This window comes from Genypterus blacodes, unplaced genomic scaffold, assembly GCF_046128005.1.
Source record: "Genypterus blacodes isolate CSIRO-AG114 ecotype Tasmania unplaced genomic scaffold, CSIRO-AGI_Gbla_v1 ptg000072l_1, whole genome shotgun sequence".
Lineage (NCBI taxonomy): Eukaryota > Metazoa > Chordata > Actinopteri > Ophidiiformes > Ophidiidae > Genypterus > Genypterus blacodes.
The window spans coordinates 1,129,970-1,274,148 of record NW_027466882.1 but is presented as its reverse complement, the minus strand read 5'-3'; the positions used below and the strand labels follow the sequence as shown (position 1 = coordinate 1,274,148).

General features: G+C 40.2%; 2 protein-coding genes across 5 annotated transcripts; one reads left to right on the top strand and one right to left on the bottom strand.

Annotated features, from left to right (window-relative positions):
* The first annotated feature begins 51,216 nt into the window (after window positions 1–51,216).
* Window positions 51,217–135,024, top strand: thrb (thyroid hormone receptor beta). 4 transcript variants are annotated; one of them, XM_076157226.1, is made up of 11 exons: window positions 51,217–51,616; window positions 101,355–101,421; window positions 113,337–113,405; window positions 114,639–114,689; window positions 122,460–122,560; window positions 122,650–122,797; window positions 123,116–123,321; window positions 124,270–124,296; window positions 124,777–124,923; window positions 125,761–126,019; window positions 128,203–135,024. In XM_076157226.1, exons 3-11 carry the CDS (start codon window positions 113,399–113,401, stop codon window positions 128,442–128,444), a joined length of 1,188 nt encoding a protein of 395 aa, XP_076013341.1. In that variant the 5' UTR covers window positions 51,217–51,616; window positions 101,355–101,421; window positions 113,337–113,398; the 3' UTR covers window positions 128,445–135,024. The 4 variants fall into 4 exon arrangements, with proteins under 4 accessions (XP_076013341.1, XP_076013342.1, XP_076013343.1 ...); XM_076157227.1 differs by lacking the exon at window positions 51,217–51,616 and adding an exon at window positions 101,009–101,110; XM_076157228.1 differs by lacking the exons at window positions 51,217–51,616; window positions 101,355–101,421; window positions 113,337–113,405; window positions 114,639–114,689 and adding an exon at window positions 120,084–121,263 and having other exon boundaries at window positions 124,210–124,296.
* Window positions 135,025–136,713: 1,689 nt separating this feature from the next.
* nr1d2b (nuclear receptor subfamily 1, group D, member 2b) lies at window positions 136,714–143,886 on the bottom strand. Its single transcript, XM_076157222.1, has 8 exons — window positions 143,443–143,886; window positions 141,333–141,560; window positions 140,760–140,848; window positions 140,260–140,404; window positions 139,327–140,000; window positions 138,974–139,159; window positions 138,395–138,605; window positions 136,714–138,274 (listed from the first exon to the last, which is right to left on the bottom strand). The coding sequence occupies exons 1-8, from the start codon at window positions 143,459–143,461 to the stop codon at window positions 138,078–138,080; spliced, it is 1,749 nt and encodes a 582-aa protein (XP_076013337.1). The 5' UTR covers window positions 143,462–143,886; the 3' UTR covers window positions 136,714–138,077.
* Between the last annotated feature and the right edge of the window lie 293 nt (window positions 143,887–144,179).

Below are 144,179 nucleotides of genomic sequence, written 5' to 3'. Positions count from 1 at the left end.
AATGAGCTCAAACTTACTTAAAGCTTAAACAAACGGGTGCATCTATGGTGCCTTTAGGAGCAGTCACCAACTTGCTGACCAGGGCATTTCTGTTTGGAGTCTTCGTGGGCTTTCCCTCGGTTCCACAGCCCAAAAATATACAGATTAATTAGGTCATTTGTAAACTGGAAGTTGTCTGTAGGTTTGAATGCGTTTGTATGGCTCTATTTATGAGTCCTGATAAAAAGGATGTGGGAATACAGATAGAATCAGATGCTGTTACGATGTTATTTATATTGGTTTGGCATAGGCAGCATTCATGGCTGCACAAAACCAATAATAAAGCAAAAGAGCCACATGAAATATCTGTGACTGGGCTCATACAGTATCTGATCAATCTAAATGATTTTCCAGCAGAGCAGTGGAGTTTCATCAACAGCAGCCATGGAGGGAATCTCCATTTCCAAGCTTGGTGCAGCAGCTGCAGAGCTCGGATCCCACTTGAATATTATGAAACTGACCTAATTTCCCAAGATCGCTGCAGGCAGCGATATGGCTCCTTTGTACTTTTCATTTTAGCCTAAATAATTGATTCAAACCTCCTTTGCCTGTAATCTTTTCCATAAAATACCAGCCGGTGACAGACTCGTAGCTTGCATGATTATGAATTAAAATGGATAAATATGTAAAAGATGTTGTCTCAATCGAATCATAAACTCATGAGACGTGCAGCTCAATTTCATTTCTGCACAAACAGTGCTTTTCATGAGATATTTTTTTTGGGTCAGACTTAATCAGTCACTCCTCTTCTCTGGAAATGGATACGGAAATCATAAGAACGCAGCCAAATAAGTTTCCAATTCTAATTTGAAGGATTAACAATCGTGAGTGTGAAGTGTGGGACTGCAAATTGAAAGGACTGGCACTTTCTCTCCCACACACACACACACCAACATTTGCACATAAGGCAAGAGCACACCCATATGAAATTGTACATAGCGCACCTGTGCAATTGGAGACGTGCCATCCTGAAACACACTTCCTAGCTATTTCCACTCAAATAAAAACCCCCCAATGCAAACATCTTCCAGGGCTGATACACACAACGCCTTGGGACTTCTCATTCTGTTTGACACCTCTAGTCAAGTGCTCCACAGCAGCTCAGGGTCTGATAAAAGATTCAGAGCAGGATTCTGGCGGCCAGCACTGCTGCTGCTGCGGTTGGTACTGTGATAAGGGCCCTCTGTCTCCAATTAAAGCCAAGTAAGCCCAAGCTGGAGCTGCCTGCAGTGAGAAACCCACAGAAACTGCTGTGCACGGCTGTTTGAGGAGCCACTGACATATTTAGATGCCGCTGACAAATTGAGGCTCAGGTGAACATTCTGCTGTCAGCCTCTCAGCTTCATTTCCATCACAGTTTATTGAGACAGCTTAGTGCTGCTTATAGGAAGGGACATGGATGAATTCAACCATCATTTTTTTGGGGAGCTGAAGTCACAAATTACATATTTAAGATTTGTCAGCTTCCAAGTCAAAAATCAAAATCTATTCAATGTTTTTATTCACATTGTGTTCATAAGGGCTCTGTAAAGTCACTCTACTTCTCCCCTGACAGCAATGACAATAATAACGCAATAAAGCTTTGAATTGCGGTAGTTTACATACAGCTACGATTGGAGTCACACACAGCATTATAAGCAACTGTTTAGCTGTGAGGCTAAATGAATAAAAGCCGCTATTCTATTCACACTGTGGACAAAATATTGCCCTGAAACATACAAAGTAAAATTCCTCCTGTGACAAAAGGAAAGAAGAAACACTTGTTAACAATGATAACTGACCTCCAACACTCAGGGAGGCAGAATAATTGGGTCTCATATTCTGTAATGAGATTCTTCATTCGATCACAGCTAGATGAATGGACTGTGGAACTATCGACATAAAATGAATAACCTCTCCTTTCACACAAGGAGGGAAAAGAAACGGGCACCGTAATGCCAGGGCCATTTGCCACAGTTATTCTATTTTCAGAGTAATCATGCCATTAACAATTCATTTCCTTTTCATGAAATCAGAATGACAGCAGCGAGAGCAGCTAATATTCCTCACAGCACATATTCATACATAAAGTGTACAAGTCATTTTGGATTTGACTGTACGGCCTAATCCACAGCTCCCATGACTGAAGTCATTAGCCAGGCTGGTGCTGATGGTGTTAGTCATTAGTGTCAGATTTAAGATGTCATGGAGGCGACCATTAGTAAACTGATGTGTTAAGCTGTGGGTGGGTGTGGCACCATGGGAGAGATGACGAGCGGAGAAAATCTGTGTGTGTGTGTGCGTGTGTGTATTAGAGAGAGAGAGACAGAGACAGAGAAATAAATGTTGAAAATTAAACACAGCAAGTTTACGTGTTCAGTGTTTTGTTATGCTGCTTGTTCTTTATTTAGGACAATACAGTTTAACTTCAATACAATTCCTGTTGTTGATCTTTTTTCAAAATGCTATCCACCACTTTAAAGAGTTCAAACAGAATAGCGCTAGTGTGTTTGTTTGTAATACAAATAAAGCAGTTAAGTTGTTTCTTTGCTATGAGGCAGCAAGGTGGCACAGTGGATAACACTGAATGCCTCACACTAACGTTCTAGTTTCCCCGTTCTCCTCATCCTTGTCAAATACAGAGGAAGAATTCCTCCAAAAAAATCAATTTCTCAAAAACTAAACCAAAATTGTAAGAAAAATACAAAACATTGTCTAGTCTTGTTTGGCCTTGGCAGAGGTATGCACTCTAATGCATGACCTTGTAAGTAATGTTCATTTCTCCCTGTAGCCTGTCAATGTAAATTTGAATGCAAACGTATTTGTCAGTGTTCAGTATCTTGCAGTAAAGACAGAATCTAACCCTCATACAACATTAAAGCTCTCCATCAACACCCACACAGACTCTAGACTCTCACCATTTAGTCACATTTTGTAAACATTACTTACAAACGGAGCAACTTCAGTTCATAATGCAGCAGCGCTCCGTGTGCCATGTAATTATTTACCTGTAATGCTTCAACTCGTCTTGATATCCTTTCAAATTATGATCAACAAGTATAGAGAGAGAAAATAAATGACAAGGTGTATGTCCCCATTTATCCCACACTATCTGTATCCACACACATTCATCCAGACACGTTCACACTGTGTGCAGAATACATTACAGTGCGACCAAGAGGTACACATGGACAACACATGATGGTTCAATATTTACTCCTGTGGTATTTTTCATCAGCCAACATTGTGATTTATTTATGACTGATGACCAAATGAGAGCAAACACCTCGTAAATATGATGTCATATGATATAAATTACCTTACGAGTGGACAAGGACCCACTAACTATGACATTTCATAAGTGAGCGGTGTGTGGTTGATTTTCAGGTTCTAGGGGTCAAGATTCTTTTGGCCTCCAAATGGCCCTAAGCTTGGCAGCCTGTTATGACATATCTGGATGCATGTTTCTTCTCTTCCCTGGCAGAGTGACATGCTGTTTGGATAGGCCAGAGGCTGGTATTTAATTGGGACCAGAATCTGAAGGGACCATTTCAGAATGGAACCAAATTGAGCCGAACTGTAGCATTCATACAGCTAGCATAAAGCTACAGCATTCAGAGAAGAGACGAGACGAGAAGAGAAGAGAGGAGGAGAGTAGAGAAGAGAAGAGATGAGAAGAGAAGAGAAGAGAAGAGAAGAGAAGAGAAGAGAAGAGAAGAGAAGAGAAGAGAAGAGAAGAGAAGAGAAGAGAAGAGAAGAGAAGGTACAGAATGCTGCAAAAGCATCAGTTATGCTGTGATTAAGGCAATAGATTGATTTTTCAAACATGATGTAAACAACATGATGCGATTGAAATTGGCATAAATCAAGGTATGGAATGGTACAGTACAGACATAGATTATGCAATTGTGAATTGATTTATCCAGGCATGTAAACATTAGAATTGGATTATGGCACCTCTACATTTCCAATCCCTCCTGTGATTATACATCGCATCATGTATATTTATCCAATCCTAATAATTCCTCCATGCATACGTCTTTCACATTTTTGCTTTAATCACAGTACAGACAAATCAATCAGTATTGGGTGCAGGGGAACAGATTGACTGCAGGGAGTCCCAGGGTATGTGGGAGGTTGTGTGCGTGCGTGCGTGTGTGTGTGTACAGGCGGATGCTGTTCCCTTTGAATAAACTCCTATGTCTCTGTCATCTTCCATTGTATGATAAAGGAAAACATACTCATCACCATTTTCAATCATGTTAGGTACAGTATGCCTCAGTCATACCTAATACCTATGGAATTTAAACTCTTTAAACTCTTAAATCAGAGAGTCAATAAGGGTGGAAAGGTCAAACATAGAGCAGCTATTGTATGTTTCAGTGTTTATCAGTGTTTACTGATAAAATGAATATATTTTTCCAAGTCTAGTTGCAAATCAGCTGGGGAATACTTACAAAATGTATCAAAACAAAGGATGCATGCTTGAGGGAGTTTCCTGATGCTTTCTCCTCTTTAAACAAATAAACTACACTCATAACAATTCAAAGTGAGACATCCGAAGTGAGATTATTCAGCAGGTGAGCCTCAATATTTGTTTGTGAGATTGTTTTGACCATCTTTGTTTTTAGTGTCATTTATTGTTTTTTCTGAGCTTTATTTAAAAGCCCCATGTCCGTGATGTGTCAAGAAAGGAAAATCTGGCCGGGACGAGCACGCTCATAAATACAAGGGAATCATTTGGAAGAACACCTCAGAGGGATTGGAGAGAGAGAGAGAGAAAAGAAATCCCAGTTTGTGGAACAGCAGGATATTCATGTGAACTTCTGTTTACCTCATGTTGAACTTCATCTCACTTATTTACTTTTTTATGCCGCATGATATTTGGCACACGTGCTCATTCATCTACATGGAAGGCTGGGACTACTGTTTTTCCGGTTAAATGTGGCGGTATTGCAGTGTTTCTCATTTTGGCATGGTGATGTTAATGTAGCTATAAAAAGTCCACCACTTTATCTCTGTCGCACATACATAAACAGTATCCTTTCCCTTTTTCTTCCTGCTTCCATTAATCCCTCTTTTTTTCTCCGGCTCCTGCAGGCCCCTGTCTCTTTCTCTGTCTGTATATCTCTGGCTCGTTCTCTTGCAGCACTGACCTGTGTTTCACTTCTGTGGAGGGCTCATATTAACAGTAACTGAACCTAAGCCCACTTTGAAACTTTACTCACCGTGGCCCGAAATGAGGCTTGTTAAACGCTTTTTCTACAAACATGCTTTAATCTAGCTGGAATGCTGGGGATTGCTTCCATATGTGCTCGATGCAGATCAGTGTTTCCGCATTCTTTCTGGACGAAAATGAGTTGAGATGCTGAGGTCAGTGTTCCCAGGATGACCGTCAAAACATTACACTGCAGGGATTTTCAGTTGACTTGCACAAGGGACAAAAAGGTATGATTTTATTGATGTAAATATAAAACAGATCATTTTTTTCTCACAAGATTCAGCACAACTGGGGGTAAAAATAAATAAATAATCCTTGTGATAATGTCAATAACCTTTTTTTTTTTGGAATGAGCATGTTGATTCGGATTAATTATTAATTAATATATTTTTTATATTATTTAACCTAAAGCTATTTTCTTGACTACTTCTGCTCTCGTTCTTTTTGCTTGGTGTGTATGAGAGATTGACTCAGTATATTTTAAACAAATAATGAGTCAGATATGCTTTAACTTTCACTATTTAATCAAAAGGAATTTTTTTTTAGGTTACATCTTTTCTTACACAGTATTTCAGAAAGACAGATTATTATGATACAGGTCTCCACTGGTTGAAAGCAGTGAAGATCTAAAGCACATTTTTCCTATACAAGCATATTTCAATGTGATGCTCTAATCCGTCATTTATTTACATAGCAAATGAATGAATTGAACCATGATATGAAAATATGCGGTCAACAATTGGAATGAAAAATAGGAAATGTATCAATTACGGAGTGATAATTGCGTGGCAAAAGCAATCCCTCCTCCCGTTATTGATTCAGTTTGACAGGATCCTTCATATTGACAAATTCACGCCCGCAGAGCAGTGTTCAGCCACCTCCAGGGTGTCATCCATCTCCCACCCGGAGTCTCTGAGCAAACCTAACGCCTTAATGCTCATTTAAATGGGACACAAATCATCACCAAAGACAAATGACCTAATCAGACATAGTGTAGCCTCAGCAGCACCAAGATTTCTGCAACAGCATTAAGCAGGAGTGGGGATGTTACGGAAAACACTCCTACATTAAGAATGATGCGGCTACATGGAAACTCATCTGCAACAGGAGATCTATCACACTAAGGTGGACATTTTTAGAGCTTAAAATCTGACTTATGAGTTCAAATGGATACATTTACATTAAACAGCAAGGAGTTGAGCGAATTCAATATTAATCTTTATACATATACTGACTTCTAGTCCCTTGCATGTGTGTGTACGCGGTGTGCAGCAGCAGCGATCATGCCACTCAATACTAAGTTGTGGGACCTGGAAATCGTTAAGTGACAAGTTCATGGACTTGACCGCCGGGTGGCTTTTTAACTTCCTGTCCATTTTCCTTGACATGTTCTCATCATGACAAAACAGCTGTGTAAATACTTGGGGGTTGATATTTCAATTTAAAAGCACAGGAGACCTGGGTCAGAGGAAGAGGCTGGCACAATTATGGTAAAGTTGGAAATCTGAACCGCCGCAAAGCTTTGATCATTGTTAGGCATTTAAGGGACCTTTGATTTCCTGCAGAAAAAGAGTTATTTTAGGCTGATTTCTGTGAACGCTAAAGGTTTTTTACATTTTATTTTGAAATGTTTCGCTTTTTGTCTGGCAAGTTGGTTTGTTGCCACTTGCAAAGCTCTACGTTTTTTTAATGACATCAACATGCCAACGCTGATATGTATCTGATGAAATGATGCTCATGTTCGCTGGTTTCCTTCACAACCTCTTCACTAGGGCACTCTTGGGTTACATCCATCAATTTCCTGTTTGTTTGACTGCAGCAGTAGCAGCTTAGTGTTTGGGGTTCAGAACTGGCCATTCATTACCTTTAACTTCACTAATAACAAACAGGAAGGCGTGCTATAATGTAATCATGGGGGCAGACATGTTCCTTGTGTCATCAGCTGGAGAAGTGAAAAACAGGAAGTAACCCAGAAAACTAACATGTCCTCTATAGAAGCATGTAGACTAACACAGGGAAGATAACTACTACTGTCACCTACTTCCTACTTTCTTGGCATCTTTCCTCAAATTTCAACATTTTCTTTTATCATCTCCATGTTCCTTTTTCCTGTCTTCTTCTTTCCATCCCTTCCTTATTTGTTTCTTTCCTACTCCTTTCTCCTTATTTGCTTCGGTCTTTCCTCATCTTCTTTCCATATGTTTCATTCTTTCCTATCGTTCTTTTCTTATTCCTTTATATTTATCTTGTTCTTTTCCTATATGTTTTCTACCGGATTTATTTCCTATTTTTTTTAATTTTCTTATTACTTTTTGTAATGTCAGCCGTGATACAAAACTTCCTTAAATTGCGTACTTTTACTTTTGAGTCATTTACTTTTACTTAAGTGGAACGTTTAATTTGGTTTACTTGGGATAAAGTATTTTACACACTTAAAACATTTATTTAAATTAACTAATTCATTAACTCTTCTTCTTGTTGACCGGTGCTGTAAAAGCCTTTTTGTACTGCTGAAGATCGATCTGTTGGAACCTTGGATGTGGAGAATCAAACAAACTGTACAGAGCAAAGCATCCTGGGTAAAGAGCCCCAGAGCACATACCAGCTATGACAAATGCAGCTTTGGTGGATACAAATTGAATTATTCAGACTCAGAGGCTTTGGGCTGGATGGGAAAAAGATCATTGGTTTGTGCTCTCATGTCCATCGTTCATGCTGTGGGACAATGACAACAGCAAAGGCGAAACAGAGGTCACAATCTATCATCTGCTGCAACATCCTATTAATCAGCATTTTCCTGTGTGCGTGTGTATGTATGTGTGTGTGGGGGGGGTTCAAAGCCAAAGAGCGATGGGCAATGGGAAGGAGTTTCATTTCAATCGTGACTTGATCAATGTAGCACATTAAATTTGTCAGTATGAGTCGTGTAAATTGAAGAAACACCATCAAGGTCAAAAGAGCTTACTGTACTCACTGTACACACTACACCGCCGTATAATCACAGCAGGATCATCCCAGCTCTATGCATGTGCGCTATCATATAGGAAGCATACTGTGTAACTGCTGAGCCTTTTAATAATGTAACTTAAAGTGCCAATAATTCATTTTTGACCATGTACATGTCATGTAATGTAGTGCCTTTATAAATACATTTACCTTCAATTGTTTCCTAAATAAGTTATCCTGCCCAGACAATACTGTTAAACAAGCATGTAGGTCACACAAATGGCAGATGACAGGACAAGTGACTATGTTTGTGTCTTTTTTTCGTACAATGTATTATTTGCTCAGGGAACAATTAATAATTCATTTTAGATTTTGACTCAAATCTTTATGGTTTATACATTATTTAGCATTTCTTCCTTTCAGGGACATAGAACATGGCAGAAACAAGTATAAAATTGACAGGTAAAAATATGTAATTGTTGTTGTTGTTGTTGTTTAGCCTGGACATGTTTGTGCATATCAATTTTTGAGTGTTTAGAGTGTTCTTTTGTTTTGCCGACCATATTATAAACATAAAAGCATGTTCTTGTTTCTTCATACAGTACAAACCGCTGTTACAAAGCAGTTGTCTCCAGCATTGATCAAAGTTCATCTGTGATCATACGAGCAATTAAGGACAGGGAGAACAAACAAACAGCAAGCTGGACAGTTTTTCCCTTCGGTGCACATGAGTAACAGATCAGATGTGAGAGGAGCCATTTCTATTCTGCTGGCTTCCGCTCTTTCTCTTTTTGTTCTTTTAGTGCCTCTGTGGAGTCTATTTCGCTAAAAAGAGGAAAATCAAACTACCATTTCATATTCTAGCATCATTTGCTAGATTGCCTCTGTATTGAGGAGTCCGAAAGCTTTAGTATGGATTTTGCCTGTGAGAAGCTGGTGATGTTTCTCTGAGATCAAAGCAGCAGAGGACAGATGATCTGTGCGGTGTTAAAGACTGCTCTGAGGGCCTGCAGACGTGACTGGACTGCCAGAAACATACAAAGGCTTCGGATGAGGTGATGGATTCCGTCAGCCCCCAGGTGATACGGATGAAATGTTAAGAAATGGCATCATGTTGTCACAGAGCAATTCAAAAATGAGGGCGAAAAGCTTTGAATACAGTTCAGAGAACGAGCTCCGTGTTAATGCTTGGATTAATATGAGAGTAGGTTCTCTGGACCCATAGCGCAGCATAGTTTTCATCTCTGCTTGCTCTGCCCACACCTGATTAGCAAAGTCTGGTATTCTTAACCTGTCAAGAGCTTGGGGACATCAAATCTTGATCAAGGATATGTTGTATTTCATAGGAGGAAACCTTGAAGGACCCACAGCCTTTTAAGTACAGGCCAGAAGGCTTGGTGTTAAAGAGGGTTGTTCTCATCTCATTAAGTGTGATTATTATGTACTATTACAGATTTATTTAAAAACCTAATAAAACTAAATCGGCGCTCATATCAACTTCTACAGCAGACATTGACGCTTCTAGTTTATTTATCTTCTTTATTGTTTCTTAGGTTAGAGATGGACAAATTTCAAACATTGCTGATTGTTTCTAGGAAATGAAAAGTTAGAAAGAAATCCACAGCTTCAAAATTGGTCCAAAAGAAAGGTGCATCAACTGCGATTCAGGGATCCTCGTAAATGTGACGTATAAATGACATAAGTGCTCCTAAAATGCAACCCTCGAAGGATGAGTCTCATGAAATGAGATACAGCCCACTTGAAGTAGCAAATTAAGTGAGGATAGAGCAGGGAAAGATGTGAAATATGCTGTCCTGTGCTGAGGAACAGGGCTCCGAACCTAATCACGGAAGGACTGGCTACAAAGAGGGACGGCATGGTTAACACCTTTAAAATAACAAACACCTCTGTACGGCAAACAGAGAGTTTTTGTGGTTTCTTCTCTTTTAATTAAGGTTATTTGTTTTGTGGAAATAGCCCAAAGCTCCCTGACTATCCACCCTACATTACAGTATGTGGTTCTAAATGCATGCCAGTAACATTTCATGCTCAAATTGCTAACTTCATTTCAGTCCAATATGTGGACTCTGGTCTGATATACAACCAAGGATCCACATCGTAGTAGCGTAGTAGCGAGTAGTGAGTTAAGGCCATTTTCAGACCCGTGATCCAGGAAAATAATTAAAAATAAGTGATATAAAACAGAATTACAATACTTTCCTAATCATAGCCATAATTTGGTTCAAACACCAAACTGACTTCATGTGGAAAATCACATTTCTTCACATCATCCATTTCATTTGTTATGGATAAAGAAATGTAAAGCAAAGTTTACATTGGGCATGTTTAAAGGTTATAAGTAACAAACCACAGTTGTAGTTTAGTATTTTGCACAATCTTCCTCAGTTCTACAATCAATCACTGTACTGTGTTCAGACATGCCCAAACAAATCATACTAAGCAGGGAAATAATGCTAATGTGCCTTCTTCCAATCAGAGAAACAGCTCAATATAGTTTAAGATTAAGAAGAGTCTGGACACGTAAATGTGCTTAATGTTTAAAATAGAGACTCCATAGCTGAGCTCTAATCGTTGATTGACTGATTGGGAGTTTAAAATTTTCAAAACTAATTGTTGAATATTGAAATCACATAAATTGCCATGTGAATATAATAATTGTTATCATTATCAGAGATGATTTGCAGATCTGCAAAACTGTTTCCTGTTCATGTTTATTCATGTACGCTCCCTTTGTTTGTATGCAGCAGATGCTAACAGTAACATTAATCATCAGGATGAGTGAAAAAAGTGAAAGAAACCTTCAATAGGTGGTTTCCTGGGTGATGCCCTGCCCACCTAACTGAATGGATAAGTGAACCTCCACTCCATACTCACTAAATTTACTTGCACACTTGCGCATAGTACAGTGATCTTCATCTCTACTGGGATATAGGCAAAAATTTAGCCAAAATATAGCTTATAGATGGACTGAATGAATAGGATCCTGCTGTTTTCCAAAGATTCTGTACTTTTGCAATTGTATAATCTTAGTCTGTTATTCTGTGTAAATGTATCTAGATTGATCTCTATATAATAATGTTGTTTACATGACGTCTATTTCTTTAATGGGGGTATAATTGAAGGTTGCATACTGACAGTGGTGTTCTGTTCACTCAGACCATAGATTAGGCTAACTACGTTATTAACTCATTCATTCTCTTCAAGTGTGTAAGCTTCAGTAACTTGCATTTTGTCTTGCACTATACCATGATGAGCATGTGCTTAGAATGATGATAAGATGTGTGAGAACCACCGCCTCATGTCAAATGTTACAATGTGGGTGAAAGAAATCTAATGATGACAATTTATTTTGCTAATTGTTGGTGCAGCCAGACTGATGTACAGTATGTAAGTTGTTACTGATCATGCTTGAAGCACCAAAAATATAAATGATTTAAGTCCCAACAGGATGAGAGAGAGCAGGAAGGAGAGGCTTGATGAGGGTGGAGTACAGAGGCATGTCCTTGCTTTGAACCAGCCTCTTGTCCTACAAACTTCCCAAAAATAACCCCTGGATTGATGCACACAGGGGTCATAACTAAACCTGACTGACAGTTAAATACCAGGAAGATGCTTGTTGATACAGTGCATTGCTCTTTCTACTTGCCTTCATGGAGGAGGCTTTTCAGGAGCATATTGAATGGCTCTGTCACTGTGAGCTCGGTGGATTTTCACATTTCAAACCCCACCCCACCCCACCCCCCATCCTTATCATGCTCGTCTTTGAGGTGTGGGGAGAGGGGAAGGCAAGATGCCAGGCACAGCGGATGAGAACAAATGCTTGGCGCAGTGTGGTGATGATTTTGCCAACAGCAGTGCTGGCAAGCGTATGCTCTGAAGGTTCAGTGAGGGGTGAATTATCACGTAGCAACAGTAAACACAACAGCACACTCTATACAGTACAGTATACAAACAGCATCAACTGGAAATTACATGCAAATGTATTGGAAACTGTTGCAATAAGCAAACGGTTGATACGGAACATTGAGGTCAATGGCAATATTTGTATTTTGAAGCTGCTGAAACTGATGGTGGTAGAAAGTCAGTGCATAATGTTTTTCAGCATATTTAGTAAGCTATTTATCTTTTAATTACTGTCACGCCACCAGTGGCGCAGCCTGTGCTTCCATCCCCTCAGAATATGAGTAACTGTGTAGCTGCAGACTCCACTTGTGCTCTGTGTGGCTTCACTGGGGCACATTCTTAACAGGGCGTAAAACAAGCCTTTGGAAGGGTGCTACACCTGCAGACACAAGCAAGGGTGAGCAGCAGCTATGGAAAGCCAGCGATTAGAGGTACTGTATGTGGATTGAATGCAAAGAGACACCATGGTAGTATTTCCTTTGTCCATGAGGGTGAAAGTACTAAGCCCCAAACACTTTTGAACAGGTAGGAGTTAGGGCAGCTTCAGGGTGAGAGGAACTGGAACTTTTCCTTTCTTTGCACAGATTTTCCTACCTTTTCTCAGTCTTGAAAAAGAGAGCGGTAGCCTGGTCTGCCACTCCACATTGCATGTTGGGCCACAAGTCTTTTTATATCATAGTGGCTGACCCTGACATTTTCTGTGTGAATAGACAGTATGGTGATCAAATACAGAACAAGAATTTCACCATAAAAGTACTCAATCAGTTAAGATAATGTGTTGCCTAGGCGCAGCTTTGGCTTGAGCATTCTTTATTTTGTCCTTTACAGAATGGAATGGAGTTGAATTATGAGAGGACAGTAAAAGAGATGAGAGAAGAAGAGAAGAAGAGAGAGAGAGAGATCACAATAAAATATAAAACAAAAGCACAAAATGCATGAGTGGGTTCATCTGTTGTTAACTAAAATTATTCAAGTTTAGTTTATCACCGCCTACTTTCTGTAAATTAATTAGAGTTAAGACTTGGGGTGGTGACTGTGTTTGAAGGCCATGTTCAAATATGTGTGCCATATTACCGTACAGTAACTAATTACCTTCAGAAAAGCCCATATTTGAATGAGCAATGTGTGTGTAGTGGGGTAATGCAAGAGAGGCAGGGGGAAACAAAGATGCGGAGAGACGAGCAGGATGAAAAAGAAAGGAGAAAGGGGGAGGAGGAGAAATAGAATGGAGGCAGAGAATGTGGGGTTTTCTCTGCGTTTTTTTTTAAAGCCAGTTTCCCCAATTAACAGATCTGCATTGCACCCTGCATCTCAGCCATTATGTCAAATATAAATCCATATTTCAGGGAGTCTGACAGCAACTCTTCGTTGGTGCGGAATGAGGTGAGAACTCCCTCCTTCGGTACACTGTGTCCCACATGGAGACAGCGACTTCAACTTCAACTCTGTGCTGCAGTAACTTGGTATCTCGCAGGAATGCAGCAGGTTTGGAGGCTGTGCTTATTGGCTAAACATGCAGCATCCACGCAGTCCAAGAATCCAGGGAGCTTTGATTTCATACCTCGTTCAGACAAATACTTATTTGTTACATACAGTAAGTGATCGGTAATCTAATGTGCAAATTTACTAGGACATATTTTGGAAGTAAATGAATGAAATCTGTCTGTATTTACTGTATGTCTGCAAAATGACCCAAAAAGCAACATCATTGAAAACTGCATGTTTGGGCTGATGCTGAATGTATTTCCCTATGTAGGTGTAGGAGCACACACAGTAACCTAAAATCCACTCACGATGATCTTGATATTCCTGATTTTTGTTGATGTTTCTTGCTACTTTACTGTTGATATCGGACTATTTGCTATGGGTTTACAGCAGGCCATCAGCTTTATACTGTTACAAAAGCCTATTCCAACATTAATATTGTGCCTGTGTCTGATAATAAACAATGTAGTTTGTTTGACTAATTTATTGATTAAATTGATGCTTGAATTGATTCTTTCAAGTATCTGTTTTTCTCAACGTATGTAGTATTTTCTGATCCGTCCAGAGGAAGGTAACCTTAGTCACGCTGAGCTGCATGAAAGTCTAATGTTGTTTGACCTATTCGCACAGAGCAAACAGCAGCAGGCGCACGCCTACAACAGACACATTATAGAGTATTTAAGTAACAGAGAGGATTATTCAGATGAGAATGGGAGTCATTTGCATTCCAAATTAAAGCAGTATTTAAAGCAGACTAACATGCCCTTCAAATAACTTCTACTGTAGAGAAATCCCACTGATGCTCCCTCTTGAAATCGCTTTGAGGCAGGAAGTGCAGCACATGAAAAGAAACTGAATTATCATTAATGCTGCTTTCGTCTTTTAGACGGAGCAAACTGTGTCCTGATAAGTTTATCTGGAGTTTGTGAGGAAATTGAACATATGATTAAGTCGTTAAAATCATTCAGTACTCCTCCCACAGATTAGATGGTTTCAAGAATCAATAAACCCTGAAGATGAAATGAACCATACGTAATGCCTCATGTTGTGTTTGTGCTTTTGTAGATGTCGGGTGGGGGGAGAACAGAGAATCAGAAGAATAAAACAGTGTTGTAACTTTGATAACCTGGCACTGAGCCTTGAGCCTTGAGTCTTCATCTGTCTTCTTTCTCCCGATCACCATCCTCAGAGCTTTGAAGAGGATGCTTAGAGATGCAGTTTGCATCTTCACATCTTACTGAGGCTGCACACCGCTCTTGAGTACATTTTGTGCTACGGCCACCTTTGCCCCCTTGTTTTAACATTTCTGGATGCATTACCGGAATAATGAGATCTCATGTTAATGCAAAAGGTAAATCCTCGCAAAGCACATTGTGATCGCACACGTATTGTAAGTGCTAGCCAGGTGTAAATGCAACGCTACAGCTGGGACCCATTCAAGAACTCAAATCCATCCACGAGTTGAGAACAGCACCTCACCTCATCTTTCATGCTCATCTTGCTCTAATTCGTGAATATCTTTTGAATGGGTATTGCAACTTGCTGTAAATGGGTACCTGGAATCAAAAGTGTTGTTTCAAGCAATGATGCACACCATAACTGAGCTGTAGAACTAGAAGTGTAAAGCTGCTTTCATTTATTTATCCAGTCTGGCCAGCTGTGATGCATAGTAGTTAAATGGGCTGTACTTATAAAGTGCTTTACGCCAACCTGCACTTTAAGAGCAGTTAGTGTCTTGCTCAACAATACTTCCACAGGCTCCCTAGAAGAGCCTTAAATCGAACCAGGAACTATCCGATCCCTACAGACAACCGCTCTACCTTGCACATGACGACAATTGAGAACAATGTGGATTTAAAACTATTAATATAAATAAAGGATGCAGGGTGATGGACCGTTAGACTTCCTGAGTGTATTTACTAACTAACTGCAAACACACAGGTTTGTCTGTTTTGACGAAATCCACTTCATACATTGGCCAAGATGAAGGAACGGAGGATGGAGTTCCTTTATAAATCGTTCCATTATTGTTGTATTTGTCATAGTACTCTGTGACACTGTGGGATATTTAAATGTCATTAATTATGAAGGCTATTTGAAGCTATCAGGGGGAGGCTATCTGGGTACAGGAGCATGATTACCAGCAAAAAGATTTGATCTGTGATTGTTTCTATGTAATGAGAGAAGGTTTGATCATCTTGCTGTGAGATGGAGTATGTGTTATTGTGTGGTGGTACTAGTGGGTTGTGTTGTGCTTGGTCCTGCAGATGAGTGTGATATAGTAAATAATAATTCAGAATAATTCAGAATAGAATTTATTTACACACTTGCAAATTACCCCCACGGATCCCCACTGCTGAGGATGCATGTTGATGCAATCTGTACATGCAAGTCCAGTGATTGGATCCCAGTATCTGGGTAACGTATCCAGATAATGGGAACACATGTCAATTTAATGCAGTAGTAAAGGGAGACATAGATGCATCATTACAGATACATTTCCTGGACCCATTAAAGCAGATATGTACCTTTTGCTGTTGAATTGTAATTTGTATGGCACAAATGTTCCTGTGACTATATGTAATGAGTGCAGCCCATATGACGCGTAATTTGGTTTCATAAGCAGAGAAATCAAATGTTAAAATGTATGAGAAACAAAAGAATTGATTCCCCAAACTGTTTTTTCTGTCTCAGTTTTTTCCAGCACCCAACCATCCCCCCCTTCAATTGTCAGTAGTGGCAGCTCCTTATCTGGCTAATGAAGCAGAGCAAACACCCTGATGCAATTTTTACATAAGGTTCGTGGTAACAAATCAGTATGCCAGTTAAGTTCAGCCTTCCACTGAACAAGATATCTTTCATTCATTATTGATGTTGTGTGAGAGGAGCTTTCCCCTGAAGGCACACTAGGATTCCCATAGCCAGACTCAGCATCAAAGGCTTCGCTATAATCTTGTCTTCTCCTTTTCTCACCCCTCCACTCCCTGACTATCCAAATTACATGGTCCATCTTACTCATTTACTGCTTTGCCTCGCCATACTTGTTTAATTATGCTATCACTTGTAATGGATAATGCGATAGCAGTATGAACAGTCCAGTGGCTGGTATTTGCGATATACTTATTAGGAGCTAAATTTCCATGCATAAAGGCATTGATTGTCTATGGCTGAAATGCGCTGTATTGTTTTATCTCCACATTACCTTACTAATGCACTGTGCACATTAGCATACTGTGCAGCTTCACTGGTAGAAGGAGATACAGCCAGGGTTAGGGGTTCTATTCCCCCAGGGCAAGGTGCCTAAGTCTATACTTCTGCATTAAGATCTCACTATAGCTACAAAAAAAGGTGTCAACTGCGTAGGAAATTATTTATCAGGTGCGGTCACACAAACAAGGAGGTGGCAGGATAGACTTTATTGCACTAAACACTAAAATGTGCATTGGTGCAGAAAAGATCGGGCATATTGATTTATAATGAGATGCAGCCAACAATATTGTCTGAACAATAAACTCAATATTCTTAACCCCTCAAAAGTGAGTATTCACAAACACACACTCACAAGCTACATTCTGCAACTGGATGGCTTCTATTGAGGTGTCACTCAAATCATCCTGCTGCATATCAGGAAGGATATGGTAAAAATCTTTGATCTAAGACAATAAGCAGAATTACAGAAGTAACGAAACAATCTATCAGCTTCAAGCATTCCACACTTGCCTTTCCTAATCTGCTATACTTTATCTTGCATAAACTCTTCCAGGTATAATTTTACATATTGGAGGTTCTACTAATTAACAGTTCAGGCATTACAATGAAATGTTGACGTAAGCGCAATCACAATCATCTTACCGTAGAACCACAGGGTTTTACCACAGTGTTCATGGTTATTTGGTTACATTACGTGACAGAGCCGCAATACTTTGTAAAATACAAACACACAGACACACATGACCAATTACAGCCTCACATGTCTACACACAAAACACACAAAACAACAAAAAAACGCAGTCGGGTGGTTTGCCAGCTCAAACCAAACACAATGCAGCCACAGACTAAACTGGTAAAGTATAGAGAGAGCCTGAGCTGCAGGATGACTCTAACACCCCAATGCACTGCTGCTCCGCTTAAAGACTGCATTTAACACACACATACGGTATATAATATATGTAAATAGGTTGCAGCTTTTTGCTACTTAGTATTCACGCCATGCCAAATCATGATTGCAATTTGAATCCAATCAATCGTATAGCAGTAATGATAATGTTTATATGCTTACAAACTAATAGGAAGTTTCCACCAGAGATGGTTTGCTGCCCACTCACAGGAATCATGTGATATTTACATATATAGCCTCTGCATTTGGACACAGCTCTGAAGAGTTGCACATAAGCAATACTGTATTTCTACTGCCACTGCAGAGACCAATCCAAAGGTACAGCAGTGCTTCTATTTTCGAGCACTTTTGGCTTTACTGGTGGTATCGATGGAGAGAGGGAGAGCAAGAGACAGCGAAAGGGACAGAATGGGGAGAAAGAGAGAGAAATCACATGCAACCAAGTTTCCAGGCTGTTGCAATAATGCTGCCAAAGACATCAAATTGTACAGCTGTTAAAAATGTCCACAATCACCCTAATAACCTTCAATTGGGTTGCAGATGTAGTCATCGGTATAAACAATTGGAGTTGACATTATTCTAAAATAATATCCGGCTTCCAGAGCCCTCAGCCCCACTTCCACTTTTAAATGTGTGGATGGGAAAATAATAAGGGGGAAATGAAGGCAACATTGCAAAGTCTGCAACATTCATCAGCTGGACAGGGGAGGTCTGGGTAGGGCAGGCCTCAGCCGTGACCCCTCCCAGACAGTTAGCCTCGGTTCAGATCCCTGGACTGCTGCTATGCAACTCAACTGTTTCAGCAATTAGAAGAGATCCATTAACAATCGTATCAAATACTCAATATCACTAAATCATGTTACCCACTGCAAAGCTTCCCCCAAATTAATATGTTATCATTCCATCAACAGTGATACAGAGCCGCTATTTAGCCAGATTCAGCTTGCAGCGGGTAAGTAGAATGTGGAAAGAATTGACTCCTACACGAACCTCGAATCCTTGGCCACAGTGCTCCAGTGTGCAGTGTGAGGGTGAGGAGCCTGCTGCACGTTCAATATGGCAAAATGACTGCTTGTGGACTTCCAGTTTATGCACTGTTGTAATGAAAATATTTCAAAGCATACACAGACTGAATGACGTCTGCAGCATGCAACAGGCGAGACAACACCTGGAAGCAACTGGGTGCATGCAGGATACTCGTGCTTAGCCCACTATGGAAAGTAAACCAACAACACCCAAATAAATAATATTTCATTGAAATTTGAACACTATATGCAGCACTGAGTAGCTGTGTGCTACACAGCAGCAAGGATGAGGGGAGCCAGCATGAGAGTGGTGGTCTATGGTCATATCTTTAGATTCAACATCCAACATTTAGTTGCAAGATTTAAGTCACGTTAAGTCAAGTCAACTTTATTTATATAGCCCAATAACACATACACATCTCTCAAAGGGCTTTACAGGCCCACAACATCAGGGAAATTCTCGACCCCGTCAAAACCTCTCTAGGAAGATGAGGGAAAACTCCAGAGAAAACCTCAATGTATGAGGAAAAAAGGAAGAAACCTCGGGAGAGGCAATTCCAAGAGAGATTCCTCTCCCTCTCTGTGCAATAGGAACTTCCAGTGGGATTATACAAAAGTACAATAAAGCATGAAGAGCAGTACACACAACAGTAAACACATGCAGGGGGAAATAACACGTAAGACAAAGACGAGAGAGAGAGAGAATGAGAGAATGAGAATGATATTAGCACAACACAGTGCAGTCCTATTTGTGAGAGTCTCTGTCCTGGAGCAGCAAATTCAACATTTCATTCTTAGATTTAACACTTACTGTTAGTACATTATTTACATTTACAAATAATATGCAATTCAGTCTTTGTACATGGAGAGATATGATGCTGCACTATGGCCGCCTGTTCCTCCTCAGAGTTTGGATGAGACAAAGGACAAATGCAGAGGATAAATATTCCCACAAAAGTGGAGCATCAAACCAAAGAAATTACATTATTAGACATATAGTCTATAAAACAAATTATGCTCAGCCAAATTCAACCAATATCATTTAAACACGTGTGGTTTACACCTTGTACATACATACATCATATAATGTTCAGCCATCAAACTGAACGTAAGTGAAGTATATCATGCACTGTGGTATATGGGAGTATTTTGAGGCATTACACTTGATTACATTCCACTTCCTGACATAGTCCATTTTCATAGCTGCATGGTGTATTCTATTAACAGTGCAGTGAAAGAACAGCTGCACTATCATAAAGTTGAAGCACAAAATCTGAGCTTCCTGTGAAGAAGAGTTTAGTAAAAGCTGCAGCAAAGTCCTTGAAACTCATCTGAACATCGCTCACTGCAGTGATTTGCCCTTCAGGATGTCAGACAGTGCAGTGATAAATCTCCTTTTTATCCCTGAGAGCATTTTGCCACCTACTGACTGATACAGGTAATCACATGACAGATCCGCTTTCACATAAGAGTGCAGAATGTTATCCATCATTAAATTCACATGTTAACATTTTAACATTCACAAGAAATTCCTGTTGTGATATCATATATATGCACCCAGAGGAACAGAAAGAAAATGTCCAAATGAAAATGAGTCCCATATCTGAATAATGTAAATCATGAGAAAATGAAAATGTATGGAATCATTAAAAATAGCTTTGATTTGGTCAGAAGGCTAAACATGAAAGAAACACTTGATGGAATTAGCCATGTTATTAATGCAAGCTTACTTCAGGCTATTGCATCTCTGAGGTTCATTCCTTTGATATCATAGTCATTAATATTGCACAGTGTAGCTGAAGTCTTAATCACCATTCAAGAGCATATAATGCTTTTTAAACCAGGCAAGGTTTTTCCTTACAAAAATAAGAGATAATATCAAACCAGCAACCATTTAACTACAAATTTCCACTGACATTGAAAATTCTCATTGGCAGCATGTCATTCTGTCATGGCTTCTTTTCCCTGATGGCATTTCAGAGAGCCCAATACTGTGGCGTGCATACAAGTGGGTTAATTAAAAGATTCATAAGTCAATCAGACAGCATTAACATATCGAGAGCGTTTTCAATGCACAGGGTTCAATGGAAAAAAACATCAAAGGATTTAAACTGCGAGCATGAAAAGCATGGAAATCATCTTTGAAAAGGGAAAGCAAACACAAAGCCTGCAGAAGAAGAGGCTCTGCTGAGTCTCAGGTACTGTGAGCCTCAAGTGAAACTCAGATAGCCAACAGACTGAAGCTCCACACACAAAATAAAGACCAGCTATATATAATATACAGTGTATATCAGTTATATTTGAACTATTTCTGTTCAAATTACGATTATATATTTTGCAGCATTACCTGCATCTTCCCTCACACAAAGCACTAACACTTCATTTCATTTATAATAATAATAATAATAATAATAATAATAATAATAATAATAATAAGTCCATAACTGAAAACCCCCCTCGAGGAAAAAGGAGTTAATAATTTGGAGATATAATTCTAAAATGTGTGGGCACATTAGGAATGCTGCTGTTGTTTGTTAGTTCATATTGTTTGTGTGTGTGTGTGTGTGTGTGTGTGTGTGTGTGTGTGTGTGTGTGTGTGTGTGTGTGTGTGTGTGTGTGTGTGTGTGTGTGTGTGTGCTGGATTGGAAAGCTTCAGTGTCTGTATGTCCAAATGCAACATACAACCAGCTGGCGTCCCACTGCATCACTGCACTTTGCTAGACTAGTTAGTCTCCTATTGGTCACAACTGGTAAGAACCAACACGGTCACTGCTGCCACCATGACCAACACCATCATCATCATCATCATCGTCCAAACACTGTGCCACATTAACACTCGCTGTAAAACGTTTGACAGGCAGAAAGCACCGTCACCGCGGAGTTTCGACGGGATTTACAGAATCTCGTCCAGACACCATAACAAACCATCAGGTGCGTGGATGAAAAGCGCGCACTCTTCCTCCACACTGACCCACTTCATCGTCCGCCAGTAATTAAGCTCCACACATGACAGATTCCAATGCCACCAAACTTTTCCCTACGTGTTATAAACGTTATTCTCGGTTTTTGTCGGCACAAAGGAGTGAAGCAGAGGAAGTGGCTGATTCAAACATGGAGAAACTTACCCGCATCCCGCATCTGCTTTAGACATCTTTAACCAAACGTCTTATCTCTCCCTCTGCTTGTTGACGATCCTCACCCTCGACACCTTCACTTTTTACCCGAATCCATCCGAGCCAAGCAGAGGGGGAGAGTTGGCGTTATGTCCTTTTTTGACTCGGGGAACCGACCCGACAGCGCGCACACGCAGCTCAGACGGAGCGCTTCATTCCGAACAGGCGCGCTACCGAAACGTGGCAACGCGGGGTCTAACCCGAACCTGATAGGAGCGCTCCTTCAACTGACACTGTTTACCACATGACACGGACATTTAGGTGGCGCTTACCAACACACCACAGTTCATCCTCACCGGTGATTTAAAGGGCCACGTTACAGTTTAAAGTCATTCTCTGTGGATTATGAGGGTTTATTGCATGCGCGTGCAACATGAGTCACAAAGGTTTCCTATATATATATTTTTTGCATTTTATTTATTATTATATTATTCACTATCCACGAATTCCTCTTGCCTACTATCATAAATAGTTACATAAAACATTTTTCATTTATACTTTTTTATTAAAACCTCATTACTACTCCATTGATGGAGAACATTGCTCATTGACCCATATTCACTTCCTTTGTTTGAGTGTATCTTAAGTATGTTGTGGTTATTTTGATATACACGTGGCACAATAAACCGCATCTTTAATAAATACAGTCAGAACTTGTGTGCAGTTCACTGTAATAAGAAAATAATAATTTAATTCTTTCATGTTTATGCCAAACAGATTTTGGCTGGTGCTTATTACTGCGGCTATTTATCAAGAAAGTATGACAGTCTATTATCCACAGTTAAAATGGTGTTACTATGCTTTAGATGACACAAAGAACACACTATATCACAAGGCTAACACAGTCACAGACAAAGGACCTCTCTAACCATGGATGTGGACAAGGAGCACTATGGTGGATGGAAAGTATTGGCTCAACTTATACGCAATCCAAAGAGAGAATTACAAAGAGCTGCAGATGTACTTGAGACTTCAATGGACACAACTCTTTCTCATTTAACAAATCAGATGATAGATAGATAGATAGATAGATAGATAGATAGATAGATAGATAGATAGATAGATAGATAGATAGATAGATAGATAGATAGATAGATAGATAGATAGATAGATAGATAGATAGATAGATAGATAGATAGATAGATAGATTGTAGGTACAATGGACTCAAAGAAGTACCATATTCCATCCATATTCTATGAAGTAGCAACCCCCAACCCCAAGATCTTCCGTGGCAGAAAATGAATAAATAAACCGAGTTCTTTTCTGTATTTTTACAGTATGTCTTTGATTGATACAGCTGCCATTCTATTCTGCCTTGTTAGAGCATGCAGCCATGATCTCTCTTCCACACCTGATGGACATGACTTGATCCACAACAGGACTCTGAAAGGAGCTGATAGTGTGGCACGACATAAGAACTCATTGTTGGTATGAGGCGTAAATACAAGAAAATACAGGTGCCTGGAAAATTAAGAGAGATGCTGAGGTCATTTGAATGATTTTAGTGTATATATATGTCATTACATATGTCAGATTGAATATACACTCCCTTGCGGCTCCATTTAGGTGTCCACCTGTAAGTAGGGCAACATTGTGAAGGCTAGAAATATTTGGATTTTTAAAAACTAGTAAACCAGTTCCAGTGGACGATCGATCTATGGCCATTACTGTTATCCTGTCACTGCCCTATCAGCAAAGCTTTGATAAAGTGTACTGTTGTAGCATTAACACACATACACCCACTCACACACACACACACACACACACACACACACACACACACACACTGATACACACAACCAGGCAGACACTCAGGAGATTTTCAAGTTATATAGCCAATTTTTGTTCTTCACTCGTGCATGGGCTTAAAACCTCCATATAATATCCACAACCACGGTCTTAGGAACATCAAGCTGCTTAGAGATGCTCTTCTAGTCTTCACCTTGCCCATAGTTGGCAATTATTTTCTTCCTTATCTTCTCAGACAATTCTCTTAATTTCTTTCTCTTGTCTCTCTTTCAGTGCGGTGCACACAAGGATACCAGAGACACACACAACACAGGGACAATGCTCCTCTATTTAAACAGGCTGAATGGCCAATTATAAAGTTGAAGATGCCTGTGATACTAATGAAATGTTTGAAATACCACTACAATCCAGTTAATTATTATGACTTGTTAGGGGTATCATTATATGTATCATAATGGAATGTCCATTTGTTTATTTAGAATGTGTTACATTGAAAAACAAAAGTGAAGTGTCACTTTTGACACATAAATATGGAATAAAGAATGGTGGATGCCAATTTCCTTTGTCAGTTTCAACTTATTTCCAAGAAAATTGTGTTTTTTGGAGGTTTCTTTGTAATTGTACCAACACCTTTGTCACATCTATAAAGACAATCAACCTGTGGCAGTGAAAATGAAGCCCAGGTTTTTGCAAAAGTGTACACTCACACACAAGTTCAGATAATTATTGAAAGCTCAGCAGACACAGGGATCCACTTATGCTATCGTACCAAACTATCATCCCTGCCAAACAGCAGAGCTATACACACCAGTGGGGGATTCCAAGGCATAATCCACATTGACTACTTTTGACTGCTTTTATCTGACAGCTGTAGCTTTCTTTCCTTATCTTTTGTTAATATCATGTGTAATAAGTAATAACTTGAATTCTTCTTCCACCATTAAAAATGAGCAGCCTATCCTGTATACTGAGGTGTTTGTGTGTGTGTGTGTGTGTGGGTGTGGGGGGGGGTTCCTTGACCTGTGCTGTGCCTCATGTTGTTACCGCAACTGAACAGAGCAGCTGAGATATTGGAGTGTTGCCATTGACTTCTTAATGTACTCCATGTCCCCACCTCTGCAGCCCATTCAGTGGCAATAGATGATGTTGTTATCAGCAGTAAGGGCTGAGTGTGCATTCCTCTTCTTGAAGATATTATCTCTTCCCTCCTCTGCAGACAGCCACAGAAAGGAAAGAGCGATAGCAGCGGAGAGGTGGGAAACTCCTCTTTTTGACACCATATCAACTCACCGCTCCTTATCGTTCCCATTTGCTGCTGAGCCAGACAATTACCGGAGTGGCTTTATTCACACAGCCTCGACACTGAATTAGTCTCCCACACCCACTCACTCTGTTAGTGCTCTCCAGTGGGGAGCCATATCAGACGCAGGAGCACCACTCCCTGCTGGGTTCAAATGCAGATGAGTTGACCTGTATCAACAGATCAATGTTTCATCAATGTTTTTCAGTGTTTTAAGGAATTCCGCACCTGACCTCATGTCCTATGTAAAGGAAAACATGTGCACCGGTGTTGTCTGTTCTTATCATAAGCTAAACTATATGAACGGACACAGCAATACATGCATGTTAAATTTAAATCAAGGTAATACATAGATACATATACTCAAGTAAGTAAGTGTTATAACCAAGCAAGTCTTACCCATACATCAGGAAAACAGGCTTTTTATAGAGATGGTTGTATGCTATGAGGAGATGAAAATTGCACAAATCCTGTCCATATGCATTTTAACACGATGTTAAAGCCAATAATGCTGAATACACCTGCAAATATATGAACACAGACTTTCAGTTTTGGTCAGCTTACATGTTCCCTGTAGTTTGCTAACTTTCTCCAGTGGCTCTCTCAAATCTTGCTTTGCTTTGAGATTTCTATGCTTACACAGCACGACTTGACTGACTGAAAACTGTATTACATTCAAAATCCTATGGCCATGCCACACACATACATACACACAGGTGCATTCAGGTAGATTTGTTACAAAGTTTGGAAAATATTACTGGGACTTCAAGAAATCTGCTCAAAAGACTTAAACATAGAATCACTTGGGTATTTAATAACACGTAAGGTCTTCAAACTGGACATCAAAAAACAACTGATATCCAGCCTTAAATTATGATTATTAATTGGGCCATGCCTTGACTAAACTGGCTGAACTCCTGCAGTGTCTCTCTGTCTTAACCCTGTGTGTTAGCTGACAGCCTAAAATGAAAGATCAATGCCAGCATCCTTGTCCCTTACATTTTTATGTATATGTATGTGTTTACTTATGTATCAAAACTCCTCTTTGTCCTTACTGCAATTATAGCAAAAACCCAATCCAGCTGTATGACTGAAAGGAATTAATAGGAAATCTGCATCTTTCCGTTGATGTGGAGGTGGCATACTTTCATTAAGACGTCTACATGCCTGAATAGGTCTGTTAATGGGAACAAAGTTCAATTTGGGTCTTTTTCAACTGCATTATGGCGTGTGCTGTCATTCATCCACCTATTGACTCACATTGAAAGTACAGAAGACAACTTTGGTGTGTTTCCCAGAAGCTGTAAGGATAGATGTCCCTTCCCCGTGTGCAGTGCAGCTCCAATCACTGATATAATTACACAAAGTCTATTTGTTGGAAAGGATTTGCCTCAGTCCTGCTTTTGATCAATGTCTGCGCAGGGACCCACCCAGATGTCAGCTCGACTGTTTCTCACTGTTACATTTCTCTGTCCACAGCACATATTTACAGGATCACATCTTCTTTTTTCCCCCAGAATGTAAAGTCAGCAAGTGAGGTGTAATGTCTTTCATATTTCAGCGAGATGGGCATGGATGGCACAGCATGCTGGTCTCAAAGAGTTTCTGATTATTGCAGTCAGCTCAATTCCTCCACACACAGTCCTGCTGATGGGATTTTATACCTGGAAGAGGCACAGTTTCAGAATTTTTAGCCAGTAGCTGTATGTTTAATAATAATAATAAACAAATAACGAGCAACAATAGATAAGCAAGTAAGACATTGTTTTTATTTACCGGTAACTTCCGGTTCGTCTTCTTGCATGATTCAACTCGTATGAAGCTGTGCTACCCAAACATTCTCCAGTCAGATTTTTGGAATTCTTTACTCCCTCAATCACTGCAAGCTCTCCAGGCCAAAACAATGCATCAAAACCACGAGGCTACCTCCACCATGCAGCACAGGTGGGATGGGGACTGCAGTGACTTTTCCCCTCGAAACACTGCTGTGCATTTCTGCATACAAATATAGCCCATAACATGTCTCACCAGATCCATATTTGTACAGAGGTTTTGCTGTAACTCTTGGAGTGAGAGAAGCCACAGCAATGTAGTTCCTCTATTTGTAACATTTCTAAAATACTAATTATCTAACTGTGCATTGATGGAAACTGGTGATTGTTGAGGATTTTGGAGCCTTTACCTGGTTTGTGCATCTATAGAAGGTGCTCTGAAATAGATCTCAGAATTTTGTGCTCTGTCAATAACTTGACTTTGTGGCTCTTTTTAGTATAGGAGAGCACCTCTACTTGGGGAGTGTAGTTTTTCGCTTTTGGCATAGTCTAGTAGCTCCCTCCTACTTAGTCTTTGCCTTTATTTAGTTTCTGCACATATAGAGTTGATATTGATTATTTGATCTTATGCTGAGCAAGATGGAACAGGTGAGAATTTCCCCAAATCAGATGAATGACACTGACTTTATCTTGTGAAAGCCCCCTCGTATCTGCCTAGTATTGTATTTCCCCTATATATCAGTGAGTAAATTGCCTGTAGACTTTATTTAATGAGATGTTTTATAACTCAGAGTGTCAGACAAAGACAATCAGGAAGCTGCATGAGTCCATCATGTTCTTGCCTCAACACATGGTTTGTTCTGACTGGAGCTCCAGGACCTGAAGTGTCTTCGGTACCCACACACTTGGTGGGATTTACATGTTATTAACACATTTCAATCACACACACTTCACAGTCGATCAATGCCCACTCTGTCACAATGTTCCGCAGGCTCTTACTCGTCCATTGATTGATGAAAGGAGAAGAGCTGCCAAGCTTCTGCCCTGAGAAAGAAATAATTACTGAGCTCATGTGAGGGGATAAACGGTGGCTCATCCTGGCTTAGTGAACATGTGTACAGCACACAGGAGATGCTGCTGATAAACCAAGTGTCCTGGTCACACTGAGCTGACAAGCAAAAAGCTGAAAGGTCACAGCTAACAGGGGAAGAAAGTCTCTTATTTTTTTGCTATAATGCTTATCTAATATTCGATGCTTCTTCATATGAGTTTGAGTATGAGAACAGTGTTTTCAGAGGCTATCAGATTTAGAAAAAAAGGTCCAATGGGTCCAAGGTTGTCTTCTGAAATCAATGTTGATGATGCAGATTATTTCATTAAACATTTACTATATAACTAATCAATGAAACATTAGCAGGCCTGATAACTTGACGTTTGAAATCGTTTGAAAACGTTTGTTTGAGGTTGTTTTGTCAGTTCGTTTGATTTTCTACATTCATGCATATGTTTGTGGTTTTGTCTGTTTGTGTGTATTTTTTTGCCCTCTCTATGTGTTTGCGTCCTTGTGTTTGGATTGTGTCATTGAATGTCTGTTTGTGTTTTCTTTTCTTTTCGTTTGATTTTGTTCTTGGTATGAATGTTTGAATGCCTGCATGACTGTTTATGTGTGTTTGTTTGCTTTTTTCATTTATATTTATCTGTTTGTGAATTTTAAATGTATGTGCTTTATGTTCTTTTCTGTTGTTTGTCCGTGGATTTGTTTTGTGTGTTTTGTGTTTCAATAATAATACCATATTTGTATTTGCGAATCTCTCTGTCTCTCATTCCAGGAGAACACACTCAAGGAGCTGCATGACAGTCTTCAGAATATTTTGCGTCAGCACAAAATCTCTGAGGCTGATGTTGTTTTTATTCGTATTTAATGTTAAATATGATTTATCAGCAGCAGCATTAACTCTCAGCGGCATCTGTTTATTATTTTTAACTCAAATGTAATCTTATGTTGTGAATGTGATGCAGTAAAATCCTTTCAAATTTGTTGGCGTGATGGATGACTTGGTGCCATGGTTTCATTGAGGTCTGGCAGATATAATTTGATCCTGTGGAGTCTGTGGAGGGAAAGCGCGGAGCAATCAGAAGAGAAGGCTCATTTAGGCATCAACACCACAGGAAATGATCCTCACGCATGTCTGGGAAGAAGAAGAATTTATCACTCAAAGATTAAAACATCAACTGCAAAGCTCCATGAAAACATGATGCATTCATCACTCAATCTCATCCTCAAAAATCATATAAGCGCATCCATTTTGTTAATTTATTAACAGGCACCTTGTGGTGCTGTGGCAGACGTTCCAGCAGAACGCTGATGCTGTACTTAAATGATATTGTTCAAAGCTTTTTGCTGAGAACAACACCTCCAGTTCCAGATTGATGTTGGGCTGTGTTTGCTCTGTGTTGTATGATTTCTTATCTGTGTCAGCAGACAGTGGTGGAAGCTCACCAGGCCTCAGAAGACAATCTATCTGAATTTGCCACCACAGCTCAGGGGAACAAGTGAGAGGTCAAACTGAGGGCAGTGCAGGAAACAATAACACCAGGCAGATAATGACACAAGATGATACAGGCACCTGAAAGTGGCTATTTCATCATCAAGAAGATCACATGTTGGAGAATATTGCAAGAGTAATATAAAAAACAAGGACTCCCCCTAGTGTGGGAACATTGAGTTTGATATCGCTTTGTCTTTTCTAAGCACTCACATTCAAGATTTTTTCACATATTAACTGATTAGACTGATACTTTTTTTGTACTATTATAATGTCTATGGATAGCTTAATTCAAAATTTGAATCAATTCTTTCCTAATGAAAGGGACAAAAATAACAGAAAAATTTCATATTTAAAAGAAGGCAATGACATTTCATTGTTGTGAATATGTTTGATAGAATAGAATTTTGGACATCGGAGTATAAATGCAGTGTAAAACTACATTTTGATTTTGTTGTTGTTGAAGGAATCTGTTGTATGATAACTATTCAAGCTTTTTTTAAACAGTGGCCCTAAATCATATCCGTGCCAGTATGTTATATGTTAATATTCTGATGGAAAGGACATTAGGTTTCTGAATTTACAAATCGATGCCTTATCTTTTCAAATCACAAAGCAATTTTTCAAGGTTTTTACACCTTGCAATATGAATTCAAAAATAGATAGTTTCATTCAGTTCCAGTGCCACAGGTTTATAAAATCATCCACCAAGCCATGCATTATGATTTCCCAAACATTTGTGAAAGAATGGGTCGTTCTAAAGAGCTCACTGAATTGGAGCGTAACACTGTAATAGGATAACACAGTTGCGACAACTGCAGAGTTCCAAACGTCCTCTGGCATTAACACTGGTGCAAAAACTGGGAGCTGTGAGCTTCATGGGTTTCCATGGCCGGTCAGCTGCATGCAAGCCATACATCACCAAGCACGCAATCTATCGTGTATCTATAGATATATGTTTATATATACATTGCAGTATGTGTATTGTATCATGTGACAAGCATCGTGTTGAGGGCAAAAAGCCCCCAGACGAGGGCAGGAAAGCTCTGCAGTCCTCTCTCAACACTGTAAAAAATACTCAAGGAAGCCGTCCAACCAGGCAGAAACAGGCGTGGATCATTTTACTGTCATCAACATGGAAACAAACAATGGACCACCGAACTCGAGAACCACACAGCTGTCCAGGTGTCCAAACCAAAGGTCTATGTCATCAAAATATCCCTGGACATGATACAGCTGACCTTATTTACCACAGGGCCTGCACAGCTTTTAACACCAATGTGTTCTGGCCTCTGTCTTTTCCCTTTTTGTTTAAAAGAGATTCAGCACAGTTTTGTTACCACCTGCTGTAGTCAACATGGATGATTTGTTACACACACTATATGAAATATAACACTAACAATATTATCATATGATTGAATTGGCATATAAGATATTAGATATATTAGATGAAATATGATGAGGTGTAAAGCACGCCACCACAGGACTCTGGAGTAGTGGAAACCTGTGGAGTGATGAATCAGTTTCTCTTTCTGGCAGGCTGATGGAGGAGTTTGGGTTTGGCTGATGCCAGGAGAACGTTTCTTGCCTAACTGCACTGGGCCAACTGTGAAGTTTGGTGGAGGAGGAATAATATTTTGGGGTTTTGTTTCTGCGGTTGGCCCCTTAATTCCAGTGAAAGAAAATCTTAATGCCTCATTTTACCAAGACATGTTCAACAATCCAATGCTTCCAACTTTGTGGGAAGAGTTTGGGGAAGGCCCTATTCTGTTCCAGCATGACTGTGCCCCTGTGCACAAAGCAAGGTCCATAAAAGCGGGGATAGGTTTGATGAGGAAGACCTTGACTGACCCGCACAGAGCCCTGACCTCAACTCCATCAAACACCTTTGGGATGAACTACAACAGAGATTGTGAGCCAGGCCCTCTTTTTCCAACATCAGTGTCTGGTCTGACCTCACGTATGCTCTTCTGGATGAATGTGCATAAATTCCCACGGACACACTCCAAAATCTTGTAAAAAGAAAAGAAGAGGAAAGAGTGGAAGCTGTTATAGCTGCTAAGGGGTATCAACCAATACATATATTAAATTTACTACCCCCATCCACTCAATGAGTTTTTGACTGCGCGTCTGAGCTTCTAGAAGGACTTGAGGGTGTGATCTGTCATCCTGATGATGTGTTGGCGTGTGGAACAGATAAAGCTCAACATGGCAAGCATCTCATAAGCATTCTAAGTGGTCTGCTAGCTGTGTCAACTAAGGACAGCTGTACTGTGCTAGGGGTCTCCAGATGAAGGTACAGAGGATCATTATCTCCTCTGAACTGAGCAGAGGGGTCTTTGTTTAAAAAGAAAAGCAACTGAATATGCCTTTGACTCTCTGTTTTAACAGGATACACATTCAGTAATGACCCAGAAACCTCTAGTGGGACAGGACAAGCAGTGTGGATCTGAAAAACTCAAAACAACCAGCTACTTTTACTTGTGCATCATCCTACATTGTTCAGACATGACCAGAGGAAGTCCAGCAAGTTTCCACCTCCAGGACTGCCAAGTGCAACATTCACAGGCGAGCAGGACGTGACACCCATAAATGTGTTGGTTGAAATACACAAAGCAAAGAGGACAATCGGATGGGTTGATGTTTGTTGAAAACACAGATCCGAAGAGGAGAAAAATACATGAATGGTCAGGAAAATGACTATGAAAAGGTACGACAGGAACACAGAGTCTGCACTTGGTTGAAGTGCTAAAGTGAAGTCTTTGTTTATTATCTTAAACTCCTCAAGACCACAACCGCATAAGAAACAATAAGGATTTACTGCATATACAGTAGCTAGTGCAGTTGAAATCATGAGTAAGCGATCTTACGCCAGTGTGTCCTCTAATACGATAAATCAACAACTTTGTATTGTAATGTAAGTTTTGTCCATAAACATTGCATTGATAAATTAATGAGGCGATAGCAAGTACAGCATCACACTCTGCTGATGTTCCATTTTCAATTTGTTTTGTGATTTTGTCTGGGCAAAGAAAGAAACTTTTTCTGGTTCAGATTCCCAACAAAGCAAAGGAACCACAGGTCTGAATACAGATTAGGCTTTGTTACCATTCCAAGGCTCAAATTTGTTTTGCAGCTCCAGAGGGATTTCTTTTCATAGTAAAGGGTGCTGACCCCTGTTTTAGGCTTATGGTTCAGACTGTGTTGTATGTGGTTAGTTGCTGGTGACCATTGCCTACATTCCAATAATGCAGGAGTGAAAAGGGTTTTGCATAATATGGGATTTTTCACATTTTTTCTAATGCATACTTAGTTCGAGTTGTTTTTCAGTTGTGCCTGTGAAGTAGTGATTACGTCACACAAGCATAAAGTAATATTCACTGACTTTTCCAAATGCAACATTGACAAATGTGCAATTCTACCAGATTGCCACATGATGGCAGCAGAGAGCAGCAGCAGTGTTTCTGACATTACATAATTAGGCTTGATTCCAGAACTCATATCAAATAATGGAACTGGCAGACATGTAGAGCAAATGTCCTAATAACGCTATCACGTAACGTAACGCAACGTGACAATGTAATAACATTGTAATAACACTGTAATAACGTCACATAACGCAACGTGAAAGTGTAATAATTGACATCTTTGCATGTTCACGGTTACATGGGGGTTGCCATGGGGAAACTGCCCACGGTTTGGCCTGTGACACAGAGAAAGACAAAGGTTACTATGTGGATGTAAACTGTCTAACCAGCTGTTCAAGCTGTATCACAGACTTGGACAGCTTGCAAGTAAAAATCCAGGGGAAAGCACAGCAAGTCTGTCTCTCTGCACTGCATCTGTGTCCTGAAATGAACCATGTAAAAAATGAAGCTCCACACACCCTTTTTATCTATGGTGTCTCTCTCTTCACTATGTGTTTTTGGACTGTACTTTCACCGAATCAAAGGTGTCTCAGCATTGACTGATTGCGTATGTGTGAAATATGCTTGCAGCAATTCCGTAATAGAATGCCACCATCCAAGTTAAGAAAACATTACGCTGCATGGTGAAATGGATCTAATAAAAGGTTAAACAAGGACATACACTGTAAAAAATGACATTAACTGCTCAAATAAGACTTGAAGTTGAATTGAATTGAATGAATATTCTGTGTTTAGTAATCGATCCGGAGTTAGTTCCAGACATCCTTGTGTCTTTTAATTTATTTTAATTTCTTTGCATAGTTATATGTTTTATATGTCTTATAAGTTTCATATGTTGATCGCACCAATAACCAGAAAAAATCCTTTTAAGTGTAAACTTAATTGGCAATAAAAGCTATTCTGATTCTGATTCTGATTCTGATTCTGATCTCAACTTCATGTGCCACTTTTTTATGCTGGTATCTCATATGAATCACTTGTGATATAAATCAACATAATGATAACCATGATGATGATAGGATGTTCCCTTCAAATCTTAGCCCCATACTGCCCTGGCTAAAGAATCAGTAGCTCTGATTGCACAGCCAAACTAGGCAAGCACCCAGGAACGACTCTCAGTCATTTGACCTTCTGCCAGGGTGGCAGATAACTCTGTTGGATTGTGATAACTATCTATCTATTATCTAGTTCTGCTTTTGTTGTCTAAATATTACCTGTATAGTTGAGTATGGACTATAAATGACCTGAACTGATTTTAAGATCCATGTCAACCATCCCTCTATCTTTGGCGAGTCTGTGATGGAATGATAACTTCTCAAATTACAGACGTGCCAGATTCACATAGCAACATCCAACATTCCTTATTCAATATTTAATAGAACCGACACTTGGCTTATTTTGAATATTATTTTGAATATCAATATCAAAACAAATGAAAATTATTGGGACCCTTAACCTGATATCTTCTAGTACACTATTGAGGCATTACTTCAATCAAGCTCAGTCTGTGGCCCCGAAAGAGACTTCGACACATCTCAGCTGGAAGTTTGTTCCCCTCACCTCAAGGTCATTATCCTGTTGGAGGAGCATGACCTGTGACTGTTAAAGCGTTTTCTGACACTGAGTGGTAGGTTTCGCTCCAGAATGCCTTGATAATCTTTGAGTTTCATTGTGCCCTGCATTAATTCCAGACTCCCAGTTTCAGATACAGCAAAGCAACCTCATACATAACTGAGCTTCCTCCAAATTTCATAGTCGTGTTGGTGTTTTTCTTTGAAGGCTTCACAAAATGAAAAATCTCTCATTTTGGTTCATCTGTCCAAATGACATTCTACCAGAAGCATTCTGGTTTGTCAAAATCCATTTGAGTAAAGTCACATTTTAAGTCTCTCTCTTTCAAAAGTCTTTCTGGATCTTCTTCCATGGAGCCCACTTTCATTCAGGAAGAAATGGATGGTGTGATCACACACCTTTGTACCTCGATCAGCTTGTATCGGTTTTGAATTTTTCCTTGGTTGTTTTTCCACGATTCAAACTATGCTTCTGTTCAATCAAAGGTCAATTTTCCTCTTGTAGCCACGTCCAAGGAGGTTGGCTAATAATATTTGTATTACTTTTTAATACTGTTTTCACAGGAACATCAAGCTTGGATACACTCTTGTAGCCTTCATCAATCAATCAGACTTTAATTGTTTAGCACTTTTCATTGATGCAAACAAAAAGTGCTTCACAAAATCAAACAATTTAAAAAAACAATTTAACAGGAACTATGGAGGCATTATGCTTGTTATTCTTAAGGTCAAGACAAAGACATTCGGAAATAGAGCATTTTTGTACTGCACTCCTTTTCTCTGGAACACACTTCCTGCACTCAATAAAGCAGACTCTTGAGATTTTTAAATCCTGTCTAAAGACGCACCTCTTCTCAACTTACTTTGATCATTGCTAACACATCAATGACAATAACACACCTGCTCCTTTTCTGTAGTGATTAGCCACCCCAGGTATAGTTCAGGGCTAAGGTAGACGTTGTCCGATCTTGGTCAGTGATAGTGTGAGTATGGGAAGGGGATTGGGCACGTCAGCTGATTTGTCTCCATCTTTCCTCAACTCCTCAATAATATATCCTGCGACTGACCATTTCTCTGGCCTACATGTCAGCTGTTTTCCAGCTCCGTGGTTCCTGAGCTGTGTTAATGGTAGTTTGCTTCTCACTCAGAGAGAACTTGCGAAGCTCTGTGGATCCCTCTTACATCTGCTTTGACCCCCATCTTTTCCTCCATGGCAGACCCCTCCCTGCCACCCCTTTCCCACCCTAACTTACTTTCTCCCATCCACATTGCCAAGCTGCCCCCCTCCCTCCTCCCAGCATACCTGGACTGATCCCCTAACTACCCACATGAACTGCTGCTCCAGAAGAGCAACTCTCACTGATAGGATTGCATTGGTATTTCAACAAGTTTCCTCAGCTTGTGTTGTGGTTTGCTCTATACAGCCTTCTCCAGGAGAAAGAAAGGCAGTAGTGTGAAACTTTTTTTGAAAGTGATGAGGAAAACATCCAAAAATATAGTTAGTTAGCTATAGCTAGTTATTGACCATCACTTCTAGGGTAACACTAATGTTCACATGTTATAGCCACCTCTGTAACATGTGAACCTGTGAACACGTTCTGCCCCTGACAGCATAAAGCCTCACTAACTTGTTCAAGTTGTTCAAGTCTTTTCGATGTCTTTGCTTGTCAAGTTAAGTGTTTTGGTATAGCCCAAAATGACATACAATGTCTTGTATTTTTGGGTATGGAAATGCATGTATGACATTAACCATTGTGTGTGTGTGTGTGTGTGTGTGTGTGTGTGTGTGCGTGTGTGTGTGTGTGTGGAGGACACACGTGTAGAGGACACGCCTCTGTTCTAGTTCTCAGACACACACACTCACACTCTATGGCACAGTGGGTCGATCAAACCTTCTCTCATTACATTGAAACAATCACAGAGGTTTTTGCTGGCAATCCTGCTCCTGTGCACAGATAGCCTCGCCCTGATGGCTTCAAATAGCCTCATTGACACAGCATTCTATGACCACTATAACAATTAATGACTGAATCGAGGCCTCACTCCGTCTAACTTACTACTCACCTATTTGTGAAGGAATTCAGTCCTCTGTTCCTCCATTGTGGTGAATTTATGTGGAGATTTTGCTATCTAGTTATCTTTGTGATCCTGGCAAAAAGACCTCCATCCTCCCCTCTGCGTTACTGTATGTGAAACTCTGGAGTCGGTCACCCTGCCTGATTTTCCAATTGTTTGAAGAAAAGCAAGTGTGCTCAAATCATGTACAGTAACAATAACACACATTATTCTCACGCCATTTTAGCTGGCTAAAAGATGGACGGACTAGATAATGGCATAAAGTAAAGCTAATTAAATTTAAGCTGTATTAGATACATGTATTACATTATGATTGAATATTTATGCAGAGGGAGGCAAACTTCCTTTCGCCGTTTCAGTACCATTATTTGACAGAAACAAATGAAGTTCCTACATTTGCAGATCCATTCTGATTGCTCATTCATAAAGCGGCAGTAGCCTGACAGCCTCCTGAGACCTGAGAGAAAGCTCCTGTTGCTGCAGCAACACAAACGTCCTCATATAGCTTAGGCCTGGTGTGCATCATTTCTTAAAACAAACACATATTTGATTACAGTAAATATGTTAATTGGGGATAAATGACTGATGAGGATCAGCCTGCTTTGCTTCCTTTGCATGAAATCACCACTGAGGTTCAAAGATTCAAACATGTCAGAAGCAATACAAATACAATTCCCTCCAAAGTTTTATCTGGGACAAGTAATTGCTAACTTTGTTAACTGATGCAATTCTCACCCCTCCCCATTACTGCGATGGTAACAGACCCTCCTTTCAGTATCATTAAATTCATCCCCATCCCAGCTGTCCCTGCAACATTTTAAACCTGCAGAAGTCTGCACGGTGGTACCGCTCTTTGCTCTCCTCATTCAATTACACAATACTTCATGTTTCACAGGAAGCAGGCACTCAGCTGAAAAGAGAGTCTTTTATTTATAGGCAGTGCAGATCAGGAAGAGGGTAAGGATGACGCATGAAATAACCACAAAAAAAAGGCTGCTCAAAGCAAAAATCTAGGGAATGTGGTCACACTAAATTTCATTTTAGCTCCATATTTTGCTTGGAATTTATCAATTATGTCGAGCAGAGGCACAGTCATGCATGGCTGGCCTGCATTCACTTCTTTTGCTGTAAATGTGAGCTGCAATGTTACCATGATTTCACACAGTCAGCAGAAAATACAAGACAGATCAGTTGCATAGATAAAGTAGAAAAGATTTAACAGTATGTGCCGACCATTTAATATGTGGGTGTAACTTTCACTTTAGATCACGACTAAAAAATTTGGTTCTGTAGGTCTGTGTGGGCCTGTTTTTAAATAACCACACTTCTTCACTCCCGCTGCTTTTTGCACCTGCCCTCTCCTTCAGTGCTTTGTACCGCACTCACCGACTAGGACACCATTTTTTGGTCCGAATGTTGTTTTTGTGCTGTTTAAGTACACATCAGTAATGAAAAACTGCCGGCAGCAGTTTGGTGAATGCCTGTCACGCTGTGGCATGCAAACATTTTCCAACCTGAGCCATTATGCAAGAACAAAGCACCACCAACATCTGCTGGTGATCTGCTTTGCCCTTGTCAAACCCTATCATTCAGCTCTCTGAATCACTCAGGGTCCCTCAAAGCTCAACAACATAACCTTGGAAATGCTGAATTGCTAAATATCATCTACACAGATCATCAGTAATGGAGTGGACAAGAGTACAGAGGGATTTCTATGCTTACAATGAGTAGCAACCTTTTCTGATTCCCAAGTCGACACTGTAACAGTTTGAGTATGTGTTATTTGAATGATATAGCTTGGAGAGCACAGAAGGGGATCAGACCAAAAACTCACAGCCACACAGGTGCTGGGATTCCACAATGCTCCTCATTTATAATGTACACCAACCTTACTTAGCCTGTAGTACGTCTACGATTTTATTATACCATAACAAAATAGATGCCACACATAACCAAAACTAACTAAACTCAACTAACTTAAAACACAAGGCACAGACTATTTACTTTGCTTCTCCCCATAGTGAGACAACACAGTAGGTCTTAAAAGGAACACTGCACCTTTGTACCTGTTACAACACATTGTCAGATCCTCTGGCATCTCTTAAAGTAAACCCATGGTGTAGTTTTCAATGTGAAACACTAATGTTAATCATGTTAATGATGGCAATAGTGGACAACAGCTAAAGTACATTTTCTGGGATTCAGGTGTTCGATCAGAATCTGAGACCTGAGATTGTTGTCATATCCTGTAGTTTGATAGCCATTACCAGAAGTGGTTCCTCAAACATTTTTAGATATGGTCATAAATGAAAACTGTGAAATCAGACACTGCCTCAGAAATCAGCTTTAAGGTTGAGCTATGACAAGACAAAGAGTCCTGGGTCAAGATTTTGTCATTGTGTTATTCATTCAATCATTGTTTCCTGTTTTAATTTATTATACTCACCTCTCCTCTCATTTCAGATACTTCACATCCTGCCTTTGTGTTTCCTGCCTATGTGATTGTCTGCCCCGCCCTGATTAGTTTTCATCTGTTCCTCATTATCGTTCCCTCCCTAGAGTATTTAGTCTGTATTCCTCTCATGTGTCAGTTGTTCCAGCAATCTTGAAATGTTTAGAATTTTTTTTTTATGGCTTCCTTTAAAGATGTTCAGAACTGCTATAACCAGCAAGGTTAACATCAACCTTAGTTTATCTCTCAAAAGTAAAGTTGTATGACAATGAACATGTCAGCAGCATCAGAATGACTTCACTCCTTATGTCTCTGTTTAAGGGCCAAGATAGTTTTGATCATTGTCATCAAAAGCTTGATGCTAAAGTTTTGATGACAATGGTTTAAAATTACACAAGGCTTACATTTTTGTGTATGGCACATATCAATTTCAACAGTACAGAGTTACACAGCACTGTATGTGGGAGAATGACTGCAAGAGATTTGGCAGGATTCACATTTATGTTTTTATTATTTGTACTGTGATTTATTGACAGACCATGACATCGCGATACAGAGAATACAAAGACAAAAAGAAACAATCTGAAAAGTAAACATAGGAAAAAGCCCTCATGCAGAACTATACACGCAGTTCTGGATGGGTAATTACAGTGCGGTCTTTCTACACCTTTACGTTCCTGTTTGTCAAGCCACAGATTCTCATCCACATGGCAAAAGATTCGGAAACTTCAATGGCAATGCAGTGCGGAAACAATCTTTTGGTATGTCTTATCCAGCCTCTGCAGGTCTGTGCTGTGATGTCTTCACATGCTGCATCCATGGAAGCCAGCAATGTTACCTGAGTATGTGGCCGGTGATGGTAAACCTTCCACCTCCATACTAAATAGAACTCCTCAATTAGGTTAAGGCAGGTGTCTGCAATCTGCGGCTCCAGAGCCAACAGACATGATGTTTACTTAGAGAATGTAGATGGAGAAGTATAGGAAAGGAGTTGCATTGTGTCTTTGTGGTCATTAAAATACTATATGCGAGGGTGCCGAGTGAGGAAGTGTGATGAGTAAGTCAGGAGTAGCAAAGAAACATGTAAGAATGGCGCAGGACCTGGGCTTAAGGCGAGTTGGCCAAGAATTTTCCTGTCTACTACTGGAACTCTTCATTGACACTCTTCCCAAGATTTGGGACCACACAACCCCCCAGCCAAGAGGCAGCTAAAGTTCTCCTGGGTCTAGTCCCCTATTACACCTTCAAGTTTGGTACCCTGGTACCTTCCAAGGACCAGTTGTCCCCTCGGGGCAGTCCGAAGCTATTCAATCTTCTTCTTTGCCCTCTTCTCCTGTCACTCCAGTGGCTGACTCATAAACTGCCCTCATGTAGACAGCACCGTCTACATGAGGGCAGATGCATTCACTATTCTCAATTGGGCAACTTCTTATCTTCTTTCCCACTAAAAGGTAAGGTTCGCCAGTGAAGAGGAGGGTTCTGGCTCACCACTTCCCTCTCATCCTCTCACCCAGGCTCAACTCCTCACTCCTTCCGAGACTCCCTGTGCAGGTATTGGTGGAATTCTGAGCTGTTTCAATGGTAGATGGCCCTTCAAAGCCCAGAGGGATGCCGGATGTGTCAACTTACAGGGCTCTGTGGATCCCTTTTCTATCTGCTCACCCAAGGTACCACACTGGAGGCCTTACTGTCCATCTATTCAACTCCCCTCATCCTGGGCCTTCCGTGACTCACAAAGCATAACCCTCACTGGTCCACAGGGGAGGAAACTGGGGCAAGGGACGCTCACTCACCTGCCTTCCCTCAGTTTCAGGCCTCAGGCCTCCTTGACCCTTAGGCCCTATGTGTTATATGTTTCCTGAGCCTTCAGTTCCCTGAGTGTCTTTCATTCATTCATTGTTTCCTGCTTTATTTTGTTATACTTGCCTCTCCTCTCGTTTCAAATACTGTCTGCTCCACCCTGATTAGTTTCACCTGTCCCTCATTATCATTCCTTCTACAGTGTATCTAGCCTGTGTTTCCAGTGCCCTTCCTAGTGTTTAGTGTTCCAGTTTTTTAATCTTTGCTTTGGTTCCCTGGTTTCTGTCTGATTGCCTTTGACTGACTCTTTATGGCAAATAAAGACTGTTTTTTCAATCAAGTTCTTGTCTCTGAGACATGCAATTGAGTCCTTTTGCCTGTGGTTACTTTAGTCGTTACACTTAACTCCTTCCTATGGCTAGCCAATAGAATTGGTACATTGTATGATTTTTTTATCATCTATTGTGTGAATTATCTGTTTCGTTGCTTACCTTCAATAATCTATTTTTAGTAGGCCTAAACACATTATTTGGTTTGGACGCATTGACAGATATCACTTTTTTAAATTGAGAAATTAAAATAAATGTAGATTGTATACAACTATATATCATTATATATTAACAAATATAAAATACAATTGGAAACAGAACAGTCATTTTGTTTGGAAAACTAACTATTTGACTAAGTATTTACAGACAAACTGGGAGTTCTACAAAACTCTTGAGGAGCATTATGGAACACGCAAAAATCAACTGTGAAAAGGCTTTAGTGGTTGTAGAGTTAGCTATGTGGCTCTCAGCATTGAATTAACTAAATATTGGTTTCACTGTAGTCTTCAACACCAACACAAAGAATTTCTTATGATGACATATGTGTGTGTTACTCTGACGTTTGCACAGCGCATCATACAGTCTACAGAAGCCTCTATAAGTGCCAGTGTCCCTCACAACCATTACATTCAATTTAACGTGTAAAAGTAGATAAACACAAAGCCTGACCTTTAGAGCTAAAGCAGCTAAATTGGCCAGGCAAATACTGAGGGGAATTCAACGCAAGGAGACTGATTAGATGATGGAAAACAGGTGAGTGGGTCATGATGATGAGATGAGTGAGGGCACGGCACAGAGCAGGCGCGCTACTAATCATAGCAATGGTTAACCCAATGAATTATTACTACATCTACTAATATAACCTGGATTAACCCTGGTAGTATTATCTGTCCATATCCCAGTATGGACATTTTCCATGTGAGGTCATGTGATATTCTTGTTCGGCACCACAAACTACCATGTAATTCATTTGTGTCACCTGGTATCTGTGATAAAAAATGAAAGCTGTCCTTTGCATAATGTTAGTTATAGCTGTCTAAATCACAGTGGGTCAGAAATAAGACACTTCCAACAAGGAAGTAGCGTGTGAGAAAAAACTGAAACCTTGTGACTTTCTTGAACTGTCGTGCAACTAGTGTTGCTCCACATAGATAAGTTAATCAGTGGAGTGGACTCATATTCATTCCCAATGGAAAACACAGCGGTACGGCTACGGCTTTGGAATTCTCTGCATGTTTATCAATGATATGAGCTGCCAGCTTCCTTCTTTATGGTTATGACATCCCACAGCAATAAAAGTAGCCGAAAGTACTGTACACAATAATTCATCACAGCCGAGCCACAATGAATATGATAAGGTAATAAGAAATAAATGCCACAGCAACTACAGGGTAAACACAGTTATCTGCCTGGTGAAAGTTGTTACTATATTTTGTTGGAGTTACCTTTGTTCAAGCATTTATTGCCAAAAAAATCCTCTTAATTTGCAAGATGAAACTATTTTACTATCAAGAATACAAGGATTGATTACTTAAATGATTTGCATACAACATATGGCTCCAACATTGGAATCAACATAATCAGACCAAGCTAAACTATCACACAGCTCAAACCCCATTAAGAGCCCCAGTAATCAGCTCACATAGGCTATGCAAAGTAATTATTAGATCAAATTACATTGCAAAACAGTGGAGCAAATGAAACCTTAATGAGCCTTGTGGAGCAAATGCAAGCTTGTGGTACACTTGCAGAAAAAAACAGAAAAGGAACAGAAAAAATAGAAAGGCTACCTGAGGATACCACAATAAGCAGAAATGAACAAACTGTGTACACAAAGTTATTTTACAAAAAAGCAACACCTCAATCCCTCTATTATAGAAGTGTAAAAACTGTTGCATTTATGTGTCTACGGGGGCACAATTTAAAAAATGTGTAGGTTTTAAACGTGTCAAAGGTGAAAAGGTATGACAGGTATAGGCACAGACAGAGGTACAATTTCTAAAGCTTTAACACCGATTTGCAGAATGAACATGGCTGATGCTGAGTTAACCATGGCTCCCAGAAAGAAAACAGATGCTCCAAAACACCTGGCATGTTTTCTTGACCAGAAACGTAGGCTCCACAAAATGAGTGGGAAATGGATAATGGCCACTTGAACATGTAATGGATAGATTGGCAGAAGGCAAAATGTATCAGGTGGAAAAAGATATAGATTCAGGAGATGTCTGGATAAATCTAGTTATCCGTAATGTATGGAGTGGTGAGGATAAGCTATATCCCCTCCCAGCTGAAGAGTGGGGATCCTTGTTTACAACGGATGACTTGATCATGAATATGAAGTCTCGATTGTTAATGATATCATGAATGATGTCAAAGTAGATGGACTACTTAGAGAACACGTTGGAGAACATCTCTAAAGCGGAAAACAAGCCCCATTCCTTTCCAAAGATAAACTATTTGGAAACTATGTGGATGGAAGGGGGGGGGGGAAGATGGCACAGGGGAGATTGGCGTTGGGGGTGAATTTGCTAACATTAGCACTATTTCAGGGTGGAGGTCACGAGGGGGGCTTGGGTTAGGGGTAATGGGTAGGCCTGCGGTAAAAGGGGTGATACTGTGTATCAGGTGGTTACTTGTTATTGGGGGGTCAGCAAGAAAAATTTAAGAGCTTTGTCGTTTGTTTGTGTGGAATTACGATGAGCACCAATCTTACAATCATCCCCATAATGTTGATTTCAAAGACCTTAAATTCTCTTTGGGGCCAGAGCCCTCCCAGTCCACCAAATACTGTCGACCACGACCCCGACGCTGGACTGCCAACACTTGTTTGAAAGTGTACACTTGCCCTTCGTTGATGAACCAGGGGAGTGGAGGGGGGTTGAAGAAGGAACCAATGAGCTCTCTTTGACTGGTTTCACTCTACTCACATGAAACATCGGGTGAATCCTCATGTATGTGGTGAGTTTCCGTCTCACTGCCACAAGATTGAGCACCTTGGACACAGATAGCTCAGTTGCAGAGGACTTAAAGAACGCAGTAACAGCAATACTAGTCATAGAAAACCCAGTTACCTATCCAATGTATCTATCTAGATCTAGATATGCCCAGATGCCAAGCCTTACTTTGTAGAGTCATGTCCAATTTGTGATTCATTGTAAAATCAGATTAAGCGGCCTGCTGCACTGAAGGTCCTGTGTAGGCCTTCGTGCTGGTGCTAGGCGGGTCCGTGTCGATGTGTCGGTCCGTTGTCGTGAGTCCTGCGTTCCTGGGCCTTAAGGAATTGGAGGGTTGTCTTCGTGATGTGGAGGAAAAGAGGGGAACCACTGGCTTCTTGATCCATAATTTGTGTCACGGTCAGACAAAATGATGACAGCAAACGGATGTATCGGTATTGAAGGTTCTGTGTTCGCTGGCACGAAAGTCCTTGTCTTTCTTCCAGAAAAGGAAAGAAATGTGTCTCCTATCTGCTTCAGTTGATCAACACGGGGAGAAAGAAGTCAGAGATTTGGCCCCTTTTATAACCCAAATGACCAGAGGTCAGTAGGTCATCATTTAACCAATGCCGCAAGAGAGGAGTCAGTGACACCTTCACATCAAACTTTGAAAAGGGGGCACATCCCGGGTAATCCTGGGAGCTGTAGTTTTCCTATCTGTTTGTGAACAAAGGGAGCAGGTAGGCCTAACACAGGAAATGGGCCAACAACTTCCACACATAGGGGAAAATACACATAGGGGAAATTCCTGGGTTGACAACCACACCCTGTGGCAAGTCAGGTGGAAAGGGAAGGGGGTGCAATGGAAAGTCAGCCACTCGCTTGTAGGATCTTCAGTTCCTGAGTAAAACCTTCCTAACCTGAGTTCAGGTGCTACGGCACGCTGAGTGCTCTAACAACCTCTTGACCTGGCATGCTCTCTTGGAAAATCTGGGCGAGGTTTCGACTGAACAGCTGGAGCAAATTGCAGATGGTATATTTCCGCAGTAGCCCATGCAGGCTTCAGCTCTGCCAGTGAGAAACAGATGATGTATGTAACTGTGTGATGCTGGCCGATAAGGACCATCAAAATCAAGGATTCGCAGCAATTATTTCATTGGTCAAAGCATCTCCTGCCATTCTATTGGCTGGGTACTTTTGACAGGAATGTCAGGCCAAAGATCAAAGCGCTCAGAAAAAAATAGCAAAAGAAGCACAAATCCAGGCAAGGAAGGACATTTTCAGCACAGGAAGCTTTTAGTTTAAGAGATATTTTGAGTGTAAGGACTGGTAAATAAATAAATACTGCTCTTGAAATGACAGGCCTTGACTTATGAAAGGATTGTCTCCTCATAGAAGAACCCCAGGAATTGAAGAGGTCTGTGAAGCGGGATCTCCCACAGGAACAAGAGGTGAGGAACTCAGAATCACTGGGAGATGATTGGCTTTGCATCTTCTGAAACTGATCAACAAAAAAATGTATTACCAAAAGCAGACATAAGGCGTGTCTGTTGGTAAGTCATTTCTCATCTGCTTCTCATCTCATGATGTAGGAGTTTGAGCATTTCCTGCTGTTGATAAATCTATTTTCCTTGGATTTAGAGGGCTGAGCGAACCGTGTCAGTCAGCTTTGTCCGTGTTGGCTATCAGATTGGGTACAAACGGTGGACGAAGAGGCGTGACTCAAGGCAAAGTTGAATTTCAAAAAGAAAAAGAGAGAGAAAAATGATGTCCGATACACAAGAAGTCAGTCCAAAATGGGCTGAAATAAGAGGAGACGTCAGTGACTGAAAAGTAACATGAAACAAGGAATAATTTGGAACAAAGCGGACATTACGAAAAGTGGGGCGTGACACTGGCTGGATTACGCAGCAACCACTACAGTCCTCAGTTTCTGAGTCCCTTCTTGATTCATCCTTCACATTTCTGCATTTGAACCATGAAGACCCAGGGAATTGGATGTGCTTAAAATTATTCATTTGAACAGATATGTATGAAATGTAAAGAATCTCTTTGGCATAGCCCCCATTCTGTGAACAGCATTCATGGCTCCTCTGCAGATCTGCCACAGAAGGTGGCGTGGGCGAGGAGACTACCCCAAAGACCAGCAGCTAAAAACTCAGGAAAACATGCAGTAACGTTGAATTTTGGTAATATAATTAGTGCTTCGAGGAGATGGGGGATGACCCGGGCGATCCGGCTTTACTTATGCCAATGACTGGGTGCTACGGGGGTTAGGTCTGAGCCAGGCGATCTGGCTGATTGAGCTTTGTCAGGCGATCTGGCTTACTGAGCTGTGCCAAGCGATCTGGCTCCCTGAACTGAGCCAGACAATCTGGCCTGCAGAAACTGCGCCAGGCGATCAGGCACATTGTACTGCGTCGCCTGTTATGGCTCACTGAACTGTCTGCATAAATGGATGAGTAAATGTTGAGTGATGGATGATAGTTTCGTTAGTTGACATACCTGTGGAGGTGCAGAGGCGGATAAGAGATAGCACACACATTTGATGTGAATACATTTAATATATGATAACTATAAGATTACGATAACATGCGGTTGACATTAGAGATAGTTCCCAGAATATGGGAGCACCACCAGTATTTACTGTGTTGTGAGTTGTTGGGTAGTTGAGTAGGTACATCTAAGATGATAGCTCAGAAAGAGCCATCTGGGCTAAATTGATGAGCTGGGGAGGAACATAGGAGGCAAATGCTGCAGAAGATCAACAGTTTGACGGTGGAAGCAAGTAAGCCCCAATTAGCAGCTGTTGTGGCTCTGCTGATCTTGAAAGAGTTGACTTGAATATAGTTTGGACTGTAAACCACACTGCACTCTGTACCTCTGAGAGCTGGGCGCTAAACCAGTGTCTGAGCCTGATACAGTAAGACAGAGGTAATGGAATTGACCTATGGAATGGAAGAGGCAGAAAGGACCCCTTATCTTAGATATCGATATATAGTGCGACAGCAGCTCTGTGGCTGAGGACCCCGCCTTTGGCCAGGAAGAAGCTTTCAGTTCCAGTATACCCTACATCTCAGAAGATACAAAATGAGATTTATGAATTTCATGTTCTATTTTCAATGGGACAAGATACAGTTACATCAAATGTATACATATTGCATGTTCTGTTTTTTTTCAGCATCCTGTTGATTGTTGAGAAGCAAACAGCTTGGATGTTTTCAAAGACATTGTTGTCGTCTACGCTGTCACTCTGTGGGTCTGTCAATAGTAGACTGTAGGCAGCTAGTGAGCGGCCTACAGTCAGCTGCCTACGTAGACAGGGTAGTCAGCTTATTGGGACACCCTCCTTTGCTGAAGATGTGTCACAAATTGTAAATCACAGCTTTTTAGACATTTTAGAGAGATTTATGGCTGAGATTTTAATTAATTGATGTTTCTATATTTATCATCTCAACCCCTACATTGGTAAACATGCTTTAAGGAAAATCATGTAGGGTCATTTCAAAGAATTAAGATAAATTAAATGAACCTTTTAACATAACTATAACACAACATAGAATACTTTCCTCCTAACTGATTTGAGCTATGCCATTTTTCAGTTACAAGTACATATGTCATACAAAGTTCGCTGGAATTCATCATCCTATATTTGGTATGTTTGACAACTCAATTTCATCATAATCTAAAATAAATCTTTATAAAGAAGAAACCATTGACCCTCAGATTAAGTCGGAAGTTTTACACCATAAATGATAGTTAATTTATTTGTATTCTTTTATATTTATATGTTTAAATGTATGTATGACGACTAGGTGTTGGGCAAAGCTGAAAATTGGACTCATCAGAGAAGATGACTGTACTCCAGTCCTCTATGCATGACTTCAGCCCTGCCCCTAGGAGGCATTTTTCAAACCGTCCTCACAGTGCACTTCACTTCAGCTGCAGTTTGCCATTCTTCTTGTAGGACACTCCTATGGTTATTGAGTGACATTTGAATGAGTTGGCGCTCATCCCGGTCTGTGGAGAGTTGTTTTTGCCCTCTGCCGGTCTGTATGAACATGTATGACTTCTCATGAACCGTCGTCTTTGAAATTGTAAGGATGGAAGCAGCCTGACCCCCACTGTATCCCTCTGCCAGTTAAGCCAGAATTCAAACCTTCTTTTCCCCACTCAAAACCTTTCTTATCAACTCTTTTGGCATGGTCAATAGTTATTTTTTTTGATTCCAATTACTTTTGAGGTACTAGTAGAACATGGCCCACAAATGTGGCCCTTACTTTGTGGGGAACGTGCCTATGTACAAGCCTAATGACAAATTTTCAAAAATCAAAAGGAATCCTGTCAGCATGTGTAAGGGAACATTTTACACACATTTATTACAGGCATTACATTTCTGGTCACAGAAAGCTCATTATTCAGTCTTCTACATACTTCAATTTGACATTGAGTGAAATAGCTTTCAATGTTTCAAAAGGGAAAATCCCTTTAAGAAAGACTCAGTATCAAAAGTTGTATATATATAAATATAAAATAACACCTGTTTGACCCACAAAAAAAGCTGATAAACCACTCTGCCGGTTTTCTCCTACCACTTTCAAGTCTGACTGCCCCCGAGTAACACACATCCTCACAGTATAACATCAAGTCAGTTAAACTTCAGGGAAATTAATCTGTCCATTTAGGAAGTGCAAGTGATTGTGAATCAATTTCACCTGCCTTGGTCCAAATGAAAGAGACAACAGGGGCTATGGAGAGGCAAATGCAAGACAACCCCTAAAAAGGCACTGAATGGTTTGGTATATGGTGGCTGCAGACAATTGTTCTCTCCTTATTCCCCGCTGATTCTTCTCTACTGTCCTTGTCACTACTGGTAGGCTGTACCTGCAGCCCGATCAGGTTGCACAGGTAATCCAGCTCCTTCAGGATGGCACATTCATACATGTCATCGCAAGAAGGTTTGCTATGTCTCCCAGCACAGTCTCAAGAGCATGGAGGAGATATCAGGAGACCGACCGTTACACAAGGAGAGCTGGACGAGAAGGGCATGAACCCAGCAGTAGGATCAGTATCTGCTCCTTTGTGCAAAGAGGAACAGAAGAAGCACTGCCAGAGCCCTACAAAATTACCTCCAGTAGGCCACTGGTGTGTATGTTTCTGACCAAACTGTCATAAAAAAGACTCCATGAGGGTATCATGAGGGCCTGACGTCTTCTGGTGGGACCTGTACTCACAGCCCAGCGCTGTGCAAATTGGCCTTCAATTGGTTTTCGTTGACGGTTGTTACCTCATTTTGTTCTCAACAAATAACACAATGTCCATCAGTAATGATTTTCAACTAGAATAATTCTTTCATCAAGATCTGATGTGTGATTTAAGGGATCTGGAACAAATTTAGTTCAGTTATCTATAATAGGATAAATATGTCAGATGTCTTTCTCTTGCCATTGATATCACTTACTTTTGAGGATATTGACAAAAACATGGCAAAGCACCCTGTCCTAATGTCATAATGTAATAAATTCCTTGATCTGGTACATCCAGATCTGACGATGTATACGAAATAGCAACAATTGCTAGCCTTTAAGTGTGCAAACTTTTTAAGTTTAATTTTCTTGACTGAGATTACTGTGTTACTTACCCATGTGTTAAGAAAGACAAAAATATTAAAAATGCCCTTTCTTAAGAGTTCCTTACCATTGGATCCAGATGACCACTGGTTCACCAAGTTTGATTGATAATGTTTTTGAAAAATCCTGCAAACAAAAAACTAACAAAAACAGTTAAATTACAAACTCACTGCTGGAGATATAAAAGGAAATTGTTCCACAAAATTGAAGACACTGCATGACTATGCTGTTGTTATAAGTAAACCACATTTGCTGTGTCAGAATTGAAAGCTTCACTTACACCACACAAGTAAGAGTAAGAATTGCAGATTGGGACAGATTTGTTTCTGCACAAGTAAATATGTTTTAGGGAAGCTAGTCAGAAATCAAACACGCGCTCACTTGCCCTCCTCCATTCATGTGACCTTGACTGTACTATGATCTGTAGATCAATAACATGCTTTTCTCCTTTAGGTGCTGACAGAAGTAGTGCAAACAGCCTGTTTGTTTGTTTTTACTTTGAGGGTCATTAGGTTCATATATTACTGTGATTTGGTCCACAGCCATGGTATTCTCTAATCTCCCTCATGCAGAAGTCTTGTATATCTGGGGTTTAAACTTACAATGCCTTACATTATTTTGAGTTTTATTTAGAGGATATAGAATATAGGATATATCTATCTATCGTCAATCGATCCATCAGTTGTTTTTTAAATTGAATGTTCGATATTCTACACTGGGTTGCTTCCATATTAATGTTCAACCTTTCAGACATACAGTATATTAAACTTGAATGAGTAACAGAATTCACCTCTTGTGTATTGCCAGTAAACATTCCCATCCAAGGTATACTTAACAAGGACAGATACATTCACAATGCTGCCAGAAGACTTTGAAACCCTCCACTAATAATTTACCTGGAAGCTGAGCCACATGTTTATAGAGGCAATCAAAAGCTAACTCAGGTTGGAATTCTGGAAGCAAATAGTTGGACTGCTCAGGTCCATTATTTGCTTTAGAGTGGCGAGATTGGCAGGTGGTCTGTCAGCAAGAGCCACTACCACTTACATAATGAACATAGTCTTAATCATATTACATAGAACGTCATCAATACATCGGTCCAAAGACAAAAAGGAAAAATAAACAAACAGATAGAACCAATGGCGCCCCCAAGAGGTTGCCACCATGTTGAAATGACTGGCCCCCTATCGGATATGACCTCACATACCTCCAGGTGGAACTATTTAATTATTAATATATTTTACTGAGTCGTTTTATATTGTCATTCCAGTTATTTTATTAGCGTTGTGGCCCTTATTCTTACATGTCAGTCTCAGTGACAGTGACGATTGGAATTGTGAGTTTTAAAGTATTTGACTGTAGCAGTATTTGTCATGGCCCTCTGTGAATGGCCACTTTAAATTTTGATCAATGGCGGAGCATTGCTGTGGTTCTTTATTGTTCCGTGACTGACATAGTGATTGTCAGATTAAAAATAAACATAATTAAACATTATTCAATTCATTATAGAATAAATAAATCACCCCATCCCCGCACAACTACTTCAAGTACTGCTTCTACTAATAATATTTATCTCTAAACACATATATGATCACTTCTTGAACACAAAGCTGACATCGCAAACTTTGCCGACTCAATGGGCATGTACAGTAAAAAAAATGCCAGCTGCCACTGAGAGCAAAAAAACTTGTGTGTTTGTAAAAAGGGCGAGGCTTATTTTGTTCCGTTCCTGCTTCTGGTTCTGCTCTCTGCTTCCACACTTCCAGCGGTCGAAGCGCTACAATTGTCAGTTTCGCCATTATGGTGATATTTATGTTTGTTTTGGACTCCGCGTTGAAGTTTTCGCGTCCGTATCTCAGAGTGTTGTAGCTCCGCACACTGTCGCGACATACATGCTTATAGAGACCCAGACAAACAGGCGCATACACACACACAGACCTGCACACGCGCGCACACACGCGCAGCCCTCGCCTGATTTGCACCAGCTCGGGTCATTTCAGGTTAAAGCCCGGCGCTGTGTCCCGTGCAGACGGAGACCAACACTGGTTCCAGTGGAGGAGGAATGTACACGCACTGGGACTCCAAATAATACTGGATACGAGCTTCGCATTGCTTATGCGGTAGGTTCCATTTTTGGTTGTTTTTGACATCAGTCTAGCTAATGACAGCTCCACCACAAACAGATTCTTGCTAGTAGCTACACGACCGTACACTGTTTCCAAAGCTAAACCTTCATAATGTGCTTTTTTGTAGCTCTCAAACAGTTTCAAGTATGGAAATGGTGCACACCAAACTACGTTCAAAATGTTATCGATTTAATGCCGCCGTGCTCGTCCGCACATGGTGGAGCATGATTTAAAGTTTGATCGCATTATCTGCGTCTTTTTTACAATACGGAGTACAAGTGATCCACTAAAAAGTAGTTATTTACGCTACAATCTGACTTTATAACGTGTTGACATTGCTCTTTCCAGTGTCGGCACGCAGGCTTGTTTTAAAATGAAGTTACTATCAATGTTAACATTCTATTGGATTTATGTTATGCTATATGAATGCCGAATTATAGACTGGTGTGTAACAATTCCGAAACAAAAAAAAGCTAATGTATTACTATCAGTTTGTGTCAGAAACGATGCGTAATATTTCACACATTTCCACATTTCCTTGGGAGGTTCTGACCAGTAAGGGCCCCTGCGAGCTTTTTAAAAATAAAGACTGGTTTATGAGGCCAGGGTATATCATAAACAGCATCCGAGCAGTTTTGGCTAATATTCCGTTTGGTTCATATTTTATTTCTGTCGCTTAATTATGTCACAAATACGGTTCAGCTCCGTGTTTCCCGCAATAACATTTGGATTTCTTTATAGGAACTTATCTCAAGCGCTCGATCAACATCTGGCATGCCAAATAACCTAAAATCCTTTTTTTATTGTGCATTCGTGCCTCTTGAAACTACACTTCACAGTATATCAGTTAGTGATGTTGCACATATAAGAATTGTTTGCTGCTACTCGCGATGTCCAGCTGCCTTGGGGAATAATTAGTTTTCGAGCGTTGATTAGGGGAATTCACGGGCATGTTTTGCAGATTGTTGTCATAGAATGCATTGCGATAGGTGACGTGATGCCATATGAGCATGGAACGAACGATGCCTTCAACGGCTGTCAGAAAGTAGGAGTGTACAGGAAGCATCCAGGCAGTACACGTCTGTGTGAGCGCCACAGCATCGAAGCAATGACAGCAACTGGTGTTACAAGTGATTTTTGATGATGACATCCATAAAAATGTCCTTTCTGCTGTGGCAGTGGCTGGAAACAGAACTAGATCAATCCACAGCAGTCTACAGCAGCTTTTCTCCTTTCAGTTACGTACGGGTTGTGGTTTGTAGTTGAGATTGGAAAATTATTTTTTTGAAGAAATTAACAAAATATAGAAAACGCAATCTATTTAACAATGTTTATAAATTCCTGTATCTTTCCCTTATCTTGATCAGCACTAAAATTGAATGAGTTAACTTCCTGGGCTATGCCCCACCCCTCCACCAATATGTGTCAAGTCATAATTTTGCTACATTCATACTACAATGCTACATTCAAACAGCAGTTTGACTTTGACAGTGGTAAATATTTTCTTTTATGTACATTTGAAAACCTTGTGATTCAGGTTTGGTAATGTAATTTGTTTTTTTTCACCCACAAGGTCACAAATGCTTCAGTATCACATTTACATCATGAACATTAATGCGCTCACTGAGCATTTAAAAGCAGAAACAAATCTCAACTGGGGCAATGTCAGGTCTTCTGTTCATTTGCCAATAAACGGAGTGGAAAGTACAGTCGGTTCATAACCTTGTGTTGTTATTAGTTCAGGGTAGGGCACATGTTTAAAGCTGTACATTCCGTATCTTTATCACAAAACGCAATCTCTCTACAAGCGCTGAACAAAATCCATGTCTGGATAGTGTATCTGAATGTTGAGAGCGGTTACCCTTTTTGAAATTGGTCTCTGTTGAAACTTGCTTGACAGCTTTTTAGACAAGCGGGATGTCCCACCCCTTCTTGAAAGCTGTCAATGTTGCATAAACATAACAAGTCTCGCCTGCGAATAATGCCGTGCATTATACAGCACAGCTTACATGTGTGGGTAGAGAGGTGTTCATCATCTGGCAGAATCCTATGATCTGTGGTTATCAGATCAAACTTATAACATTCTGGTTTGAGTTCAATATTCTTTCCACGCATTAGCTCACTTGATAAATAATGCTTTGTAAAGTTCTAACTATCTAGGGTGTTTGAGTTTCTCCTTTTCATATTTCTGTATCTTGAAGGCAGCGCATAATGTACAGTATAGTAACTGCCCTTAGTGAAATGCTTCCCTTGTATAACCAGTTGTAATAACCATTCAAATTATGCGAACAAAATATTGTTCATTGTGTGTCAGGAGCAAACTCTTTGTTTTATGCTATTAAATTCCCCCGAATGTTCCTGTAGTAGCTGTGCTGCAGTGTCTGGCAGTGTATTATGTAACCTTATTACAAAATATGTTATAATATGTCTTCATCGTGCCATTCAATAGGGAGTTTGTAGTTCATGGGTGTAGAAAGTCATTAAGAGTTTGGAATGTAAACCACGCAGTCAAATGAATCCTGTCCAACCTTTTCCTGCCATGCTGTGTGAACATCTGTGCACACATCCAAACACCTCCCCTGTAACTGTGTGCACACTTGAACGTACCTGAAGCCTCCTATAGACCGGGTGAAGTGCATTGCATGACACACTATGCATGATAGGTGTCAGATTGTCGTAGTGTTACCTCAATCATGCAGCTGTAGGGCTAAATGTTTTCTCTCGCTTCTTCCCTCTCGCTCTCTCTCCCTCCTTTGCCTCTGTCACTCAAACTGTCTGCCACATACACACACACAATCCTACGCTTTAGATACAGGAGCGGAGTTGTCATGATTATAACTATTATTAGGTTTGGACCTCAGCAACAGCCTCACGATATTTTATGCTATATTTCTGTTGGTTGGTTTATAGAGATGGTTCCGTTCTCAGCACTCCGAGATATTGTTTTGTTTCAGAGTTTCGGACATTGTCAGAATTTTCTTTGGTCGCAATAAATCTGCTGTCTGGAGGTATTTGTCATTGCCACCATTGATCATTGACAAGGATTTATCGGGCTGTCATACAAAAGATGAACAGATTTATGAAGGTTAACATGAGGTCAGTAGATGTGTGTTTCTTCTGCGTATTGTTTGAATGCTCAGCTCATGTGTATGACTACACTCAGGGCCACATGTACGCACATGAAACACGCACGGCGAGAGTGTTGTGTATTGACAATTGGTGAGAAATGAACATCTAATTGACTAAGGTTGCAGCTAATTATGCAATCAGTAAATGTGCCTGCCTACCAAGTGCATTTGGCGTGTGAATGAGAATGAACAGGGAACATGGAACCCCCAACAATATTGGAAAAATCCTAATCCAAAATCAAAAGACTAACCAAGTTAAAAAAGACTAACCAAGTAAAAAAAAATACCTAACAGTTTACTTTCATCGGTTGGGGAAATAGATGTTTATGCGCTGTAACAGTGAACAATGAAACACCAGGGGCAGTGTGCGACAAAATGCAGACGGTGATCTATACGCCAGGTTTGATTTGCTAAGTTGCCAAGTTAGCATTGGACTGATCATATACCCCTTTTTATAAATGTGAATCTATCCTGGACATTAGACTTCTAAGTGGTCTTTTGATTATTTGTTTGACAAAAGGCTACCACATGTAAAAGTGAAAATCCTAATTGAGCAAGAGAAAGGATGAAATGAGTATTGCTACCATTTGAATTATTTAAGTGCCATTATTTGATTTCGGCCATTATTGGATATAGAGGGGTGTGTGTGTGTGTGTGTGTGTGTGTGTGTGTGTGTGTGTGTGTGTGTGTGTGTGTGTGTGTGTGTGTGTGTGTGTGTGTGTGTGTGTGTGTGTGTGTGTGTGTGTGTGTGTGTGTGTGTGTGTGTGTGTGTGTGTGTGTGTGTGTGTGTGTGTGTGTGTGTGTGTGTGTGTGTGTTGCGGCCGACAACAGACCGCTGATGGTGTTGCTTGAACACACAGCCAGGACTTTGCCATTTGATAGCGTGCTGCATTTGTTTTTTAAGAATGACTCAGCAGGACGTTCTTCAAAATACATCAAGATCTCCTTCTGCACAGTTAGATTTAACTGCTACTCCTCATCCTCTTCATTACTGGTGCTGGAGGAATCTAGTGATGATCGCAGTATGTTGAGGAACAACATTGCACCTTTGGCTTGCGTCATTGTATTGTCTTGTGATCTACTGGAGGCTCAATTTATTTCTTTCACTCTCACTCTCACTCTCTCATTTTTGCGTCAGCTTGCTCATTTTTATTTTGACTCCTTGAAGTGCCATGGATTGTACTGTGTTTGAACCTTGATTGCTTCATCAGCAGGCAGTTTTCTAAACCTGGGATCCAGAGCAGCAGCAATTAGGACTGAATTTGCTGCTACATTGGCACTGACCACTTCTTGCTTGGAGCCCTAATTAAGGTCTTTGAAATTGGAGGGGAAGAAAAAACTAATAATTTAAGTGACACTACGTTATCTCAAATGATACACCAGGGGGCAGCCTTGAGATCTAATATGTAGCGGCCAGGATTATCCTCCACAGCAAGGATTTAAAAGCTAAAGCTAAAGACATGCTTCAAGAGCATTTTTGAAATTTACAGAAATTATCATCTGCCGATATGGAAAAGGTTTTTAATTCGACACCCATTTATAAAGGGTGAGGATGTACACACATTACAAGCATTTGCTCTGTTTCAAGGGATTGGACCATTCTAGAACATTCCAAATGTAACTCAACAGATTGTTTAAAAAGAAATCTTAAAATTGCATCTAATATGATAATTGTTAATTGAGAGAAAAATGGAGAAGCTCGGGCAAAAGCACAAAGGAAGTAGTTTTAATGATTGGGCTATAGAGGAACAAACTACTTAAAAAATGATGGAGAAACATGTAAGCTTTTTCCCTCCCAATACATTTAAGAGTTGTGCAAATGCAGCAATCATTCACAGGGAAAGTACTTTCAGTTCACACGGAAAATTCACCCAGATAAAGTTGCACTAAAAACAAAGGAATATGTTTTGGTTGTTTACAAGTTGGCCACACCAGAAAAGACTGTAAGAGTCAATTGGAATGTGAGGTGTGTAACCCCAATTGCCCTGGAATTCTTCATATTGAACTTCAAGATAAAGGGAAATGCTTGGAACCATTAGGACATTCTGGTCTGCATCTTTCCAGATGTGTAGTCATATTGGGGCCGGTTATGAGGAGGATCTTTCCTATCGTCCCAATGAAAACTAAGACTCAAAGGTGGCAAAATATTGTAAACATTTACCTTCTTGAACACTGGCAGCTCAGCTCTTTTTGCACTTACAGTTTATCACAACAGTTGAATGTGAATAAACAAAAAGCTGTTTTTTCTTTAAGACAAAGGTTCAGTAGAAGGCTATGGACAGTCATATTGTGTCTTTTATCTACCTTTGTTGAACAGACTTACTGGAAGTTGCTTTGGATAAAAGCGTCTGCTAAATGACCGTAATGTTATGTAATGTAATGTCTGGTTCGGAATTATCTGGATGTGATAAGGATTACTTCATTTCACTGCCTGACTTTTTTACGCCTGTGACTAAGCTTAACATTTACGAACAACGGGATGTTGATAGGTGGTTGTATTTAAAGAATCTTAAGATTCATGACATTTTTTTATTTTGTGCTTATAGGCACTAATGCATTAAAGGTGATGGAACCATGGAGGCTTATCAATGGCCAAGTAGAGGGTCCCTATGCAGTAAGAACAAAATTGGAATGGTTCCTAAACGGTCCACTGCAGGGAGGAAGTTATCCTTCAGAAACCACCAATTGGTTTTATGTTGTAAAAATCGAGGAAATGTTAATAAACCAATACAAAGCGGAGTGTCTGTGAGGGGTCATCGTGGAACAGGCTGAAAAGAGACAACCTCAAGTGTCTGACTAAGGGTAACACTTCAGTCGTGCTGAAAGATGGACATTATTTCCTTGATCTACCTTTCAGAAAGGAAAATGTGATTCTTCAAAATAACCATGTGTTGCAAAACAGCATCTGATGAATCTGAAAATTTGAGAACAAAAGGAGTACACATCTTTTTAGATAATGTAATTGAAATGTGATATGCTGGGATGGTGCCAGAGAATGAGATAAAGCCAGTTAAAGGAAATATCTGGTATCTGCCACATCATGGTGTTTATCACCAGGCGAAAGAAATATTGAGGAGTGGCGAATAAGATGAAAAGATTCCACCCCCCATTTATCGTCAGAGTAGCTGCACGGTTTTGACAGAGTTGCTGGCTATATGTTAGAATGTTGTTTGAAACCTAATAATAAAAAACAGCCAGAACACAGTTCGAAAGAAGGTCATGGAACTATTTCTTTCTAAGGCTGGTGAATTGATGTGTCTTTGTTACGCAGTGCAACTCCGCCTTTCCAAATGATTATTTCTAATGGATGACGAAGGTCTTGAAACTCCTTGAATCTCCTTTGCTCATAAAACAAAAGGGAATTAATGGCTTTGTTTATTAATAGCGCCTTGTAATTTTAAGAGTTATGTTTAATACACAAGGGCCCGCAGCTATTTTCTCCTTTGTTTGCATCTTCATTTTCTTTGAACACTAAGTACAAGTTAATGTTGAATGAAATGAACAAATATGGGTGTGGCAGTATTGAGGGAAGACTTCTTCTCAGACTTCTTTCCTGCTCGTGTACAGCCTGAAGTAGAACAGTGCATCAGTGGTATTTTCATTATTTGTTTGACAAAAGGCCACCGCAATGTCAAACAAACACACACAACAGACATGGAACAATTTATTTTCTTTTGTCACTAGTTGTTACAGACTAGGAGACGCAGCAAACCTTCTTGCAACCACACGTATGGATTTGCCATCCTGGAGGAGCTGAATTACCTGTGTAATTGGGCTGCAGGCACCACCTCATGCTACCGGTACTGACAGGAACACTAGCAGAACTCAAAACTAGAGAAGAATCAATCAAGCAATTGGCCGTGGACACCACATGCTAAACCATTCCCTTTGTGGGGGTTGTCTTGCTTTTGCCTCTCCCATTGCACCTGTTGTCTCTTTCATTTGGACCAAAGCAGGTGAAATTGATTCATAAGCACGTGTGCTTCCTAAATGGACAGATTGATATCCCTGAAGTTGAACTGACTTGGTGATGATTAGGTGTTCCCTTAATTTTCTTGAGTGGTGTACTTGGAATAATCAAACAGTTGGAATTCTAGTTGCCTTTTTTAATGTATATGTCACCACTGAGAAATAAAGGCTACAGTATGCTATTAATCTGAAAAGGACCGGACTTCAGATAATGTAGAAGCTCTCAAGTGTATTGAGGCTTTTGTGGTGTCCTGTGAGAAAAGCATTTTTGGAGTCTTTACTTGGACTATGCCATAGGGGATTTAATATTTGTACTATCTGTCTTCAGAGATTACCCTATCATCATTCTATAGATTGCCTGAACCCGTGTCAGCCTTAGAAAAAAGCTAATTGTGCAAGCTTGTGTAGTTCATTCGCCAATATTTTTGTCAAAAATGAATATTAAGCAAATACAATAGCCGCCTAATTTATGTACTTGGAAAAGGCAAATTTTGATTTATTTCAGGAAATTAGTTGGCTTTGTTCATAGGGCCATTAGACCATTTTCACAAATGCCAGCAGCAGAATCACATTTTTATATTTCCACTGTTCCACAGAAATTGATATGATGTAAATTCAGCATTCTACTGAGACTTTTGATACCAAAAGAGAAGGCTTGAGGAGTTGGTAGTATTTATTATCTTTATTTAAAAAAAATCTTTTGCTCCATCCGAGTTAAAGTTCAAGTGACTAAATTTACAGTACTGCACATGTAGAAATCAGCAAGACTAAAGTCTGTTATATATAATAAATACTCATAGTGCTGCCTACTTATCACTTGTGCATCTATTTAAGTGCAGAGGAGCAGCAATTTTAGTTACAACTTTTTTTACTTACCAGTAATTTGTTTATTTCATCTGTGTTCTGAGTATAAAGGTAAAAAATTAATCATGATGGTTTGCAAAAATGTATTGCAAAAATAAATTTTTCAGTCAAGAAAAATGTGAATTTTACATTTTATGTGGAACTGTACCTGCACAGCTGTGTCCACTTTTAGCTATAGATAAATAATTATCTAAAACCCTAAATAATTGATAATCCATTGCTATTTCTCCCCTATATGTCTCTCTCTATATATCTCTCTATGTTACATGACAACAGAAGGTAATTTGTTTTTTGTATATCAGCCAAGTTGGGGCATAATGACTTGGGATAGTAGAACAGGGATCATTCTGGGCTTCTCCTAGAAAGCCTTTTGAAGTGTTGTTGAGCAAGACACTAAACCCCCAACTGCTCCTGATGTGCAGGTTGGCTCCTTGCCATCTCTGACGGCCTCTGAAAGATCTACAACTTCTGCTTTCTTTCTTGTTGGCCCACACACAGTACATGCAGAACTTAATTTGAGACGGGCCTACTGCAGATTGTGCTACATTAAAACAGCTTAGCGGAAATGCAATGACATTATTGCATGGGCAATTCATTGTATCACTGATACAATGCAATATTTAGCAGTGTACACACCATTACGTAGTTTTGCTGCTTGTCTTGGGGGGTGGGAGGGCAGGGGTTGGGTCAGCTGTTTGGTCATTAGTCACATTGCCAATGGCATTTTTAGCTCAGTGTTTCCCAAAGTGGGGGGGCTCAGAGCTATTGCAGGGGGGCTGCGGGATCGGAAGAGGAGCGATATGAACCGATCATGTATCGTCTCTCTCCACCCCCTTCAGACCGATCTGCCAACCTGACGGGGGAAGAGAGAGATGTATGGGGGGGGGGGCGCGAAAATGTTCAATGATAGATGATCAATGTTATCCTTAACAATTGGGTTAACTCACACTGCACTTTTGAATTGCCTAAAGCCTGCATTTTCTATGGTCATGTTGTACTGCTCAATTGACATACCACGATGTGAGAACTCGCACTGACAGATACTTCAGGACAGTGTTGTCAATTGACCCTTTCCATTAAAGCTTTATTACATTCAACACAATGTGACTGTGTCCTCAAACGGTTCACACAGAGAAAGAACAAGGCAGCTCTGCTTCCTTCCCAGTGCACATAAATCAAAAAGGAAAAAAAAAATGCATACGTCCTCACTTGATTCTCATGTGATCTCCTTATCCTAAATGGGAAGACAAGTTTGTTTTTGCAGTGAGAATTATCCTGTCATTTACAAGTATTTTACTTTTATCTTTTATTTTTTTAGATTTCAAAAATAAATTATTGGTTCACAAATATATTTTAAAGTCGCATGTCCCTTTATTTGTCAAATTGCTTGGAATTACTTGTGGTATGGCTCCATGTGCATTCACTCATCACCTGGATAATCTTCGGCTGTGCAAATCCACTCGACAGCCAATCAGGGTTACCAGACATTTGTTATCCACTCCAACCAATCACAGCCTGCATCTGCTCAACCAATCTGTGCAAACTGTGCAACAGCTATAGGAAATTAGTTGAGCGTGCAGTGAACCGTGTGTCCTAACCGGTCAGTATTAAAAGATGAAGAAAAGATACCTGAAATGACTAGAGAGAGGATGCTTTCATCTACAACTTAACATGCTTGCTACTTTGTCTTTTAAGTTAGCTTCCCAGATATACTCCACTCATTGCTGTGCTGTTAGTGATCTCTAAAGCCCTTTTCATACATATGCCCCCATTCACACATGAAGTATGCCACAACATAATGCAAATGCAAGGCAATCCGTGACCGATTCAAATACGTCATCAGCGGAGTCTTGTGATTGGTTTGCTTTCTCTACGTGAAATCATCATTTGTCAGAGGGACATAACCGTTTCGGCATATTTCCTTCGATCATTAACAACAGATCCATGCCAGCATTGTCCCAGCATATCAGTGATGCGCCCATTTAGACATGACCCCATGTTGGAGCCAACCCAGCATTGTGCTGGCGTACTCTGCATAGTGAACGGGCTCAAATTATAGAATGTTACATTTCTTGATAATGGTGAAAATCATTGCAAACGGCAATCCATAGCAAACATACAATCCAGTGTGCTGTATTCTTGTTGAAGAAGCACTTTTCATTCAGTGCTCACTCTTCTCTGCGATCTGTTTCATATAAATGCTTGCTTCACCAGAAGTCAAATTCACATCTTCCACAAACCTCAAGAATTCAAGAGAGCTCCAGACAAGACAGTAACTTATAGATGACCCAATTCTGCTATATTATATTTATTACTTCTGTTGGCCCAGCTTCTTTGTCCACAACACCACCCCCCAAAATTGTTTATTGAGTTGCTGTTTTATCTATGCTTGTATGCCTGTTATGATGCACCAAAACTAAAGCAGAATGCAGTAAAGAAGAGCCCATCCTGCCTTCATCTTAAAACAAAGTGGAGTTCAAAGGCAATGATGAGTTAAATAGTTGAGAGCAAAATATCCAGAGGGCCCTCAGAATCAAGGCTGATTGTCAGTTATGATTTCAACCGTTGGCTTACTTCCCAGACTCCTTCCAACTACTGTGTGGGATGAAGAAAGTGTACATTACCCCCACATTGATCTATTTCCAAGGTTTAAAACAAATTTCAAACAAATTGCTGGGCCTCAATTACGGATTTATTGGACACTTTGAATAGCCTGTCCTATCTGACCTATATGGAATTTGTCAACAAGGAAGCAAGAGACTGGATTTTGTCAAGTGGTAATAATGCTGCTGCACACTGAAAAGTGTGATACGGATCTACACTGTCTGGCTACACATGCTGTGCAGCTGTCAGAAACAAATGCTCACATGGCAAATGAGCAGTATCTTGATTTGATTGAACACTCTGGATATGTTCCCTGCACATATTTCCATGCATGAGAAATGATGTTACCATTGGGTGCATGGCCCTGCGCCCTGCTATTCTTTTATTCTGCACTGTAAACTCTCTTACAAGGCCAGCATGCTTCACTTTAGGACATGTGCTCAGATATAATGGGTGCTATGCTGGGTATGCTCATTAAGCAAACACAAGACAACATCATAAAAACAGGCTGATCCACTCTGTACCTGTAGATGTGTGGTCAAAAAGGCACCATGACTTTCTTTGGTTTATCCTGTTTAAAAATTGGCAGTGGTTTTAGATTTAGAATCATATCAAAAACACCCTTCGACAGCTTTCTATTTCTGTTTCATTACACAAATAGCTGGTTCACCTCACAAGTTCCTGTGCTGTTAATGCTTTGCATGGAAATATGCTGTGTTTCCAAAAACATTATCCAGAAGAAAGTGGAGGGTGTAAAGTCTCTGTTCACTCAAAGGTTTCCAAATGACAAAAAATGCAGAATTACCGTGGTATTTTCTTACAGGAATGCAAATTTTAGGTTTAATAAATTTGCGCCGTTAGATGAAATAACTTACTAAAAATATTGATTATGTAAAAAGGTAGAGTTTAGTGTCTCTCGCCAGTTAACCTCATATACCCACCTTTGGGGCTTCTATGTTTTCACATTGATTGAAAAATAACAAAGGAAAAGAAGAGAAAATATGGAAATAAAGAAGGAATCGCATAAACCTAGTGTCTAAGTGCGTCTTCACACCTACCTTGGTCTAGGTCTGCTTCCATATCCCTGAAGTTTTCTCAGAATGGCAGAGAGCATCAATTGTGCAGCTCTTTCAGATCTCTCTACAGACATGCCATTGGTGTTTAAGTTTGAGATTTGGCTTGGTCACTCAAGGACTTTCAGGGTCCAGTAGCCACTCCAGCGATTTCTTGGCTGAGTGCCTGGGGTCGCTGTCATGCTGGAAGGGGAGTGTTTGCCCTAGTCTGTTGGTACTCTGAATTTCTGTAGGTTCATGTCTGTGTTTTCCCTCAGTCCTCAGTAGTGTCACTTCTGTTCTTATCTATCAGTAGCATCCCCACTGCATGATGTAACTGCCACCATGCTTGACAGTCAAGGGATGTTTCAGCGGTCCCATTAAACGTGTGCCTACCTTATGTGGAGAGGTCTACTTATTTCAACCCCTGCTGTCTATGTGTACAATTGTATGAGCACGACTAAGAGTGTGTTGGTTGCTGTTGTAGACCGTCTGTATGTTAAGTGGACTGTACTGTGTCTACTCTGCCATTGGGTATCTGAGGTGCGATTGGTTCGATCCTGCCCAATGTCCGTCCCATCTCTGTTCCCGGGCTTAGAAGTGTTATCCATCCGATTGCAGGATCCTGCAAGGAGGCAGCCAGACTGCTCAAAGACTCCAAAGAGTGTGGTTGTGTGTCAGCTGTGTTTGGTATGAGCCATCCGTCTATGTTTTTGCTGTGATTTTGCTGTTGGTCTGTGAGTTTAGCCTCTCTAAATTCTGTGAAACCTGTCTGTTGTTTGTACAGTACACCGCTTTGTTTTCCTTTGTTCTGTTATCTAGATTTCAGTTGTAAGTAAGGTCTTTTTTATTTGATGTAGTCTATTTTGGATAGATTTGTAATTTAGATTTAGTTTTTTAAATGTAATAACGCTAAGTTACTTTCAACCTGCCATACCACTAGCATTATTTTCCTTCCCTCTCCCCTCAATGAACAGGGTTATAAACACCACTAAAAATGTATTTTTAGTATTAGTTGTGCTGTCCGCATACTGCATATCCTTCACAAAAAGAAGACATAAATTAGTACCACAGTAATTAGCTCTAGTTTTCAATAGTAAGTACATGTTAGCAGGTAAAATCATCAGCTTCACACGAACTTGCACATATGCTTGCATGACTAGATGACTGAGTCTGTTGTATGTTACTTAAATTTAGAAAGAAAGAAGAAAGTGGTAAATAAACAACAATTGGCTGAGGATTAATCCATTTGGGTGGGCCATCAAATAAAATCCATGTGTTGGAAGCACAATGGTGATACCTGATATTCTCCAGATGTAGTGCTGACTCATCAGGCTATAGTCTCCTCATGCTGCCCTTGTGCTCTTGGAACACATCAGTGGTTGTGCATGCTTTGGTTCATTAACTGCATATTGTATGTAATATAGGGCTGGGCAATATTTGATATGCATCTCGATATTATTTGATGATCACCCACATAGTTTTATGCTTTCTCTGTATGCTGGTTGAGTAGGTGGAATAGATTGCTTGTGCTTCTAGATATGGTAGCTTCTTTCTTTGTGCATACGCCATGGTTCGCTCTGAACTAGTTGTCATTTGTTATAAACCCAACCATCAGGGTATGTGTTTTTCTTTGGTACAAAGTCTACATCTCTTGCTGCGCAGTTCTCATGGAATATCCACTGAACAACTGAGCTAGGATGTTACCTCCCATGAAACTATGCAGAGTAGCTTGGAGATCACCAGCAACACAGCAAAGAGTTGAGAAAAGATGAGAAGCAGCACCATCTTTACAAAACAAAATACAACAACAGTGTTACTTAGTTTTACATCTCCAGCAAAGCCATCACTCATTTACGGTATATGTGTGGCAGTTTTGGATTGGAGTGAAACCTGTTTTCCAAACTCCAGCTGGTATCATGATGTTTTTTAACAGAAACGTATTCGCAGTCTCACATTGTTTGTGTCCGAACATGGCCCGACACAGAAGAGTTTTGAATCTAAACCAGACCATAACCTGATAAGAATTTTGTTGCTACAGTTTAAAGTTTGAGCACCACAGGATTCCCAGGATCTTCCCCAGCATTGACCACAGGCAGCAATTCTTTGTCATGAGAATACTCCGGATTTAGCCAATCTGGTTTGGTTAGAGCTGCTGGAGAATTCCCGATGCAGAAAATATGGACAGAGTGAAGATAGCATTTTTCTGATGTCACTGGATGTAGTCGTGTTGGTTCCCTGAGACCACCCATATTCATCACCCAACTCTCATTTCTCAGAATCTCACACAGATAGAGACACAGACACATAGACACAAGAAAGGGATACACAATTGCATGGCGGTTAATGTCTTGGCTTGGTGTCTTGAACATGTAAAGAATTAGGTTGGCAAACACATCAATAACATTCTATCTACTGTATCTATCTCTGTCTATGTCTATGTCTCTCTCTTTTTCTCTCTCTCGCCATAAAAGTTGTTGAGTGCAGAGGCCTTTTCTCTTGCTCTGTGCGTTGCTCAATGTTTTGCCTTCATTTAACTATTTTTGGGCTTTTTCTCTTAACTGTCTTGACCACATTGCCTGGGATTTGAGCTGTGGTTCCCTCTAGGTACTGAATGATATGAAGTACATGGATTATAGTTTATGAGAATTTCCCTGGACCGCGATCACCCACTTCGAGTTGTCTTCAATAACTGATCACTCAAACACACAGCAGTGTGCCTTCGACAACAAGAATGCCTATTTAAGTGTCATAAATTGTCAAAGAAGATTGCTGCGCTTGAAACAAGAATATTTGCACTAGAAAAATCTTCACAGCCCCATGACACTCTTCTGGTGTCATCTACCTGTGATGTGGCTCAGCAGAACACAAACTTTAAATGGGCTGACGCCTCTCAATGACACTATACATTGTGTGAAATTGAACCAATATAGGCATTTTGATGTATCTGCGAGACCTATCTGCTAGGATAAGCTTGGTGCCAGACCAAAAGATGTACACCCACAGAAGACAACATTTATAGCCCCAGTTCTAACAACTTCAACCCCATACATCTGGCAGACAGTCAAAAGAGGAAATAAATGCAGAGAAGTGCCTCCGCCAACACTACGTTTGAATAGCACGTACAATCCACTCCAAGAAATCTTGAAGAATCAGAAGTGGAAGCGACGTCTAATAACAATGACAAGAGCTAATAAAGAGAAGCTCTAACAAATGGGGAAAAGGGAAATGGGATCCCAGCATTATTCAAGTTATCGTTCATGTGAGGACTAATGACCTTCACAGAGAATAGTCAGATGTTGTAAAAGCACTTCAAAAAAGCACTGCCAAGTGTTCACAATAGAGTTAAGAGTTTCAGCAGACTTTTGTGATTCTGCAAAACCTGCAGTCTGAAGGGAATCGACCTAGACTGAGGAGCCTGATACAGTCAGCAAGGTTGCAATAGGGCTGCCTTGCCAGGATCCCCCACGTCTCCCCTTAAGAATATTTCAACAAGCTGAGATCCGGGATTAAAGAGCAGAATATGGTGGTCATATGATTGGATGCTGGTAAGATGCATTCCCTCATGCCTAATGGAAAGAAGATGCCTAAGCTCAACAAAGTCCCTGTGCCCATTACCCCAAAATTTCTAATCCCTTCCCCTACAGGACACAGACCTTCAAATAGTCACAATGGCCCCATCCACTGGCTAGGAGCAGCCATCCTTGTTTCTTTCCCATTTCTCAAGCTGGCTGCACAAGATGCATTCAGCTCACAGTTCAAATTGATCAAATATGATTTCTATTTCCTGTCAGCCACAGTCAGGGAAAAGGATATCAAGGCCCCAAGCCTGTCAACCAGTCTTGGAGAGCATGTCTAGTATCTTAAATTTGGTTCTATGAAATGGCAGGTCTTTGGCAGGTAAATCACATTTAAGCAATGATTTTTATGTTTGATACAAGCTGAGGATTGATTTTATTCTCTATGCTCCTACTGGCTCACATTTTGTCTCTCATCATCTTATTTTATCACATTTGTCTCTTATCAAAACTAGCCTCACCAGCTCAACAAATGACTAGTCACATTGAATCCCTAAACAACTGCATTGAAGACATTGAAGGTAGTTTAGGATGCAGACCTAAACGTTAACCGCCACATAAAAAAATACAAAATCTGCCTACTTTTTCCTGAAAATACAGCCATAATGAGAGGATTTGTGTCCGAGCAAGACCAAGAAAAACTGCATGTGTCATCTATAGCAGGCTGAATGATTGTAAAGCGTCTTAACATGCCCGTCTAAAAAAGCAGTCAGACAGCTGCAGCTCATTCAGAACGCTGCTGCTGAAATTCTTCCTGAGAATAAGAAAGCAGAGCACATCACTCCAGACCTCAGATCACTGCACTTGCTGCCCATGTGTCACAGGATTGATTTTTACTTACTGGTTTAAAAAGCTCTGCATGGCTCGGGACCAAACTGTATCTCATGACATTCTGTGGTATGAACCCTCCAGACCTCTCAAGTCGTCTGGTTGGAGTCAGGACAAAGCACCGTGGGGCAGCATTTAGTTTAGCTGCTCCACAACTCGCGGACAAACTTCCAGAAGATGTCTGTTCTGCTCCAACTGTAAACTCTAACTGTAACCCAGCCTTAAAACTTTCTTTCTAGTACCAAAAACGAAACCACATTAAATATCAGCACTTTAGATTATCTTTTATTAAATGTACTCATCGTTTTTAGAAGTTTTTTTTGTTCTTATTGTGTATTTGAGTGGTTTAATGGATTTTATCTTGTCTAAAGCACTTTGAATTGCCTTTGTGTTTGAGCCTTATCTTTCCAAGGTTGGCCAAATCTCCTTGACATCCAGCGTTTTTGCTATTTGGTATAGCTGACTCATCACTATTGTTCTTCTCTCCTCCCCTGTGGCAATTTGTTTTTCCTAGACACCAGTATCATATGTCAGTTAATGCATGAGTGAGCCCCTCTCTCTCGCTCTCACATCTACTTTAGTGTATGGGATCATGTTATTTGGCCTGTTTTGGATAAAATAGCGTTGAAATGTTTTTGTTCAATTAAGACAAAATGTTCTGTGCTTCTGTCATCGCATTCCAACTTTGTTTGTGTTGGATTTAGACAATTTTGACACAGAGTTTGCAAAAAGTAGTCTCTTAAAGCCCTTTAAAGATGCTGAGAAAATGCTGAGCTAGTGATGCACATTAAGATCTTGTTGCTTAGATGCATTAAGAGCAGACGTATCGGGTATAATAATAGGTGTAGTGATATATTCAGTTCAGCTTACTCTGAAAATGTTTCCAACTTATTCAAGTTGTTGGTGGCCTCAAATCAGTGTGCCTATTGCTGCCCTAGCAATGTCACAATTGCATAATATGCAACATAAATACATAAGTACAGAATACACAAATATCTGCTAACAATTGCTGCAGTAGTATTGGAAATTAGTGAAATGCCAGCATAGATTCAATGCAGTGCCATTGTGGCGCAAGTCATATTCAAAAAGTTCAGCAGTACTCTTTGAACGGAACCAGCTTCCAAGGGTGAATAGATGGTACTAATGTGTGTTGTATTTTGTTGAAAAGAGAAAGTTTTGTGACATTTCTCTAAGAGGAGCCCCTGTGAATTGGAACATAATGTGGTTGGTCTTAGAGGTTTCAGCGAAGCATACAAATTTAAAGTTCAGGCAAGAGGGCAAACTCTGTGGCAGCTCCAAGAAAAGCACACAAACGCACATGCACGCACATACACACACACACAAACACACACACATGGGCGCGCACACACACACATGCAAACCACTAGCAGCCGACATTATACTCGAGTATAAAAACTATTTTGCCCTTTTCTTTTTCTACTATTTGTCCTTCTCACATGTACACAACTGTTTCTGTTTCCATGTTTAGTTCCACTTTTCAGGATCCCAAGGCTATTGTTACACTAAACAGGGGTGATGCTGTAATTAATCCTAATCCGTCACTACATTAGAAGGGGTTGTAGAAATTGCAGTATATAAACCATATTATTAAGAAAATTATGTAATACTTTAATGTTGCCAATAGTAGATTTCAATTTAATAACTTGAACATCATTTAAAGATTTTTTTTGAAGGCCAATGTGCTGTTAATTGTTGACCTTCTGTTATAATAATATGCCCTTTCATTTATTGTAGTTTTTATGTCTAATGTCTTTTATGAAGTTATATCCTCTCTGTAAAAGCTGCAGTGACAGCACTTATTCTTTTCTTTGTCAGAATGACAGATGATATTTTGAATTATCCATCACTGATTGCAATATTTGGTAAATGAGCCCGAACAAACTTAATGAATCAAAAATACCATCAATCGTAAAACAAAAAACAATCACAGATCGGTCGTCATTCCTGGCAGAGATTAGGAAGAACGTGAGCTTAATGTAATGTAAAATCTTTTCTAATGCAGATGGTGGTGATAAGGTAACAAATTGTATCATTTGGATTTATAACCACTATGACCTAAAGAATACTCTATCATCATTTTATTTACTGAATCATTAGGTAATCTACATTCTACATACATATACCTTTCTCCTAGACTTGGTAGCAGCGTTACTTTTTTTTCTTTTTTTCTTGACACATTTACTTCTTGCATTTAAATGTTATCCACATCAAGAAAAACCTCTTGCGTGTAATCCAAGGTGTTAATGTGCATAGTTGCAATCAGAAAGCAATCTGATTTACTAGAGCACATACAGTATGGATGTCGTCTGGTGGGTTGACATTTTATGTCATGAATGTGTACCAGCTGTGAATATAATTTACACCTGGCTACTTGTTTGGATCATGATGTCTGCCTGCCCACATATGTATGTATTTACTATCTGCATTAATATGACTCCTCGTCATCTGGAAAATGTGCAGGTGTAAATTGGACCTGACGCGTTAAAATATGTGCTTGAACAGGGATCACGTTTGTTAATGCACAGTGTCACTGTGCATTAACATTTAGTGTGCATTGACATAACCTGTGCATAACTGAGACATAATTGTGCTAAAATCCAAGTGTATGGAGTGTGAAAGTCAAATGTATGGATTGTAAAAGACGATAGAGAAGACCATGTGGATCTGTGGACTTTTTGTGTATATAATATGTTATATACATATAATACATACGTAACCATATATTATATTGCATTTTTAGGTAATGTGCAGGGAAGCCAGTGTGGCTTGGTTCAGGGCCGTGCAGTCAGGGGAGACAGAAAGTCATCAAGATAATTAAAAAAGAAATAATAATGAAATAGAATAATATAACTATTTGTCCACTGATCTGTGTTAAATGTAATTCATGTGTGTGTGTGTGTGTGTGTGTGTGTGTGTGTGTGTGTGTGTGTGTGTGTGTGTGTGTGTGTGTGTGTGTGTGTGTGTGTGTGTGTGTGTGTGTGTGTGTGTGTGTGTGTGTGTGTGTGTGTGTGTGTGTGTGTGTGTGTGTGTGTGTGTGTGTGTGTGTAATTTAAGCAAGTTGAACTCATACTGGCCTTAACCAAAGGACAGGTACACAAAGATACTAGAGCACTCCTACAATTTCACACCGATCAGTGCAGCCCTACCCATTATTCCTTATCATAACCTCCCCTGACCATCTCCGGCTATTATAATTTGTTTCTTGCAAATACTGCAGAACACAACATGAAAATGTAAATGACATGAAAAGCACCCCATGCACATGTGGATCCCTGAACAATGTCTCTGCCAAGCTTGGAAGTGATTGGAGGAATGGTGCTCTTTGCAACTCAAAACATCTTCATGCAGACATGTCATTGGTATCCCAAAGACAGATGTTTCCTGCTCTCTCCCTCATTGAGCAAAGGCAGGCAAAGGTCAACAGCAGCAACACATCTCAAAGCACATATTTGTTTCACCTCTTGTGTGGGTGGAAGCATGTCGAAGTTGCCTGACTGCCGCAAATTGTGTAGCTTGCCCTCAAAATGAAAAACTCAAGATTGTATGACAGTATATGGAGGTGATATGATGTATTATTTGTGGTTCAGTAAATGTTTCAGACAGCTGATGATGTTCTTTCTTTCTTTCATGCCGGTGGATCCTGATTATCATCAACTGACATCACCACAGGTAAGTTGTTTTATCTTCTTTTTCCCTGTTGCTCATTCGTGACTCTTGGTGGGTGACTTCTGACTTAGGTACGAGCATTAGTAACAGTTGAGCTATTCTGGGGATAAACATTTGAGATATTCTGGATCCTGGATTTTGCAGAATCAACTCTTACCAGATTTGCCACTGTCATATGATATTAATATAATATTGTGAATGTAAATGAGTATGAGTGCTGCATATTATATATACAGCAGAGTATATATTGTTGCACTTACACTCTTATCCGGGATGAATAAATTATTGTTATCCGAAAACCTTATATTTTGGTGTTTTGAGCTTCCATGTCAATCTTTGTATAAATCCGGCCTTAAATCTTAGTGGCATTTGTTTTTTTGCGGTTGTCATTCTTTTAAAAAGGGCATGTGATTGAGAGCAGATTAGAATGCTGGTGTGACCTTAAAGGGTTGACTTTTTTTCTTGATTTCCTAGTAGAAATAGTGCATTTTGAGCATTTTCCCTTTTTTGACTCAACTTAATTGAATTAAAGAATCTGCCAAATATACCACATGATTAGTTTTATGATTCCCACATGATTCAAGTCAAACTAAAATCCCACCCTTTAATCCCAATAGTACTCAGTTGCAGGATTTGATTTTTTTTTTATTGGTCTAAAACCTAAGTTCCCTAGGTTCCCTGTAACTGTTCCTTGTAACAAGACGGATATACAGTAGGTTGTATTTGCTAACAAACTTCAAAAAGCAAAAGACCATTTTTGTGCCGACAATTTTGAGGTTATTTGAGTGCGAAGTTGCAATGCAGCTCATATCTTTGTTTGGGATCAGTCTCAGTTCCTGCCTGCTAAATCAAGATATACTCATATACACTGAATAGTCTTCACAGCATCTCAGATTTATTACTGTGGGTCTCCTTAAAAAAGGCTGTAATGCTGACTGCACAAGAAGACTCACACAAGAAATATGCAGACAATGTAAAAGAAGTATTTCTCCAGCTGTGATTAAATAAAAAGACCCATCAACTGAGTAGGCTAATAAAATAAGTAATCAGGAACACATTTTGGACTAAATGTAGTTTAAGGCTATGGCCCAGATGTCAATAAAATTAAATTGTCCTTGACCAATGTTCTTAGTGACTTTCTAAACTCTTGATGCATTTTATGATTCACACTCATAATCTGTAAGAGACTGAGTGAATGCAGCGTTTGAATTTTTGCAGCGTAAAGGGTCATGACACATACGCCTATGGAGAGGCTCCAAGACTGAGCACTGCTTTGACAGCTTGTGACGACAGTATGGAAAACTTGTAGGGGGTGGGGCTTAGCCTAAAAATGTTTTGTTCATTCACTAGTATCCCACAGATGCAACCCTACTCCATTTACATGTTACTCTGTTTTTTCCATCTCTGTCTGTAACACATTTGTAAAAGCCTCATGTTTCTGTACTCTTCCCACGTCTACAGTAGCTTAATTCATTTTTCAAACCCAGACTTGATTTATTCAAAATGGATAACAAGTTGCTCTGTGGGTTGACACAGTACCTATATGCCTTAAGCACCACCGCTATTTGTGTGGCCTGCTGGTAATTGGGAATGGATTTATGTAAGGTTTGATGAGCTTATGAAGTCGCTGGCAGGCGGCGTCGAGCTTTGCTGTGTTTTCATGTTTCAGGGATAGTCAGAGAAACACTCTCGGGTGAGGTTGAATTATTCATAGAGGGAGGGAGGTAGAGAGGGAGAGCAGAGGAGGGGAGCGGGAGAGAGAGAGAATCAAGGAGCTGTAAAAGCCTTCATCTTCACTTTCTCTGTTGTGTGCACTAAGGGATGAGGTCAGCTGAGGTAAGAAACTTCATTGTGAAGTCAGCCCTCTTCCTAGTAGCAGTTCAACACAATGGATTGAGACAAATAGGAGCTGCCAGTGGTGCCTGTTGTACATTCCATCTTAAACAAATCTGTTTGCGATAGCGTATATCCAAACAGCTGCTTTGTGTTTTTGTTCACTCGTCATGCCGGTTTTTTTGTTGTTTCATGTCTTATTATATCACCATCAGCGCTGTCAACATGTTGTTAAATACAGAGAATCGTTAACTTAAGTGTTCAGTGTTTTGACATCCTTAGATAACACTAACAGTGGATTACAGCCCTCAGTTATGTATGCATTCAGCAAAAGACAAGAAAAGCATTGTTATATTGTCTTGACTCTGCTTATTGGGGCCATGTTTACTTTGTGAGCCCTGTACACACCCCTACCTGACAAGTGCCACAAGAACAAACAGTGGCTAGGATGATTTTTCCAATATGTAGGTATAGCGACAAAACAGCCAGTGTTATTAACAGGAACAAGGACACTTCCTAGGTAAAAACTCATATGCTGAACACATTTGAGACAATCACTAATATTAATAAATAAACTATTTTCATAGTACAATCACAAGAAAGGGAAAACCTTTTCTTAGATGAAGCAAATGTATGCGTATATTTTCTCTAGCAAGGCATAAAGCTATTTCACCCTGCGGCTGGACCTCATTGAACAGAATTGTGATGCATTAATCAATATATTCCTGCCATATATTCATTGATAGCAATTAGAGGAATCAGAAGAATGTGGCTCCAATATCTGCCTGTCCTTAGGAAATACCTATTTTTCACACACTCTTGCAAAAACAATGATTATTGCATGTCGTCTCTGCATCTGTATTGTTGGTTTTGGAACCAATTTATTAGTTCAGATCTTTCCAAGTGAATACATCATGTTGTCATTACTGCCAAGAAATATTTAAGCTTTTGCATGGTTGCCTCTTTTTTCTTTTAAAAAGGCAATTCCTCAGTCGCTTTGAAAGGAGTCATACACCTGTCCCCCTGTGTAGCTGTGTTTTGCTTGTTGGGTGAGAACAGGGAGAACAGGTGCCGAAGGCTCCTCAAGGACTTCTGTGTTGACGAACCAGATAATTTTTATTTGTGTCCGATGTGTCCGTGAACCCTCACTAACAAATTTGATTGTTTTAAACTGGAGACGGTGTAGGAAACTGAATCATAACCAATTAGTTTTGTGTTTGCAAGAGCGCTGAAGTTTGGGCTATTTGAAAAATGTACAATGCCAGGAGATGAGCAAAACAAATGAAAGTGGATTGTGAGATTTTTGGAAAGGCTTATCTTAAGCCGTCTCTGCACAAGCAGGCATTTCAATACAACAAAATGTGGTACTTGGCAAGTCACCAAAATATCAAACCACTGCACCCGGGGATAATGCCACTCTAAACATGTTTTGTGTGCCATCTGCCCGCTGAATTAGAGCTCTAATTTCAGGGATTCTGCGTACTCCTTTCAGATTTGCTCTGTCAGGTTTGCATGCTTGGATTTGTGAAAGTGTTTTGTGAGAGAACGATATTAAAGTGACTAAATAGCAGCTCAAAATGATCCAAACCAGTCATGTCAACATATGTATCAATATAGTATCAATTTGTATAGAATAGCTGACCTCAGTTAGTTCCTCAGTTGCTCAGTTATTTTTGTTATTGTTAGATCTCCCCTCTGTAACAATACTGACATTAATGCTAAGCTAAGAGCCAATCTAACTGCCTGAAAATAGGATATATATAGTTATATATTATAATAGCTCAAGAGGATTGTCTTGTGGCCACAATATTATTATTGTGTTCCCAATCCTTGATGAGTCATGGCCTCAACCTATTTAGCCTGTTCCCTCACATTAATAACTTGTGATGATACATTGTTTTTATAATCAAAGGATGTCACCTCTCATCTTTCATACTTATACGCTCTAAGGAGGATAATTTTGTATTTGTTTGTCCAAAATACTTATCTATTCAGTATTTCAGATTGATGATGATGAATTGCTGCCTTAAAAACTGCTGCATCGTGATTTTTCTATCTTTATACCCCTGATATTTATTTATTTATTTCTATTTTCAAAGCCGTTAATACAAATGTTACACCATTGTTTAGAACTTATCACCAACCTTGAACATGTTTGCCCCACTACTGGTAAGGCTGCAGGAGTAGCGCTTTATTTGCATCCTGGCACAACAATTCATCCTCTAGGAATTGCCAACCGGACTTAAGGCTTGGCTGTTTGTTTCCATAAGTTGATGCGCTGATATCCTGATGGCCAGTGTGTGTTCACCTTTAATATGAGCCTGAGTGGGAGCCTCCAGCAGTCTGGCCTGTTATGTAAGGCTTTGGCTGTTGTGCTCAGAACAGCATGGTCCTGCATTGTTCCAATGCCAGCAAGCACAGGAGGTTTCCCTGCTGTGTCCAAGGGCACTCTGGATAGTGCTGTGTGCAGTTCTTACCTCATTTATTCAGTTTCATTCACTCTAACCATCTGTCACATTCTTCAGAGCCTCGTTATTTTTCCTCATCTGCTTGGTCCACTTTTGCTGACTCACTCATCCCTCTGAAATTATAATATGCTGAAACAGGCTGCTGTGTTCTTGCTTTGCTACTTTGCCTCTATACCCTTTTCACTTTAGTAGTTTCCTCTCCCGAAAGACCAGGTCTAACAAACATTTTTTTAATTTTGTTTGTGTTCAGTTTTCCGTAACTGTTGCACTAAGGCAGCTTCACAGCTCAGAATAGGGCTGAGAACAGAGTGTGTGTTTTTTGGCCCAGCAAGTGGTTGTGACATGTTCCAGTCACATAAAGGAAACTGCAATCGTGAAATAGTTTCCAGTCAAGTTCATTTTACAGGCCCGCAACATCAGGAAATTCCAGACCCCGCCCAAAGCTCTATAGGAAGACGAGGAAAAACTCCCAAGAGAAACTTAATGTATAAGGAAAAGGGAAGAAACCCTGGGAGAACCTCTCCACAAACGGCTGAGTGTGTAATAGGAACTTCCAGTGGGATTATACAAATGTACAGTTAGGCATGCAAAAACACAAACAGTCATCCAGTAGGAAATAAAATGTAAGACAGAAATGTGGCAGATGGAGACAGAAAGAGAGAGAATGACATAAGCATATCACAATGCAATCCTATCTGTCTCTCTCCCAGAGCAGCAGTTCATTCAGGTAGTTAGGGGATCAGTCCATGTAAGCAGGAAAGATGATGATCTTGCACGGGGAGTAGGGGGGTGGGGGTCAGCTTGGCAATGCAGATGGGAGGAAGTTAGTTAGGGGTAAGAAAATGACAGGGAGGGAAGGAGGTGACAGGTGTCTGCCATGCGGGGAGGGGGTCTGCTAAGTTGACACACACAGAGTCCCACTGAGCGAGAAGCCGTCAATCGCTGAGGCAGCTCAGGAGCCATGGAGCGTGAATGCAACTTTTGGAAATTAAAGAAAGCAGTTGAGAATGAGAAGTTGTTAGTTTTGAGATTTGTTTGTGGGTAGAACCCTAAAGTTGATGAGTTGTATCATCTATCACCGCTTATCCACTAGTACAGTGGTTCCCAAAGTGGGGGGCGCAGAGTTGTTGCAGGGGGTGCATGGTGCGGGATCGGAAGAGGAGCGATATGATTAACTACCGCCTCAGGTAAATGAATGAGGCACTTCTATCGCTCTATGATAGAGGCAGCCAAAAGCTACTCAGCACCCTGTTTATGTAGCCAAGTATCTATAGCTGTGCTTACAGTAGTCTTTTCATGTGGCTTCTTGAATCTGAATTTGGAAATCTGATGAACATCCGATCTCATCAGGCCACACTGAGTCGCGGTTTCACTTCACCAGATTAGATTCAGTCTGTCGAACAGTATCCATCTTTAATTCACAGAATTTCCCTGAATGGACATAGACCTATGCTTTATCTAGGCTATAAAATGGCATCTATAGTATATCAAAAACTTGACGCACGTGAATTCACTATATTGAGGGTTTCTACACATCATACAATATTGCACATCATTGTGGGCCCACACTCCAGCTCTTTAGACATTGTCTGTTGATCATTATTGTTTGGTTTGTTTTTTGACATTATGCTTATCATAAATTGCTATGCATTGTGCTGCTGGAAAGAAATGCGGCGATAAACTGGCGGTAATCTGGTGGAAAATCCCCCCTTCAGCATCGCTGCTATGCTGAGTTTGCAAAATCTCATAAGCCAATTACATGAACAGTGTGAGAGTTGCGTAAATAATGTGCAGACTGTGGCTGTTTGTAACACACAAGGCTGTGTGAGTTAATGCAAACATACAAGAAGTCATGTCTGCCAGCCATTTAGTCGCTGTAATGGAAATTAGAACATGAATGATGGAAGATCAGCAGAAAAGAATGTAACCCTGAAACAGTGCTCCTCTGTTTTTGCCTTTTATCACTGTGTGTTCTGAAGCTCTCAGCTGCAGTGCTGGAGGCATTCATACAACATCCGAGGAGAACAGATTCTGTTTTCACTTCCTCTACTGCTGTCCACTCTGATGAATGTTTCATCTGACATGGAGCCTTGCAGTGCAGTGGTATTATTTTACCAAACTGACATTTCTTTTGATTGTGTGAAAGTACATGAGTTTTTCCACATAGTGTCTTCAATAATTGACTTACCTGAATTGCCACCAAAACCCTCATTTGATTGATTAGATGCATCTACTGTCAATATATGAAAGTCCTGTCAAATACCTTTTTAGGAGCGATAGCAGGTTCCCATTTGTGTTTGGATAAGCTTTTGTTTCTGTATTATGGCCTTTAACACCAACTGTTGTGCCAGTGCGATTTATGTTGAGGTGTACTGACCTTGCAAGTTGTGAAAGGGACACATAATACTGAGGTCTGTTTTCATATTTTCATTTAGGCATTTTCATCGTTATTCTGCAAAAAAAAGCCCATTAGTCCATTTCAGATATTCCCAACCCCTATGGGTTTTTCCTCAATAGCTGAACTGTATTCCTTTTGGCGTGGATCTCAACTTTGACATCTTCCATACTACTGTATATTTTACTATAAAAATGGGGGAAATGGTTTGAAATTGCACACTCCCCAGACACTTCTATGAATAAAGAACGACAAAGTTGAGATGCGGTGCAAAGAATGAACATTACAAGCATGTTTAAAAAGCAGGCTGCTTAGTGTAAACCAGTCTTGATACAAGAACACTATGTTATTTATATTCGACTCTATTGAAATAGGTTGAAATATGTTTGCTAGTCAGTGCCATTACTAACTAGCATTAGTGCTAGCCAGCTAATCTGAATGAATCAAGTGATGAAGAGCAAGGGCAAGAGTATTCCTAGAGACAAACATTGAGGCAACCTGACGTCCCTGCTTTCCAGACAGTCCCTTTTTTGTTGGACTGTCGCTGGTTGTGATAGGTTCATGCATTATAAACCTATGTATTATGAAGCAACATACAATGGGGTAATTCATGAAAAGTCATGGTAACTACGTAGTACCACCCTTAATATGTGCTGCAGTAATTGAATTGGTAAAATCTGAAGACAATCTGCATAGTAATGACCTACTGCACATATGAAAACCACACCACACCTACCACCACCTTACTACTTCCTTGGTTGTCAAAAGCAAACCTAAATTATCAGCTCAGTGAGCTCTTGCTTATAAATGAACCAATTCATTGTATGAAGTATATTGAACACCTGTGAAATGACCCAGATTTCATGCTACAGAAATTAACCATCACACTAAAACCTGTCTTCATATATGGTTGACAGTGCATTTTATGAATGTTTTTTACCTGACATAAATTTGGAGGAATACCATATTGAGGCCACTGAAGGCACTACCAAAGCCAGATCACATTAAATCAGCTCAGGAAGAAGGACTCCCCACTGTGGGGACCTTAGGCTAAAATGAAGCACTGATCCTATAAATTCATCTTAAGTTATAAAACACCTTTGTCACCATTTCTGTTCCTCTCTCTACCAGTTAGTTCTGGTGAAGGTCCTCATCAGGACTTGAATACATTGTCAAAAATATCACCAGATGCATGCATAACAACAAATTCAAGTGCTGTTTTCAGACAGCATATAGAAAATGTTTCTCTGCTGTAGCAGATGAGATAGGGTAATGACACTGTAGTTCAACTAGGTGTTCAGCTTCATTGAAAATAAAATTAAGACATACTTGCTTTTACATTGTTACAGGGTCTCTTCAATGCACTCTATGCATTTACTGTTTATAGCTTGTTGCTGCCTGTATAACCACTTTCTCCCATTGTACCATGGTGTTATCTCTTTCAAAGTCTTTTCTTAGCACTACTCTCAGACAGCTACTTGACAGAGGTGCTACCATATCAAGTATCCTGCCATGCTTCCTATGAGTCATATGTATGACTAAAGTTGAATGATATGATGAAGGACCTGACTGCCTTTTGTCAATGTAAATATGTCATTTCTGCTTTTTTAATTTTGGAAATGTTGCACAGGTACCCACATGAGTCAGACACTTATTTACACAAATTGCTGCGTGCTTTAGGGACATCACAACACAGGCAGAGAGTGCACCAGTGTTTACAGGCTGTCTGTGATGTTCACTGTGATCTTATCGGCATAAAAAGCATCAAAGAGTTCTCTGATTTGATCTTCCTCTTTGCATGATCAAACTGTTTTCATTGAGCATCCCAAACTTTCGACCTGCTTCTTTTAGCTGTTAAAAATCAGGCAGATTTCTTTCCCTTCTCCCATCTGACACAAAATTGTATGTAGAACGGGGAAACCATAAAACCGCAGCAGACACTTTTATTTCCCTATATCTGTATTTTGAGATCCTGACATTTGTCTTTTGTGTGTGACTTAACATTGCAAGAGTAATTGTCCGGGCCATAACTAACACGTGGACACTGTGGATTGTGGACCATTTCTGTTCACTGCCTAAAGATAAATGTACAGAAGTTGCACAGATGTAGTTGCCATATGTGGACAAAACTGTGAGCTTAGCACAGTGCCTAACCTTCCTAAAGTTCTTTGCACATGACAGGGATCTCTCACAAATACACGGAGCAAAGTAGCGGGGTATAGACGGTCTCTACCCAAGATTTCCCCATTCTCCCCATTTAACTGAAAACTTTGCATTGTCATTGCCAAATAAGAAGACATTGATGAAACCAAGTGTATGTTACATACAGATGTTTTGTACATGTAGTTTTTCACAGTCACATGATTGAGTCGCATTGGTAAAACCATGCCTACAGTGAATCCGTGACTCTATGTAATAAAAAGGAATTTTATTATACTGCATTAAAACAAAAAAAACACGCTAGTAACTTAAACAACAGCTTTGATCCTACTAATTCAATTGGTTTGTTTGTTTTGAGTTGCAACATGCACCATTCTGGGGCGCTCAAAACTATGCAATTTAAGAATCATTTCAGCTTGAGTGCCGCAGAAACAATGCTTCTTTTTTTAAATAAATGCTTGGAAAAATATAGATATTTTTTTCTCTCATTCGTTTGGCTTGAGCGCTGCACAAAACCGCGTAGGTGCTGTGCCTAAGCGTTATAATGGTAGGGAACACCCTGCACACACTTGCCCACACACGCTATGTAGTCCAAATGTTGTTGGAGAATAGAGTGCACAGTTTAGTATATACCTTTGCGTTGACCATAAAGCCTTTCTGCAATCACACAGCAGTGCTAGATCACACTGTCTGAACTGCCTTCATTGAACCTTTGGTGAAAGTAACTTTTTTTGACTTTTGTAGTTTCATGGTGAGGAAATCTTCTCTGTTATTTAGGTTTTGTATGGGGGCCTTTTATAGCCATGTCTGGGTACAAAAATAGCAGCTAAACACCATTAGGATCAAAGACATGCAGTTTAGGTGAAGAAACTCTACACTACCCGTAGTTGCAAACGGATGAGTGAGTGAATGAGATTTGTCTGTCTGTCTCTGTAGAGACTTGTCTATGGTGTAGGCTGTCTCTCATCCATGACCAGGACAACTGGGTATAGAGGATGGATGAACTTTCTCTTCTCTTGTTGTATCTTCTTCATCCATTTAGCCACACTGTGTCTTCTTCATCCATTTAGCCACACTGTGTCCATGTACAGCCTCGTGTAACGGAAGTCTGTCTGCATCTATTTCTGTGATGCAGTGGGCAGACATTCCTCCCCCTGAAGGGGAAAGCTTTAAGACTGTGTTCACAGAGATGCTGTTGTCTCACCACGACTAGTTCTACTTGGATTTTGCTCTTTCAATGATGCTCATGTAAATGGCAGTTGTTTTTTCCACAAGATTAAAATAGCAAGCACTTTCATCTCCTTAATCCAGCAAGACATGGTTTCTCAGCTGAATTAAAAGAAAAAAGTATTAATACAAATTAACATTAGTCAAAGTTGATCATGAAAATACGTGATTTTTTCGCTGTATCTTATGTAGCAAAAAAGCGCTTGTTTTTACAATTTACACAGTAGTGCAAAAGTTCATTACTTTAACTGAAAGATATTTTTTTGAATTAACAAAATGGTCAAAATTCTGTTAATGGGGATAAATTATTTCTTTGATGTTTACAATGTAATCAGTGTACTGTATATGTTGAACCTTGTGAAATTGCCAAAACCTTATCCAGTAAGACAAGTTAGTTCCTGAACTTATTTTCTGTAACATGTTCACATAATAATGGAGAGTGTGTAAAGACTCAGACTTTCACGCGGTGTGCATAGTAGTGCTTCTGTGGTTTTTTTTTTGCATAATAAAGCATTTCAAAGATTACAAAACTAAATAAAATATGAACATGTCATGCCATTGCTTTGAAAATGACAACTTTGCTCACTGCTTACCAGTTAAAGCAACCGACACTACTGTGATAATAACAATAATAATACTGTTGTTTTCACAAAAGAAAGAAACGATTTAACCAGATCTTTTTTCTTTCTTTTTTTGCAATGTGTTTTTATTGAGGCAGATCCTAATGCAAACACTACAGGCTCAGGGACACGTTACCCCAACATTAAACATAAATGGGATATTAAGTGAAAGGACCCTTTTCCCTTGTAAAGTTATGTTTACTTTGTAATCTATTTGTTTTTTGTTTTGTATAAAATGAATACCATATCACAACAACATTCAGCACAGGAGACCTTAATTATGTTGGCAAATTGTATTTCCAGCATTATTTTTGTGCTCTGGTGCAACCGATCAGAAACTGGCACCTTGTCAGCATCCTTGATCATAATACGGGACGGCATGGCTCAGGATGGTAGAGCAGTGGTGTAGTGATTGGAAGTTTCCTCATTCGATTCCAGACTTCCTAGAGAACCTGCCTCAAGTGTTTTTGAGCAAGACACTGAACACTTAACTGGTCCTGATGTGCAGCTCCGTGCCTTGCATGATGTGCCCCTGCTGTCAGTTTATGAATGGGTGAATGTGAGGTTATTGTAATGCACTTTAGATAAAAGCCCTATATTGTATCAGTGCAGTCCATAATATTTTACGTACAGCTTAGCTTATTTCATATAATACCTTTTTATATGCTTAATTGTACCATAACCTTAATTTTATAAAATATGAAATAATTTATATAAAACTTAAAGTAAGCACCTGGTGCTCTTGGTTTCCCCTATCTTCTTTTAAACATTAGGCGCTGTTGTCTGCATTTTCACATCCCTTTGGACCACCAGCATTACCGCATTTGTGCAATAAGAAGACTTTTATTAACTTCACTTTATGTTGCACATGGGTTTTTTGTACATGTATTCAAGTATGTGACGTGGGTCTTGCACTTGAATCATTAGTTATATAATTAAGTAGCCGGCTGGACTTAAATGAGTTGTCGGCTGTTCTGGCGCTTATGAAAAGCTTTGTTCACATAACTGGGTGTTTAGGACCCAGTGAGGGGGGTGTTCTGTGCATAGAAAGTCACATTGGCTATGAAACTAGAAATACAAATAACATATGCCACTGAAAAGTTTCTCCAAAGCACATTAGTTTCACCAAGGCACACAACGTTTTAAACAGAAACTGTTTTATACATTTAAATCATTATTTGAAATTCAAACTTCAAAATACAGAACAATCAGATCGCTATTAACACCTGAACACTCTCAGTTGGTTTCACAGAGTCGCGACAGTTTGACTTAGAAACAGTCTGCCACATCTTTTTCCCCCTCTAGCTTTTTCCCGCTCTTGCTGGGGGAATCCCCCTTCACTCTAGGCCAGGTGCTGAAGTGGACTTTTTGAGCTCCATTGTGTCCAGCGTCTCCGCCCATTTAGCTGTGTCATCTAAAAGAACACACCCCTGTAGGAATTGTTCCAAGGCCAAACCAGTTCTTTTTATCTGCTTCCAATATGGAGCGACAAACAGAAGAACAATGTCATACTTAAAGTGTATCTTAGCAGTTACTACTAATGGTACAAATTAAGATCAACTTCATTTATGGACGTCATAACTTAACTGCTGCCGTGTGAAATGTCAGTGTCTACTTTATGCCGTACAGTGCTTTCTTCTTGGATGTTGATTTTCTCAACTCTTCATTTTACTAAGAGGCCTACTTTCTTGTGGTTTCATTGATTTTCTTGTGGCTTCATTGATTCATGTCACAGCTTTGAGAGTATGTTCCTCAGGTGCAGTGAGGTTGTTTTGTCACACCTATCAATAACGCAATTTTGTGGTTCTTTACATTTGCGAGGCGAGGCACAGTACGGGAAGTGGACCACATTTTGCACCACTTGTTTGACATTTTGCTGCATCCAGGTTCTGTGCCATATTTTGCCACTTTAACTGATCAAGATTAACCAAGACAATCCTCCGAAATTGCCTTCTCTTACCAGTGGTTAACTCTGTGCAACCATGTGTGTGTCCCATCAGCAGGTTGTAGGATCAAGGCAGGTCTTTAGAAAAAAAGACACCATGGCGGTAATTCATTTTTAAAAAGCACACTAACTACACTGACACACACCAAGTAAGCGCTGTGATAATTGAGGCTCATTCATAAATGATTCATAAGTTAATTAATGGACCAGTGTTCCATTAGTAACATGTCATGTCATTCATGTCATGGTAGTGATGCACCATGGGAAATAACTATTTAAATAAACGTGTAAATGAACTACTACATGTTTAAGAGCACCACTTTATACTTCTGTGTGGGTTGTTAAAGCTAAATTGAGCTGAAATAATCAAAGGAAATTGGAGATTTTCTGCTTTAGTGCTCTGCATTATAAAAGAGGTAAGGAATGCTGCAACTGCGTCCAAACACAATACTAGGAATACTGGAATAAGAGGGTAGAGGTTGGGTGGGTGTGTTTGTGAAAGATACACAGATCAAAAGTTTCCATTGGAGAGACTAACTAATTGAGGGGCAGAAAATCTATAGATCACTAAAACATATTGGGCAAATACAGCTCAAAAGATGCAATTTCACACCAGATTTAATGTGTTCTCCATTTTAGTTGGAAAGGCAGCCATATTTGTAAGAGCTACCGCCAGCTTTAAGACTCATGTTCATCGATGAAGGTTACTTACTGGCCTTTTTACTCATTTGCATGTCCCATGAGCGATTCATAAAAGCAATACTGCCACATTGAAAATCAGCTCTGCTTCAGGCTGGTGGTGAATTTTCACATCATTCTTTTCTGAGGCCCTCATCCCTGGTGTGCTTATCAGAGCCACAGTGACTTTATGAATGAGCTGAAAATACTGTGTCAGAATTTAAGCACAGCACAACGCATTTACCGTCGACTTTTATGACAAAGGCCCGGTGTGTTTTATGAGTAGCCAAAAAAATGACAAATTGACAACGAAGGCCGCGAACAGATGCCTATGAATGAGAGAACACGGTTGGTTGATGCCCTTACAAATGTTGAAGTGGCACTGTGGTTTATGAATCAACCCCTTTGTTACCTTGGCATATGGTGGTGCCACTTATTCATATGCGTGTTCACAGTTATGAATGTATCCTGGCAGGGGGGAGGCAGTGGGATTGGCTCTGATTTTTCACTAGATGGACAGGGATAGCTGTCTGCTAAGCCTGTTTCCTGTCCAGCTGCTTGAACAAGATCTGGTCAGGGTCAGTATAGTTGTGCGTTCAGAAATACATAGAAATTGTTGACCTGAAAATGCATTATGCAGAGTTCAATCTCTTTAAATAGAGGTGACATCACAAAGTTAAGGGTTAGTTCTCCTATGTGTGGCTTAAATGCTTCTGAACATGCATGAATGTAGAACACTGGTCATCCAGAGAGAATATACTCTATATTCTTTTTTTTCTGAGTATGTGTGTGTTTTTCTCCAAATCTGGCAGAGTTCCTAGCTAGCAAGGGTTGTGCCAATGTGGTATCCAGGTTTCTGCCCCAGAGACATGGATACTGACCAATCAGAGGAGATGTTTTGGAGCAAATTCTAGGGTGCTCATCAGTGACCTATTTGCAGTCAGGCAGGCGATGAAACTCTTTGCAAAACGTTTACCTGTTCAGTATTCTGAGGCAGAAACATATGTGGCTAAATTTTGAACACATATCACAGTTACTTCAGTTTTGACTTGCACACAGAGATATTTGTTCTATTTTTCCGACATGAGGAATGGCTCTTCTTGAGTTGGTAACTTCTGTTTACTTCTCTTTGTATTCTTGTATGATTCATGGTTTTCCTGCATGGAGTGCTATTGCAAGCAGCTTCTTGTGTTACTGCCAAGGAACATCACATTCATCCAAGACCCTAGCATAGTACTGTCAGTCTTCTTGCCAGCTATCTTGTCTGTGCCCATCTGCACTCCCTCCCTACGCTGTCTGTCTCGGAAAATGTAGTCCTGTGCTGTGCAGTGCACCAGGGGGAGGACCCAGGCTTTAGTGGTTGATGACTGTCTGTATTTGGATGTCGTGTGTATATACACTTTGTGAGCTATATATTATTGTAATGGCGGACCAGGAAAATAGCTGGAAGCTGACAAAATGATAGACTACAAAGACTAATCAGTAAAACCTCCTGTAAGAAAATCCTCTGTATAGTTTGCCGAATGAAGAGAAGCTTTTTCTGTGCAGTGTGTGCTGTGAACAGGCTTTGGCTTTACTTTGAGGTGAAGCAGAATTTTGTAGCGATCCTAATGTGTCTTAATTAGCTGTTAAACGGAAAGTGGCACCGGCAAGATAGGAATGTCGGAATGCAATGATGGGTGTTAAAAAGTCAGTGTTTTGGGTCCAGAGGTAATTTCTCAAAAATAGTATCAAACCTGCAAAGGTCTCCATGCAGACACTCCAAAGCGAGCATGTCTTACTGCACAATACAAGTAGTCACATTATGGGGATGAAATGCATGATAGCATGCCAATTTTATAACACAGCCCTTTGTTGTTGCTACAATTTTGTACTATTGTTATAGCTCACTGCTTAATTCTTTCTTTGGGCTCAATTCTACTGATAATGCATTACACTGCAGTCCAAAAGACCTTTTACAACTGTCCATGTCATTCAGGCTGTCTCTGGAAATGTATCAGAATTACCTTGTTTCACTAGGATGATGCAGTGGTTTAGTTTTATATGCTATTTATTTGCAAAATGCACCCAAAAAATGCACTCTAAAACTCTGTAAAAAAAAAAAAAAAAAAAAAAAACTAACAGAAAAAACATACACACAGGAAGGGACACAAGAAATAAAAAAATAAGCTTGGGAGTATCGTCCAAACTTTCAACTGTAGATAATAATTTGAACACAGCTTTCAATTTTGTCATTGGTGACGTAGCGTGACCATGGCATGAGTACAATAATATGACCTCAAGTGTCGTAAGGCAGAGCGATGTGCAGTACTTCACCTCTAACTCATTTGTCTGTTCCGGTGTCTCTCTCTCTTTCCACTCGACAAGTAGCCTTCTTCAGATATCGGATTTTCCATTTAATCACATTTTCTAAAAGTGATATTTTTTCAATGTGAATAATACACACACCGTCACAATTTAGTAGCACAGCTGCCTCTGCTTATGGCCTCCATACAGATGTTATGGCAATCATATCTCTGCAATGAAAGGGAACTCTCTGGCCCAGCAGCAACTCATGTCAGCAGCTATTGAACACAACACTGCAACACAAAATACACAAGTTTGAGTTTACAAAACAGGACTGGATGCAGTACAATATCATATAATTCCTTTTTATTACATAGTGTAATGGATATGACTGTGAAAAACTTCACGTACGCAACATAGTAAGTTTTCAGTTCGATTACTTAAACAATGTTGCTTAGTTTATTTACTTTACTTTACTACTACATTCTGAGACTCTAAAGGAATGATTTGTGATGCCAATATACCATTAGGAAGTTCTAGTAGAGAAAGACGCTGTTAAAGGATGCTAGCATAATGCCAACAAAAGCAGCTTGGCAGATTGAACACTTTGGCAATCACACTGTATAATGTCATCAGTTATTCATTGGCATCAATTATCCAGGTGACTGGTGGACATTACGCAGTGAATTACTGCAGCATTACAACAACACATGATGGAAGAAGGAAAGAAATTACAAACATTTCATCACTCTTTACCCACAGATACATTTCAGCCAGGAAAAACCTTATTATGTCGCAGTTTCATTCATATTTTACAAAACAGATTGGCGCTCCACAAGCTAGCACAATTAGCTCCTTCAATGGCGCGTCTGCATGTTGCGGCTGGAGGGCTTTACCTGGCTTGGCCTCAGTCTGATGGCTGCCGCGCTGTCACATCCGGTTGCAAACAGCAGGGGCTGATAATTGACGGCAGACTGGACAAACCTTCTAGCCCTCCCCCTCTGCTGCCTACTTGCACGTCTAACACTCGTGGTAAACCCATTCACATACTAACAAACTTTCAGACGTCACAATAAGCTCAGGTTGTGCAGGGGTCAGGATTTCATATAGATACTCTCAACCCTTTGGCTGTCATAGCAGTGCCAGACGTTTAAAGGTCAAAAGGAAGGCTTGGGGAGGGCAAGCTGACACGGCATGGAAGATCTGTGTTCAGGTCCCACTGCAGTCAGTGAAACTTCAATTTACAATATATAATAGAGTATAATATTATTATACTATTATTATCATTTGTTGTATTTTATATTTAATGTGCCTTATATGTAAAGTGATGATTATATTTTTATAATTTCTTGCTTTACATCTGCAATGGAACTTGTTTGTGTTGTAGTGTTGTCAGCGTCTGATCATCTCTCAATTTTGCACGACAAACATGTCAAAGATGCACACTGCAAGATAGCAGAGATGAAGATAGTTGTTGACCCTGAGGAGGATGATTCAAGACATGTGCAAAAGGTATCTGATCCATCGCCGTAGCTCCTCACAGCCGTCACCGATTAAAGTCTGTGAGAGGCAGTTGGAGGGTTTGAGCAGCAAGATGCAAAACTCCTCTGAAATCTTATCCGCCAGACTTGCCTGCAGGTCTGACGGATAAATAAATAAAAGATTTTTCTTCAATAAATTAAATTTGTAAGCCATATACATTTCCATAGTTCAGCTTTACATTGCCCACTTAAGGTGCTCAACTATTGCACAGTTGTAAAATGCATATGCTCGATCGAGATATAATGACTTAAACGGCTAATAGGAATCTCAAGTATTTGTGTATCAGACAGAGTTACCTGAGTTCCCCTCGCTTTCATTGATATTTTTGTCAGTGGTATTTTTATCTTGTTGTTCTCTCCTCTTAGCTCCCCTCCCTCCCTCTGCATCTTTAGCCCTCTCTATTTTCATGGCAAACAGCTTACTGCAGTATCCTTTAAGTCCCTGCATGTGTCCTGAGTTGTCCTCTCTCTTACCCAGCATGCACCACAGTGATCTGCTGCACTGTCGGCTCAGGATTGGTGTGCACTTTTGATGTGGAGAAAGAATAAGGGGAGGGCAGGCACGCGCCATGATGCTGCAGTTTTATACACTCCTTTCAATGGTTTCCCTCGGCGCCCACTGCTGTCATCACTCTGAAAAGGCCCCCCCTTTTTTTTCTTCTTTACTTTTTTTTCCCCTTTATATCCTGTCTACAATTTTGTCCATGGAAGAGGGAGAAAAAAACTGGTATTGCTACAAACTGAGTCTGAACCTGCATTGTCCTGATGTGACCCATACTCGCTCATAGCAGGCAAAAGCAAGCTGCCAAGCTGAGAGGGAGATGGAGATGCCGACAGCGATAGCCTGCATTTTAGACAGCTTTCCACTGTTCATTTTGTCTTCTGTGATGCCAAATCCAAGGCACCTCCTTTTCTTTCTCCACTTAGAGGGGATTTACTAAAGATTTGTGATCTTTTCCCAAGATTAACAAATGTCTCCCACCCCAGCCTAACACAAACACATGAAAATCTCTCTGATTGGAAAGAGAAGATTCAGATATCATTCATCTCTGTGACATATCATACATCTCTAATTCACTATTATCAGTGATTGTTCTTTTGCGCACGTGATACTGTGTGATCCCCGAACACAACTGTGTATCATGATATCGCTCTGCTCTGTTACAATACAAGACGCGAGGACGAGTTGTATCTTGTTTGTGCTTTATGTGAAGCATTGTGTAACATCTGTGTGAAATCGAACATGTGCTTGTGCGTTTCACTAGTCCAGGCTCACTCTTGTACTGATGCTTTCTCCCTCAATTATTTTGCAAAACAGACTTTGCTCCTTGTCCTCTGTTTTGCATTTTTTGTTTGCTTTATTTGGTGTGCCCCCGTCCACTCCTGAATTGAGCTGCATGGTTGAGAATTAGTGACAGATTTTCAGCGAAAGTTGGAGTTTGAGCTTCATTTCAGGACATCCCGAGTCTTGTCATAAAGCCTTTTCAGCATCGTCTTGCCTGTGTGCTTTGTTGAGCTGAAAGTCTGAGGTTGTGCTCTGGCTTAGGGTTTCTTTAAGGAGGTCTGGGTTTATTACCTCACAGTAAGACAATCCCAGTTCAGACTGGGGCCTTTCTGTTTGGAGTTTGTGTGTTCTCGTGGCATTTCCCAAGCATCCTCAGTTATCAGTTCAGTTCAGTATCATGTCTCAGTGTTTATCTGGCCTTTGCTTAGACATTGGTCTGTTGCATTAAATGCAATATCACTATCACGATATATTATCTATAGCTATATTAATGAAAACAAACAGAGCAGGCAGGATTAAGCAATGTGACAATTTCAAATTCAGTTTCAGATTACAATGTTTTTTTGAGAGCATTGACACATTTACATGATCTAGATAACATGACAGGATACACATCACATGTCAGTGCATGGGGTAAACAGGGCCTAAATGCTACCAAATGGCTGTGTATTGTTCTTAATATTCATGATGGTGGAAATGTTTCATAGCGGACAAATGCTAGGTTTTTGTGAAAGCACTCTGCTAATAAGTTGCCTCTCTTTTTTGGCATGATGCAGCATGCCTTACTGCACACATTATATTGGCCAGGTGGGGAGCAGCACCTGTTTTTTTGCCAAAATCTTTCTGGCAGTTTCATTCACCCCCCCTCGTGTGCTTCATCTTCCTCTTTGGCAAAAATAACAGGCAGGCTATAATCTGCTTTTAGCATTTGGCTTTGGTTTAGCTTTGACTTTGCTCTTCTTGGCTGCCGATCATTCAAATAAAACACCTATAAAAAGGCAGGGAAAAAAACATCAAGTAAAACAAATCCTGCAGCATTAGATGCAGAACATCATCCAGGGATTTTTTTATTTTTTTTTCTTTCACAATTACCGTATCGCATAATTTATGTAGCCTAAATCAGAGTTGTATTTATTGTTTCTGTACTAAAGGTCTTCATTGGCCCAAAAGTTTGGAAACAAACCAAACCAACCTATCCCTGATATCCATTAATTACTTTTCAAAAGAAGAGACTCGACATATAATAGACCAGATGCTAAAGACCCAGAGACATTGGGTTGATCAGAGCAGACCCAGAGAGAGATTACAAACACTAGCAGCAGCAAAATGTTCCGCCAACTGACGAGCAGCTTTTTTTTCTTTCTTCAAAAAGCACATTTTCTCCTGTGGTGACGTATCACGTGTTTGAAGATTACAGGGCCTCTGGGTTCAGTTGGGTGAACAACATATTGACACATAAACCTGAGGCCTCGTTTAGTAGCATGAGACCTGGCCTGACATAGTAAGACTGAATATATATTGGTTCAATACTAAAAAAAATTGTATTGTTTGTGTTGGTGCATTGATCAAACAAATGCTTTTTTTTGGTGCTGCATCTTTATCTCCATTTTAGTACTTTAATAGGCCAATCGGTTTTGTTTTTGTCTGACTGAACTGACAAAAGCAAAGACGATTTCCTGTCGGGGCAAACAATTTTTCAACCTGGTGCTCTCAAGCCTTTTCCAGATCCAAGGTGGACATAAAGCATACATACAATAGTTCATCAATGTCTTATATTATCACATCATATACCCAAAAAGGAATCACTCACATCAAGTAATTGAGTTTTTGTTGGACACATACTGTGTTTCAAGAAGGATTATGCAATACAGGGTATTGCACCAAAATCCAAATAAGGACATTTACATACATTTACACACAAACTGTTTTAACTGGTACAATACAAGAGGATCTAGATGGATAATAATAATGATATAACTTCAGAGTGGATTTAAACTGATTTTTAACAATGTAACAACTCACTGACTAACTCGGTGCTCTTGCAATCAAATACCTAACAAACAATTCTATTAGTTGTACATATAACTCTCTTCCCAATTCATGACTTTGAAGATGCTTTCTTGGATGAATTTTTTTGTTGCATTTTAGTGATAGTGCTATGGCCAAAGCTTATTTTTTCTTTGTTTGCATTTTCAAAGAGTGAACAGTACAGATGGATGACAGGTTTAAAACAAGTGGAGGATTACATTTGAGAAACACTTAAGCATAAATTGACATAATGACATAATTGGTCTACAGTAAATTATGCAGAGCCCTGCAGGTGCTTAACTGGAAGAACCCGTTTATGTAAAATCTAATTCAACTTATTAGTAACTGTGGGAACAGTCTGAAGGCAGTTGTTGTGCTAATATTTATATTTAATTAATAATTGTTATATGTTCTAAAATGTTTTATTCTATTCAGTTTGAAGAGATGTTAACATCCTGTCTTAAGTATTCTATTTAGAATCATGCCATATATTCAACAAGTGGAATCAATTTGTATTGTAGTGACACCCTTTTCAATCCATTTTAACCCCCAAAGAAGCCCTGAGGCTTTTTTTAATACATCCTCTCTTAAACAAGACACACCTTAAACAAATAAAGATAAGCTGCACAACCACAGGGCCAATATGCGACGTTCAAACCTCGCCAACAACCTTGGGAATCCATGTTTAGTGAAAATAGTGCATATTTCTGGTCTTTTCAAGGTCAAAAACACAATTAGTTGTACAATTATTGTTTTACAATCAGCAATGAAATGCAGCACAAAATCATCAAAGGAGCAGGCGGGGAGGAAGAGGAGAGTGTGAACCTAGTCTTGAACTGGGGCATGAGTTTTTTCGTTTGGTATTCATCCTGCATTATTTGCAGGCTGTCTTTGATTGCACGAGCACTACAGTGAGCTGTTACATTGCAACAATTTGATCTGTTTAAGACAACTGTGCTGAAAAATGTATGTAAATTTGCCAACCTAGTTTTTGGTGCAATACCCCGTATATGTGGGTAATTCCTTTTTCACTTGTACAACTTCACATTACCTGTACCAAATCATTTTACAAATGTTTTGATAAGGATTGGCCCAGACAGAGCCTCCAGATGTGTCCAGTGGTATTCCACAATGGATTCAACAGCTTTAATGCAAATTAAAATATGAGAATAAATATAAACATAAACATATTCCACCTCCTCTGAACATTAATCATAGTTGCTGTTGGAGATTCCTCCACATCAAACACTCTCCACATCTAATCCACGGCTTGCTCACCCAAAAGAAAATGCTGTATGCAAATGTTTGAAAATGTGAATAAAGCAGAATATACCATGCTGAATGCACTAAAACAAGTTTCTGCGATGAATCATCTGCCACTAAAATTTGGAAAAGGAATGGCATCAACCCACCTGCAAACTTTTCACCTTTTGGCCTTTTTTGTTTTTTCAAATACCCCATTTTTCTGACTCATGTAGATCTGTAGAGTTTTTTGGGGTGGGGTTCTACAGCGGGAAATACATGAGTTTCTGAAGAAGCATGGCTGCATCAGTGCACAGCAGACACATCTGCGCTCTGCTCTCATGTGAACATAAGTCACTTAAAGAGGTAAGAGTAGAGTGTAGAAATATTCTCAGGGAAGCTCTGTGAATGGCCTAACTTTTCCAGTTGCTGCAGGTGTGTCACAGCGGGTTCTCTGCCTGAGGGATGGCTGAAGTAGGAAGGCTGTTCCTTCCTTCCGTTAATTTGGCAGCAGCATTTTCATTGCACTATTACTGCCTTTTCAGAAGAAATCCGTTGCCTTGTGTACTGCTCTTGGTAGCAAAACACTGGCAGCAAAACAGACCCAGAGCATAATACTACCACCCCAATGCTTGACGGTAGGCTTGGTGTTCTTAGGGTTAAAGGCCTCACTTTCTTCTGCTCCATACACATTTCTGGTCATTGTGGCCAAACAACTCAATTTTTGTTTCATCTGACCACAGAACTTTCTTCCAGAAGGCCTGTCTTTGTCCATGTGACAGCTGCGAACTTCAGTCGAGCCTTAAGGCACCATTTCTAGAGCAAGGGCTTTCTTCTTGCATGGCAGCCTCTCAACCCGTCCAGCTGTAAAACACGCTTGACTGTGGACACTGACACCTGTGTTCCAACAGCTTCTAATTCTTTGCAGAACTGCTGTTTGTTGGTTCATGGTTGACTCTTGACCATCCTGACCAATTTTCTCTCAGCAGTAGGTGATAGCTTGCGTTCTCCTCCTGATCGTGGCAGTGACACAACTGTGCCATGCAAGTTATACTTGCAAATAATTGTTTGCACAGTTGATATTGGGACCTGTAGCTGCTTTGAAATGGCGCCAAGTGACTTTCCTGACCTGTTCAAGTCAATGATCTGCTTTTTCAGATCCGTGCTGAGCTTCTTTGACTTTCCAAGTCCATTTCCAAGTCCACTTCAGAAAGCCAACAGATTTAGCTAAACTACACTGATTATATCAAGGGCAGTAGTCAAAGATTCTACTAGAAGCTTGCCAGAAGCTTGTGGATGGCTACCAAAAGCGCCTTATTGAGGTGAAACTGGCCATGAGACATGTAACCAAATATTGGCATTGCTGAATGTATACTTTTGACAGCAGATTCTATCACATTTTCTGTCGACCCATAATAACTTCATAAAAGAACCAAACTTCATTAATGTTTTTTGTGACAAAGAAGTATGCGCTCCAATCACTCTATCACAGAAAAATAAGAGTCGTAGAAACTATTGGAAAGTTAAGACTGCCATGACATACATGTTCTCAACAAGTGTATGTAAACTTCACCACAACTGTATGCATCACTCTAACTTCACAAAAGAGAGATCTACAGCCAAAGTTGATGCTGTTACATAAAGATCCAATATTTGTTTAAGATTTAATCTATTTTCTTGCTTCACTGACATTGATAAAAGCCATGACTTGGGACTTGACTTTTGCCAGAGTCAGTGCTAAGACAAATATTGTTTAGAACTAATAAGAGCAGTTTCAGTAAAGGAGTCAAAATCCTGATAGCAAGTTGTCTTGGCAACCAGTTGAGACTAAAAAGTAATTAAGTTCAGTTTTAATGACTTGAGAGTTGCCTGATGTCTATCGCCAGGCAGTAAAAAACATCCTTAAATTAAAACTAGGCAGAGCATCAAGGCAGCAGGTGGATGGCTTAAGTTGTCTTACCGTTTCCTCAGGAGTTCTGTAGTCTATGGCAATGTTTTCCAACCTGTGTTCTGCGGCACACTAGTGTGCCGTGAAAGATCGTCAGGTGTGCCGTGGGAAATTATCCAACTTCACTTAATTAGTCCCAAAAAATATTATTTACCTCCGGCCCGCGAGACAGACCGGCAGATCGCAGCGCAAATTTCGAAGCGCGCACCTGGTTGGAATACACCAATAGTTTAAACCCAGCCAATGTATGTTCCAATTAGTGGTTCTAGAACCCTGTGACTTCCATTACCAGTCGTGCACTGGGAATCTTTATCAGGGGAAACACATCTCTGAGTGAATTCTACCTTTTATTCGTTCCATTCCTCTGAGCAATGAGTTTCTCTTGTAATATGTAAAGGTCTGAAAATCGATGTCTTTTCAAGAAATATGTCCGGATTCCAGGGACACAATCTGATGTCTCCTTTGTCTAATTTCTTCTCTGAAAAGGCTCCCATCTGAATGATTATTTAGTTTTAGATGTTTTGGTTTATTGTTTAGGAGTATCAGCTTTAATTTTGTAAAGTTAAAAGTTTGCTCCTTGATGGTTCCACAACAGGAGCTTGATAACTAAAAGGCTCTGCCTCCCGTTCTACTTTTGGTGATACTAGGAACCACAAGTAAGCCTGCATTCTGGGAGCATAGTATTCTAGTGGGGTAATATACTAATATACCAATGTACTATGAGCTCTTTAACATATGATGGTGCCTGGTCATTCAGAGCTTTGAAAGCGAGGAGAATGATTTTAATTTCTATTCTGGATTTTAGAGGAAGCCAAAGCTAAAATGGGAGAAATATGATCACATAGACATGACCACAGTAGCTACATCATTAGATATTGTGTTTCTTTAAGGCATGTACTCAAGGCATGCTTGGAGTTTATATAACTGACTGAACTCTTCTGGTTTTAATCTGCGTAACAATCAAAATACAGTATAAGGAGTGTTTCCAAATAATATAACCTAAAGGAAGCAGATATAAAGTGAACTGTATTGGCCCAAGCACTGAACCTTGATGAACACTGTGTCTAACTTTGGCGGGCATGGTGGATCATTACCTCATACATAATCATATGTTCCAGTTTCTGTGAAAGGATGTGATGGTCAATGGTATCAAATGCCGTGCTAAGATCTAACACGACAAGTACAGAGAGAAGTGCTTTGTCTGACGCAATTAAAAGGTCATTCGTGACTTTCACCAGTGTTCTCTCTGCTATGGTGAGCTCTAAATCCAGACTGAAAAGCCTCGAATTAACTATCGTCATGTAGAAATTCACACAACTGATTGGTGGTCTGCAGTTGGCAAAAATGCCTTGATCAAGAGTAGGTTTTGTACCTTTTACAATACAGTACATTGACTATTGGCTGCTTTAATGTAACAATCACATTGTTGACTTGTCTTTATTGTTTAAAATTTCATTTTCTTGCTCTCTCATTGCTTTCTTAGTATAAACCAGTAATACTTTTATCTGGTTGATGTGGAAAAGATGAAGATGACACTCAAAGACTGCGTCACATTGTCAAATTTAACTCTGATCACCATGGAAACTGAATAACAGAGTGTATTAGTGGAGTTTTTCTCTGTGCCAGACAGTGGGTGCACACACACACACACACACACACGCGCACACACACACATCGCCTGTCCATGTGTCTCTGTTCACCAAAAACATAAGCATATGTATTTCAAGCTGGAGAATCTGAACTCTAAAAAAAATGCCTTCTACCACTACCAGTGTTTTGGATAAATGGCTTACAGGAACTTAAAGGATAACAAGGATCTATGTGGGCAAAAAAGACACACATGACACGGAAAAGAAATATAGATGTGATGGAACGAAAAAGGCTTGTTATCAGTACATCTGGTGAAAAGAGCAAAACCTCTAATTATATGTGTCCCTGCCACACATTTCCAAATTGCTATTGCTGTTATCCAAAATGTTATACTTAGGGCTGGGTATCTTCTTGATTTTTTAAGGATCAGTGTTTAAACTGCAAATAACAAAATTGAAGGCACAGACTGTTTTTAATTATCCCCAAATAAGTCAAACAGTGACCAGAATATTTGCTTTTCCTTGAACTCAGAAATTAGAATAGCTAAATTAGATTTTTTATTTAATTTTCTTTGGGGCAGGGGGGGGGGGCGAAGGGGGCTGATGATCAACTGATTATCAATTAATTGTTGTTATGAACTTTACTGGTTAAGAAAGTGTTCAAACATAATTCTGTAATCATAGTCATAATTAATTTCCCATGCCATCTGTCTCTCCATGTTCTCAAAGCAGCCCTATCTTTGCTCTTTGGACTCAAACTTGTGGATTTGGCCGCTTAATGTGATTGGCTATAGCTACAATTTGCTGCATAATGCCTCAGATTGGTCAAAGTATATATGTCAAATCAAATAAATAATCAATCAAAAACACATCAGCAGTAAATAACGTGAGCGTGAGGTGATAGGAAAGGCTGGAATATTTGTAATACCATTAAAATGGTCCAGTAACACAGACAACCCAAAACGCAAACTGGAAAAAACACAAAGACTGGAAACTCACATCTGGGACCTATTCTCAGTTTGTGGATTAACGAGTTAGCAGGATTTAATTGTTAAAAGCTTTGGCATGATCCTGGATATCTCTATTCTTTCCAAGCACTTGTTGTTGTCATAGCAACACATCTATAAGATCAAAGCTGCTCCGTAGGCTTGGTCAGAATAAACAAGATAAGATCACAGTTTGAAACACCACACCTGGTTCAACAATTCAACCCAACTCCAGCCATGGCCGCTTCATTTCTAAGAGAACGACCAGTTGACATAGGGTAATACTAATAAGGGCATTTCCAAATTCTAAGGTTACTGTTCAATCACCAAGCTCCTCTTGTCTTTACAGATAGTGTTGATGTAGACCGGTACTGCCTCAGTCAATAATGTTATGCAAGGTTTGTAGAATGTTTTTGTATTTAGCCCTACCATCTGCTCTAATTTTTGTTATTTGGCAACAAAAGAATAGGGCTGCCATTTAAACACAATCAATATTTGCAGAAATGATAACTGTCTACTGTAGACGACAATAGATTGTGTACTATTAAATTATTCTTACACATTTGACTGCCACTGCCAGCTCTCATCAACACTCAATTTTGCTAATTTTCACTTAATGGTGCCCCCTACTGTACAGTGTGCCGTGTGGAAACAGCAGGGGAGCCGTCTGTGTGTAACATCAGTTCATGGAAATATTGCCAATTCATATTTGACTGTCGACTTTTTAAAAATGTGCATGTGTTGCACATGATGATAACTGATAATAGAAATTCAGCGAATGTAGCTGACCCCAAGAGGGATTAACAGTTAATTGACTATTGATTGATAAGGTAATCCAAATTGTTTAAACTGTGCATGCCAAATGCTCACTATACATATACATCTTTGGTAAAAACCTGAGAAAAGTGACACTACACGGGCATGAAGATGCTCAATTTACAATTAGCTTGAGCTAATTTATACTCCATGGTTTTGGCAAAGGCATTAAGGCTACTAGCTGAGGTGCACATGTGTTCATGTATCTATAATACAGACTAACAAGGCATCCAATACACATACAATCTCGTTAATGTCACTTCGATGAGCCAATATCACCAAGTGACGCATCAGCATGGCAGCCTTGTGAATGCATTGAATAATAAAATAACATAAAGAAGTTTTTAATATACTACTTAAAAGACACTAGTGGCAGTGTTGTTGCATAGCTGTGTCTTCAGATAAGTTTCAGGTATTTCTCAACTGGAATAAACATTTATAACTCATGCAAAAGCAGTGGGTAGATTGTTTGTGGATCATCCTTTTTTATGAATTTGTGCAACAAAAAGTATTTTTCAGTCGGGGGTAAAATACTAAAAAACACTGTCTGAACTGTGGCCATTATGCTCAAATCATTGCACAGTATATCCTCCAATGCTGGTTTAGTGCCCTCCTCCAGTGCACCCCAGGGGCTGTATTAAGGGAAGACAAGTGTTGCTGTTTGTTTTCCCTTTCAGAATTATCCTTCTAGTCCAGGGACTGCCAGGATCTCTGAGGGTAATAAAAAACAAGCTTGGCTCGTGCTTTATCTCAAACATCCTCAGTATATGTCAGGTGGTGTTAAACAACGTTTAAGTGATATACAGGAATATACAGGAGAGAGATTCTGATTTTGCTATAATCATCCTGTAGCAGTGAGCCACTGGTGGCCCTTGGAGATTCATTGTGCATGATGCAGCTTTATCAGTGCTGGGATTAGTCACTGGTTACACACATACTCGCAGCAGTGCACAAGTTCTAACCACTGTGTAAACTGTGTGAGTGACTGATGTTTCTGCGAGGTGTCATTTAGTCTTTATGTTAAATTGAAGAGGACAAATAAAAACAATGCACGGTAACATTTCATACACAAGGACGACTCAATGTGCTTCACATAAAAACATGTTGAAAGACATTAAGAATAAAATCAGAACATTTTTAATCATTTAATTTAGAGAATAAAATTATAAAATCAAGTGTCTTAAATCAAACTGCAGTGTTTACAACTAAGCAAAAGTGCAAGATTTGGGAACAAAAACAAAAACTTTGCTTGCATAGTAGCTAAATGCCATGTTTCATTCTCCATTATTTGGTTTGACTCTGTGGACAGTTCACACACAGTTCCCAAATGACCTGAGGAGTCTAGAGCGTTCATATTGTAAAAGCATTACATCAGTGATTTTTAGACCAGCAACAAATTTTGTGACATTAGGAGTCAATGCAGGGATTTGATAATTGGTGTAATGTGTTCAAATGGATTAGTCTTTGGTAGAAGTCTGGCAGCAGCATTCTGAACAAGCCCCCAGCTGCCTAAGTGCCTTTTAGTGAAACCTGAAAAAAGACCATTACAATAGTCTAACCTGCTAGTAATAAAGTTAAGCAAGTTTTTCTTTAGTCTTGTTTGGACATGAGTCCTCTAAGTGGTGCTGTTTTTACGCTGTTAGTAGGCTGATTTTGTAACTGATTTAGGTTTGAATCCCTAATAACATCAAGACAAGGTTCTGGCTTAGTTGGTTTTCAAGACAGGGAGTTGAGGTGTGAGCTAACTTTTAGCCTTTGTTCTTTGGCACTGAAAAGCTTACCTCCATGTTTATAATGCATGGCAATCAATTATGACAAGAATATGAAAATAGCAAAAATGAATTTGCATCACATACAAATAAACTGTGATTAGGTTGTATTGTTATGGCTTGATGGTATTAATACAGTTCTTCCGTTTCAGATGGAAGTGCAGTGTTAGATTAGATTTACTCAAATTAGTTGCAAATGTCTGTGCGTGTGTTTGTGTGTGCACAAGTGTGTGAACGAGTCAAGCTGACACAGACAAAGCATGGAAGAAGGAAAACCATTCCCATTAGAGTGCCCATTAAGTCTGATTACAAGTGATTACCGTCTGTCGGAGAGAGATGACCAGCCGAGTCCTGCCACTGAATTAATGGCATAAACAAAAGCTTTCCATTCTCACTCTCATGATAATCAAGCAGCCTCCTGTTTTCTGTTTTAATGCCCTCTCCCCAGGGAGTTCACCATGAACTCACAACACAATTTCAGTCCTCCGAACGGTCTTAGCAAAACGTCAGAGTTTAAATAAAATCTTGAAACAGACGTTTGTACTTCTCTACTTTTGTTGCTTCATTCCTTTATTTTCTCATCCCAAAGCATAATGCCCTGCCTGGAGCCTGAGAAACCAAATAAATAATGAGTCATGAAGGGCTGCTAGTCAGAGAGGGATATAAATTTGTCCCTGGGATTTCTCCACCATTTCGGTCATTTGGTGCTATTTATGGGTATAACATGTGGCAGCCACCAGCGGTTGAGAGTATTTTAAAGCTGCTGTGGGAGGTGCTCCGTGGAGGGCAGTTCTGCATCTGAGACGCCCTAGCCGGATGTAGTGCTTTGACAACATCCTGCTACAGAAACTGTGCAAGAAAAGTGGTAGTATGAGTTTGAACTTTGAGGAAGTGCTTCACCACGGCACACTGTTCAACTGAGTGAAGACTTATTGTTTTACAAAGAGGCAATGAAGACAAAGGTAGATACCTGAATTCTATCTGGTTTTGAATATCACCACTTCAAGATGTTTCTATCTGAGCCTGAGTTTTTATACTATGAAAACAAACTGCACTTGCAATCACCTCTACCCTTCCTGTTGATGTTTGGCTTTTTGTAGCTGTACTGTGATTGTCATCTTGTTTGCTCTGTAGTTTAACCGAGCTCTCTCTCTCTCCCGCTCCCTTTCTCTCTCTCTCTCTCTCTCTCTCTGTCTCTCTGTGTAGGTGTTTCTCTTGGGGAGCTCGGCGGCTCCTCAGCTCTGGCTGGAGTCGGACTTCACCATTTCCTCTGGTAAGAGCTTCTTGTCGCTCAATTCCACATTCCACATTGCACATTTCAGCAGATTGCTGCATACCAATACATTGCATTTCTCCACTACACCTCACTGCTCCAGTCAAGGCAACACAAAAGAGGAAATATCAGTGTCTCTAGTAGTTGCAGGTTGCAATGTTCATACAATGGTGTCCAAAATAAGTCCAGGAAAAATTATCTGTCAACATGGAGTTTCTTTTTACGATTTTTGTCTGGAGACTGTGCATCTTTGTATATTGGATTGTCATAATCTATACTGTTGGGATTACATGCATATGTTATCCCAACAACATGCATATGTAATCCCAACAGTATCATTTCCAAGGGAAGCAATATTTTCAATTGTGCTGATTTAATACCTGCTTTGTAACTGTAGCATTTACCCACATGGTGAAGATGGGTGAGAACTCTGGAACAGACCAACATTGTCTCCTTTAGAGAATTGCTATGGGTGTACTACTTGGCCAACAAAGGAGCAGAAATATAGAGAACTTTTTTCTATTCTGCTTGTTACACAGAATCAGTGTAAATGTGGGATTTATGCTCACCTTACACACAGTCCTTTTGTTGCTTAATGTAAATCTCTTGTAATGACAAAGGATAATTATTTTCACCCTTCCACACCTCGCCCTGCAGACACAAAGCTTATGACTTCTTATGCATTTTCTTGTAAGGTTACGTGTGTCAAATCAACACTACAATAATGTTATCACAGTCCTATGTAAATCAGTACAAATCCTCTAACTCTCTCACATCAATCGTCTCTAATCTCTGGTGTGTGCAATGTATAAACTGCGGTGCCACAGAACCTTTGAACGTGACTCAAGCGTGATGCCTATTTTAATGATATCCTAACTTGCTGTCACACTATTATACTCTAAGTGGTTTGTGTGCTCTTTAGCCTTTAGCTATTTTAATGTCTGCATGCACACATGGTGACCCAGATTCTTTCAAAAGGTAGTATCAACAGATGATGGATTCTTGTCAACACTAAGGTTCCAAAAGAAGCAGCGCAAACTCGCAGCTATTTCCTTTCTTAAGCCGTTTCCATGATTGAAATGCTTCTAAAACAACATTCACCCTAATAATTGTGGATTTTATTTTGAACCTCTAGTGCAAATCATCTGTCATTTCAAAGCTGAAGGTTTTGAAATGAGCATGTGGAGGGTTTTTGTACAAACCTGGCTGAATTTGTAGTACTGGTCCAGTAATTAAAAATTGTTAATATCTGAAATATTGTGAATAATTGACAACCAACATTCTTTCTTCTATATAAACACTTTTGGAGTAACAAATGGAAAAGGGCCTGCTCAAAATTATTGGTATGCTTAACCTCATATTTTGTAGCATCCTTCTTCTCAGACTTTTACACTTCTCATCTGGTAGTTTGTTCCACTCTTGTTCCATTATACTGGTTCCATTGTGCCCTGCACAGATTCAGGATTCCCTGTGTCACAAAGAGCAAATCAACCCCATAATATGGAGTCCCCTCCATGTTTCACAGTAGTCCAAAGGACATTTTCCCAGAAGCATTTGTGGTTTGTCAACATGCATTTTTGTAAACTCGGGGGCGTTTCTTGTCTGGCTTTTTTATGTCTCTCTTTTAAAAGAGTTCTACCATTGAGCCCACTTACATTCAGCGAGTGACTGATCGTGCAACGAGTCACTGTTGTGCCTTGGTCATGGAGGTCTGCTTGTATTGGTTTTGGAAGATTTCTTTGCTTCTTTATCCAACATTCAAACTCTCCTTCTGTTCAATCTGGGCTCCGTTTTCCTCTTCTGGAACACCGATGGAATGGGTTAGGGTTAGAGGGTTACTGGTTGATATGGTCCCATGGCCCTTAAACTTCCGGATTATGTTTACTACCATGGTCACAGGAACGCTAAACTGCTCAGAGATACACTGGCAGCCTTTGCCTTGACCATGCTTGGCAATCATGACCTCTCTCTTTCCCTAGACAACTCTTTCTCTTTCTTTCTTTCTCTTGTCCAAGTTCAGTGTTTGGCACACTGGCCATTTTAATTTATTTTATTATTTAAACTAGAGAATCACCTTCAATGGAAACATCCATGCTGCTGGCTCTTTTTCATCTGACCTATGATAATGACTGAGTAACAAGTTATTTCAGATATAACTATGTATTTATCTAGCCCATGGTCTATTTGACCACCTGGTGTAGAGGACTCATAATATGTTTGGTGTATTGTTAGCTTAGGTGATTCATGCTGTTACATTATATACTGTATATTCATGCTTGTCACTCAACAGTAACTTGTTACAGTCTTATCCACAAAAACAATTCTGATTGTTGTAGTATGCTGACCACATTTTCCCTTTGAGTGGTTGGCAAATTTTCAGTTTTTCCAAACTTGTGTTCTTCAGCCAGTACTGTAATACCATACAAACAATTTAATGGATCGTAAAAAAACAAACAATTGGCCTTTTGTTCTTCAAACTCCAGTAAAAGGAGTATTTCATCTGTTCTGTTGACACAGTCAGTATATTAGAGCAACATGCTGGCCATAATCTGACATCAGAAAAGGAGAGTAGTGACCCTGCAGGCTTTGAAAGTTTTACTGACTGATCCATCAAAATCCAACTGCTACATGTTAGATTAAGCTTATTATATCTTATTGAAAATTGCTTTGACCATGAAATTATGGCAGACATGGCAACTTTTTGCTTTTCCCCTTTGTAGAGACATGTAGAGCCCTATCAATTCTGATACTGCAAAAGAAACATTGTTTAGGACATTTCCAGGAGGGAATTATTCTGTACTGAGTATGACATCTTCTGAATAATACACTCCCTGCAGTGTGTACAGACAGTGTTCAAATGTTCAAATGATAAAAAGAGGATTCCATCTGCATGCATATGGACAATGCATTACAGATTTGGACATAACAATTATGCACAGACGTGTGGGGGATTGTTAGTCAACGCTTGTTATATTTTTCCTTGTTACCCACTCATTATTACAGACATTCATGTGTTTTTGGGTTTATTTCTCTTTATGTGTTATGAGTAATGTGCGTCTGTGACCTTTTGACATCAGTAGATGTTTGTTTCACGAAAAACAAGAGGACCTAATGTAATATAATGAGTGCACTAGAGTCTGAAACAATGTCAACGGGTTGATCCTTATATCAGCTTGAATTCTTTAATGAAAACACCATCTGCTGTTCTTTTTGTGATCCGAGTTGCCATGATGATGTGCCTGTATCACATTACATAGTGTGATTCAGCTTCGTAAATTAAGTATTAGAGAGCTCTGAGCACAATGTTCCACAGATCAAGCTTGGCTCTTCACACAATGCCGCCTCGAATCAGATCCATATTAGTTAAGGTTGTTGTACATTGTTAGTTGACATTAAAGTTCGATACAGCTGAAGACTAGTACATTTAGGGAGTTAGCTTCACAACCACGGTCTCATATTCATAAATGCCTTTGCTATGATATTTCCTCAGTTGCATTTATGTTATTTAACTTTGTTATTTGGAGATTCAACATACGCCTCTATAAATCATGTGGAACCTGACACTACCAGTAAAATGACACAGGTTGTCGACTTTTATTGACGTATGGGGAAGAGTAGCAAAGGCTACTCTTGCTCAGTATGTGTATTTTGTGCTCATGGAATTATGGGTGTTGTTTTTTCACCAACCTGCTGTTATTACCATCTGCTACTGTCGAATTATTGTCAAGGTTGATCCCAAATTTACAAATAGCATACATTTTCCCTTTATGATAGACTTATAAATTACTATTTGTTGTAGTGTGAGTGATGCACCATTTGCTACAATGTGCTCTCTCTAAGGCTTGGCATGCTACAGCTCCACATCCAGTCACATATAATCATACTGTTTATGTAGGAGGATAACATTTTATAAACATTTAATGTGATTGATTATGGAGCATATAACATTGTCTGGTGTTGTGGGTCATAGTCCAGCTGTAAGGGCTGCAGATAACTTTGAATGGAAGCCGAGGGCTGGCCGAGTCACCAATAAAAAAAACAACCCTGTTATGCAGCTGCTGTGGAGTATTGAGTTTCATCCCCAGCTGCACACAAAGGTTTATGTTACTTTAATTCATCCATCATACACTCAAGTCCTGGAAGAGTTCAAGGTCATTGCTTCTGTAAAGGGGGTGTCATTGCTGCAACAATTGTGATGTTATAATCTTTAAAATCTTCTCACCTTCTCCTTGACCCAACGGCCATCTGGCTACAAAATCTTTTATCAAAATCCATACAATACTTGAACACAGTAAAGAAATTGTGACCTCCATTTTGCATGTAATCTTGGTTGACCTAAACCTTAAAGAAATCCCTGTTAATGCCATGTTATGGTAGAGAATGCATACTCAAGTTAAATGCAAAGACAGTTAGGTTTTAATGTTTTCACTGAAGCGTGGTCATGTCTTAAATAATCAGATTGGTTACAGTGAAGTAATTTCTGTCTGTAGTGGACAAAGTCTTCTGTGGACATTAGCATGAAGGAAGTACAGTGTGTTCCCTATTAGTGTGGTGCTTCCTGTGTTCCGTCTAGCCCACTCCTCTGAGGGGTTAGTAAGACTTTTTCTTTAAAATAGATTTTGTGTACCATCCATCTTCATGTGATTACTAGAATTCTGTTCATTTCAATGAAGACCTGGATGTAGTCCCCAGATTAATGGCAGCAGCATGGGAGGGTAGTCATTTGCACCAATGTGCACAAGCAAGTTTTCTCTCCCATTATCCTGCTGAGCTTTGGCCATGTCAAATGTTTTTCTGCTGTTGCTTGCCCATCACCGAGATCAACAGTGGGAATAATGGAGGCATTCATGGAACACCTAATGAGAGCAGAAAACACGGGGCATTAACAAAATGGGACTGACAGGATCGACCATTACTGCATTTGTAAATTGTATAGTGTTTGCTTGTTTGAAAGTCAGATACATTAGCAAAAACCTTTTTCTACCTCTGCTTTGACTACTGCTTCACTCTGTTTTTGCATTAGCAGAATAATTAAAAAGTTATCAATAGATTTTCATGAAATCTTCTGGAGAGGTGGGTCTTTGGCCAATATTTTGAGGTCCTTTTTTGTTATCACTGTGACACCTTGATAGTCTATCAATAGGTGACACGTGTATTGGATCCAGGCATAGCCAACTACCCCCTTCAGCTAAATGTGCTAATTGTGCTAATCAACTGCTAAGTAACTGCTAAGTACAAACAATTTTAACCTTTAATAGCTATCCAACAGTTAAGCAGTTATTAAGTTATTGGTTTCCATTAAAAATGTCTATGTCAATAAAGATTGAAAGCTGCTATGTGCAACTTTATGAGGTCAAAAAATAAGGTGCAAATGGTTTTCAGTTCATTACCATCACGCCATTTGTGTTTATACTTGAACATTACATTACATTACAATCATTTAGCAGACGCTTTTATCCAAAGCGACTTCCAATAAGCGCATTCAACATAGGCAGTGTACATACAGTGTACATTTGCACCTCAAAATCTAAATCTCCACATCAAAACTATCCGCGGGATTTGTATACATGATCAAGAAAAGAGAACTATGCATATAAATGCATTATTTGGGAGCTATGGCAAATTAGAGAGAAATCTTTCTTTCTTGTTTGTATATGTGAGGCAGGGAGGCAGGGGCTCAGTGGGTAGAGCTTCCGCTTTGGAACCGGAGGGTTGCCGGTTCGAGCCCCTGCCAAGGTGCCCCTGAGCAAGGCACCGAACCCTCAATTGCTCCCCCCTCTGCGAAGGGTGGTAACTGTAATGTAAGTCGCTTTGGATAAAAGCGTCTGCCAAATGATCGTAATGTAATGTAATGTAATGTGATAAAATGAACTCAAACCACACCAGGAAAAACTATCCTTCTTCCTTCTCATTATTTTGGCAGATAACACATCCATTGTCACTTCACTGGACTTGGAGAATGAATGTTAAAAGAAGACATGTTTTCTTTTCAACTCAAAGACAAATTGACTCTCCAAGGTTGTAATTTTCAGTGGTTAGCCTCGAAAACTGCCTTTCGTACTGTTATCTTCTCTGTTCTTATCCTGACCTACACATTAATGCCAAGTTGCAAGTAATTCTAGGAAGGATGATAACATGTAGACTAATGCTTCATTCTGATCTGGGGCACATGGGGTCACCCCCTCAGTGAGCTATAGGGTCCTCATGTGTAAACTGGTCAACAATGTGATTCAAAAGGCACCCCAAGTCACTGCAGACGCTCAAGAACGTCTAATATATTTGATATCTGGAGCTGTTGACAACTCCAAAACAGAGACGTTTATTATGTTGCGACTGACAATGTGAACAACAGCCAGTGAGAGCCACATTCCAGCACGCTGTCTATCACTTTATGTGTCGATTTCCGGCATGATGAAACATAACTTTGAGACATATCAGACGGGTCTGGGATTTCTTGTCTTGTCTGAGATTGTGTAGTGGTTGTCTTGGGAGGTTGTTGTGTCACTGTAAATGTGACCCTGCCTGAGAATACTATATATTTTGATCCACCAGATCTGGATTAATATTTTAATCCGGGCTAAATTGCACATTTGCAGTGTATGCATGAATTCATAGGTTTTAATAAGGTCTATGCCTTCATTGTCCAGAAATAGGAACAAATGTTAACAAAGATGTTGAATATCCAGATATCCCAAAGAGTTTGTCAGCATGATATCTCAGAAAGGAATGCAGACAGAGAGAAATACGGCTGGAAACCTCCATGGCAAAGCTGGCTAAACGTTTATCCGTGATTTAGTGTGTCTGTGTTCATGTTGGTAATATATGTATTGTTTTTTTCATGTGTCAGTTGCAAGTTATAATAAGGGGAAACAGCTATATTAGGTAAGAACTTGTAATAACTTCCAGTAGTGTTGGCAGTTTCATAATGTGTCACATGTTCACATTTTTTTGTCATTCAGTCATGCTTGTTTTGGATGCCAGAGTAATGCACAGAACATAGTGTTCTCGTGCCTCCCGTCACGGAGGATGTGGTAGTTATTGTAGCGAGCAAATTACATGTCTCGGTACAGAGGAGGAAGTGCACAGCTACAGCCGTCATAGGCAGAGAGCACATCCACAGCTGAGAGAGAACCTGACCATCAGCCATGAATGCAAGCGGCTTAATATGGCTGGAGGTTTAACTTTGTTAAACTGTTGATCAAAAAGTTCCAGATTTAGATGTTGAACAGCCAACTTCAACAACAAGTCAATTCTAAACTGGGGGGGGGGGGGGGGGGGGGGGGGGGGGGGCGCTGTGCGGGATCGGAATAGGAGCGATATGAAACAGTACCGCCTCAGGTAAATGAATGAGCCGATACATCTTCCTCTCGCTGCAGGAGAATGAGCGTCCAGAGCAACCCCCTTTTTTTCCCTCCCTCAAACTTTGTTCCTGCTGGCCTCATTACGGTCTCTTTGAACTCTAAACTAATCAAAGCACAATAAAGTATTAAAGTGTTTCTTTTTCTTCCAAATGCAGTGGAAAATTCATTTTGTCAGTTTTTACAACAGAGGAACATTAGGTTATTTTGTCTCTGTCCAATACAAATAAAGCACAACACATCTTGCTGCTAGACTGGCAGGCAGCCATTCTGGAACATTTACACATTGAATTCTGGAAAATGCCGTTGATGTCATGACTTGCATTGAAAAGGCCACTGTAGGCCTGTTGTTGGGCAGTTTGTGGTCATCAACTGCATTTTGTGTGGGCACCACATTCGGTGACACCTTCTGATTCAACATAAGTATTAACCACTTGATGTACACCTGTGCAGTTGTTGAACTGATCTCATTGTGGCAGTCATTGTTGCATATAATTCATCCTTTCTTCTAGTAATACATCTGGAACATTCACAGTTAAGAAGTGCAGTACACAGTATGTTGATTTGGCAGACCGAAAACAACACAAACAAGAACAACAGCTTTTTATATAATTTCACACTGAATAAATTCTCCTCAAATTAGTCACATCAAAAAGTTTTCTTTCAGTGTTTTGTGCATTCATGTCAGTTTGTGTGCTTATCCGACAGTATAGGTGAAGTTATAGTCCTGTCTAGCACCTCCAGCTCTGTTTACCTTTCCCCTGACACCTCTGAAGCTCTATATCTAGGTAACAGAACCTCCACCAGGGGTCAGGCGCTTTCATGCACATAGGGAGGCCTTTTCTCTGGGTAAGGGCAGTAACTATTCACTTTCTCATACATTCCATTTGCCCAGGGCTTCAGCTCCACTCAGAGGACAGTCAGGGTTACGGGCTTTATCTCAAGGAAGCTGGTTCTCTTTATCATCCAGTTTGTATTTTTTCCAAACATGATTAGGCAGCGTGATGTTTTCAACTTGCGGGTGTATTTTGGAACAGGAATGTGTCCCAGTCCCAACACCTGGATAGTAAATAATTTGAGTTAATAACATTGACTCCTTTTAGCCTTCTGACTCTACCAAGAAAGTCTTCAATGAAAATCAATACCCACTTATACAATACGAGTAAAAACCGTACACAGCAAAAGTCAGTGAAAGTAGTACAACCACCCTGAGAGAATAGCCTGAAGGGTTTCTATGCGTCACACAGATCTTTCCATTGTGTTCTTGAGTAGAGCATAAATGACGTGTTACTAGTGTGATAGCCTTCTTTAACCTTTCTTTGGAGCTGTATAATCCCTCTAAATGTCAGGTATTGTCAGTGTGCCTAGATTTATACCACTTTACATCAAAGTATTGCTTAGTCTGGAAGATCTTTTCTGCCACCATAGTGTTGTCAAATGGGATTTTATAAAGGAACCAGGGGTTTTTATGTTAATGTCACCCATAGTGAACCTACTGATTTTACTCTCTACAAACCACATACTATTTTCAGTTCAGATAAACTCCCCAAATCAGAAAAACAGAGAAATGTCACAACATTCTTTGAGTGTGTCAGTGTCAAAGCAACACAAAGAGTCCTGAGGAGTTTCAAAATTCACAAATAGCTGACAGGAAAGGTGAGTGGTTTATATAAAAGGCTGGGAAAGGCTGAATTCTGGAATTGGTTGTCCTTAAATGTTTCCCTCTGGGTCTTCATGATAATACCAAGCAATTTACCAGCAAAGGAGTGATTTGCGATGTTGGGTAACATGTGGCCATTGGGTAGAATACAATACTCTATCTTTGACCTAAACCTGACCCACAGTTAGATTTTCCTTTTGCTTTTGAGTCAGATCTAGATCCGGATCTTTAACATTGCAAGATGGAACATTTTGTGGCTATTTCTTGTAAACATAACAGATCTTAATGAAGGCAGTCAAGCATATGTATCTGTCTGTGGATCAGCTGCTGAAATTTAACCCAGATCTTGGTCTGGATCTGCGCCCAAAGATTCAGATACCTTACCTACTGATTCTACCCAGGGTGTACAATGTGTTCATGATAATGTCCTTCTGTAGCTACCAGACAAACACGCAAACCTATCCATGAGAGGCAAAAACAATTCCTTTCCTGTATCTTATTTTCTCAGTCTCGGTTCATCTGTTGTGTTCATCTTGTGTTTGTGTCCTCGTCAGACCTTTTGGAAACCTGCGGTATGGAAGAAGCTTTCGGGCCTTTCCCAGCTGTTTCTCCATAGTGTAAAAAAAAAAGTGTCAAAGCTAAAGCTTTTCTGCCCAGCTGTTCTCGCAGCGCAATGGAATTAGGACGGCTGTACTGAATACATTTTTTGCCTTCTGTCATCATTTGGGATACGGTGGCAGATTCACGATTTTGAAAATCATTTGGGACGGTTGGAAGTCCAATAGAGAAATCCAGTAATTGGCAGTAAATTCAACATTGGTATGAATAAACATTTGTATACACTGAGTGGCAGAATAAGATTAGATTGTGAATAGATTTATTTAAGCATGTAAACAAACAGCGGCTTACAATAAACCTCTTCCATGTGAGGCCATGGGTCATGTCCTATCTGGTTCTGGCATCACTCTGGTAGGCTCGTCCTATCTTATCTCCTGGTAAATAAACCCAGTTGTAGCTGTCTTCATCACAATAAAACAACAGTACTAAAGGAGTAATTCCCAAAACACAGCAGTACTACTGTATATCCTTCGCATAACATAAAGAAGCCGTCCATAAAACACACGGCCACATGCGAGCGGAGACGTTATCGTGGGACAGTAAATTCCAGCATTGCTATATTTCGCTGGTTTAATCTGAGTGAAATGTGTTAGGTTGGATAAGCCCACTCGGTGTTCATCTGATCCCACACACATTCTAGCTGTGCTGCGCCTCAAGCGTCAACCCCTACACTCTCTGTCTCTCTCTCACCACATTTACCACCACCCAGCGTGCACCAGGACTCACAGATAACAGAAACTGACACACTAGCACCTCAACTCTGAAAATGGGGAATTTAGGTTTCTGTTGCCAATTTGTCCATTTACCGTTTCAGAATTCTGTTAAAAGGTATATGCTATATGCTATAATACACATATATATAATGATATACACTGTAGATATACTGGTTTTGATTGGTTTAAGTATGGGCTTCACTGATCACAGTGCTTATTTAGTGTAACACTGAATATTGGGTATGAATTCCTTAGGATTGTCCTCTGTAGTCTCAAAGATGTCCAATGAAGAAGAAGAGTTATATGACACAAACTGACCCCTTTTGACCTTGCACACCTGTATTGTAATCGTAATCTCCCCCTTACAAATCACTACCGACTAGACCTAAATGGGCAATGCAAATTGATATGAGCCTCTGCTCCTCTCATCTGGGCTCTGTGAGTTTGGGAGCACATGAGGGGAGCAGCTGTCAGAACGGGATTTAGCTGAGACAATCCAAGTCCTCAATAAAAACAGTAAATCAGATTTAAATGTGGTGATTTGTCTGTAATTGTAGCTTGGATTTGACAGGGTACCTTTCACCAGCTGTGTCTCTGCATATATACGCTTACATGCAGGAATCTAATAATAGATTTGCTCCTTTTGAATTGAATTTATTTAACAGGAAATGCACATTTGAACAATAACAATAAAAGTAGACTATGGAGAGGAGCAAGTCTTGTACACACAGGTGCACACATACATTTACAATGTGGGTGTGGATGTTTGAGGCTCTGTGTTAGTGATTTGTCTGTTATTCCATAGCATCAACATTGCTGTGAAATCTGGCTTCATTCACTGCCTGTCTCTTGGTGACGCCAGATCTTCCTCTTGCAAAAATGTGAACGTGTGCTGGATGAAAGTTTCATTCTCCAGTAAAGTTGTTTTAGCTTTAATTTCACTCGTTAATTCAGGGAAAGGTCTTAAAACATTCAGCATTAGCCGCACTGACACCTAGAGCCTGTGTCCAGATGTTGGAGGTATATCCAAAATAATAATGAGTGCAGATTAGACGTGATTCATTTGACTCTGAGCCTTGATTTGAACACTGTGAGTGTATATGTGGCTCTGTGGACTGACTCCCAGTCCCCACCTCTTATCATCACTAGCAGGAAAGCTGAGTGAGTGGAGGCAAGTCAGTCCAAGACCTTTCACTTCCTGCATTCTGGGTTTACATAGGTCACTCAGAGTACAGTCCAGACACTGAGCACATACGAGGATGCTGCTGTGTCAGTCAGCCAGCCAGACACATGTTGCTGCACGGCTGTCTGAGGGCCTGTGTGTGTGTGTGTGTGTGTGTGTGTGTGTGTGTGTGTGTGTGTGTGTGTGTGTGTGTGTGTGTGTGTGTGTGTGTGTGTGTGTGTGTGTGTGTGTGTGTGTGTGTGTGTGTGTGTGTGTGTGTGTGTGTGTGTGTGTGTGTGTGTGTGTGTGTGTGTGTGTGTGTGTAAAAAGCACTGAATGGAACTGTTCTTACTGTCAGCTGTTGTCCAAGTGTTGCACTCATGGTTGATCTTTTCCTGGTGCAGATATGTACCCAGATGTCTGAGGAGGCTCTGAGGATGACTTCTTGGCCCTAAACCCCACCAGTATGTCAGGTGAGACTTCATTCAAGCCTGTGTATACGCACACACACACAAACACACACGCATAGACACACACAGCTCCCCACCCACCAGAACAAATACTAATTATCCATTTTTTATGTGTAGCTGATTCTGATATTGTTTTCTGAAAGAGGCTGGTAGCTGCAATTCTAATGTGATCATTCATTCATTTCCTCTAAATTTGACTTTCACCCCAAAAAAAGCAAATATTCAATGTTTTTCATTTCAAATACGATGTGTATTGAGGCGTTACGTTACATGTATGTGCTTTGTTTAATGGGGATGGTGTGTGTTTATTAAAATGGTGGTTATACGGTATAATCAACGGCAATTTAACAAACTGTGAATGGAAATCGTGTTGATTTCCTGGTTGCGTCATCACTGCATCAGCACGGGCAGAAGTACGCGGTGCAACTTCCTCCATCCTTTTACAGTTTAAGTTGCCGCCGCCCCTGCGTGTGTAGGGGCAGCCGATTGTTCCCGGGATTTCATAGCTCATTGTGCATAATTAATACTCTTTTTTCATGGAGCTAAAGGACATGTTGATATTAGTAAAACGGTGTGAAGATATGTTTTATTTTTATTTTCATCTCCTCCAAGAACACCGCAAGAACACCGCATTTTCAAGTTAAAACCCCTGTTCCCTCTACACAGTTTGTCTTGGCACCTTGTAGCCTTTTTCACTGCTCTCGTGTTTGCTGGTCTGTAAAATAGGAAACACAGACGAAGAATTACTCAGCGGTGCTAATAATGTCATTGGGAACGTAATGCTTCAGTCTTTATTATTGCGTTAAATGCTTCAAAATCTACAGTTTAACTGATATGAAAAGCTTTATCACTTCAGTTCCCCTGAGTTCCTCGATACCAAACTCAGTGGAAATAGGCATTTAGCACCAAATTACACAACCAGAGTCATTACACAAACATTTAACATAGTATGTTCTGTACTACCTAGGGTATTGGGTTCACCTGCACATATTAAAAGTAACTATCATCCCTTCTAAATGTCATCTCATAATGTTCATCTCATTCATCTGTCACATATCCATCTGTCGCGTTGTTGACAGACACCTGCTTGCTCGTGTCACGTGAGGACATGAACCTGAATCTGTGATGTTTCTGATTGCTGTTATGCTTAGAAGATTCACCATCCAGTTTTTAGCGTGTCAATATGAATACAGAGAAAAAAAGCTTTTTTTCAAGTGCCTCTCCCATCTATTATAGAGCCAGCAGAAAATTGCTCCCCCCGCTGGAAAGATGAGGCCATTCAGAATGGTAATATTGATCCTCTCTCTCAGCACTCTTTTCCTCCTGTCTGTCAGACTCTGGGTGAGCTTTGGAGTTCTTGTGAATGATGTTATGCCTTTCATGATCAAGCAAGACGCACTTTACGCTTTTAACCTCCTCTTCCATGTTGCTTTACTTGAAAGGCCTTGATTTCACATGCTGTCATTTAACAAGAGATCTCTATTGCCAGAGTCATTAAGATGTGTGTGTGACTGTGAGATGAGTGCACTGCATGGACATATGAAGGAAATTATGATTAAGACGTCATTCAAGGCCTTTTTTCTCTTCATCTTCAATTCAGTTCTGTCAAAATTCTAATTTCTTCTCTTTTCTGTGTCATTCATATTAATCAATCATATATCTGATCCGATGTCTACTCGGGCAGACGTCTGTAATCTTCCTTTATGTTTGCATTCTATTCTGTATCTATTCTGTTCATTGCTGTCACTCCAAACTCACCATCACTCACTAATGCCTCAACCTTTTTATAAGACGGTAAGTAAAATGTCAAACGCTCCACTGTATATGACGGAGAACTCTTCACACTCTCCTTCATTGCTCTCCATACCTCTCCCATGTAGGGGTGCTGGAGGAGCTGCAGCAGCATTCAAACTCAAAAACAATTTCCATTTGAGCCATTGTTACTCAACACATAAGCTTCACACAGAAAGTTTGAGGGTTGGCTGGTAGTTTGAACCCACAAGCTTTTGGCTGTGTAGCAACACTGCAATCATTGCACCACACTACTTCTTCAAAGTGAACACTAAACCACTATAACGACAATAGTAAATGTCCTAGATTTGGCCCCAGTAGACTGAGTCTCTGTTCCGCACCAGGAAGAGTTTTGTTCAAAGAAACCAACAGATGCAAAGACGAAAATCATCACTTCCTTGGCAGAGTTAGAAAACTTCCCTCTGTTTGATTTATTGAAGGCTCAGCTATAAGTTTTGTACCAGCAGAAAACAATTAATGGAATAAATGACAGATCATTATTACTATTTGTTTTTATTGAAGCAAACATTTAACATAACATTGCGCACACAGTTACAGGACATTTTGGAGATATTTTTTATGCAGAAAGAGGGGGGGGAAAGGAGAGAGAGAGAGAAGGAAGGAAGGTTGTATTATTGTTACTGTTGTTGTTGTTAAACTTTATACGTAGGCCCTGAGGTAAAATAGGCAATATGAGGTACAAGTAGATTGAAATTGAAACAGCAGGAGGACAGATCATTAACATTAATTGATTGTTTACTTGCGTGTGTAATTATCTTCTGTTGGAATCGTCTTGTTATGCTGTTATATTTAAGAGACAAAATTGTGTGTATCAGGCGCTTTTTCTGCTCAAACTGGGGCAGGTTTTAAAGGCATTTCAACCCATTTCTGCATCACTGGCTATGATAATCACAGTTTGGAGAGCTGGTGTTGTGCAATATTAGCACTTGTATTTGTCAGTGTTCAATGAATACAGTTGATGCTTGATATCTGTTAGTACCTGGTCTGAAAGTGAGAGAGTTTGTGTTTTGTTACCTCAACTCAGTGAAGTATGGCTTAACATAGGTCATATACGCTAGATATGCTTATATGATGGACATGTATCTGTGCTGAGGCCAGGCAGAGGGCCACTGTGTTGAGATGCCATCAACACAGGTGCAGTGTAGTAAAAGTGGAGTAGTTTTTGTAGTAAAAGTCCTGGTGGATTTCCTCAAAGTTGTGTTGGGAATGAGGACAGGCTGACGAAGCTGTGGGAAATTGAATATATTATTTAGATAAGTGTGAATTATTCCTCCTAGATTTTATAATTCCAGCAAGTTTTTATTAAACTAGGGGATGAATGCAAACAGAGAATGATGCGTCTTGTTAAAGGGCAATGATGGTAAGTAGAGACACATTTCAAAACAGTCAATTAATTGTAAATTTCTCTTCTTTAGATACAAAACTAAACTGACCGCACAGTTTTTATTCACCACATTAGAAATATAGTTTATATATTATTAATCATTTTAAATATATAAAAAAAAATACAATATAATTGAACATAAAAGCAATGTGGGAATGATTTGTAGACTGAGAACCTTTAAAGCTCTAAATAATGTAACTACACACATTTAACTACTTAACAGAGATTTAATTAGATGCCCTCTTTGTCAAACTGAATACACTTCAAGGTAAACAGTCCAGGCTCGTATAACTGTCTTTTTCATTAATAACTCATTGATGAAACCGTACACACAGTACATCCCTGAATCACTGCTTTATCTCATACATAAATAAACTGGCATTTTTATTTCCCTGAAGTTCCTTTTTTTTATGTCATTTTATATGCACTATTTCCCAAAAATTAATATGCAGAATTTATCCATCTAATCAATTTTGCTGCAGCCTTTCCGCTTCTTTCAGCATTCGTCTAAATGAAATTAAATGAGGTGAAGTGTTTTTGTTCACTTGCTTCTCTACGGAAGCGTTTTCACGGGTGTTTTAGTAAGAAATTAGATATTAATTTACAATTTACGCGGTGCTTATAAATACCTGAAATGTTGTTAGTGTTGTTCATTCAGATGACAGATTGTTTCATCGCTGACATTCAGGCGTGACTGTTTGAGGAATGAGATTATGTCGATTCGCCTCATCACAAAGTTAAACTGGTATCGGTGAACAGATTTTGGGAGCAGATTTACCTCACAGGGCCTCTGAATGTCACCAGCTGCTGTGTGTTAGTCTCATACACACACATCACACACACTCAAACTCACACATTTTTTTGGGCCTTTTTTTTTTTCTCCTCACATTTCGTATTAAGGCAATACTGGTGAAAATTAAGATTAAAAGGTTAGGTCCAGAATTGGTTAGATGCATTTTAAATGTCAACTTCTGCTCATTAACTTCAATCTATCTTAATTATTTTAGACAGTATATCAGAAGTGAGTGAGAGGGAATTCAGGGAGGGACTTTTTTTTTCACTTTTCTTATGAGTTATGCTTCTTTCTTGAAATGTACGTAAGACCCCGAACTTGAGGAAAATCCTTTGACGTACAATGAACAGGTACAATAATCTATCTAGATCTGCTGGATTGAAATACATGGCTGGGTCAGGAGTCCCATTTGTGGCACCTCCTGTATATTATAGTCTATTATACTCACTATTTCTGTTCTATGAGTAGACATATGCATCTGCAACTTACATGATGCTTATTCAGTTGTGCAAAATGGTTTTCCAGAAATCCAGAAGCCAGAATTATTTGAAATCAAGCAGAAAATTGAGGGTTCACACCAATAAAATAATCCAGAACAGCAGGCAATGAGAGCTGCAGCTTATGGTTGATTTAAGTTCAACAAATAATTATGACTGATATATTTGGAAAATATAATTTTTGCTTTCGTCAGAGTTTCAATTCGTTGAATGCTTTTTTGTACTCAGGGTTTCTGTGGTCGTGTGAATCCTGGAGAAATGTTAGAATTTACAGACTTCTTTACTAAATGATTTGTGACAGGAATTTGTCATGGAACGTTTTGAGGATGAATACAATCTTACGAGTCAAACTAGAACTGAAAAAACAGATTTGGTTCACTTCAGCCTCTTTGGAACTGTTGAGGAATGATGATCCATTTATCCAAACTCACCACTTCAATAACATCGATCATTTTGTGTTTAGTAACATGATTGCCATCTTGTCAGTCCTCATGGATCTTACACTTGATAACTTTACCCACTGCATCTCTATACAGCCAGACTGTAGAAGCTGCTCCTGATCCCTGAGCTACATGGTTTTATATTCATCCAAAACTTTCTCATGATCGTTGTTAGATATTTGGGAAGTGCTCCTCTAACTGCTGATCAGCACATATAGGCTCAGTAGTTTGAACCCTTCTTTTTCTTGTGATGATACCATTTGAAAAATGACAATGATGGATTCTCTTCCATTTAGAGCTCAGCTCCTCAAATGACAGGCCATGAAGGTGTCACTGTGACTTGTTAACCTTTTAAAGCTAAAAGCTATGCTTTTTATTGAAGATTGTCTTTCCTCTGAGCTCATGCATCCACCAAAGTCCTGTTTCAGCACTATTTGCTAAAATAAACCCTGACTTTTGCTATCATTACATTGATACCAGATGATTCTAAAGATTTATGCAAAATCATCATGCAGTGGTTTCAGTGGCCATGATCTTCCTCTGGCTTTACCTTACAGAGATGGTGGTTGAAAATATGTCCAAACCATTTTATGCGACTGAAACAACATCCTCTTAGCAGGCTTTACACTGACACCTGATCAATATATGATTCGGGCTGAATTTCAGCTATCATGCACAGTCAACCATAGGATACACATACAATTGTATTACTTTATCCCGAGGGACATTGTTTAACCACCATCTTGAACACAACAAATACCAAAGCTCTCCACTCTGACAGCATATATGCACCAAACTGGACAGTGAAACGACTGATCTTGTGTTTGTGGGGGAAAAAAAGAATAAGCGTGACAACAAGCCTGATTCAGTGTTCACTTAAGTATAAGCAGCAGGGATTTTACAGCCCAAACTGCATGCGTCTTTGCTCAGAACCTGCCATGTGTTCGTATATTTGCACGTCTAGCTCACGTGACGACCATCAGTCATCCAGGAACATCAGCAAGTACTAAGCCAAAGGTAGCTGGACCAAATATAGTCCAGCTGCCTGCCTAACTTAATACTTGTAGATAATACATATGTGGATGTTTCTGTCCTAGTGAGGGATCATCATCATCATTTTAGTCTTTGTGATGTGCTGCGTCCTCCCTGTTTTCTTTCTTACATGTAGCAGTCACCCTTTCAAGCTCCACATCATATCATTGTGTTCACATCACTCATGTTGGTTATTTTAAACGCTAAAATCACGTTTTGTCTTGTTATAAAATTCGCAACTGAATTTCAGATTACTCAAATAGAAATGAAAAAACTAGTAAAAAGCGAAAGTAATGTCATGGAATAATAAAAAATTAAGTCATTTGATTACATTTAATTTTAACAAAGTGAATGTAAGTGGTTATGTTGGAATATAAAGAATGTATTAGATAATAGAGGCCCTCCCAGCAATAAGGCTGATCCCTTTGTATTGAACGGGAAGCAAATCAATATGGATCACAGTGATATTACCTCAAACAAATCACGCAATGTCTTACTGTGTGCACGGCAATAACAACATATTGACCAGGTGCACTGTGCATTAGTCTTTAGTTTAGTATGTTGTGGATATATCACCATAGACCAATTAAATAATGTTGAATAAAATAACATTTTGTTTAATCAATTAGTTACAAGTAATGTGTACAAGTAATCGGGTCATTATTTCATATTTTTTTTCATCAAAAATAAAAATTCAGTTTTGAAAGATTGAAGCGTTTTTTTCCTTGTCTCTTCTGGCATTTACTACAATTATTTGTTATTTGGGTTTGAGTAATTTGCCTAATTGCTCAAATCAGAAACATTTATCCCAATTTGTTCCAGATCCAAGGACATTTTAAAAACTGTCGTCTCTTATAAGCTTTGTATGCTGGAGGTATGAGTGCCCATCTAATTCAGTAATTTATTCACTCTGGTCATTTACTCCTCTGAGTGAGAGCTGTTTGATTATCTGTAACAGGCTGCTGTCAGTTGGTTCCATTATATTACATTGCTTTTTTGGATTTTTGGCAATTGGTACACTTTTGAAGGGGAAACACTGCGCAGTTGTGTGTGGACTTAAATCATCTCTCTCCAAACATCCAGTGGTCAGTTGACAGGTTTAATTGGAAGTGACCTAATTGAGGTCACTAATTAGGATTGAAGGATAGAAGGTAAAATACTGAAATGATAAGAAAATCAAAATGGTTCAGCACTTTGGTTCTTCGTTTGTTTGGACGGAAGTGAATTGTATTGTTTTTACTGGACTGTAGGTGAATCACACAAGATCCTAATCTGTGGCATGACCACTAACCGCGGCACCTCTAGGATTTGTGGAGTGTAAGATTAGAGTTCTGCATCGTCATAAAGCTCTACATCCCAATTGGGGCGGGGGACAGACTATAAGTTGCTCCCTTACAGTCTGTGGTTTGTGGACTTGGTAGATAAGAGAGATTCATTTGTCTGCATTAGGTGAAGCTCTGTGAACTTGACTTTGTCTTTGGAAGCTATTATTGTGACTTCGTGCCATTCCTCTTAGTGTGAAGTTGCAGCGGCACATGTCTGCAGAAGGAGTTTTGTTAGAAGTTTTGAACTTTGCTGTTGCTCGCCATCATGAACTGCTGCATGCAAGAAACGTACAAGATGCCTCACTGTGAGCTTGGAGACTGTATGGTGCAGGAAGGTGGAGAGTATTGTATGTATCCAAGTGAAGGGCCAGGGTTTGGACACTGTGAGCCCCAGCCACTGCACCATCCGCCCTGTATGCACTATGCCTGCTTCTATGACGGTGGTCCTCCTGTTTTCAAAAATGACTGTTACAGCATGGAGGTCCCTCTTAGTCATTTCCAACCACAGTCTGACTATTTTTCTGACGGCAAACCGGAGTTCTCACATCTGCAGTGGATGCAGGGGAGACGCAAGAAAGGTATGTCTGCGCAATCAGTGTGGCTTCTTGGTGGAAATGGTTGCATTCAATTGAGGTATCTGTAAAATGTCAGTGTTTTCATGGTTCTGCCAACATGAAAAACCTGGGAAAAATTTTGAAACTGTGCTCTCTGGGCCTGGAAAGCTTTTGGAAAATTACAAAATATCCCACGTCTGGGGAAAAGTCAGGAATTTGTATAATGGTTGCAGTCTTGACAAGTTAGGCTGGAACCTGAGAAGTAAGAACAACTGAGGTATTGTTATTCCCTGGAAATGTATATACACATATATTATCTATTATTATCTTATCTGACCAGAGTGACGGTTGCTATGTTTTGTAACTCCCTTTGCTTGTTGTGAGCACTGGTTTTGTTAGACTCACTAGAGCTAACTGGCAGCAACACACTTGAGTCAAGTCAAAAATATGACAATGAGTGATGAGTAAAATATTAATTATAGAAGATGAAGGGCGTGCTGGCTGTATGGCAATGAGACGAGCAGGGAATTCTTGAGCTGTGAGTTGCATTACACACTCAATCATTTTAGTTGACACTGCCACAAACGTTTGTAATTTAATTAGCAAATATATTGAATGCTGGTGGATCGATCATTGATATTAAAAACAATACTAGACTGAAGGTGTCATGGTTGTGAGGACTTGCTGTATCCGATGCTAATGTAACTTGGGGGGCGGGGGGGGCATATTGATTGATGGAGGCAGTATACAGACAACAGAAGGATGATGCAGGCTCAGTGATGGCCGTCTTCCCAAACCCCATACAGTATTGATTGCTTTTTTTAAACATGCAATCCCGGAGTCTCTCAGAGCTCAAAGCATTGATCTTGCTGAGCTGAAGCCAAATATGGCGCCAACTCAACTGCTCTGTCAAACATTGTCTTTGACACCAGTGACTTGTTGACTTTGCGATTAGTAAGGTAATTAGTGAGGTAAAGTCAGGCTTAGTAAGCACCGATGCTTGTGTGTATGCAGAAATAACAAGCATGAATCTGGCATAAGTTACTTAAGTCGACTAATATTTTGTTTAAATCTTCTTGCATGAAAATATACATTTACCTAGTTATGTCTAGCTTATCCCAGTTTATGAAACGCAGCAGTTATAAAAAGGCATCAATCTTCTAAAACAATGATATATCTTGAATGAAATGCAGCCTAAACCTTTTTCATCTCGTCCCTAGGGTACATACCAAGTTACCTGGACAAGGATGAGCTCTGTGTAGTGTGCGGGGACAAAGCTACAGGCTATCACTATCGCTGTATTACCTGTGAGGGCTGCAAGGTAACACCCGCATCACTCCAAATCATCTCTTGCAGCCATTGGGGGAGTGGGGAAGCATATGGCTGATCATGTGACTGTCTGCTTTGTAGGGTTTCTTCAGAAGGACAATCCAGAAGAATCTCAACCCAACCTATGCTTGTAAATTTGATGCGAAATGCATCATCGACAAAGTGACCAGAAACCAGTGCCAGGAATGTCGCTTCAAGAAGTGCATCGCTGTTGGAATGGCAACCGACTGTGAGATTTCCTCCGGGCCCCTGTCATTAGTAGTGATCAATTTAACTGTCAATCAATCAGTGTTTACTTGTGTGGCATTTTTACTACATAAACTGCGAATGTCCCTTTTAATTTTGGCATTGACATTTGATTGGTAAGCTTTAATCATTCATATTACAGCAAACTGAGGACATTCGGTTTAGGGTCGAATTCAGTTGTTTTTCCCCCTGAGTCTAGCACATTTTGACTTTTGACGTTTAGAATTTACAGGGAATCCAGCCTCTTCCTCCTTCTCCTCCTCCTCACTCATCAGTCCACTATCATGGTCTTTCCCCCTAGTGGTGTTGGATGATAGCAAGCGGCTGGCCAAGCGGAAGTTAATCGAAGACAACCGGAAGCGCCGTCAGAAGGAGGAACGACAGAAGACAGTTTGGGACCGACTGGAGCCGACCCAGGAGGAGTGGGACCTCATCCGCATGGTGACTGATGCCCATATGGCTACCAATGCCCAGGGCAACCACTGGAAGCAGAAACGGAAATTCCTGGTGAGAAATCCTCCTCCTCTCCCTCCTCATAACTGCACTTCATTGTATTGATCAACGTGTCTTATCCAACCTGATCCCCCCCCCTCCTGCCCCACACACCCATATCACATCATACCCCACCCGGTGTCCTTCCCCTCCACCACAGCTACTGTACCAGTGTTCTCTGTGTTAATATGTCCATTTGTTTTTTTGTATCTCCTTGTAGAATGGGGAGAATTAGCTGGACGAAGGACAAAGTGTGTTGCTCAACGCTACAACGCTAATTTATAATGAAACATCTCGTGCTTTTTCTCTTTCTAAGCAATTTGTCTTAATAGCCAACACTTATAACCTCAAGCTCTTTTTGAACCCTTTCACTTTACTCTCTTTCATTTTTCAGTACTTTTAACTGGTTTCCTTCTCTGAGTCTGACTGCTCTTGAACAATCTGTCTCAACTGTTGATTTATGTTGGGTTTCTATGATGCGATCACACAGAACACTACAATAGACTCACCTCCTGGTTACTTTACAGGAATATAGAAGAATATTTCCTGTGTTTCCTGCTAAATTCATTGGTCTGCCGCTTGTAAATCAACCAGTGACTGCTGCTGTTCTCGCGAGATTTATACTGAGACTTCTGTTATGTAGAAGTGTCGAAATTGCTGCAAAATTCTCAGAATATCTCTTCAAGTTTGATAATAATCTTCAGTAATGAGAACAATCCTGACTCTGAGGACCTTTGATGTCCCGAGTGTGAGTGTCACCATAGAAACCCACCTTCTGATCTCTTGTGCTCACCTGTGTCTGTCCCTCTTTCGTCTGTCCTCAGATTTAACTTGTCTTCTTTTTAGCCGACTTGATACGGATTCTTCATTGAAACTTCACGATTCCTGTTGATTATCCAACAGGTCGAGGAAACTATGCTTCTTAATGAAATAACATGTAATTTATTCTATACTTCTGACCAGAGTGCAGCAGGGGTGAAGGAAACTAAGGTAAGATACAGTTGATAAAATGTATAAACAGCCTTTGAAATTGTGCCAGCTTGCTTTTCTAATGTTGTTTGAAGTGTGCAGCTTAACTCACAACACCACTGGATTAGATTGAGCTCTTCCTTTACTATAAAGACACTTATTCACATCACATTCACAGTAGCACCTATTCGAATGAAGCATTGAATTGATTGGATCCAAGGAGATTTGCAGTCAAGCAACATCACTTGCCGCTGCCTCCAAACATTAGACAGAACTAAGAAGAACTTGACAAATTCATTTTGTGGAGTCCCACTTTAACACTATGAGAGCTTTATCAATGAGTTTCAGTTATGGTGTGTGTCGGTTGTGTCTGTATGAATTACCCCAGAACTCTAAAAGTTTTAACCACTTCACATTTAAGTCTTATTTGTCAGTTTCTCACTATTACAAGGTTAAATGATTAATACTTCTATTGACAAGTGTCCTTCCTTGTTATTTCAGGGTGAGGAAATTGGTCAAGCTTCCGTGGTAAATGCACCTGAAGGAAACAAAGTGGATATTGAAGCCTTCAGTCAGTTTACAAAAATTATCACCCCTGCCATAACCCGAGTGGTGGACTTTGCCAAAAAGCTGCCCATGTTCTGTGAGGTAAGTTGTTAACCTTGTTGTTAAGATGACTGAGTCACCTCAAAGTTCTAAAGGCCATATTAACATTGTTGCCTAGGCTCTGATGACAGTAGTCACAGGTATATTCACTGTACCGTGCTGTTTGACTCTGTTTGAACACTGGATCCCAAGTATCTTCCTCTATTTCAGTACCGAAGTACTGATACCAGACAATGCAGCAATGCTTGAAGAGTAAAGTGACAAACACAAAGGCAGATATTAAGAAAAATTGGGACATTCTCAAAATAGTCAATAGAATTTTGATTGAAAATGCTCTGCTGCAATAATTCTTCCTTGTGGTAAAGTTGTAAATATCATGCAACAGCCTCAGTTAATGGTAAATAAAAGAAAAAGACATTGTCAGGGAAATCAGTGTTTTAGCAGCACTTGAAAAACTGTGAGCTTAGGACTTATTTTTGAGAGATGTTATTTGAAGGACTACTATTATTCTTGATTGCAGTGTTTATTCTGAGTTTATTATCAAAAAGGCTGTTTGTGCAATAGAAAACGTTGAACTATACAAGGTGTCTATGTTTGAAACAGGTAATCATATTTACAACACATGTAGTTCATTTGTGTCACATGTAAACTGCTGCAGCTCTGCTTTATTACTGGTTATGAATAAATCAGTTTTGATGGCTGAATATTTGAATATTCATTCTGAATAACAAGACAAAACAAGCATGTTGTGTAGACGGGTTTTAAATTGTTTCTGATTCCTCCCACTCCACTTCCTTCCTTAAATTGAAGAGCTCTATTGAGAGCTCTATAACGGATGTGCATATTATATACCAATTGTTATTGTGTCCTTGCACCCAGCTGCCTTGTGAAGACCAGATCATCCTGTTGAAAGGCTGCTGCATGGAGATCATGTCGTTGCGAGCCGCGGTTCGCTATGATCCAGAGAGCGAGACCCTCACGCTCAATGGGGAGATGGCAGTCACCCGAGGGCAGCTTAAAAACGGAGGCCTGGGCGTAGTCTCGGACGCCATCTTTGACCTCGGCATGTCGCTGTCCTCCTTCAACTTGGATGATTCTGAGGTGGCTCTGTTACAGGCAGTCATCCTACTTTCATCCGGTAAGAACCAACTGCCCAGACTCACGTACACTCCTGAGGAGACTATGGGACATAATATAGACCCATTTATACATACAAACTATGCAGTACAAACAATATAATAAGAGTAGGAATTCCTTGATAAATATGTCATTGGATGCAGTGGTTCCTAAGAACTCTATTATGGGTTAAATATCCTTTATAATTCAGATTGGTGTTTTATTTATGAAGAAATACAAAAATGTGAAAGAAAATACCCGATCTTAAATGTAAGCAGATCAGTTAAAAACAATTCCAGCATCTTTTCCTGGGCCATGTCCCACCAAGTTTCTAAATGCTAACAAACAAGCAATCCAGTGTGTTTGGGCAAAAGCATGACCTCCTGAAAAGTGAAAAATCATTAAAAGCTAAGCCTACTCTTGAACGTAGAGAGGGTATCTGCCCCAAGGACCAAATCTGGAAGATGGTTCCACAAGAGAGGAGCCTGATAACTGTCATTCTACTTTTGGACATATTAGGAACCACAAGTAAGCCTGCATTCTAGGAGCGCAGTGTTCTAGGTGGGTAATATGGTACTATGAGCTCTTTAAGGTAAGATAGAGCCTGACCATTAAGAGCTTTTAAAGTGAGCAGGAGGATTTGAAATTCTATTCTAAAGGAAGCCAGTGCAGCAAAGCTAAAATGGGAGTAATATGATCTCTTCTCCTAGTTTTTCTCAACACACGTGCAGCTGCATTCTGGACCAGCTGGAGAGTCTTTACAGAGTCTTTAGAGTCTTTACGGCAGCCTGATAATAATGAATTACAATAATCCAGCCTGAAGGTAATGAATGCGTGGACTAGTCCTTCTGCACTATTGTGAGGCGAAATGTGCCTTGTTTTTCTGTTAAAGTTACATAGGGGAAAATAGTCGGTCCTTGAAATTTAGACTTATCCTGATCAAAGATTACTTCCAGATTCCTTACGGTGGCACTGGAGGCCAGGGTTACGTCATCCGCTGTAGCTACCTCATCAGATTATGCATTTCTAGGCTACAAACACAATCCATTCTTAACAGTATTTCGTGCATTTGTCAGTTCATATGTTTAAAGCAACGGTTAGACTTTCCATCGTTTGGATATCATTCACGATTTTTGTCCATTCAGTGGTTGTTGGAGGTTCATTTTGCAGCCACTTTCGTGTTATGGCCGTCTTGCTGGCTGCCAATCCCATAGTAATAAATGAAGAACAAGATTCCCCAAATATATTGTTGAGAAGGTACAATCAATTTCGTCTCCAGAAATATTCCCTCTTATTTCCTGCCAACATGGTCCAATCACCGCTCCCACCAACATAGACCTCTTCCCATCGCTCCTGTTTGAACATTTATCAACTTGGGAGGGGTAAATTATCCAACCAGGTTTCTCCAGCAGAATTCTCTCCAGAGACTCGAGCATATCCACAGATAAAGGAATTATATTGGTATCACATTTCTTAAAATAATCAACAATTAGGTTACCGTTCAAAACTTAATAAGCTCTTACAAACCTGAAAACATTGGACTCCATTTCATGCCAGCTGGTATGGAAATCAATTTGCACAGTGAGAAACTCCTGTTTAAAAACAACCTGACGCCCTCATGTGGTTCATTACTGGTACTTTTCCCTACAATGGTTTGGAACTACAGATGGGAAATTGTTAAACCAGCTGTTGTATTTTGGATCTGTGCAGTATTATTTTCTCTATTATCACCATATGACAGATAAAGTGGAGAAGTGCTGATGTCATCGCATGAGTCAGGACTGTCTGTTATGATGGCCAACTAAGTCTACAGTAAGAATATTTATATGGACCAGGGAAGAATCCAGCTTTCACAAATCAATATGATCACTTATCCTGCATTAAGGCATCGCTATAGGTAATAATGTCCTTACAGTATAGCTGTAATGTCTCCTGCACAGATTGAGTGAATAGTTGTTTGGGTTAAATAAGTGCCAAGGTCAGTAATCATTGTATGGATCATAAGAAGCTTTGTCTAAATCAAAATCCTGATCATTCTGTTGTGTTGTACATGTGATATAAGACACTGAGATAACCAGCCCACATGCCTGAGGAGCTCCATTTCTAAACCATTTTTATTTCCCAGGCAGACATCAGTCAAAGCAGACGCCCAAAAAAGTACCCTAACCCATTATCCCGTATCACCACTATCATCTTCCTCCTCAGACCGACCGGGCCTGAGCAGTGTGGAGCGGATCGAGCGCTGCCAAGAGGAATTCCTCCTGGCCTTTGAACATTACATCAACTACCGCAAACACAAGGTGGCACACTTCTGGCCCAAGCTGCTGATGAAGGTGACGGACCTGCGGATGATCGGCGCCTGCCACGCCAGCCGATTCCTCCACATGAAAGTGGAGTGTCCCACTGAGCTGTTCCCTCCTCTCTTCCTGGAGGTCTTCGAGGACTGACCAATGGATATTTGCGTCTATGAGCGTGTGTGCATGCTTGAGTGCGTGCGTGTGTATGTTTGTGCGTGCGTGCGTGCGTGGGTGTGTGTACATGTCAGCATCTGGGCACCCTGGTGGTCTCAGGGGTGGAACCAGCAGAAGGCCCGTCACTATGAACTTTCTATTAGCACTACAGAGTGTCACTTCATTCCATAGTTTAGGAGATGCTCTAGTTTTGGATGAAACCATTCCGTACTGTGCGGGTACATGTGAATAGCATTTTGTTCTTGTTTGTCATTGTTGTGGATATAACCTCTCACCTCGGATTTTACTCTAGTTTATTTTTTTTTGTGTTGATGATTGTACAGTTGGCGTAATAGTGGTTTTATCGACACGTACTCAGTCATTAGAAACCATGCAAATGTTGTTTCCTTCCCCTTTTTGTCGGAATTCAAAACGGCTGCTGATCTTGACAGTTACACGCAACACGTGACATGTAAGCGACCCATTCCCCCCCTCTCCTCCCCCGTGCAACTTTATTGAACCCACCAGTTGGGTAAACATAACTGTCATGTATTCAGTCAGAGCTGTTTAGTGGAGTACCTCACCGTCATACTGTGACCTGACCCGTTAAACATGAACAATCACTGAGACACACTCACATGCACACTCACTCTGGCAACAGACACGACCAACCGTTTTAGGACATCACAGGCTGCGTTCCACAGACCTCGACAAACATCTGGATTTCTTACCTGCAACTATGAAAAACACCACAGATACTCAGGACTTTTTAACATCAAGTGTTCTGAGATGTCATTTGATGTCATATCTTCACGGCAGAATGAGCTGCAAACCTCTAAACGCTGCACGACATAGGCATGTTTGTAATCTTAAAACATAGCGACATTCAAAATTCACTTCATGATTCTGTTCCAATCACAGGTTCAATGACTCAACGGGAAAATTCAGTAAAGAAAATAATGAATTACCGAATTATATTTATATTTATATGCATGTCAACACTTTGAGTCTAATTTCAAGTTTCTTTTCACCATAATTAAATTGAAAGTGTTGAAAGTTGATGTTGGTTTGTGTAGACCTACATTGTTTGCATGTAGATGCATGGAAACGCTGCGTCATCTTATAATCAGCTTCTAAGCATTCTGCATGCGCATCTCCTCACCGGGTGCACTTCCTGTTGTAAACTGCAGAGCGAGGAGTCGTGTATTTAATGTGGGTCTCTCCACATCTTTGCCTTAATCGCAGTACAGATAAACATCACGGTGACATCATGCAGGAGCAGCAGCAGGAACTTTCTGCCGTGGTCTTAATCCATCGTGGTCATCTTGACTGTTGTGGCTTCGTTTTCTATTCAAACTGGACTGTGACTCTCAAATATTGTAAATTCTTAACTACCTGAATATAATCCCAGACGTCATTGTGGAACGCAGCGGTGTCATCACGCCAGAGACTGATCAGGACAAACTAAAGCACACACACAACACTGATGTCAGGACAAGACAATCATTCAGTATCTCCTTTTCTCTGTAACGATGCCACATGCTGTGCCAAACCCAAGTACCAATGCCCTCCTTTTGATTTCTAGCTGAGCGTACATAGCGAAATGAAAACTTGACTGGTCATCCAGGTTAGCGCATGCTGCTCACACGGTTATGCTCTAATCATGACTGTGCTTTAATCACCATTAGCAGCTTCTGCTTAGAGCTTCTAACTTTTTCCCACATCTTCATGTATTATGACTCCCCGCACTGGGAGGCTGTTCTGACAGTGACATCATGGTGCTATGGTGGGTCGGGGAAATGGTTGACCTTTATTGCTCATTCAATGCAGAAATGAAGAAAATTCTGCATGCATAACTCCCCCACCACCCTCTGATGATGGCATACAATACATATACACTAACACACACACACGCACGCACCCACCCCCACAGTACATACACATACTACATAAGCATGTGCTTGGAGAACACGGGTCAGACGCCATCCCACTGTGACTTATCTGGTGGGATCCTGACTGACCCGATTATGATTCATCATCAGCACGGTACACTGAGAACGCTGGTGAGATTGTGAAAACGTAGCGCTCGTTCCTTTTTCGTGTTTTAGCCCCCCCCAGTTTTGACGTTGTCGTCGTCGTTCTGAGATCTTCTATACGGTGTTGTCGTTGAGGACATGGCAGACATTTGCTTTGTATATCTCGCTTTATCGAGCTTCACACTACTCCTCAAAGCAGCTTGTGTTTTTGTTTTTTTTCCCTTTTCTGTGAAGTGATGCCTTTTATCAAAGCAATAGACTTGCTGCAGTGTTTGAATGACCCGGAACCTCACACACACACCTCACAACCTGTACAGACTCAAAAAACTAAATGCACAGACAATCAGAGGGAGAGAGGTGGAGGAAGAGGAGGCGTCGGGCCTCAGATCAGCCCTGGTTTATTCAAAAAAAGGGACATTGGCTATGTTTACATGCACACCTATCATCTGCCGTCTGGTTGAGCGCTCATTCATGTTAAACTGTTTACATAAAACCTTTGATAGCCTCTGACTCAGCCTGTTGCCACGGATACACTAGTTCATAGAATAGAAGAAAAGGCTCCAAAGTCGTTCCCAGTAGTCATCTTACCTCTGTGCTATCTACACGGACACAAAATCACATGTGAGGGCGGTGATGAACCAACTGACATTTTTAGGATCACCCTGAATAAATTGGACTATGAGTGGGTACAGCAATTTAATACAATAATCAATCAAACTAACATAGATTTACGTGACACACCTGGTATGCCATGAAATGAAATGCAATGCAAACTGCACTAATCTAAGTCTTATGAGCATTTAAGCAGATTTAGAGAGACATGAACCTGGATCTGAGGCAAAACTAAAGGGCTCTATTTGGGCCTCTAGGAGCTCGAGCACCAAGGAACCATTGATCAGGTCAGGAGAGAAGAGCACAAGAGACAAATTACATATGTAAGGGCTGAAGTGGTCTGCAGAGGATGGAGACCCGGAATATTCTTTGTCCCTGAATGTGACTCGGATGAGATTTCGTTCTGATGATCAGTGTGAACAAACCAAATGAGATTTTATTTCTTTATATCAGATTTTGGCCACTTTGGTCATCATTCAGTGTCAGTCAGTGGAGTGATGAGGAGATTGGGACCTTAGATATACAGTACCTTATATGGAGACGCTTCCATCCAACCCAGCAGTGTGACCTGAGAAATGACTCAGCTGGGGTCCATCTTGTGTTTTTTTGTTGTTCATGACTACATGTTTTTTTTGTTTTTTTTTTATTGAATGTAGACATTGTTGTGTTCATATCCATGTACAACAGAGGTTTATTATAAACGATTGAGACGAAAAAAAGGGATCTGACTAGAGTTGACCATTACGGATCCGGAATGTGAACATTTAAAATTTTTTTGTCCTTGAAGGAGGTCCAATGAAAAGTCAGAGACAAAACAAAAGTAAAGCAAAGCCAGAAGCATTAACAAACAACATCAACGTCCATTGTTGTTGCGTGTTCTTCCCGACAACTTCCCGCATCCTTTTAGGTCTTGAAGTCAGCAGCTCAGCTCTGCTCTGGCAGCTCAAACACACGGAGTCCATCTCATCTTTCTGAGTTTATTCAAATATCGTGGCATTATTCTGTTATGAAACTCAAGCGAATCTAACTGAATCCCTCCTTCAGCAAAACCAACTAAAGGCTAAAGAGTGTGATAGATGTTGTTAGATATTGGTTAAATTGTGGATCACTACATCAATGCAAAGACATTCCTGTATCAACACAAATGTGTATCAAAGTTGTCTGGCAATGCGACACAGCGATTTTTATGTTCACCATTTTAATCATCATGTTTGATTGGCAGCTTTGTAATAAAGGCTGAGGTTAGTAACGTGCCTGCATCAGAGTATGGTGATTTATCGGCACAACATCTATTTAATACTCTACATACCGTGTGTGTGAAAACACTCAGGGTGTAACGCGTTTAATGCTTTGTACAGTTCGGTGCAACTTGAGTTTGTGCCAAGTAGAAGCAGCACAGAGTCGTTATCAGTCACACTTGGTGCCAAAAGTGAAACTGACTTGGTAGTATAATTCAGGGAGTGTTCCAGAAAGATCTTTGACGGGTTTAAACCAGTGCAACGCTTGCGAGATATAACTATCAGCGCTGTTTCCATGGTAACAATCACACCAAATTGATCCTTTCTGTTTGTATGTTACACCATATGTTCATACATTTTCTGCAGATTTAGGAGATGGACGTATGAGGGCTTCTGTTGGAAAAAATAAAAACAGGAAAGAGTTGAAATATTTGGAGGATTAAGTGATAATCTGAGAAACAATTTTAATCTTTCCAGAATAAAGTTGCAATGTACTGATAATTCAAGTCCCAGTTCTTTCTTCAGAATATACACAGATTCTTTCACAATGGTTTTAAAGTCCTAATACTGATGAGCATAGTAAGTATGTATGTCTATTTAAGAAGCTAACACTAAAGTCCAAATTCAACAGAGCGTTCATTTTGACGCACAGACCAACAGAGTGCTCAAAGATACACAATTCAAATATTATGACTGATTATTAATATTACTACTAAAATTGTTATTTTTTTCAACAGTGGCCCTCTGATTGTCTGGTCAACAGAATTCTATTTAGGTTATTTGGTTTATTTTCTGTTCTTTTTTTATTTCCTGTCTTTAAATCCATGCTCCATCCTCCTACGTGCTCAGTTCAGTGTTGTTCCTCAGACATCCAATCATGGTGTATTTGTTTTCTCTGGACTCAGACTCAATCACTTTGGCTGAACTTTGGAATGTGTTTTCATGTGGAAGGAGGATTGTAGATTTAGTCTGGGGCTCACGCTGGTTCATTAAAACTGCCTCCTTATGTAGTGCACATACAGTACATATGGGAACTGTGGACAAAATCATTACAGTGAATTGATTAGTTTGGTTTGTAGATGAGAGACGGAGAGATCAGTGCAGTCGACTACAGGAGCTGCTCTTCACTGCTCTGACGGATGAGATGCATGTCTCACTTTGACATTCTTGACTGATGGCACTAGAAATAGGCTGGTGGAACCCGTTTGACTGGTGCAGCTTGTTTGACACTGGAAAAAATACACTGATGCCATCTGCAGTACATGGAAACAATCAGTCAGGTCATTTCTATGAACTGATAGTGAATACTGGAGCTAGATTACACACTGCATTCTCTGTGATCTGCAATGACTCTGCATTAAAGTAAATGTGCAAACAGAAATCAAGGCAGTATACCATTACGACGTGTTAGCAGCTATTTTCTGTTTTTTTTAGTTTTTGACTTCATTCGGTTTTCTTTAAACCAAATAAGACGGCAGAAGTAAATAACTATATCCCTCATGATCAGAGTAGTCAAACTGTCGATGCCTTCTCTTGACTCTTTAATGCCACCGACTCCTGACTTCACTTGGACTTGGACTTTTGACTCAAGACTTGAAACCTTCCCAAATCCAGTGACTCTGTATGATGCAGATATCTTGTCAGACTTGTGACTCGAGTGCCAAGACTTGGTTCATGTTTCCACCTTTGGATGATCCATCTGTCTATTTTCTTAAATAACTAATGGATTCAAAATAACTTATTAACAGGTGAACGTGTTAGGATGAGGCAGGTCGATGTTTTCAGCACACATCATCACATTTTGATGCAAAGTGTAAATGAGGCCTGAGTCTCATTTTAACTGACAGAACCCATCTGCGTTTTATCATTTTTATAATCTAAATGAGCGCAAACAGGTTGTGTCAGTTTAGACTGGACCAGGTCGTCGTTTTTTAAAACTAAACAAACACAGAATTTAACATTTAATACAATTTACTGAATACTAAACAAAATCTGAAGAAAAATCTAATTTTGTACAATGTCTATGGAAATACAAAGCTGCAGTAATATTATAAATCAGATTGTCACTTTTTCAGGTCTATGATATGAACTTTTTGAGGAATTCTGAATGAATGGGAATTAAAGGCTATAAAGTATGTTGGCCATTAACAGGTGTTTGCATGTAAACAAAGCCAATGCTGACTGCTGGTTGAGAAATGTTTACTGTTCCTGACAAAGTGTCACGTCGTCTCTCCCCGGAGTTTGTTACTGTTAAGGTTACTCAGTTACAAACATTAACAAAAGTTGCACCATAGAAAAGCTATTTTACGGTATAAAGGAAAAAGGATGTATATTTTCAGACTGCAGATTTTTTTTTTTTTTACAAATGTTAGCAGAATAAAAACGTGATATTGTTGCAAAGCATTAAAATAATTGCAGTATCTTGCTGTCAGATACATTCACAAGTGTCCACAAAAGAAGTATGAGCAAGACATGAATCATAAACACTTAATTCAGTGCAGCATTAGTTCAGTGATAAACAAAATCAGTTATTAGCTTAGCAAGCTACACAGCTACACATGAAAACTAGGGCTGGCCCCCAAGAAGCAGGCAGTAGTAGCAAGTATAAATAGTATATAAATATTTGACCAGCAAAAGTGTTCATATAAAGACAATATGTCCAGCTAGTGGCAGCTTTACATCGCTAATGTTGTCCTACACCACTATGGCAAAAATGACCTACATATGTGATCATGTGCTTAGAAATTATTTCCAAACATTCCAAACATGTTTATTGTACAAACCAAGTAGTAAAATAAATACCAATAAACACTTGAAACCATTGAACAAAAAGGTTTTATGATACTTTCAGCAGTTGTGATGATAGGCACACCCTCAAATAAGAGTCGTCTCAAAAATACAAGTCACAGTGTGTCACACGATCATCCGTCTGTACAAAGTGCAGCCACACGGACAATGTGGATGTGTGGCAGTAACTTAGACAATATTTATGACTTCTGCATACTTATAGGCCCATTTTAAGTCAAGATACTTTGAACACCAGAAAAAAAAAGAATCTCCAAATGTTTTGTGCTCGAGTACCAACATAAGGAGTCTTAGGAACACTCACCCAGTAGGGGCCAGCCCTAATGAAAACATATTTAAGGATATCGTCCTTGTCAAAATAAACCTTTTGTCAGAGAAATCACCCACGTCAGCACAGATTTCTCTCCTTGTGTGTTCGTCTTCTTGTTCGTGTTCAGTACTGGAAAACCGAGACAAAGGCAGTGAGATGCAGTGTTAATATGTGGTAGAAAAAAAACAAACAAAAGAGAAAGTTTTGTTCCAAATATGTTGCTGTCTTGCACTCAGCATTGTTGCCAGAATGTTGCCTGGAATCCACTTTGGTAGTAAAGTGGTGTGAGCGTGGAGCCGGAGGAAAGTTGCACTTAAAAAGATAATTATTTTGATGATGGTGGATGTTTGCGAGCTAATGTGAATTGGCTTTTGAAAATAAAGATGGTTTTGAGAGAATATTGTTTTGTGCTTTCTTTTGTGGCATTTCAATTTTTCCGCCTTTCATTTTTGCATTTTAATTGTTTTTGACTGCACTGAATTGAGAATTTGTTAGATTTGTTCAGGTACAACATTTGTGTTTCCTCTGAACTTTGACTTTAATCTCAATTGCACCTTTTTGTCGAAAAAGCTTCATAGAAATGATATAAATAATCTACATGTAATAATAATACCAATATAAGAAAAAACGTCAAAACCACAACATCCACTTTTGTAGTAGATGACGCTGCTGTTACCATGGCTACCCAAGCCCTCTTATAGGGAGTGAGTCAACCGACACTGAACCACGTGAGGTAATTATAACACCATCATTATTGTCAAAGTCTACACAGCCTACACAGCCTGCTTCTGTCAGCCTATGGCTTCCTGCACAGTCTGAATAAATCATATTAAAACTCATATCTGATGTTTTGGACAATGTGTGGAAGATTCAGTGTTCAGTCAGTTTATCTGTGCTTTCAGCGTGGGTATAGATTACATGACCTTCAACCAATGGTCAATTTTCTTTTTCATTTGGTTTCAGTTACAAATGCGGAAGCACTGACAGCAGTGTAGGTGTGTGTGTGTGTGTGTGTGTGTGGTTGTCAGAGGAGGTAGAGGGCAAAGATACAATTACCTTCCTTGAGAAATGGTGAAACTGATGTCACCAGTATCACAGGAGATCAGAGCTGAACACAAACATGGACCTGCCCTCTCCTCAAAAGGACAGAATGTCCTCAAAACCACTGAGGAAAGCATGACGTCATATCCGAGTGAAGTCATCGTGTCAGATTGGACATTCTGAGCTTCACTCTGCTTGATTCAAAGAAGCACCGACAAGCAGACTGCATTCCAAAAATTAATTTTATTTATATATATTCATCTATACAGCTTCAGTATATATATATGTATATATGTATGTCCATATCCTTTCACAGAGGAGAACAGAACCACGTGTCAGCAATGTTACCAAATGACGAGCTCAGGTTATTCATATTAAAGGCAAAGACATTCTGAATCAAACTGACATGGAACAGATGAAACAAACGATGGCGTCATCAAACACCAGCAACTCAGCCGTCTTATTCTTCACAATACAGTCACTTGTGATATTACAATCATATGTTTGTAGACAGTCCTTTGCTTATTCACTCAACTCAACTCTTATTTCTGTACAGTTTGTAAAATAGATCAAAGTTTATTCAAGCAAGTAGGAGTCGCTAGTGACGACGAGACGACGCGCGGTCGTCGTCTCTGCAGCGTTCTCTGCCGTCCAGTGCCTGACAGCTAAATCAAGTGTGGAACAGGACAAAGTCAAGACATTTCATTGATGTTTTTCACCTTTTCCACAGATCCATGGGTAAAATTACATTTTTACCCGATTCATCAACAGCTAATGCAAGTAAGAGAGGGACAGCGACACACATCTGATTTGTTACAAATGCCCAAATAATGACCCGCAACTGACGCACACAACACAGCATAGCACGTACACCGCCGCACGACAAACAACAGATCGCCTCCGTCTACTTTCCAAGTTCACTCCTGATGTATCAGACCGTCGCGTGACTTCCATGGGGAAATCTCTTGTAACCAAAAAACACAAAAGAGAAAGTGTGGACTGGTAGCAGCTTTACGTCCACATTCCACTCATTGTCATCGCCGTGGTTTTGTTTTTAGAGAGGAGTAACTGTTTTCCCTCTTCAGTCATTCATCATCAGAGGTCTGTTTACAACAAACCCCTGCTCATGAGCACTGCAGCTATTCTAAATCAATGTGTCACCACAGCCTAAAACTACACACAAGTCTCTTCACTCCTCACAATACAGCTCAAATCAAAAGCAGTCACATATTGCACTATGAATGCAAATATTCCAGTCTACACTTTACAAAAAAGCTGCTTCTAATGTTTGTACAGTTGCAAACAGATGCTACACACAAACACGAGAAACGTACACATCTATGTGTGTGCCTGTATGTATGAGTTACCATCACAGAGGCAGTTCAGCCTTACAGTACAGAAACATGTCAGAAGTTCCCCCCCCCTCTTAATAACAGCCAGTTTGGGCGTGAGTTTGGCTTTGTGAGCGGCCAGAACCAAAGAAGCCCAGATGATGAGTGGCGTGGAAGGGCCGGTGTGAGTCAGTGGTTCAGGTTCACGCCCTAGTCCAGCTGCACTGGGGTGGGGGTAGGAGTCATGCTGGAAATTTTCAGGAATGGACCTTGAAGGCCAGTAGCTGCTCAGAGTGCATGTTGTTGAGGGAGCGCAGGTCGGGGAGCTTCAGCAGCAGCTTGGTGAAGACGGCCGACTCGTTGGGATGATTCTTGGTGATGAGGGTCCGCAGTGCACGGATCAGCGTCTCCTGCAGAGCCTCCACCGAGTTCACGTTCTCGAGTCCAGAGCGATCTGGAGAAGGACGGGCGACAGATATCCATAAGCCAACAGACGACAGGACCAGTGACATATGTGCTATTTTACCATTTTAATATTTCTTTTTTTAACCTTCTAAACGACAAAGTAACCAACCTGCAGAGACGAGGACCACCGCAGTGAAGAGGCTCATCTCTTCCTCGCTGAGGCCCAGGTTGATGAGCTTCTCGCTGAAGTCGAACATGGAGTTGAGGAGGTCTCCGGCCCCCATGGCCCTCAGGGTGTCCACGCCGTACTTCTTCCCGCCCAGAAAGGTCACAGTGCGATCCTTCATGTCAAACAGAGTGGCGAAGCGAACCACCAATACCTGCCAAACACAACCAGAGCTCAGTCAGTCTGGGCCACTCTGTAACACTGGCCATGATGCTGGACGGGAGTATAGGCTGAAGATGGAGAACGGGGGAAGTGTACACATCACAATCTAAACCTCAGACAGACATGTTTTTTGTCTACACTATGTTTGATCTGTTTTGTCTTGAACGACCTCACTACCTAATAATTAAACCAACTCAGTGAAGCATTGGTGGTGCAATATGAGGACGTCCCAACCCATTGACCCATAAAGCACCAGATCAAGAGTCATTTCTTATAAACCATTTCATTATTTACAAGTCAGGTTGATGGTGTGTGTGTGAGCCAAGTGGTTCTCTGAAGCTGCAGCCTGGTGTCACTCACCTCAAACGTGCCGGCCTTCAGCAGGCTGACCTGGTCGTGCTGGCTCAGGTCTCTGAAGCCCGGGATCTTCTTGGCAAACTCCACCACCTCCCTGACAGCAGGCGTGAAGCTGTGGGAGAACTCCTCCCACACCTCGTGACCCGACTTCTGCGGGTCCACGTAAGGAGACATGTTCATGGGACAAACCTGAGGGTGAGGAGAGAAGAACATAAAGGGTCTGTTTAGAGAGAGAAAGCTCATTTATTGACACATGGTTTTCCCGCTTACACAGAACTGTAGGTGAACTTGTGTTTAACCTTGAAATTGACAGTTTATCTGTTCAGGTCATTCAGCTCTGGCCTATCAGCACTCACCAGATGCATCCTGCTGCCTCTCCACATTGACCCACTGTGGGCTCCTTTGGTTAGAGCCTCAGTGGACTGAGCTTTGAGAGCAGAGTGTGCATAGGCTGGGCACTTGCTGCTGGCGGTGCTCTTCATCCCTCTGTAAGGACAGGTGTCCTGCTGAAACTGAGGTCCCAGGCTGGTGGGGGGGTCCTGGGCTGTCATGGAGACTAGGTTGTTGTGGTGATTCCAGACATCCTGCCTCTCTATGTTATGGTTATTGTTGGCAGAGCTGCTGTTCTGGAGACCTGAGGGGTGAGGGGCCTCTGCCATCAGGCCGCTCTGGTTCTGGATGAAGATGAAGGTCTCCTGACGAGCCCTAGTCACAGAGCCGTTCAGCTCCTCCTCCCCGCTGTCAGACGCACTGGTGGAGGCGGAGCTGGGGCTGGTATCCATGGCCACGGTGGCGTCAGAGCTGGAGTCTGATTGGCTGGAGCAGGTTGAGGAGGATGGAGAGCAGGAGGGGGCGGGGTCAAAGCTGCGCTCTGTGGAGGCGACCATCAGAGGCTTGACCCCAGGCAGCGGCTGGGTGCTGTGCAGCTGGCTGTGCAGTTGGCTGTTGGACATCATGTTGTTCATGGCGCTCTGCATCTCCTGCAGCATGCGCTGCTTCTCACGCTTGGGGATTCGGCCAAAGCGCACAGCTGAGGAGAGAAATGTTTAAGCAGGATTAACCTTTAACTTCTTACCAAAAGTGAATGCACGATAAGTGAGTGTAATAATAACCATTGTGATTAATGCCAATATATTTAGGGCTTTAAAGCTTCTCTGTTCATTAACATGTACAAGCCAGGCAAGCATGGGTTTATTCCAGCTTTGAGGAAGAGTAATTGAGAGGTGCATAATGAGTCTGCCTGTAAAGCTCATCACTGTGGTGTGTAGTAAGGTGCAGTGGACACTCACAGTCTCTGGACATGCCCACCAGCAGGCATTTCTTGAAGCGACACTGCTGGCACCTGTTCCTGTTGATCCTCATGATGGGGCAGCTCTCGTTCTTAAGGCACTTCTTGTACTGGATGTTCTGCTGGATGCTCCTCCGGAAGAAGCCCTGTGTATCGGAAAAAGCCCAAAATTAATTGGAATGAATGCAGAGCAGATTGAATACAAAACTAAACATGAGGAATGTGTAGAGAGTGAGAGAGAGAGAGACAGGTTGCGGTAGTGCGGCCTGTATGTCACTGCTCCCCACAGCTAACTAGGCCACACAGCAACATGACGTATAAGGGGCAGCTAATATAAATACAGGGAGGCTGAGCTAGTTTCATGGAGTTTGTAGTTGCAGCAGTGCAGATGGTTACAGCAGTGCTGACCCACTTTCCCAACATGCCGCTTGGTACTGCCTCGGAGCAAAGCTAACATGCAACCGTGTCCACAGCCGCATGGTTGGTCAGAGAGACACTCACCTTACAGCCCTCGCAGGCATGGACACCATAGTGGAAACCAGAGGCAACGTCCCCGCACACCTTACATAACAGCACCAGACCGTTGATCTCTGGGAGGAATTTGTTGAGGGCATTTGTTAATTCACTCAAATGGAGCATCTTCATCTTCAGGCCTATAGACCTTTCAAAGCTCATTCTCATTGCTGTTATTGGTTAAATTCAATAAGAAACAAGTCAAGCACTATTGACCAATGACAATCCATTGTTCAATTCATTGTAAATTGTTCACATTTTCTTTAAGTTCTAACCCATTACCATTTGTTTCACATCTTCTAGTCTATTAGTTTCTATAATTACTGGCCAATTAAATTTTTCTTTATAATAAGTAAAGCAAACCTTAGAACTACTATGACACTGCAAACTGAACATGTTATGTAACATGGTGAATCACACACTTGTAAGAACACGTGATATCCGGTGTGTTTAAATGTCATTATTAACGCTCTCTACTGTGCAGTTACACAATTACACTGCTGCAATGACCTTATCTGACCCAGTTGAGAATAAGGCATGAGCATACAACGGCCATCTTACTTGTTATGCCACATTTTGCAGAGGAGGAGCGTCCGGTTTTCTGCGGTCCGGACACACTCTGGCCCCCTGCGGAGAGTGTGGGGTTGGCCACCTGGACCGAGCGGCGGCGGCTGGATGACGAGCCGTGTGGCGGAGAGGACGACTGATAGCTGCCATTGGAGGAGTCGCTGTGGCAGGACTCCGGGCTGGAGGCAGAGCTGGATGAGCTTATGTAGGCTATTACGCCCCCTGGTGCACAATATCAGAGAGAGAGAAGGACAACGGGTCAGGACGGTTCATCAACATGCTTTGTGCTAAAGATCACTATTCTGGAAGTGCCAGAGAATACAAAACTATTCAAGCTTTGATTTACGACTCATATCAACAACTCAGAAGAAATAACCAACAATGAAGAATATTTAAAATATGAATGGCAAAGGGAAAAAGGTCATCACTCAAGTAAAAAGAACACATTACAATAATATTACATATTACAAGGTATTAAGTGCTGATGTGATGAATCATTTATTGTAGCTCTCCAAATGATAGATTGAATGATTCATTGGATGAACGATTGCCTTGTTGACTGTAATTGCGTCATATCAAATAAAAAAATGTCTCTATTTGTGTTCTTTGAAAAGTCACTTGTGTCTTGTCCCTGTTTATTCCTAACGGATAGCAGCTGGAAGTTAAAACACACCAGCTGTGTTATTCTACAGATGTGCTAATCACCAGCAGGTCCAGATTTGCAGTGGAACCAACAAACTCAGTGACATCATAAACGTGGTACATCAGGAGAAAAAAAAACGCCATCAGCCTCCTCAGCCAATAGAAGCCGGCTGCTGCCTAGTTGGGTTTTTCTTCCTCCTCACCATAGGCTGACCTCGTTTCTCCCCCAGCCATTCTACAGTGTTAGGTAACAGCCATTACATAACGGCAGCTTCAAAGGGTGTTTAGTAGGCAGACTGGCCCATCCCTGCAACTATTTACAACAATGGCTCTAGTCCCAAATCATATTCTGAAATAGGTCACAATTATGCATCTTCGTGTACAATGCAACAACCAATATATTTCGATTCAAACCAGTAGACACTGTATTTACTACATTGAAACAAAGCTGTATGGTAACATACACATTTTCGCAAATTATACACAATAGCACTGTAATTAACGTAATGTTGAATGTGAAGATTTATTCACACGCCTGTACCCCAAATTGTTCTACTTTAAAGCAACACTGACAGAATAATCAAAAACAAAACAAAAATCTTATCTTATCCAGACGAGCTGTTGCATTCATGTTGCCCGGGAAATGTACAATTTACGTTGAATTCACCAGTATGGCAGATCCTATTAGTTGTATCGAACTACAAGTCATGACATAGCATTTCAAAAGACGGCAAATGTAAAGACAGCTTTATATATGATTAACTACAGTAGAAAAAGCAGAATCATTTTCCACAAGACAATATATTATATATAAATATATAAAATGTAATTATTTTCCCAATGAATTCACATCGAGTATCTTTCAGTGAAAATCATTTCACACTCGTTTACATAAGACGAACGGTCTAGTTGCCAAAGGTTGCAGTAGTTATGAAATATACCACACGCCCTGAACGCATCACCATAATTCTGTTTTTTTTCAACACGCCCCCACGTGGAGTAAAAGCATGTTCTTTCCCGGCAAACTGGGTCACCGCGAACTACTGCGAGACGCCTCACGTGTATCCGCGGCGAGACCCCACACGCCATTGCTGGAAGAAATTATGCAATGCTTACGTCACACTGCCTCTCGGCCAATCAGCGGCGACGCAAGAGCAGCGTAAACACAGGCGCACATGGCTAAGCTGACCGGTCCATGTGAGGAGACGCGACTGCAGCACTGACGGAGCCAATTAGTTTGGTAATAACAACCCGTCTGACTCTCCTAACCCAGTTAAAAAGCAATATACCACTACAATAATTATTCTTTAGTATATTTAAGCGCTGCATCTAGTTTGAATAATAAATACAATATATACCAACCTGTCCTCAACAATAGCTAGAACGCACCAGTACATAATTGAACTGAGCACCGGCTGCAGCACGCCATTCATATTGTAAACCCATTTTAAAGCACTCTTACCGGCTTTGGTCGGCTTCATGTCCTGGTGACTGTAAGGGCTTTCCTCCCCCTCTGCTACCTCAGTGAATCCGTGTTTCTGTTGTCGTGTTCAGCAACTGAAAAGTCGCTGATTGCCCCTGGTTGGGAAAGGATTCAGCGCTAAAACATTAACGTTGAAGCTCCGCGCTTGAGATAAATGTAAGCGAGTCAGGTGTAATTTCTGACAGACGCGGAAAAAAAGACGGGCTTTCTTTCTTTTAGCGGAAAACACACTATCTAAGTTTCTGACACGAGTCGGAGCCTCGACAGCGCCAGGCGGGTAGTTTGTTCTCGAATGTGTTGAATTCGAAGTCTGCCGAAGAGTGAAAATGGTGCTGAAGTTAATCTGAACCGTACTCCGTTGAGAGGAGGGATGCGGAAGACTCGCTCGTTCGTGCACTGACTGTTCGCCCGGCTGCCTGCTGCTGCTGCTGCCTTGTGTGCGACCATGTGACCCACTTCATCGGCTCCTCCTCCTGCAGTCCGCATTGGTGTCAATGTAACCCACTGACATACTTTCACTAGTGACAATGAACAAAGACAACTGGCAACAAGTCCGAGCCCCGGTCAACTAACTAAAGAATGCGGCGATCACAGTGTAACTAGAGCGTTTACTCGCCTCTCAATGGAAATGCGATTTCATTTGCTGTAAAGGAAGGTGCAGGCCAAGGCACATCAGGCCATAAACTACTGTGCAGACACACCTAAACATCTAATCT

What these genes read in the sequence shown, in the direction of transcription:
- thrb (XM_076157228.1), top strand. Translation starts at nt 120,951, where the DNA reads ATGAACTGCTGCATGCAAGAAACGTACAAGATGCCTCACTGTGAGCTT. An exon ending in TGTTGGAATGGCAACCGACT is followed by an intron (nt 122,798 to 123,115) that starts GTGAGATTTCCT and finishes CTTTCCCCCTAG; the next exon opens with TGGTGTTGGATGATAGCAAG. An exon ending in CAGGGGTGAAGGAAACTAAG is followed by an intron (nt 124,297 to 124,776) that starts GTAAGATACAGT and finishes TTGTTATTTCAG; the next exon opens with GGTGAGGAAATTGGTCAAGC.
- nr1d2b (XM_076157222.1), bottom strand. An exon ending in TGCAAAATGTGGCATAACAA is followed by an intron (nt 140,849 to 141,332) that starts GTAAGATGGCCG and finishes AATTCCTCCCAG; the next exon opens with AGATCAACGGTCTGGTGCTG. An exon ending in ATGCCTGCGAGGGCTGTAAG is followed by an intron (nt 140,405 to 140,759) that starts GTGAGTGTCTCT and finishes TCCGATACACAG; the next exon opens with GGCTTCTTCCGGAGGAGCAT.